General features: G+C 42.0%; 1 protein-coding gene across 2 annotated transcripts; it reads left to right on the forward strand.

Moving 5' to 3' along the window:
- Positions 1 to 19,455: 19,455 nt before the first annotated feature.
- taf7 (TAF7 RNA polymerase II, TATA box binding protein (TBP)-associated factor) lies at positions 19,456 to 106,765 on the forward strand. Of its 2 annotated transcripts, XM_060927634.1 has the most exons (13): positions 20,935 to 21,334; positions 21,494 to 21,552; positions 24,503 to 24,579; positions 53,014 to 53,092; positions 53,311 to 53,444; positions 67,740 to 67,863; positions 68,010 to 68,068; positions 68,210 to 68,282; positions 73,725 to 73,835; positions 74,083 to 74,277; positions 84,891 to 85,003; positions 104,837 to 104,896; positions 105,139 to 106,765. In XM_060927634.1, the coding sequence occupies exons 2-13, from the start codon at positions 21,534 to 21,536 to the stop codon at positions 105,181 to 105,183; spliced, it is 1,089 nt and encodes a 362-aa protein (XP_060783617.1). In that variant the 5' UTR covers positions 20,935 to 21,334; positions 21,494 to 21,533; the 3' UTR covers positions 105,184 to 106,765. The 2 variants fall into 2 exon arrangements, with proteins under 2 accessions (XP_060783616.1, XP_060783617.1); XM_060927633.1 differs by lacking the exons at positions 20,935 to 21,334; positions 21,494 to 21,552 and adding an exon at positions 19,456 to 19,596.
- The last annotated feature ends 37,414 nt before the right edge of the window (positions 106,766 to 144,179 follow it).

Genomic DNA, 144,179 nt, shown 5'->3' on the forward strand with positions numbered 1-144,179 from the left:
GGCTATACAGCAGCAAGGAGCTCTCCTCAGGACCCACCAACAGGAGCTCCAACAGATTACCCAGAACCTCTCCATCCTGTCCAATTCACTCAACCTTCTAGCCACGCAACTCCAGCACTCCCAAGCCGTGCCTACCCCTGCCCAGCTGCCTCCTTCTTCACCTCCTGCCACCACCGCTCTCCACAAACTGAGACTCCCTTTGCCTCAGCCCTACAGTGGAGAGCCAGATACCTGCAGATCTTTTCTGTCTCAATGTTCACTGATCTTGGAGCTACAACCTCTAGCCTTCCCCACAGAACGCTCCGACATAGCCTATACCATCATGCTCCTCACCGGCAAGGCCAGGGAATGGGGAACAGCGGTCTTGGACACCAATGTATCCTTTTGTTCCAGCTTCAAATAATTCTCCGAGGAAATGAGGTGAACATTTGACTGCTTTCTGTCCGGCTGGGAGGTGGCTAGGGAGCTCATGGAGCTGCAGCAAGGGTCCCGATCTACCTCGGATTATGCCATCGAGTTCCAGACATTGGAGGTGTCATGCAGTTGGAACAAGAGTGCCCAGGTCAATGCATTCCTACATGGCCTTTCTGATGCCATTAAGGATGAACTAATCTCTCGGGAACTGCCGTCAGACCTCTCCAGCCTCATGGACCTTGCCAATTGCATCGACGCTCAGATTCAACAATGGAGGAGAGAGAAGAACCATCCCAGCTTCACCTCCTCTCCACCTTCTGCCTCGTCCGTCAAACCCATACAGGAAGATCAGGTACAGGTGTCAGTGGAGGAATGACTGCACCGGCAGAGCACGGGGGCCTGCTTCTACTGCAGTCAGCAAGGACACATCTGCCGAGCCTGCCCGCTAAAAGGACAAGCCCACCAGTGAATTGAGGGGCCCTGGTGAGCAATGCTTGGAACTAGTCCCCTGTTGACCGACCATTGCTCCCTGTTATCATCACCCACAACAACTGGCATCACCATCTTCAGGCACTCATCGACTCTGGGGAGGACAGGAACCTGATCTGCTCCACCACCGCCAAGGATCTCGGAATCCCGTTACTCGCCCTTGAGGTCCCTCTCCCTGTCCTGACACTCAATGGCACTGGCTTGGCCACCATCACTCACCTTACCACCCCACTCACCTTAAGGATTTCAGGCAATCACTCTGAAACTATTCAATTTCATGTCATGAACGACCCTTATGTTCCTGTCATTCTAGGACTACCTTGGCTGACGCTGCACAACCCTAATTTAAATTGGACTAATAACACCATTCTAGGCTGGAGCCCTTCCTGCCTGGCCTCCTGCCTGAACTCCACTCTGTCTCCCACCAAACCGCCACAGCCCTCAGCCAGCGAGTTTCCCGACCTCTCTCATGTGCCTCCGGAATATCTGGACCTTAAGCTAGTTTTCAGTAAGACCCGAGCAGTGTCTCTCCCTCCTCACAGACCCTACGACTGTGGTATCAACCTCCTGCCTGGGACAGCGCCACCCAAGGGACGCCTCTACCCTCTTTCTCCTGCTGAAAGACAAGCCATGGAAAAATACATCACTGAGTTGCTGGCAGCTGGGATCATTCACCCTTCCTCCTCCCCAGCAAGGGCGGAGTTCTTCTTCATCGAAAAGGAGGACAAGTCACTCCGACCCTGCATTGACTATCAGGGTCTCAATGCTATCACAATCAAGAATTGTTATCTACTACCGCTCATGACCACGGCCTTCGAACTACTCCAGGGAGCCAAAGTGTTTACTAAACTGGACTTACGTAATGCCTACCATCTCATTAGGATCAGGGAAGGGGACGAGTGGAAGACGGCCTTTAACACCACTACAGGCCACTACGAGTACTTTTTGGTCCCTTTCGGCCTGACCAATGCACCCGCGGTCTTCCAGGCACTAGTTGACGACGTCTTGAGGGACTTCCTTAACACCTTTGTCTTCATGTACCTGGATGACATCCTGATTTTCTCTCGCTCCCTGGAGGAACATTGGGGTCACATCCGGTAGGTCCTCCAATGCCTCCTTGAAAACAAGCTGTTCGTCAAGGCAGAGAAAAGCGAGTTCCACCAAAGCTCTGTCTCATTCCTGGGGTTCATCATCTCTCCAGCGAAGATTTAGATGGACCCCCTCAAGCTGGAGGCAGTTGCTGACTGGCCCACCCCATCTTCGAGACGAGAGCTCCAGCGCTTCCTGGGGTTTGCCAACTTCTACAGGTGCCTAACCCTAACCGATGGTCTCTCTTCTTCTCTCGGTTCAAATTCACACTCTCCTCCCACCCAGGCTCCAAGAACAGCAAACCCAATGCCCTGTCCAGGATGTTCTCTTCCCACCAGGAGGAGTCCAAAACGCCCATAACCATCCTCTCTCCATGCTGCCTGGTGGGGGCTGCCATACTTGAGATTGAGACACTAGTGCAGAAGGCCCTGGAGCAGGACCCCGGAGAAGGTAACTCCAATGACATTCAACATAATCATCTGTTTATTCCCTGTCCTGTGCGAACCCAGGTGCTGCAGTGGGGTCATGGCTCCAAGCTGGCCTGTCATCCGGGAGCTGTCCAAACCCTGGCACTCATCCAGCAGTGCTTCTGGTGGCCATCCATCAAGGAAGACATTCAGGAGTTCGTGGCAGCCTGTGACACATGCTCCCAGAACAAGACAGCCTGCAACCTTACTAAGATCCCTCCCAACTCTGCATCGACCTTGGTCTCACATCACCCTGGACTTCATCACAGAACTCCCCAACTCCGGTGGCAACACATGCATCCTCACTGTTATTGACTGTTTCTCTAAGACTGTTCATTTCATCTCTCTGCCCAAGCTCCCCTTAGCCAGAGAAACCACTGAACTACTCATCCAGCACATTTTCTGTCTACATGGATTGCCCACTGACATCGTTTCTGACCAGGGTCCTCAGTTCACTGCGCAATTCTGGAGGGCCTTCTGCAAACTCATTGGGGCCACCTGTAGTCTCTCCTCAGGCTTCCACCCACAAACCAATGGCCAGGCATAATGTGCAAACCAAGTTTTGGAGGTAGCATTCAGGTGCATGGCATCCAGGGATGACAGTTCTTGGAGTAAGTACCTACCTTGGATCGAATATGCTCATAACACTCTCCCTTCCTCTGTCACAGGTCTCTCTCCATTCCAGTGCTCCCTAGGTTACCAACCACCACTGTTCCCCAGCCAAGAGGAGGAGGTCACCGTACCCTCAGCCCAGCTCTTTATATGTCGCTGCAGGAAGACGTGGGCATTGGCCCAGAGAAGACTCATTCGCTCTGCCCTCGTATCCAAGAGGCAGGCCGACAAATGCCGCTCCAAGGTACCCACCTACCGGGTAGGATAACAAGTCATGCTCTCCATGCGCCACCTGCCACTTAGAACCATCTCCCGCAAGCTAGCACCCAGGTTCCTTGGACCCTTTCCCATCAAGAAGGTAATCAACCCATGTTCCATTAGACTGGCATTACCACTCACCATGTGACGTGTTCACCCCACCTTTCACATATCACAGTTCAAACCTCTGGTCTCCACTCCTTTCCCTCAATTCGGAGCAAAAATGACTGATATCTGTCATCTATAACAAGATTGCACTTCTGAATCCAGTCCCCACTGTATGATCTAAAAACGCTTGGGAACAGGATTTGGGGTTGACATATCTGACAGCCAGTGGAGGAACATTTTAAAACTGGTCCATTTTTCATCTATATGTGCCAGGCACAATCTACTGCAGTGGAAGGTGCTTCAATGAGCCCATTTCACCAATGTTATACTTGCTAAAATATATCCTAATCACAGAGATGCTTGTAACCACTGTAAGCAGTCTCCAGCTGACCATTCACATATGTTCTGGACGTGCCTGAGGCTGATTAACTTTTAGTCCGATATATTCCTATGGCAGCGGGGCAATGGTCAACCTTTGGCTGTGAATGGCGAGGAGGCAGGTTGAACCAGCAGGTAAAGTGATGAGGTGCACCTGTGTCAAATTACTGACTGTCTATTAACCTGTGTCTCTGTCTGTCTCTCAGGCAGTCAGGAAAGAAAGAGAGAGAGTTGTGACACCCCATCATGCATGTGTGTGTTTGGGCACTGAAAAGTGGATTAAAATAAAAGAACTCACCTGTTCTGAAGCCTGCTTCCTGTTCCTCTGTTTCCCAAATTTCAAAAGTCGTTACACTGGTGCCAAAACCTGGGACTGAGGAATGTACGTCACCATGCAATCTGAACCAATCAAAGAGCTCCTCCAAATGCTTGTCAATGACCTCCAGTGCCAGCAGCACACCCTCATCATGCTGACAGTAGATCAGGGCCGGTACGTCAAAACTCTGCTCGAAGCCCAGGCAGAGGACCAGCAGGTGATATGGAGCTGGATCCAGTCTGCAGGTGCTCCAGCGGTCGTCCCTGCGGCTAATGTGCCCCTCCAGCTGGTGAAGATGGGCCCGCAGAATGACCCCAACGGCTTCCTCAAGCTGTTTGAGCGTGTCGCGGAGGCGAGCTCATGGCCAACCTCTCAGTGGGTGGCTTGTCTTCTGTCGCTCCTGTTGGGGGAAGCCCAGCTCACAGCTCGACAGCTCCCGGCCACCAACAGGCTAGACTACCCCCACCTGAAGCAAGCCATCATACAGTGGGTTGGATGCAGCCCAGAACAGCAGTGCCAGCGCTTCTGCTTGCTGGCTTATGGCAAAGTGGGCTGGCCATTCATGTTCGCCCAATAGCTCCGAGATGCCTGCTGGCAGTGGCTGTTGGCCTGGGAGGGCAACGTCGATTCCATTATCGAGCGAATGACACTGGAGCAGTTCGCTGCATGACTGCCAAGCAGGACGTCAGTGTGAATCCAGTGTCACTGACTGATGTCGGTGGAGGAGGCGGTCCGACTGGCCAAAGATCATCTGACAGTGTATCCGGAAGCAGGCTGTGCTACCACTTCTTCTCTCTCACATTTGCCTTCTCCTTCCCCTCCCTCTCCTTGCCCCCCCCAGCCCCACAGAAACAGGGGCTAACTGCCCTGAAACCCACTCCCTGCACCCATGTTTATCCTTGTGTTTCTACTCTCCTGTCTCCTCCTGTGTCTGTGCCGCCATTAACCCCCTCTCTCTCTCCACAGTTAAACTCATCCATGCCCACCAGAACCTCCTCTATCTCTGGGGAATCCCTCAGGGGACTTCCCATTGGAGCAGGCACGTGATGAGTCTCTGAGACATGCCTTTGACCAAGTGAAAGTACTTGATGGCCAAGTCCTCCAGCCTAACATTGTGCTTTCCTTCCTGTATTTTTCTGTTATTAAGGATAGGCTGTATTGAGTGATGCAGGACACTTAAACTAAAGAAAAAATGACACAGTTGTTGGTCCCAAAGAGCCGCAGGGAACTTTTATTCCATGCGGCTCATCATAATCCTATGCCTGGACATTTGGGGCAGGATAAAACACTGAATCATCTCATGGCCCATTTCTATTGGCCAGAGATTCGCGCCGATGTCCGTAAGTGGTGTGCAGCTTGTCACGAATTCCAGTTGGTAAATCCTGTGGCCACGCCAAAAGCACCATTGCGCCAATTGCCATTAATTGAGATCTCCTTCAAAAGAATTGGCATGGATCTCATCTGGCCATTAGATTGATCTGCATGTGGGTATCGCTTTGTGTTAGTCATTGTGGATTATGCAACACGATACCCAGAAGCAGTGTCTCTCCGCAATCTCAGCATGCAGTGTTGCGGAGGCGCTCTTCTGTGTTATCTCCCAAGTTAGGATTCCAAAAGAAATCCTGACTGATCAAGGCACTACTTTCATGTCATGCATACTGCGTGAATTATACAAATTTAAATCGATTCGTACGAGTGTTTATCATCTGCAAACAGACGGGCTGGTCGAACGATTTAACCAAACACTTAAGAACATGATTTGTAAGTTCATTCACAGGGATGCTAAAAATTGGGACCGGTAGTTTGACCCTCTGTTGTTTGCAATGCGTGAGGTCCCACAACCCTCCACCGGGTTTTCCCTGTTTGAATTGCTGTATGGGCGCAAGTCTTGTGGTGTCTTAGACATCATTAGAGAAAATTGGAAGGGGGGGGCCTATTCAAAGTAAGAATGAAATTCAGTACATTCTTGAACTGAGAGCAAAACTCCATGCACTGAGTCACATAACCCAGGAGAATTTGCTACAGGCCCAAGAACGTCAAGCTCACCTGAACAACAGAGGGGCACGGCTAAGGGAATTGCCACCAGGAGATAAAGTCCTCATTTTATTGCCCACCTCAAGTTCAGTATTGCTTGCCAAGTGGCAAGGGCCCTTTGAGGTCACACGACGAATTGAGGAGGTCGACTATGAGGTCAAATGTCCAGATATGGGCGACACATGCCAAATTTACCATCTCAATCTCCTGAAACCATGGAGAGAGGAGGTTCCTGTGGCTCTGGCGATGGTAGTTCTGGAGACGGTGGAGCTGGGACTAGAGGTAAGTCCAAAAGGCACAGCCCAATTCACCCCGGTCCCCTGTGAAGACTACCTCTCACTATCCCAGAGAGCACAGGTAATTAGGTTGCAGGAGGAATTCTCCGATGTGTTCTCGCCACTCCCTGGTGGCACTAATCTCACAGAACACCACATTGAGACTCCCCCAGGGATGGTGATGTGCAGTCGTCCGTATCGGCCCCCCCAACACAAGAAAAATGTGGTTCGGGAGGAACTTCAGGCTATGCTTAACATGGGACTAATTGAGGAGTCACACAGTGACTGGAGCAGCCCGGTAGGCTTGGTTCCCAAGACCGACGGGTCGGTCCGGTTCTGTGTGGACTATAGAAAGGTCAATGTGGTGTCTACATTTGATGCATATCTGATGCCCCGCATTGATGAACTGCTTGAATGGTTAGGTGCAGGTTGCTTTGACTCAACACTGGATTTGACAAAGGGATATTGACAGATCCCCTTAACTTCATTATCCCACAAGAAAATGGCCTTTTCCACTCCATTTGGCTTAAACCAGTTTGTCACCCTTCCTTTCAGGTTGTTTGAGGCTCCAGCGACATTTCAGCATCTTGTGGACTGAATTCTCCATCCCCACATTGCGTATGCAGTGGCCTACTTGGATGATATAATCATTTATAGTAATGATTGGGATCGGCATCTATAACATCTGAGGGCGGTTCTGAGGTCACTGAGGCGCTCACAGCAAACCCAAAGAAGTGTGCAATTAGGTGGGTGGAAGTATGGTATCTGGGTTTCCACTTGGGTCATGGGCAGGTGCATCCCAAAATTGATAAGACTACAGCGATTGTAGCCTGCCCATGACCCAAGACCAAAAAAGGGGTGAGGCGGTTCCTGGGGCTGGCTGGCTATTATAAGCAGTTCTTGCCTAACTTTTTGGATGTCACCAGCCTGCTGACTGACCTCACTAAAAAGGGGGAGCCAGATCTAGTCCAGTGGACGGAGCCATGCGAATGGGCTTTTGCTCAGGTAAAGGCACTTTTGTGTGGGGGCCCACTGTTGCATTCTCCTGACTTTTCTCTCCCTTTTGTTTTACAGACCAATGTGTCAGACAGAGGGATGGGGCTGTTTTTTCCCCAGGTGGTGGAGGGGGAGGAACGTCCAGTGCTGTACATCAGCTGCAAACTCTCCATGCAAGAGTTGAAGTACAGCACAATAGAGAAGGAGTGTCTGGCCATCAAGTGAGCAGTCCTCACTCTCCACTACTACCTGCTAGGACACCCATTCACCTTCTGTTCCAACCATGTCCTGCTCCAGTGGCTCCACCGCATGAAGGATGCCAATGTGTGGATCATTCATTCATATCTGGCCCTTCAGCCCTTTAAATTCAAGGTGGCCCACAGGCCAGGGGTGCAGATGGTGGTGGCAGATTACCTCTCCCGCCAAGGGGGAGTTAGCTGCAGGCTGGATGGCTCCCTGGCCTGAGTCGGACAGTGGGGGTATGTGGCAGAGGGGGCATGGTCAAGCATCAGCTGTGAACAGCAACGAGGCAGGTTGAACCAGTGGGTAACATGTGATGAGGTGCACCTGTGTCAAATTACTGGCTGTCTATTAACCTGTGTCTCTGTGTGTCTTTCAGGCAGTCAGGAATGAGAGAGTTGTGACACCCCGTCGTGCATGTGTGTATTTGGGCATGGAAAAATAGATTAAAATAAAAGAACTCACCTGTTCTGAAGCCTGCTTCCTGTTCCTCTGTTTCCCAAAGTTCAAAAGTTGTTACAATTCCAAATTCTGTCATGCTCCGCCCTGGACATCCACTCCGGAGATTATGGATCTCCCACTCCAGTGCTGATCCGGATCCAGGATGGGAATTCCATCCCACCTGAACTCACTTCCTGGTTTTCACCTCTGCTTATTTAAAGGCCATTCTCAGACTCTGACTTTGCTAGAATGTCTCATTGTTTTCTCTAGCCGTTTCTGTGCCATTCATGCTTTTCATGTTTTTTCCCTCTAGCTATTTTTCTAGTTCATGTTTTTTTGCACCAAGAGTTTTTTCTTGTTCATGGTTTTTTGCTTTAGTGTTTTTGTCCATACCTGTCTCTTGTTTTTGTCAGGTTTTTGTCTCTTGTTACCCAGATTATTTTTGCCATTTGTGTTTTTGTCCTGTTTTGCTACCTTTTTGCCACACCCTTTTTTCGCCTGGATTAAATCACCTTATTTATTGGATTACTGTCTGTTGTGCATTTTTCTGCTTCTGGATCCAAACTTCACCTCCATCACCCATAACAGTATGTTCTGGCCAACATGGATCCAGCGGAACTCGCCCACCTGAGAACAGCCATCCAGCAACAAGGGATTCTCTTCGGGACTCACCAACAAGACCTACAGCAAATTACCCAAAACCTCACTACCCTGTCCGACTCACTCAACCTCCTCACCATGCAGATTCAGCACTTTCAAGCCGTGCCTACCCCTGCTTCCTACTTCAGCTCCTGCCACCGCCTTTCTCAGAGAACCGAGACTTCCAGTGCCTCAGCCCTACGATGGAGAACCAGGTACTGGCAGATTGTTTCTGTCTCAATGCCCTTTGATCTTAGAGCTGCAACCTCTGGCCTTCCCCACAGAACACTCCCGAGTAACATATGCCATCACGCTCCTCACCGGCAAGGCCAGAGAGTGGGGAACAGCAGTCTGGGACACCGATGCACCCTTTTGTTCCAGTCTCAAGGATTTCTTCGAGGAGATGAGGCAAACTTTCGACTGCTCTCTGTCCGGCTGGGAGGCGGCTAGAGGGCTCATGGAGCTGCGCCTGGGGTCCAGGTCTACCTCAGACTATGCCATTGACTTCCGGATGTTGGCAACACCGTGCGGTTGGAACAAGAGTGTCCAGATCGACGCGTTTCTGCACAGCCTGTCCAACGCCATTAAGGACAAATTGGTGTTGCGGGAACTGCCATTGAACCTCTCCAGCCTCATGGACCTCACCAACCGCATCAATGCCCAGGTCCAGCAACAGAGGAGAGAGAAGAACCATTCCAGCCTCACCTCCTCTCCACCTCCTGCCGCGTCCATCGAACCCATGCAGGCAGACCGTGTTCGGGTGTCAGTGGAGGAACAACATCACCGGCGAAGCACGGGGGCCTGCTTCTACTGTGGTCAGCTGGGACACATCTGCCAAGCCTGCCCACTAAAAGGACAAGCCCACCAGTTGAATCAAGGGGCCCAGGTGGGCAATGCTCAGAACCAGTTCCCCACTAATCGTCCGTTACTCCCTCTCATCATTATCCATGACAACCAGCATCACCACCTCCAGGCCCTCATCGACTCGGGCAGACAGGAACCTGATCTGCTCCACCACCGCCAAGTGTCTGGGAATCCCGCTACTCGCTCTCGATGTCCCTCTCACTGTCCTGACACTCAATGGCACCAGCTTGACCACCATCACCCACCTTACCGCCCCGCTCACCCTAAGGATTTCTGGTAACCACTCAGAAACCATCCGGCTTCACGTCATGAATGACCCCCACGTGCCCATTGTCTAAGGATTACCATGGTTAACGCAGCACAAACCCCACCTAAACTGGGCTGACAACACCATCTGAGGCTGGAGCCAGTCCTGCCTAGCTTCCTGTCTGAATTCCACTCTGCCTCCCACCAAACCACCGCAGCCTTCAGCCAGCGAGTTCCCTGACCTCTCTCACATGTCTCCAGAATATCTGGACCTTAAACTCATCTTCAGTAAGACCCAAGCAGTGTCCCTCCCTCCTCACAGACCCTATGACTGTGGAATCAACCTCCTACCCAGGACAGCACCACCCAAGGGAAGACTCTACTCTCTCTCTCCTATCAAAAGGCAAGCCATGGAGAAATACATCTCCGAATCTTTGGCAGCTGGGATCATCCGCCCTTCCTCCTCCCCAGCAGGGGTGGGATTCTTCTTTGTGGAAAAGAAGGACCAGTCGCTCCGCCCCTGCATTGACTACTGGGGTCTCAATGCCATCATGGTCAAGAACCGCTACCCACTACCGCTCATGACCATGGCCTTCGAACTATTCCAGGGAGCCAAGATATTTAGCAAGTTAGATCTACGCAATGCATATCATCTCGTCAGGATCAGGGAGGGGGATGATTAGAAGACAGCCTTTAACACCACCACTGGTCACTACGAGTACCTCGTGGTCCCTTTCAGCCTGACCAACATGCCCGGGTCGCTGACTGGCCCACCCCATCTTCAAGACGAGAGCTCCAGCGCTTCCTGGGGTTCGCCAACTTCTACAGGCGCTTCATCCGCGACTTCAGCACGCTGGCCGGACATCTCACGGCATTGACCTCAATCAGGAGCCCATTCAAGTGGGGTGAGGAAGCAGAGAAAGCCTTCTCCATGCTCAAGCGCAAGTTCACCACAGCACCCATTCTCACCATACCCGATCCGGCCAAATAGTTCATTGTGGAGGTCGACACTTCCGAGTCAGGGGTCGGAGCCATCCTCTCCCAGAGGGCCAGTGATGACAAGGTCCACCCCTCTCCTTCTTCTCTCACCGGCTGTCCCCTGCTGAACAAAACTACGACATCAGCGACAGAGAGCTGTTGGCTGTCAAGCTCGCCTTGGAGGAGTGGAGGCACTGGCTTGAGGGGTCGGATCTCCCCTTCCTTGTCTGGACTGACCACAAGAATTTAGAATACCTCAAGTCTGCCAAATGTCTCAATTCATGGCAAGCCCGATGGTCTGTCTTCTTCTCCTGTTTCCGTTTCACGCTTTCCTACTGCCCAGGCTCCAAGAACAGCAAACCCGATGCCCTGTCCAGGATATTCTCTTCTCACCAGGAGGAGTCTAAACCCCCCAAAACTATCCTCCCTCCACGTTGTCTGGTGGTAGCCGCCCTACTTGAGGTAGAGACGTTAGTGCAGAAGGCCCTGGAGCAGGACCCCGGAGAAGGTAACTCAAGCAACACACCACTTAACCATCTGTTTGTTCCCTGTTCTGTGTGAACCCAAGTGCTGCAGTGGGGTCATGGCTCCAAGTTGGCCTGTCACCTGGGAGCTGCTCGAACCCTGGCACTTATCCAACAATGCTTCTGGTGGCCATCCATCAAGGAAAATGTCCAGGAGTTTGTGGCAGCCTGCGACACATGTGCCCAGAACAAGACAGCCAATCAACCCCCTGCCAGCTTGCTAAGACCCCTCCCGACTCCTCATCGACCCTGGTCTCACATCGCCCTGGACTTCATCACAGGGCTCCCCAACTCAGGTGACAACACATGCATCCTCACAGTTATCAACCGGTTCTCCAAGTCAGTCCATTTCATCCCTCTGCCCAAGCTTCCCACAGCTAAAGAAACTGCTGAATTACTCATCCTCCATATTTTCCACATACACAGACTCCCCACTGACATCGTCTCTGACCAGGGTCCTCAGTTCACTACGCAGTTCTGGAGGGCCTTCTGCAAACTCATTGGGGCCTCCTGTAGTCTCTCCTCAGGTTTCCATCCCCAAACCAATGGTCAGGTGGAACAGGCGAATCAAGATTTGGAGGTGGCATTCAAGTGTATGGCGTCCAGGGATGCCGGTTCTTGGAGTAAGTACTTACCTGGGGTTGAATACGCTCATAATACTCTTCCTTCATCTGCCACAGGTCTCTCATGCTTTCAGTGCTCCCTAGGTTACCAACCACCACTCTTCCCCAACCAAGAGGAGGAGGTCGCCGTACTCTCAGCCCAGATCTTCATATGCCGCTGCAGGAGGACGTGGGCATTGGCCTGGAGAAGACTCATTCGCTCCGCCCTTGCATCCAAGAGGCAGGCCGACAAACACCGCTCTAAGGCGCCCACCTACTAGGTGGGACAATGAGTCATGCTCTCCACACACCACCTGCCACTCAGAACCGTCTCCCACAAGCTGGCTACCAGGTACCTATGACCCTTACTCATCAGTAAGGTAATCAATCCATGTTCTGTCAGACTGGCACTACCACTCACCATGCGACGCATCCACCCCACGTTCCATGTGTCACAGCTTAAACCTCTGGTCTCTAGCTCTGGTCTCCCTCCAAACAAAAATTTGCCCATTACTGCACAGCATGTCATTACCTTCACTACCCTGCTGGCCAGGTGTACCATTCTTCTCAAATGGAAACATGTTTCTCCCCGGACTCACAACAGCTGGATACATGAAATCTTACGATGTCTGCAATTAGAGAAGTTAAGGTTCTCACAGAAGGGATCTCTGACATTGTTTCATAAAACCTGGGGCCCCCTGCTAGCCTCTATGAGCAATAATCTTACTATTATTCCTGATGATGCTCAGGACACTTCTTAAAAGAATTAGCTGCTGGAGAGAGAGAACCCCCCCCCCTTTTTTTCTTTGTTGTTCATTTACTTTACTCTATTTTATTTATTTATTTTTAATGTTGTTATATAACTAATTAGTTGCTTACTGTGGCCACAACCGACATGGGATGTGGGGTGGGATAGTGGGATTTATGCTGGGGTTTTCTTTCCCTCTCATGCAGATGCTCTGATGTAATGTAAAGTTGATATACTATTCTGTACTGTCTGCAAAAAGTGAATAAAAAAATTTGGACAAAACTTTGACTGAGGAATTGAACAGTATACATGGTAATGTCTCTATGTCCCTCTACCAATTTTTTCCAGGTGATCAAGTATTAGTGCACAGCATGAATGAGAACAGCGAATGAAAACGGCTGTCCTCACTGAATCCCAGCCACAGTGGATATATGCAAGTCGTTTGAAAAAGTGTCCTTAATCATCCCTCCCTGTTGACCTCTCACCCTTTGACAGCCTCTTCTCGTCTCACCTTTTCACATACACATAATAATTTTTGTATTAGCTTTCTCGTGGGTGGTATGGTGGTGTAAGTGGTGAGCACGGTTGCCTCACAGCAAGAAGGTTCTGGGTTTGAGCCCAGCTGTTGACGGAGGCCTTTCTGTGTGAAGTTTGCATGTTGTGTGGGGGTGCTCTGGTTTCTCCTACAGTCCAAAGACATGCAGGTTTGGCTAATTGGTGGCTCTAAATTGTCCATAGGTGTGAATGGTTGAGAGGAGAAAACCTCTATAATAATCTGGTAGAAGGCAATGGGAAACCACTTTTGACCCGTACGCTGGCATGCCATGTGAATGCCACTTATACAGCTGTACCATTGTAAGATCTCGAACTTAAAGATGAGGAAAATAAAGTGTGAGTAGGCATGTATCAAATCCTTTCAGCATCTAAGAGGGCATTGACAGAGATATCTGTTTGGCATACTTGCAAGTGGTTTTGGCCAGTTTGCTTGCTAATTGTTTTGGCTAGTTCCAGTTAAATCCTTGAAACGTATTAAGTTGCATTACAATACATTACATTACAGGCAATTAGCAGATGCTCTTATCCAGTGCGATGTACAATGAGTAGACACACATACCCAGTGCATGGGGAGCAGTTGGAGGTTCGTTGTCTTGCTCAAGGGCACTTCAGCCATGGATTTTCCTGCCAGTCCAGGGAATCAAACCAATGACCCTTTGGGCCCAAGGCTGTTTTTCTAACATTTCGGCCATGGCTACCTCTGCCTCTTATCTTTGCTTGAACATCTGCTCTGCTTTCATAAGGCTATCCTCATCAGTGATGTAATGCTTCATGACCCATTGGCACACCCTATCACACACAGACAATTCTTTTTCTTAACTACATGGGATCAAGAGATTCACTGGCCAAGCTCGGCAGGTTTAGAACAAGTAGGTCATGTATTTAGATTAATATCTTTGCATGTTTTTATCATACAAGCATGATAAACTTATTGACAGAAACTTTATACTTTCCTGTGTGTGCACTGCCAAATAATATTATATGTTTTAAATTACCTAAATTAGATGAAACATAAAACTTATCACCTTACTCGATCACTCAGTCAAATCAGAGTTAGAGCGCTGAGTGCCCACTTATGCATTCATAAAAGACGATTCACATGGTAACGGAATGATAATCACTTTCACTCTTTTGTTTTTAATTGGTTTCTCTTTCATGGTGGGAACACCCACTATAAACAGGATAAAATCTGTCAGCCATAGTTTAGGCTACCTGTCTGGAGGTAAAACTTGTTGCGAGATGGCATGCGGATTTTATGCTGAGGAGGTGCTTCAGATGATTCAGGACAGCAATTCAATTTCAGGACAGTGATTCAATTTGATTCAATTCATGATTCAGGAGAGCGATTCAATTCAGTCTTGAGAACTGCGACACTGATGATGAGTAGTGCCTTTTTGAACTTTGACTCGATCCAGCTGACGATCAACTCGAGTAAGTATAAATATTTCTTCTACTTCTTATGAGCATATTAGCTGATATGTGTGCACTGTAGTGCATACACAGGAAAATGACTGAGCAATTTTTCCAAAGTTAAAAGTATTTTCCTCAAAAATGTGTTGGAATGTGTGAAAAAAAGTTACCTTGCCCATTGTGACAAACCATTTTGATCACTTGAGGTTATTCTATTCAGTCTTAGGAATGTATCAAGCACAAAAACTTAAATCTGCTCTATTGATTTGGGATAAAGGGTTGGCAGTGGGAGGAGTATTCAATGAGAAGAGTAAAAAATTCTATTCAATGAGAAGAGTGAATACCCCTCCCACTGCCAACTCTTAATCCCATCAGGTCAATTGATCAAAACGGTTCATTACAATGAGTAAGGTAATGTTTTTTCACACATTCCAAAACTGCTTTTTACAACATTTTCATTTATCTGTTTTTTTAAGTACAATCATGACATACATACTTCATTGATATTATTATAGCTGAACTTGTGCTGAATACAAAAAAGTCATATCACTAAAAAGACTGCTTAGATTTGTTGAAATTGACAACAAAATCAGAGCATGCCAAGACAAAAAAGAAAAGAGAGCAAACAAGCACCAGTGCACATTTTATTTACTGAAGAAGCACACAAAGATTACACAGGAAATTTTCCTGAGTAAAATTTACTCAAATTGACAAAAATTTTACTCTACGTGAGATAACATGTATCTCGTGTAGAGTCAAATTTAGTCCCTCTTTAAAAAGAGTAAAAGTTACTCTTTTGATAGAGCTGTTTTTCCAGTCAATTCTCCTCAATTCAGTTAATATTTTATTCTTTGCGGTGGTATTTGACTCTATTCAATGTGTCTTGAAATTAACTCTTGTACTATTTTACTCAGTTCAGAGCCACAACCAACTCTGTTACTCTATTACACAATTACTATGTAATTTTGCTCCCAGTCTACCTCCAGATTTTCCTGAATGTGATCCCGCAGTTCTCCAATCAATGCATCTTGGAAGAGGGATTTCCTTACAGTTGGTTTGTTTCCTTGTCCCGCATTTTTTGCCTTTATTGCTGGAGACCCTGACCTCAACAGCACCTGCTGGAACCATTTTATACACACACACATGCACACATATATCTTTTTTTCAGCTGATAAAGCCTCTTCTAGCTCTTTCACTTTGGCCAGAAGCTTTTTCCTCTCTTTCTTGGAATGCTTTCACCCCTGTCTTTTGCCTGCAACATACATCACACATTCATTAACTGTCACACAAGGGTCAAAAAGTTACACTAGGTTACTCTATTCAATAATGATGTAGTTCAATAGAAATATGACATCATGATGTATAAAGAACATTTTATTATGTAACTGCAAATTTAATCAGTGGACACAGTAGAAGTGAATAGCAAAATGATGCCACATCATATTACAGATCTGAAACACCAGGGTAATACCATGGTAATGTCTACATTATTACTTACGAAATTTCATGGTAATAAGTAATTGCATGTAATTTACTAGGTAACAATGCAGATGCTACTGTGGTATGACCCTATTACCAAGCTGTAATATGAAGTGATACTGAGATTATAGTTCTTTCTAACCTTGAAGGCCCTGGCTGTGGTCCTGGCCCTGGATGTGGCCCTGGCCGTGGCTGTAGCTGTAAACCTGTGGCCTTTCTCTTAAGCCTAGATCTTTGTTGTAACTCTCTCCATAATCTGCACCTGTCTTTGATCTCACTCATTCAGTTCATGAATACTTTTCCTCCTTGTCTTGTTCTGCTTCCATCTCTCCCTTTCTCTCTGAAGATGTTTCTTCCTTCTCTCAGGGTCTGCATTTTGTCATACCCGATATTGTCTTTGTCTCTCAGCTGCACTAACTGGAGCCATCTAAATGCAATTTGTATGAACTGAAATAATTACAGTCATTATAACTCAACTAAGTAAATGAGGACCCACATTCAAAACCATTGTCTATTATCATTAAAAACCTCAAATTTACAGTGTAACGTCTATTTATTCAAACAATATTCACACTAGGCTGTGACAGGGTCTGATGTGACAGGGCCTGACGGTTAGCCATTTTAACTGCCATTGTTCAGCCTGTTAGCATGCTAGCATCAAAATTGTTAACATGCAAGAAAATAATTTCAATAACCTTTTGAGAGATGTTTTGGATTTCAAACAATTTCAGTCTTTACTGGGAAATTTTAGTGTGACAGGATCTGACCCTTTTGGTCAACCTCCAAAAAAAAGTAAAAAGAAGTGTAAAATCATAAAAGTCAATGAGAAAATTCACCCTTGACCAATGTCAGCATCACCTTGGTCAAATTATGTCACTTCTTCTAAGTCATAACCTTAAAGGTGTATTCCACACTTCTTATGTGATATTTTATGTAAATGTGACAGGACATGATGAAAATATGGGGACAGTTGAAAATACAATTCATTCATTCATTCATTCATTCATTCATTCCAAAACAAAGGCTGTACAATATAACAAAACAAAGACAATAGACAAAGACAATAGTGCACAGACAGTGAATGTCCTTCATATTACCAAGCTGTAATATAAAGCACATTCACTCTCTTTTTTTCAGTGTAATGAACAAAGGGAAGAAGTAGATTTTTAAAGTGCAAATTAAATCCTTAAGTGATTTATACAGTATCAGTGATTTGTAGTACTGTATACACCCCTACTCTTTCATAGGTTTTTTCTGTATTACCATTTTCTACACTGCAGAATATTACAAAAGACACCAAAACTCTGAAACCACATATGAAACACACAGAACTATGTGACATACAAAAAGTGTTAAAAAAAAAAAGAAAGAGATGATCAGAGACTGGACTGGAAAAGGAAGAAAACAATAACTGTGTTTATTTATAACGGAGCGCTATAAAGATATGTAAGGAACGTGGGTAAAGTTGAGAAAATAAGAGGAGGTAATGAAGGGGGAAAAAAGTCAGGAGATACTTCTCTTGGGGCAACTTTGATTGGATACAACGGTTTAACACATAAGCCAAGTAGGGGATATTTTATTTTGAGATCCAAATTTTCACATATACAAAGGGATACAAAAGCATGTTGTATAGTTCCTTACTGAGGAAGCATTTCCAAAGAAATTCATCACCCAAACACATCAATGACACTCTCATGATCAGCACGGGATGCTACTGATGATCAAGGGGGTCGTGCCACAAATTTGCATGACTCTGAATTGGAAGGTTAGAGCCACTCCAAAGGAAGATTTTGAAGAGAAAGTTATTAATTAAACAGAGACCATGCGCCATCTAACACAGGATGAGAGGTTACGTGCCCTTGGCATGCTACAGGTTGGCACAAGACAGGTCGTTGTGGCAAGAGCATTGAATGTTTCCCAGTCTGTCATCAGCAGATTATGGTCCAGACATCGTGCTACAGGGTCTGTTCAGGATAGACCATGATCCGGTCGACCAAGGGCAACAACTCAGGCTCAGGACAGATTCATCCGCACTATTGCCTTGAGAAATCGTATGGTAACAGCAAATCAGATAAGGTCTCAACTTTGAAGGGATACTGGCTTGGTAGTGAGTGGCCAGACCATCAGGAATCAACTGCACAGATTTCACTTACACGCCCGATGTCCTCGTGTCATTCCCTGTTTGAGGGATCGTCACATTAGGGCCAGACTCCAATGGTGTCGTCATCATCAACGCTGGGATGATCGCCGATGGAACCACGTAATGTTCTCAGATGAGTCGAGGTTCACTGTGGACTTCCTGGACAGACGCAGGAGGGTTTGGCGCCGACGTAACGAACGTTTCCATGACGTTAACGTCATTAGACATGATCCGTATGGGGGTGGCTCTGTAATGGTGTGGGGAAGCATCACTGCTGCCGGCAGAACAGACTTGTATGTTGTTGCTGGACGTGTCACAGGGCAGTATTACCGGGACAACATCTTGGCACCCTATGTTGTGCCGTTTGCACATCGTTATGGCTGCCGTTTCATTTTCCAAGATGACAATGCCAGATGTCATAGGGCCAGGATCGTTACAGATTACCTCCAGCAGCAGAATATCACCAGATTACCATGGCCAGCACTCAGTCCAGACCTTTCCCCCATCGAGCATGTCTGGGACATGCTTGGACAGCGGCTACGCCAACGTCAACAACCTCCTGCCAATGTCCAAGAACTTGCTGCAGCATTGCAACAGGAATGGAATAACATTCCCCAAAATGACCTGGGACGTCTCGTTAGGAGTATGCCACGCCGAGGGGGTTTTACCCGCTACTGACTCGGTTTCAAAATGGTGGTAAATTTGCTGTGTGACCCTGTGTTTGTGTTGACCCTTATTCTGGAGAATCTGTCCTTTACTGACTGTACACAGGGTTTCGAATAAATTGACAAATGTTTCCTTAATGTTTTTCTGTCATTTGTTTCCTTCCTGACCTCATGATCTGCATTTCATTCTACTTGTAAATCCAATATCCCCTACTTTTTTTGAATAGTATACATGCGATGTGAGTGGTAACATGGTAGCCAGATGGCTTCACTCGTCTGTACAGCCGGGAAGAGGCTATGAGCTCTCCAGATTTGATATAGAGCCCAATGGTATAACCCTGCTCATTGGTTATTGTTCTGCATATGGTATGTGCCTAGCCTCGTTCTCCGGGCTGTAGCACTGAGCCCTACGTAAAAATCTGGAGAGCTCATAGGCTCGTCAGAGTGAGGCCAGCTGGCCGCCATCTTACCACTCACATAGCCGAGCAGAACGGCTATTTAGGCTACTGGAAACTACAGAAAACTGGATAAGTTATTTATGTAATTGGTGAGAAAACTTACAAGAAAAATGGCTGCATGCGCAGCTGTAGAAACCATCAAGTCAAAGGTTGTGGACAAACATTTCACCTGTGAGTATTGATAGTGTGTGATCATTTTTACACGTGTGCACAGTGCCATTTGTGAGAGCGAAAGAAAAAAACCCAGAAAATCTGTCTCATCGTCTTGCCTGTTTTGTTGAAAATTTGACATTGATATCTGGGATGAACACTGTGACTTTGTCAGTTTTTTTATGGAAATGTCACGGGCTAGATCAAAGCCAAAGTCTCGGCATGTTTGATATTGAATGTGAGAGCTCGAGCTTCACGGCTCAAATTCAAAAAGAAAAATGAACTGAGTAAATTAACCGTAGTAGCCTAAATGAAAGAAGGACCATAGTCTTGGGCAGAAATGGCAGTGAGAGATGCAAATAAGAAGAGATGGTACTGTTCTAGCTTGGTCAATGGTTATTTTAATTTACTTAAGGCTAAGCACAGTTGACAATGTAGATCATCCAAATGTCACACACTTGCACAAATTTACATAAAAGGCATAATTGTCTGTTTTAACGACATGATTTTAGTTTAAATTGAGTGCAAGTATATTGATAAGAACTTTTAAATCAGGGTTGGTCATATTTCTCGGTCATCGGCTTATTTCCTGGATGGCGTCTGACATACGATTTCCTGTACAAAAACAAACAAACAAAAAAACCTGGAATAATTCCGTACAAATAATTATAGTAGAAAAAGAGTCATTAAAAAATTATCAGAGACTGAACCGGAAAAGGAAAAAAACAATGAAAATGAAGGGGAGCGCTGTGAAGTTGAGAAAATAAGAGGAGGTAATGAGGAGGGAGTCAGGAGATGCTTTTCTTGGGGCAATTTTGATCAAATGCAACAGTTTAACACATAAGCCAAATACACGCGAAGTGAGTGGCAATATGGCGACCAGATAGCTTCACTCGTACAGCGGGGGAATAGGCCAGCTCTGTGTCCGAAATCGCTCCCTACTCACTATATAGGGCACTGTATAGTGGGGACGCCATTTTGTAGTGCTGTCCGAAACCTTAGTAAGGATTATTTACACTCTATATAGTGCACTCAAAGTATCCCACAATGCATCACAAAAAATAGTGTACAACCGATGGTCACTAACCAAAGAAATATATCCCATCATGCATTGCGGTCGCGCTGAAAGAAATCAAATTAAAAGTCTCAAATTTGATTTATCAAAGGCAGCGGCAAAGACGAAAGTATTCATCCTTGATTTAAAAAAACCTGAAAGTTGCAGGTACTTTGTATTGATTAATGTGGGAAATATTCTTAGTATAGTATGTATTTATCACAAAAATACATGCATTTATTTATTATTTTGAAAACCCACCAGCCGACTGATCTGGCACGTTTTAATTGTGCGACAGTAATGACGTAAATACCAGCGCGACGGACTAGTGTCCGAAAGTGTTTGGTTTTTTTTTGTTTGTTTGTTTGTTTTACCAATGAGCTCACGATATAGTCCTCTATATAGTAATTCCCTATATAGGGAGTAGTGAACGAGTGAGCGATTTCGGACACAGATACGAGTTCTCCAGATTTGTAGAGTTCAGTGGGCTATAGCTACGTAAGATATTTTACGTAGAGAGCAGTCGCTGTAGCTGGGACTTTCTTGCTCTAGTATAGATCGTGTGTTTCCTGTCTAGAGTGAAGAGCCAATTTTGCAGCTGTTTGTGGCCAGATTCTCGCAAGAAACCGAGTTTATTTTAGTAATTTAGTCTCGCTAGGTAACTGGCCAGGATTGACGAATAAATTCCTGCTATTTACCATACAGGTGATAAACGCGCGCGGAGCTAGCTATGGAGTTAATTGTTGTGTTATCCTAGTCTTTGTAATGGACTTTAGTGTTCTGCATGAATTTGTTTGCCAGTTTGCTAACATTGGATCTAAAGTTATTGCAAATCACCATATAATCAGCTACATCCGTTTTCAGGAGGAAGATTATCAACTTAAGTTTCGTACAGGATAAGATTATGGCATCTAAAACCAAAGGTATGCACTGGTCTACTAGTCTTTGGAAGGACGTTTACACTGTAACCTGTCTGGTAGGAAATGCTTATGTATATGCAGCATTTAGCAGACGCCCATATCCCGTGCTTGGTGTAAGAACACATTGAGCTAAAACCCTCTTCGAAGGAAATTGAAAATTTTACAGAATGAAAAGGAAATACACAATTCAAGCTATTTTTGTAAATAAATTAAATAACCGTTACTTCAAGTGACTAGTTGATGCAAGTCTTTCTTGTACCTTGAGTGATGTTCGTCCAATTAAGCCGTTAGTGTGCTCAGTGCTTAAACTTGGAAGATTTTGAGTAGCAGACAAATGCTGTCTAACACTACGTTCAGACTGCAACCTGAAACGACCCATATCCGATTTGTTGTGAAATCCGATTTTTTTGTTAGGCCGTTCACATTACCAATTATATGAGACTTGTATGCGATCTCCAATATGAACGGAAAACGACCCAAAAGTGTCCCGCATGCGCAAATTGACACGTAATAAGCACATCTACCTAATACGTAAACAAAAAAAAAAGCGCACTCTTCAAGTTTGATTTTCTTTTTTTGTTTGTTTGTTTGTTTGTTTGTTTAATTATCTGGTTAGTGTTAAAGTGTGAGGTCTCGCGTGTGTTTTTGTTTCTGAACTGAAATGAAAACGTGTAGCCTGGTAACGAGGGTTGACTCCTAAATGTCTCTCTAATTTCTATATAAGTGCACTACATGTTACTAGGAAGTAATGGATTTTTAAACTCTATATAGTGCACTCGAGCTTCAGTAGGCAGTCATTTGGGATACGGCCGCTGTATTACCAAACTCTTAATTCAGGCTTAATAATTTGCACATATTTATTTCGTCATATTAATAAACTTTTTCTACATTTTTATAAATATTTATTTAGATTGTTTGTTTATAGCCAGCTGAATTCTGCAACTTCTCTCAGCGCTGGCTCAAGGTGCATAAACACCAGTGCAGTTTGCTATGGAGATGAGGCGAGACCTGGCGATGTGGTACAGGATGGTTTAAGTTATAAATCAGTTATAGAAACTGTTTTATTTAATCAGGCTAACAGATAAACATCCAGGTCCCTACCAAATCCACCATTAGCTTGATAAATTCTATAAAAGTCTATTTAAATTCTGAAAACTGTACAAATGTTGTTTTCCACCAAAGAGGCGGGATTAGCCAACGCAGAATAGTGACGTTTGTCTCTTGTTGATGACGTGTAGGTTGCATGAATGCGACCTGTCCGGTCAGACTGCAGTCGCATGTGAAAATATCGGATATGCATCGGATTTAGGACCACATATCCAAGCGGCCTGGGTCGCATGTGAAAAAATCGGATCTGTGTCATTCAGATTGTCAATAACAAATCGGATACAGGTCGCATATGGGCAAAAAAATCGGATATGGGTCGTTTCAGGGTGCAGTCTGAATGTAGTCTAACACTACGTTCACACTGCAAGGCTTAATGCTCAATTCTGATTTTTTTGTGAAATCCGATTTTTTTGTGAGGTCGTTCACATTAACAAATATATGCGACTTGTATGTGATCCTCAGTATGAACGAAAAGCGACCTAAAAGTGTTCCGCATGCGCATTGCAGGATACGACGACGTCACACGCAGTGAGCATGGCCAGTGTTTACGGAAGTAAAACCGCCCGGTCGCGGTATGACCCATCCAATCTAGCTTGAATAGCTGTATCCCCCCAAATGGAAATCAGCTCCCTAACCTCTGCGTCCTTCCATTGAGAAGATTCAGAACCTTCACAGCCCGAAGCGTCCCTCGCATTGATGTCATGCGCAGGGGCGCAGATACGTTTTTTGAACTGGGGGGGACAAAGCTGCCAGCAAACCAACCCCAACCCCGATATGCCTGTCAAACTTCTTGTGGGTTACCATAGCAACCAAGCTCGAGCTCGCAACCTGTGCAGTCTGCGCAGCTCAACCAACCGAATATCAGTCTTTTTGTTTTATGTGAGTTGTTGCAACTATGTATACACTGCCGTGCACCTCAATAAACCGAATGGTAATTAGTCTTTTGATTTTTTCTGTGAGGTTTGCCTTATGCAAAGAAAGACAGCACAGACGTTTTTTCCTCCCTATAAGTGGGGGGGACCGAACGAAGTGAATTGAAATCTGGGTGGGACGAATCCCACCCTCTATCTGCGCCCGTGATTATGCGCCATGTTGTTGTAACTTTTTTTGAGAGACCCGCCGCCTACTTCAGCGCAGAATAGTGACGTTTGTGGCTTGTTGATGACGTGTAAGTCGGATGAATGCGACCTGGCGGTTCAGACTGAAGTCGCATATGAAAAGAGCGGATAGGAATCGGAATTAGGACCACATATCCAAACGGCCTGGGTCGGATTTGAAAAAATCGGATCTGTGTCGTTCATATTGTCAATAAAAGATCGGATACAGGTCACATATGGGCGAAAAGATCGGATTTGAGTCACTTCAGCCTGCAGTGTGAACGTAGCCTAAGATGTACCTGCTCTCTAATTGTGTGTCAATTTGTTTGTTTAGTTCTGTTTTTATTGACTGATTGCAAGAGATCTTATGTTTTAGGAGTAGGGAGATAATAAAACATCTTTGGCTGTATGTGATCTATGTGTTTTATTATTTGTGACCTTACATAAGTAGCACTGATCCCTGACCCACTTGAGTAATGGGGAATAAGTCACAGCTTCGTCCTGGTTTTTCCTATGTGAATTTTCTCCTGCTATAAATTGCCCTCAGGAGTGAAGAGTTGTCCTATAATGGGTTGTCATGCAATGGACTGGCATTGCATCTGGAATAAGATTCAGATTCACCTGAGCTGAATAAAGCACTTACTGAAGACATACAGCTAAATTTTATATATAATTAATATCAATATTACACACACACACACACACACACACACACTGTGCATGTTGTTCAGAAAGTTTCTCTTTTGCAGCTGGAAAAGTTAATTCCAAAAGCAAGGAAGATGCTCCTCATGAGCTGGAAAGCCAGTTTGTTCTGCGGCTACCTCAGGTAAGCATTTCTTAAACAAATAAATATAGCAGAATTGTTTTAAATTAGAATTCACATGTACAGTTGCATATTAAATGTTATCGATAATAATGTACAACTCCCACTTTATATTCACTGTAATTTAAATGCCTTTTTGGTGCTTTAAAATGTACCAAAATCTGCTATACCTTTTGTCTCCTGATATTAAGCATGGATTTATTATTATTATTATTATTATTATTGAGTCATTAGCTGGTATAATTAGTCTAGTGTGGCTTTAATGTTTAAAGAAATGTTCCAGATTTATTTTCTAATCTCTGTCCGTGGGTACAGTTTTGGACAGAAGTTTACATACAGAGACATGAATTGACATTCAATTGGCAATAATGAGCTTTATTTCTATGAACTGTTATTTTTCTGTTGCAGAATGATTGTAAAATTTATATCTTTAATAGAAAAATAATTTCGTGCACAAGTTTTAATTAATATATTTTTTTTAAATCGACACGGGGTGAAAATTTAGATGGCGCATTTGGTTAAATGTCCTTGAGCAAGTTTCACTTTGACCAGATGCTTTTGGCTGTCGTCATCAAGTCAAGTCAACTTTATTGTCAAATATGCTATACATGCCCGACATACAGCACAGATGAAATTTCAGTCCTCTCTGACCCACGGTGCAAGCTTCTGGCAGAATTCTGGTTGGATATTTGACCACTCTTCTTGTCAGAATTGGTAGCGTTGAATTAAATTTGTGTGTTTCCTGGCACAGGCCCAACTTTAACAGACAGTCCAGCTTAGCGTTAGCCTGCTTTATCAGAATCAAGTTTATTGCCAAGTACGTTCTCACATGCAAGGAATTTGCTTTGGTGATTGGTGCTTGAACAGTTGAGAGAGAAGAATTTAGCAAAGACAAAAGTAGCTATATACATAGAACAAAAAATATAAGAATCTGAAATGTACAAATTTAAGGGGTATGTGAATGAGTTCTTGAAGTCCAAGCTATACGGTACGTCCCAGAATGTGCAAAAATAGGTCACATGATGAAGATGGAGGAGTCATGATATGACTGTGTGAGAGGAAGAGATGTGCAGTTGGTTGAATAAATAGTCAAACTGTACAGTGTGTGCTGGAATGTGCGGTAAAGGTTCACAGAATGAAGATGCATTCTGAGCTTGGAATGTGCAAAATCGCAGTTCAGAGACAAAGTGCATTAATGTTACAGATTGAAGTGTGAGGTTAGAATCAGTGGGTGTCTCTGACCTTATTGATGAGGCCAGTTCCAGTGTGGGGGGGGGGGGGGGGAAGCTGGCCTATTACATGAATGCGTTCCTGGTAAGTTATCTCCCGCTGGCCGAAAGGCCCGAAGGGGGATCATGTCATTGTGATGTCCGTCTGTCCCGGGAATGGTGCTCATCTTCTGAAATCAACTCCTCTCACAATTTTTGGAGTAATTTCACGAAACTTGACAGGATTCTTTATTATATGTCGGTAATACACATATATTGTAATTTCGTTAAATTTGGTCACATTTTACCAGTGTTATGGAATAGTTGCCAGTGGGGGATATTGTGCTCTCGGAGCCCTCTTGTTGTTAATTCAAAGGAAGTGATGTCATGCACGCAACGCATGAAATTTTGCTGCGTTTCTGAATTCGTATGCTTTGCAAAGTGTAGCATGTTTGTTTTTTTTGTTTTTTTTAAATTCCAAAACAAAATTAAAACCAAAGCATGCTTCCTAAGAGGTTGTCATTCAAGACTGTTCAAGTGTAGCCATTTAAAAAAAAAAAAACCTGGAATTTCGATCCATTAAAGCCCAAAGTAGGCAGGACACTTACAGAATGAATGGGTTCGATTTGTATGGACAAAGACAGGTAACTTCAAGCTGACAGGACGATTTGGTGTCTGCTCCATACATTTTGAAAAAGATAAATTTGTGAGGCAAATTCACATAGAAGGATTTCAGTGACGTCTGGTACGCGGAGCAGTTACTGTGATCTGAAAACAAAAGTCAGAAGTGACATCCCAAAGAGCTCACGACACAGTAAGTGTCAAGCTTGTGTTTAGCCTGTTGCTTGAATTTATCTTTTTAAACAATAAAAGTGTGATGCATTTAGTAGCTCGAGTAACTTTGAACGTCCAGTATCACCAACTGCTAGCAGTTTTGAAGTTTTTATACAAGGCTAATGTCACACCTGCACGCCTTGAGGTGTGCAACAGACAGACACTCGGGCACGCTCCAGACAGTGCACGTGCCAAGCGGACTCTCGCACGCCGTAAACGATTGACATCTGCACCGGATTAAGCCGCAATCAGTACGCCTATATAAAGACTGTGAACGCACACTTACTTTGCAAAGTATTGAGTTGTGTTGCTGACACATTACTGAGCCTTATTTCCTTGATGATTATTCTGCTTTCCTGATTTCCTGTTTCCTCGTTGTTGATTCTGCCTTTGCCTGTGATAATCTGTTTGTGCCTTTCTCCATCTACTGCCCGTTTTACCGTTTATGATTTTGCCTGCCGTTCTTGCTTGTTTTCACTTTTTTATTAATTAACAACACCAACACCTGCACATGCATCCGACTCCAACCTGTCTCTGACAGCTAAGTAATGGCAATAATCACAGAATTAGCATGAAGGAAAAGGCCACTGCAAGATTCATTTATAATCACTCTGTGATAAACTTCCCTGTGTATTTCTGAATCTTGTCGTTGCCTATTTGTCCATTGCTACGCGTACAATGTTAAACACGATTTAAATACCAAATGAACGGACACACCATCCTGTTATCTCTCTCAACTAACTTATCGTTTGTTTGTTTTTTCTGTATTTGTCAGCCCTGAAAGAGATTCTCACAATATGAGCAAAATGTATCCTGTTCAGTTGATCGTGTATCTTCAGGTACAAATACCACATCATATCTTCCGTCAAATACTGCCTGTAAACAAAATAAACTGTCTAAACAACCACTCTTCTCCTTTAGGTATTTCACCCGCATGTGCTATAGCCACTTCAGAGAATATTATAGTCAGTTTGGATACAAAAGAAAGCAGTTGCGCATATGACATCACACATTCAGCACTGCTGACGAAAAAATCGCTGCAATCTGACAATGGCAGACAAGGTTTGTGATTTTTGGAACCGAACTAAAGCGCAAAAAATTAATTTTTCGAACCAATTTTTTTTTATTTATCAGTGAACATTACAACCTATTTGAGCATATCACGCACAGAAAACTCAGGATTTTATGATGTCGTCTTTGTAAGACTAGCACTTTTAAGGTGGTAAAGCACAAGGCACTTAAGATTTCATAACCACAGTTGGTTATTAAATCCTATGACAGGGTGATGGGTCTGTAGTCATTTAATCCTGTGATCCTTGGCTTTTTTGGGACAGATAATGGCCTTGAAGCAGGCTGGCACATGACATATGTCCAGTGAGGTGTTGATGTCTGTGAACACCGGAGACAGCTGATCAGCACAGTGCTTCAGGGTAAATGGTGAGACCGAGTTGGGACCTGCTGCATTGCGGGTGTTCAACTTCTTAAAGAGCTTATTGACGTCTCTCTCCAGAATGGATGGAGTTGTGGCTGGCGGTGGTGGGTGGATGGGCTTCTGAGGTGTGAAGTTGTAGAGAGGCCCTGGCAGCAGTAGAGGTGGAGGAGGTGGGGAGTGTTGGGCTGGAGCTGGACTGTGGAGTCACAGGGGATGTTATTAGGACAGTCCCATTGTCTTCCAAAATGCCAATAGAACTCATTCATTTGGTTGGCCAGGTGCAAGTGGTTGGTGTGTGTGTGTATGTGTGAAAGGTTTGCAGTTAGTGACCTGTCTGAGCCCTTTCCAGACCGACATCGAGTTGGTGACTGAGAACTGGTGTCAGAGTTTCTCAAGAGTACAGTCATTTAGCTTCTCTCACTGCCTTGCTAAACCTGTTCCTCTCCCCACTTCTGAATGCTTATTCCCTTTGCCACCTTAGCTGTCTGAGCTTATCTGTGAACCAGGGTTTGTCGTTATTGTAACTCACCCTGGTTTGTGATGGAACGGAGCAGTTCTCACAGAAGCTGATGTAGGACGTCACAGCCTCTGTGTACTCATCTAGATTATTGGTATCAGTCCTGAACACCTCCCAGTTTGTACAATCTAAGCACTCCTGAAGGTTCTCACTATAGGTTTTCTCAGCTTTAATTTCTACCTGTATGCAGGAATCAGGTGGACCATGACGTGGTCAGAGTGGCCCAGTGCAGTGCAGGGGATGGCGTGATACCGTAGGCATTGTTGACTGTAGTGTAGCAGTGATCCAAAATATTCTCCTCTCTGGTTGTGCATTTTATAAACTGTTTTTGTATTTTGGCACTTCGTGGCTGAGGTTACCTTTGTTAAAGCCACCGAGGACGATAACTAGGGAGTCCAGGTTGGTCTGCTCCACATCCAGTATCGGGTCGGCCAGCATGCGTGGTGCATTCTGCACATTGGCCTGTGGTGGAATGTAAACACCAACCAGAATGAATGAAGCAAACTCACAGGGGGAGTAGAAGGGTTTACAATTAATGAAAAATGATTCCAGGTCGGGAGAACAGTGTTGCAGGATCACTGATGCATCATTGCACCAGCAGCTGTTTACATAAAAACAGATTCCACCGCCCTTTGTTTTACTGGAGAGATCCATGTTATGGTCTGCTCTGAAAAGTTGGAAGCTGGCCAGCTGCCGCGCAGAGTCCAGTATGAGTCCACATAGCCACGTATCCGTGAAGCATAAAACGGAAGATGAATGAAAGTCCATGTTTCTCCCCACCAGCAGCTGGAGTTCGTCCAGTTTGTTGCACAATAACTGTACAATGGAGAGAAATATCACAGGTAGTGGAGTGTGACGTTCACGCTGACGGAGGCGCATGAGTGCACCAATGGGTTTCCTTCTCCTCTGGCGTCTCATTGAATGAGCAAAGGTGAGAGCATCTTTGACCAGAATGTACAATATTTCCATGGATGACACCAGAAAAGTTGGTAATAAGTCCACTGGAGTTGTTCCCCTGATGTTCACGAGGTCTTCTCTGGTGAAAGAGATTTGAGTATTGCAGCAGTGACCTGAGTTCATCACAGCAGGTGACTTCAATCATGCAGATTTAAAGGTTTTACTGCCCAAATTACATCAGCATGTGGACTTCCCAACAAGAGGTGACAACTTACTGGACTTGGTGTACACAACTCACAAAGGAGCTTACAAGGCCTCCCCCCTCCTGGGTCTGTCTGATCACATTACCATCATGCTGAGACCTGCATATAGAGGATGTGCAGTCACGTGACCCGTCCGTGTTTACTCCGCCATATTGGACGGCTTCAGGATTGTTTACCTTGCGCGAGCGTAATGGATCTAGGGAGTAATCCCCAAGAAAATTCGGAAAATACCCCAGCTACATCGCGCGATAACTTGTCTAAGTTTGTTCAGCATCTTGAAGGTGACGTGAGGCAGCGTTACGTGGAAAAGTGTTCCAGGTTGGGGATTGCAGATCCGTACAACTTGCCGCAATCCTTGTTCAGGGAAATTCGGAGCTGCGGTGCCGGCGATTTGCCCGATCTGGCCTACCACAACATTTACAATTTTCTTGTTAATTGTGAATCGTGTTACACTGGCAAAGCCCTCAAAGCTTACAAGAGCCTGGAAGCTTATAAATATTTTGTTGCGGGATGGGTATCCCAACTATACCTCTGGAAGGTTCCGAAGAAGAATGTCTACTTGATAACCTCACGGGTAAGTGGCATTAAGACGTTTATCATAAAGAGACTATGCAGGATGTTTTATCGTAAGAATGTTCGAAATCTAAACTCAGTTCCAGATAATGACAGGGTTGTAAATATGTATGTTTTTGTCTGAAAAAAAAAAAAATCACAAATCACCACTATCTTTATCTGTGCAGAATTATTATTCAATATCCTACCCTAGGCCAGGGTAGTAGGGCTAGGCATAGCCATTTTAAATGTTAGAGATCAAGCGGACTAACGGCCACAAACACTGTACTGTCTAGTTTCTAAGTATGCAGTTATCATTCAATCCGAAAATCAACTTAACAGATGTACTAGGAGTATTGAATTAAAAGATTACACCTACCTGATATGAAGTGTTCACTACAAATTCGGCTGGTAGAACTGGGGTACCAGTTTTCTCTTCGCACAGCGGACACCTATTTTGCGCGTCTCTCCTCGTCTGCGGGGAATCTATAAAATGACAGGCCCTCCTTTTGGCCCTGTCTATTGGTACAACCAAATGCTGAACAAGATATAACCATTCTTGAAAGATCTACTCCCACACACTTGATAATTAGAATGGGTTCGTCTAAGTTCTATGCGCGGCCATGCCGTCCAAGATGGCAGATAAACAAATATTACGTGACCTCATGACGTCATGTGCATGCTCTCTATAGACCCAGAGTGAGAGCCATCAGACCAACACAAAAGGAGGTACATGTGTGGCCAGAGGGGGCCTCCTATGCTTTGAAAGACTGTTTTTTATAGCACTACACACTGGGACATTTTCAAAGAAGCAGCCACTTACAACAACCACAAAGACTTGGAGGAATACACTGAGGCCATCATGTCATACAACGCTAAATGCACTGATGATGTCACTCACTGCAAAACCATCACTGTTCGTGCTAACCAGAAGCCTTGGCTGACAGGAGAGGTTCACAGGCTCCAGCGGGCTCGGGACGCAGCCTTTAGGGCCAGTGCCATTGCAGGTCTAACAACAGCCAGAGCCAACCTGTCCCACGGCATCAGGGAGGCAAAACATCAGTACAGCAATAAAATATCTGGACACTTCAACACCAGAGATGCACAAAATCATACTTGTTAGCTGACTAAATCCAGGCTAACAAGTATGTTTACATCAGCTACACTTAACGTCCGAAAGAAAGAAAGCACAACTTTATTCATCACATACTTGTGAAATTTCCTCTCTGCATTTGACCCATCTGAAGCAGTGAACACACATGTGCACACACACTTGAGCAATGTGCACACACACATAGCCAGAACAGTGGGCAGCCATGCTTACAGTGCCCGGGGAGCAATCGGGAGTTAGGTGCCTTGCTCAAGGGCACCTCAGCCTGAGGCCGTCCCATATTAACCAATACTGGGCTATCAACGAATTGTGAAATCCTGGACGCCAGTATTTGTTGCCCATGTGCAATAAAGTGTGACACGCTTTAGAACTTTTAAGTTTATGATTACTAATTAAGTGGCCACACTTGTGTGCATTATTATAATTAGGGCTTGTACTATTGATGTGTTTAAATGCTGTACTGGAACCCTTTTAAGTAACCTCTGATCACGGTCAATGCCCCACACACACGTGCACACACAGGACCCTGTGCTGCCTGCAGGGCTCGAAATTAACTTTTTTTCTTTGTGTCCCCCAGTGGTCCCGAATTCTGTGTTGTATTGTCCCGAATGGAAGCAATAGTGTCCCCATTTTTTTCCTCTCTGAAATAACCAGTGGTTAATATTATCATATGAAGTTACTATTATATTTGTAACTATATGATTTTGAACCCTTTATATCATTTTTACAATAAGTCACAAAACACAAGTGACACATGTCCAATACATCATCTACTTCAAAATTACAGTTATTGCATTTTCAGTTTATTAAACTTTGGCGATCTCACTGTATGAATAGATACCCGTTTATTTAAAAGGGGCCAACTAGCTCATTCAGAAAATGTTTCAACTCACTACATCTGCAGTACACTTTAGCTGAAAATAAGACCCCTTTTATGTTTGTTTCATCTACTTATACCTTGAATATCTGTTGGCATATATAAGGCCAACTTATCATTTTCACCATTACCGTTATCCATTTTTATGTAATATACCTGTTGCCCCATTCAGAGATGTTTTGAAAGCCATCAGCCATACCATCAATGGATGAAATGCACACCCATGTTGCAAGCAGTACAATAGAAGGTTTGACCCAAAAAAGGAAATATTTTAATCCAGTCTACAGTGTAAAATAAAGGAAAAACGCCATCCAATCCTATCGAGGTACCACCTCAAAATGATTGGATACTGACACGTCAATCAGACTGCAGCCCGCGACTAGCCCGGCCCTTCTGTGTGTTTGTGTGTGTGAGAGCGAGCAGTGTGTCACACAGAGCGCAGGATTCTCTCAGTGCGCTCCTTCCAAACAACGGGGATTTACACGAAAACGGAAGGAGATATTCACAAAATTCTTTCACAGTGAGCGCCACAAGGCTCTCCTGAACACACGGATGTAATTTTTTTTGTCTGTAGTGTAAAAAATGAGGTCACTAGAGCGAGTTAAAAACGAGTGACTTTTCTGCCACGATTATAATGGGAGTCTATGAGGCTGCGCGGCTGTGCTCTCGTTACTTTCAGGCTTCTCATTCAAAAACAGTAAATCCTATCGCTCAGGTAGACACATTGTGTGAATCAGGACAAGTGTGGCTACTACTTTTGAGAAAATTGTGTGTGTGGAGTGAAAATTGGGGCTGAAAACACAGTTTAAATGAGAAAGTTTGAGCTATTTTTCCAAGCTCTCTACACTCTAACTTAACGAGCTGCACTGGTGTGTAACGCAATAGACGCCCATTATAAAGCCGGACTTTCTCAGGCTTTATAAGGGGGAGGAGGGGTGGAGACGCGGGGGGTGGGAGTGTTTCTTGTCAAAATATGGCTTGCGGGAACCGTTATTCCAAAATCTTGTACTGCACCTTTAATGTAGAACTTTTTTTCTAGATCTATTTTTTTCCATTGTCCCGGGATTGTCCCAGATATGATAATTTTGTGTCCCGATGACGTTTTTTATGGTCCCCGGGACATCGGGACACCGTTAGTTTCGAGCGCTGGCTGCCTGGAAAGTCCACACACGCATTTTAAGGTCCGGGGGGGCAGCAGGAGTGCAGGCGCTAGGTCCACGTGGAAAGAGCATCTACTCAAAAACAGGAGAGGGTGCAGGCACTAGGACTATGCAGAAACATCCATTGCTCAAACTGCTGTCCACTTTGCTCTCTTCTCATGCACTCAAAAACAATTCAGCCGATTCTAATATAACGGTAGGGGAAACACTGTGTTTTTTGGTATAATATGATGCACAGATGAGCGAATATCTTTACAAAGGTGGAATTTAAGCACTGGAGCTATACAGTAAAAAGTTACTTCTATTTCTTGTACTTTCTTGAAAATTTTGTTCTATCCATGTGTCATCAGGTTGGTAATGCAGAACCAAATATTTTCCCTCTTAAGAGTGGTCCCATCTCTAAAAGTATGAATTACATTCAGTAATTCATGAAAAGCTTCTAAAAATGGGCTTCACATATTGACTGCCAAAACAAACTGAACTGAGAAATGTGTATTTTTGTACATGGTCATGCCTGGAATAAAACAGACTAACATTTGCTGATGTACACTTGATATGCTAAACTTTGATTACTCGAAACGAGCAGACCATTGATGTTGAGTCACCTAGTACAGTACTCCAGAATAAGTTATATTGGAATATGTACAGTCAAGACACATAGTCGGGTCCATAAATATTTGTACATTGACTGTTATTTTAGCTATTATTGTTAGGGTTATTTTAGTCGATTGCAGTATATGTTATATGTGAGCTCAAAGTGCAGACTTTCAGCTTAAATTGATAGTCTTGAAATGATGGGCCTTCTTTGCATGAACAAAATGATGTATATTTCTACCTTTTTACAAGATAAACCATTATATGACCCAAACTATTGCCCAAAAACTGAGAACTGAACTGACCCATGAATGGGGCCAAACATTACACTTCCAGTTTTTACTTTTTGACTCCCCCTGGTTATTCCTGTTGATGGCCACAGTGTTTACCAGATTTAAGATGACTGTCTTAAGAATATTAGTTTTAGCAATCACAGGAAGTACACATGAGCTACTGACCTCCACTACCAGTCAAAAGTTTGGACACACCTCGTAGGTTTTTCTTCATTTTGACTATTTTCTGCATTGTAGAACAATACTGAAGGCATAAAATCTATGAAATAACACACAAATGGAATTATGTTCCATCCATTCCATTCCATTATCTGTAGCTGCCTGTCCTGTGCGGGGTCGTGGGCAAGCTGGAACCTATCCCAGCTGACTATGGGCGAGAGGCAGGGTACACCCTGGACAAGTCGCCAGATCGTCGCAGGGCTGACGCATCGAGACAACAACCATTTGTGCTCAAATTCACACCTACGGTCAATTTCGAGCCACCAATTAGCCTAACCTGCATGTCTTTGGACTGTGGGGGGAAACTAGAGCACCCGGAAGAAACCCATGTAGACACTGGGAGAACATGCAGACTAAATGGAATTATGTGATTAAACAAAAGTCTTTAAAAAAAAAACGTGTTTCATAATTTGGATTCTTCAAAGTAGCCACTGTTTACCTTGATGATGATAGCTTTGCACACTATTGGTATTATCTTGACTAGCTTCATGAGGAATCACCTGGAATGTGTTTCAATTCAGTCATCAATTTATTTATATGGTGGTTTTAACAATAGACTTGGTCACAAAATAACTTAACAGAAAATTAAGAATTTTAAACATATGAGCTAAAAAAAATTGATCCCTAAAGAACAAGCTTGAGATGACGTGAAGAAACCTTAAAAGCAACCAGACTCAAAATGGAACCCATCCTCATTTGGGTGGGAACAGATAGTGTGGTGATGGTAAATTTTATTTTAAACTGCCTTTCATGACATGTACAAATACCTTTCACAAATAGAAACGTACAAATGCAATTAATAAAATATTAAATGAACAGTAATCTCATATTTACAAGGTAGTAAAACCAAGTAACAGTGAATACTTAAAGAGATGAGTTTTCGGGTGGTGTTTAAAGTCCGCAATGGATTCACAGTGTCTGATGTAAAGGGGAAGTGAATTCCAGAGCTTAGGGGTAATGTGACTGACTGCTCTTTCTCCCATGGTGTTGAGGTTCATGTTTTGATATTCTCAGTAAACCTGCTGAGGAGGATCGCAGTGAACGGGCAGGGGTGTAGCTCTCAAGGAGGTCACTGAGAAGTGGGAGCATGGTTATGTAGGGCCTTATAAGCTCAGAGCAGGACTTTAAATTATAAATAAATTGCTTCTATAACTGTGTCCTGTATGGTCAAAAATGCAATTGTGTAACCAGGGAATTATTATAGTTAACAGGTGTGCCTTGTCAAAAATTAATTAGTGGAATTTCTTGTCTTCTTAATGCGTTTGAGACCATCAAAAGTAAATAGTTGTTTGTTTTATTATAAATCTTATTAGATTTTTCGTTCACGTCTAACAATATCTCACACATGCATTGTATGAAAATAGAGAGAATCTTATTAGAAAAGACAGTTGGTTGTCCTACACAAGGTATGATGAGAGCAACAACGAACTTAGCCTAAGCCAGAACGGCTTCTATGAACTATAGTTAACCCTTAACCCTTCCCACCCACCGTAAAAATACAAACCGTTATTACGTACATGTAAATTAAAAAAAGGGGGGGGAGTAAATAAATAAAAAAAGGACGGGGGGGTTAAGGGAGCCAATGGAATTGTCAATCACAGAGATGGAGCGCTTTTATGCAAGATCGAAGGTGAGCAAAGAATCGATCAGAGACCCGGACGGATGGTTGGGGAAGTGAGGATAGGAGGTTTGGACAAAGTGCCTGGCTTGGAGAAAACGAAAAAAGTGAGAGTAAGGTAATTCAAACCTGACTGTGAGCTCTGTAAAATCAGTAAATACATTTTCTTTGTACAGGTCTTTGACATGTAATAAACCTTTGTTTCGCCAGATAGTAAAAGTAGGGTCTGATAAGGAGGATGGGAATAGATGGTTTTTAACAACCGGGGCTAAAGTTGAAGGCTCGTTCAAGCCATAATGTTTACAAAATTGATTCCAAATTTTCAGCGAGTTGGTAACAGCAGGGTTCTGCGAGATGTTATAAATCTTGAGGGGGAGCCATGCGGTAAGGAGGGGACTGTAAAGAAAACTTTGAGGACCGTAATTCTATCAGCGCCCATAAGGGGCCTACATCAGCTCCTCTATCAAGCCAGTGACTAATTTTGTTAATGTTGCATGCCCAATAGTATTGAATAAGATTGGGTAGTGCAAGACTGCCCTGCTTTTTGGGAAGTTGTAAAACAGCTTTACTAATACGGGCTGGCTTATTCAACCATAGAAATGACGATATTGTCTGGTCTAGCTGTTGAAAGACAGACCATCTAATAAAAATCGGAATATGTTGGAACAAATAGAGAAATTTGGGGAGAATCACCATCTTAACCAGGTTAACTCTGCTGGTTAGGGAGAAAGGGAGGGAGGACCAACGAGTCAAATCTAGCTTACACTTATCATTGAGAGGGTGAAAATTTTTATTGAAAAGGTCTTCGAAAGAAGCAGTTACAAATATGCCAAGATATCGAAACCCCTCTGAAACAACTTTAAATGGGAAAGAGGATGGTGGCATCCTCCTAGACAGCTTGTTGATAGGAAGAAGTTCACTTTTATTAAAATTTAATTTATAACCAGAGTATCTGCCAAATTGGGTTAGAATGTCTAAGATAGCAGGGATGGACGAGGCCAGGTTTGACATATAACAGGTCATCGGCGTAAAGGGACAGCTTGTAGGTGACCTCATTCCTGGTGACTCTCCATTCCACTCAACTCTCCCCTCCCCCCGAAGCCAGATGGCCAGTGGCTCGATAGCTAGAGCAAATAGGAGGGGGGAGAGGGGGCATCCCTGTCTGGTACCCCGACAGAGGGCGAAAGGGGGCGACCTCAGTCCATTCGTAAGGATATGGGCAGTTGGAGAGTCATATAGCAGTCTAATCCATGCAATAAAATCAGAGTTGAAACCAAATTTAAACAGGACGTAGTACAGATACTCCCAGTCAGCCCTGTCGAACGCTTTCTTGGCATCTAAGGAAATTACCACCTCAGGTATAGCAGGATTGGGGGAGCCAATAATATTGAGAAGTCTCCTGGTATTGGATGATGAGTTCCTTCCGGACATGAACCCAGTCTGGTCCTTGGAAATCAGGGTAGGTAGGGCTTGTTGCAAACAAGTGGCTAGGACCTTGGCCAGAATCTTTTGGTCCACATTTAAAAGTGAGATGGGTCTGTAGTTGCTGCATTCAAGTGGGTCCTTATCTTTTTTTTAATAGAAGAGAGATGTTGGCTTCTGATAGAGTTGGAGGCAATCTGCCGCTATTAAAGGATTCGTTGTAGACATTAACCAAATGTGGGGCTATTAGGTTTGAATATGCTTTGTAAAATTCTACTACAAACCCGTCTGGGCCAGGGAATTTGCCATTCTGTAGCTGCCCGATCGCCTCCTGTACTCAGGGATGAGAGTTTTCCGCTTTTCGGCGGATTTCCGCTTTTTCTGAGTAAAAATCAACCTTTTTATATTATGCCAAATCCGTTTAGATTTTTTTTTTCATTTATTGAGGGGGGTTGGGGTATGTTCCTTCGTGATACTCAAGCATAATTCATTCCTACGATGATGTTACATGCTTACATTTTCGCCATCTTTAGTCTCGCTAAGTCTCGCGGTAGAATACGTGTTATCTACAGTGTAATTGGCCAAAACATCGCTGCCGAGAGCATGATAGCCAATCATAACCGTTCTTACAAGATTGTGGGAGAGAACAAAAGCCAATCATAACAGTTCTTACAAAAGTACCCGCATCTGTTCTATTTTATCGAAACTTGCACATGTTCATCGTCGCTGCTCTTCAAAAATACATTTCTCTTTCGTATCGGCTTTTTTTACTCAAAATGCCGAATACAATTGACAAGCGAGACGAAGCAAAGGTACGTGAAATCAATGCTGGTATAAAAAAACAGAGAGGACTGACAAGCTGTTGTCTTTGGCCAAAAAGCTGAAGAAGTCGTCGAAATGATCAAATGAAAATGAGAAGTGACTGTGAGCTATAAATAATTGTATAAAGTGTACATAGACATTATCCCATAAACTTAGCATTTGTTTGATTTAGTACATTGAACATGTATATGATAGATAGTCAGTAAATCTGAATTAATGCTGACAGTTTTGAAAACTTAAATATTTCAAAAGACTTTTTGAAGAAATCATATGCAACTAATGAGGACATAGGGAGAAAAGGTCAGTCACCCTAAAATTTTATTTAATATGAACATTTTGATAATTAATAAAACTTAAGTTTAATGTGAATTTAGTTTGTCGTTTTTGTTGATCATGAATTATAACCATACCCTTGAATGTAGAATGTGATTTTATCTTGAATTCAAACAAAACTCCTATTGATTTGAAACACATTTTCATGTAAATATATAAAAAAAGACAACAGATATATTTTTTTTATCTACTACAGCTCAGATTGCAGGACAAGTGGTTTGTAAGGCCTTATTTTTCAAAATTTTCCGGGGGGGAGCATCTTGAAGCCCCCCCCCCCCCCCCCCCAATTGGCTTCGGGCGCCATCTTGTTTTCTGCTTTTTTTGATGACCACCCACTCTCATCCCTGTGTACTTCCGCTACTGCGATTGGGGCGCCTAATTTATCAGCCAGATTGCAATCAGCTTTAGGATACAAAAGCATCTCCAGGGGATTGTGGTCCTTCCAGGTTTCAGGTAAATACTCTGAGGTGTACAAGTCAGAATAGAAATTCAGAAATGAATTATTTACCAATTTGGGGTCAGTGACCACTAATCCAGATGGCAATTTTATCCTAGCGATCAGTCTGGAGAGAACTGTGGTTCTAGCTTGATAGGCAAGGAGTTTGCCTGCCTTATCTCCCATTTCCAAATAACGTTGCTTTGTTTTTAACAATTTTGTTTCAACTTGGATGTTGACAAAAGGTCAAACTCAGCCTGAAATTTAAGATGTTGGTCATAAAGAGAGGGATTGGGGCAGCAGCATACTGTATGTCGATAATGGCTAGTTGGTCTGAGAGCCGTACTATCCTTTCTGTGTCCGCTTTTTTCCGCCGAGAGGCAAACGAGATTGCCTGTCCCCTCAAATATGCTTTACACGCTTCCCAAAGAGTGCTTCTTGTGATGTCAGGGATGTCATTCGCTTGAAAAAAAAAAAACTATTTCCTCCTGAAATAATTTCTTAAAATGTGGGTTGTTCAGTAAAAAGTGGGAAAGTTTCCACTGTGTGTGTGTGGAGGACTATGGTTTGGGAAGTTTGACAACAGATGTAGGAGCATGGTCTGAGATCACTATACTGTGATACTCGCTAGAGTTAACCCAGTGTAATAACCTATTATCAACCAAGAAAAAAAATTAATTCTTGAATATGTACGATGGACATGGGAGAAAAATGAAAAGGCTTTGGTGTATAGGTTAAAAGATCTCCAAGGATCACATAGGCCAAGCTGGCTTATAAAAGATTTCAATGTAGTAGCGGAACTGGACAGAGCAAGGGGACTAGCGGAGGACCTATCTAGAACCGGATCCTGAATAAGGTTGAAATCGCCACCTATAATCAGGTAATGGGTGTCCATGTCCGGGAGGGAGGAGAAAAGATGAGTAATAAATTTGTCATCATCCCACACGGGCATAGACACTCAGTAAAATAACTGGGATGTCAAACAGCTTACTTGAGACAGCCACAAAGCGGCCATTGGGATCTTCAAAAGATTTTGATGGCTCAAATGCTATGTTCTTACTTATAATAATGGCCACCCCTCTCGCCCTCGTAGAAAATTTGGAATGAAAAACGTGACTCATCCAAGATCTTTTAATACGTGAAATCTCAGAGGATTTAAGGTGAGTTTCTTGAAGGAAATAAATATCCCCCTTGAGCTGTCCCAAGTGTGAGATCACTTTGCCCCTCTTGATTATTCTATTAACTGGGGTGGGCAAAAATATCGATACGGCGATATATCGCGATGCTTTGTCTTCCGATTCAATATCGATACTCAAAATTTGAATATCGATATTTTTTCAAATAATAAATCATGTTTCAGACGGGTTGTAAATCCAGTACGACTTCCGCACCTCCGCTCCGCAAGGTGTCGCTATCTCACTGCAAGGCACTCTTCGTCTTCTCTTTTTTCCCGGTGGTTGCAGTGAGGAAAAAAAAACAAGCAAGCATGGCTGTTAACGTAAACCTAGAGACGCCGCCGAACTTTAAGGCAGATGTTTGGAGGCACTTTGGATTCCAAAGGAAAGGAGAAAAAAAAAAAAAGTGAGCTGGACAAAGAGTACGCACTTTGCAAAACCTGTTTCGCTCCAATTAGATATTCAGTTTCTACTGCAGGTGACATAATCAGCTCTCAGAGGAGCTGTCTCACCTCTGAGCATGCTGACCAGTTGCTCTTCCTGAAGAAGAACATGCAGTTTTGAAATGTGTGCTCACAGTACAGGTTTGGATTAAACTTTACACAAGTACTAGGCACAAGTTAAATGTTCTCAGGTATATGTTCTCAAGTTTACAAAGAACAAATTGATATTAGTGTTAGCACTGAAATGTATGTGCAGTCTGCAGTGCAAGTTTTAAGTTTTCATAAAACAATTTGTTTCTGCTTGTTAAGCAGCACTGATGTGTCCATGCTTACAGAAAAGTTGATAATACTAGCACAGAAATGGGAATTTTCTGTATGTTGTAATAAAGCAACTCTTGGTTTTGCCAGCAGTGGAATAGAGACAAATGTATGTCTGGCAAGAGTGTGTAGTTATGTATGTGAAATGTAATTTTACAGTGGTCAATAAATTCTGATTTTCTTCAGTGACACAGATATCGTGATGCGGTTGAAATTTCTTGCAATATATCGATTATCGCTGAATCGCTGTACCGTGATATTATCGTTATCGTGGGCAAAATATCGCCATAGTATCGTATCGTGAGGTATCTGGTGATACCCAGCCCTACTATTAACCCCCCTAATGTTCCATGACACGAACCTGCAGCCACGATTTTGAGGTGTATTTGTATTGTACATTACTCACCCTTTTATTAAATGACGATGTACGGTGTTGATGCCCTTGAAGGAGAGGGGTTGGGGGGAGAAAAAAAAGAGAAAAAAAACACAACCTCTATACACATATTCAAAACCCCAATATAGCTTCCAGTTTCTTTATACTCAGTAATCCCCATGACTTCACCACTCCCGCAGGATTAAATGTAGCCCATGTAGTACAGACAGTCAACATTAACAGAAAAAAAAGTTTCAGTGCCTCCCATATTATAAGACCAAAACCCAATTTACTCACACGTGGGCATAATCGTTGCAGAAAAGAAAAAAAACGATCATTATGAGAACAAAAAACAAAAACAACCCATGACTGTGTGAGTTTTCCTATTATTCCACCTCTTCAAAATAGTAGGGGACGATATGACCCAGGGTAAAAAGAAAAACAAGACTAGAGAGGTTACATCTTCATATAACAAAAGAGAAGGGGAAACCACATGCATTTATCCGGATTCACACTGTAATATACCGGACATTCAGATATTACCCCAATGGAAAATGAAAAGTATAATCAGTGATTAATAATTATGGCATGGCTAACCAAAACAAACAAAGGTAAACTCCATACTCGGAGTCAGTTTAGCAGGCCCAGGTGAAGATTTGCAAGTACTGAAAAAGTCCCAGTGTTCAAAAAAGCATCGTATGGCACTAGTAAGAGATCAGTCACTATGTGTTTAATATTATCGTATCAGGACACTCTTACCAGCTGGGCGAGTCATCCCGAAGCCCGTGCCAGTAGTGGTGTTAATGTTAGTCGTTAATAAATTAGTCCGTACATCGATTGCGGAGCCGGGCCACTGAAGTAACCTCAGCGGGCGGGCATGGACTCCGTGAAGGCAGCGGCTTCTTCAACTGAGGAGAAACGCTTCTTAGTGCCAGCTTTCTTGGTGATTTGGAGCTTTGCTGGGTAAAGCAGGGCCGGCCGGAGGCCCAGGTTGTACAGCTTTGCCATGACATTGCGGTAAACCGCACGTTGCTCTAGGACGTCGGGGCAGTAATCCTCGTAGATGCGGACCGGCGAGTCGCAGTATTTCAGGTTGTTCCTCCGTTTGCGAGCCTCCCGGACTATTAGCTCCTTGGTCTGGTGCTGGTGAAGGCACACAATCATGGGTCTGGGCCTGTCTCCCTGTTGCGGCTTTGCAGCTAAGGAGCGGTGGGCCCGGTCTAGTTCCGGTGGGGTTTGCAGCACCTGATCCCTGAATATCTCCATCAGGACATCCGAGAAGAAGGTCGTGGGCCGTGGACCTTCTATGGACTCAGGTAGGCCGACAATCCTGATGTTACGTCGGCTTCGCCCCTCCAAATCGATGTTTTTGTTTTTAAGCTTAGCGCAGGCCTCTGATAAGGTAGAGCATGATGCTTCAAGGGCTAGGATGCGTTCATCAATTAAATTGGCATTGGACTCCAGACTCGCAATTCTTTCACCAAAGTCAGTCACTGTGGCCTGCACCATATCAAGTTTAGCCTCGAGAGAGGTAAACGCCGACCTGAGCTCAGCAGACAGTGCCGCCGATATAGACTGGCGGTGCTTCTCCAGCAAGCTAGTCAGAGCAGACATGCTAATCTGATTAGCCATGGCGAGCGAGTCGTTACTCGCGGTTTCTCTTTCTTTAGCCAGCCTGGTTCCGGAGGCCATGGAGCGTAGAGAATATTACTCACTCTTACAAGGAATTCGGGTCGGGTTTGGGATATGAAAAGTTATGTTTTTTCAGGTCAGTGTGGGAGAGCGTGATGCGTGCGTCTGCTCCATTCCCCTCTCCACCGGAAGTCCTAGTTGTTTTATTATTATTATTATTATTATTATCTCATCTCATTATCTCTAGCCGCTTTATCCTGTTCTACAGGGTCGCAGGCAAGCTGGAGCCTATCCCAGCTGACTACGGGCGAAAGGCGGGGTACACCCTGGACAAGTCGCCAGGTCATCACAGGGCTGACACATAGACACAGACAACCATTCACACCTACGGTCAATTTAGAGTCACCAGTTAACCTAACCTGCATGTCTTTGGACTGTGGGGGAAACCGGAGCACCCGGAGGAAACCCACACGGACACGGGGAGAACATGCAAACTCCGCACAGAAAGGCCCTCGCCAGCCACGGGGCTTGAACCCGGACCTTCTTGCTGTGAGGCTACAGCGCTGACCACTACACCACTGTGCTGCCCCCTATTATTATTATTATTATTATTAATACAGTAAATAGGTCTATTCGACAACTGTAGTAATCCATATTATGTCAAGAACCACTCAGCTAAGTAAAGATAAATGACTTTAAGAAATGGTCTGTCCAACCAGATAATTGCAAGAACTTTGAATATATCTTGAGGTGGAATTGCAAAAACCATTAAATGCTCTGATGAAACTGGCTCTCATGGGGACAGTCCAAAGAAAGGATGACGAAGACTTATCTTTGCTGCAGAGGACAAGTGTATTAGAGTTGCCAGCCTCAGAAATGGCCAGTTAACAGCTATTTAACACCTCACATTAGAGCCTACATGAATGCTTCATGAGATCAAGTAGCACAGGGGTTCCTCAACCTTTTCTACTTTAAGGCCCACCTATTCATACTTGTAACGAGTTGGGGCCCATTAAAAAAGATCCCCAGTTATTTTGACTCTTCTGTTCTATTTGAATCTAATCTAATCTTTCCAAGTGAATCTAATCTATTATAAAGTGTATTAATGGAATGAACCATCACTCCCTGTTACAGATGGGACCCCAGGAATTAAATACAATTTAAAAAAAAGGTTTTTTAATTGTAGGTATTGTATTTAAAACTGTATGCATGTGCCAGAAGACATTTTCCCCTCCCCCCAATGTATTGTATAGTGTTTCTATATTTTATATTTTTATTAGTGTTTTATTTTCTAATCTGTTGACTGAGAGAGCCTTGCACAAAAATTCCAATGTGTCTGAACTGTTGGTTTATGCACAAATGGCAAATAAAAAACCTTGACCTAAAACCATGCATGCAGGGCATTCTCAGTCAAAAGGGATTAATGATCCAAAAGTGGAGTCTGTTTGATTAACACAAGAACTTATTGCCATGTTTTTAGTACAGCGAGCAAGTTATTAAAACCAAGAAGTACATTCAAAAGAAGTGAATATAGAAACCACTCAATGGGATCAATCCTTATACGTTAACAAAGGATTTTTCCTACGAGTTGGAAAATTATCCATCAATTGAGTTCCCCAACATCTCATTCTGGTGCTGCAGGCATTGTTTCACACGGACAAACAGATGAAAACCTGGAAGAGCATGGAGGTGTACAGCTTTTTATATGTTGCTGGGTTAAAGATCTGGGGATCAAGACACAAGATAAATCCTGTATCGTTTTTGCCTAGTAAGTAGCATTTCTGAACGTTTTGTACATGTCTTTGTGGTGATTGCTAGGACGCTACAAATTTTAGTATTGGGTGTAAACAAACCACAGCCACTTGATTCTCAATCCTCCCTGCTCTTCTCTTCCAGGTAAATTATTCAAAGATCCACAGAAACTCCTTTAAAGACCTAAGTATTATGCATATTATATGCAGGGATGAGAATTTTCCGCCGATTGGCGGATTTCCAACTTTTTCAGGCCAAAATGATCGTTTTTGAGATCGATGTAAATCCGTTGAGATTTTTTTTTTTTGGGGGGGGGGGGGGGGATGATTAATGATCTGTGGTCACCTTATAACGCAGACATCCCAAGTCTCCCGGAAGTTCCGGGAGTCTCCCGCATATTGATAGAAGTGAGCAAGAGCGTGCGCGCGCAACATTAAGGTCTGCATCATGCATCTTAGAATGTGCGCACGCGAGGGAGACTGTGTGCAGTGTTGCCAGATACTGCTGACGTTTTCCAGCCCAAAATATGTTCAAAACCCGCCAAAATGCACTTAAAAGCACCCAATCTGGCAACACTGCCTGTGTGCCTGTTCATGTAGCGCATGCCAGACAAAGAGCATCTTGATTGGGTTACTCAGCAAAATAAGCCAATCAGCGTTCAGTGTGGGCGGGCTTTTATCTCTTTTCTCGAGGACCGGAGTTTTCAGTTGTATTGAGTAAGTGCAGCCTACAGGATTGGCATGGCAGAGAGAGTGCGCACCCCAAAAAATATATATCAATTACATGTCATATAGAAGTGTGTATCTTTTATAAATGGGGTTAGCTTATCTAATGTAGCATGTTGGGGAGAATCATAGTATCATATCTATATTTCTGATGAAATTTTAAGTATGATAGCATGTATAACTCTCCTACTTATTGCTCATTTCATGGGGGGGGGGGGATTGCTGGCATGTGCCGCGCGGGAGCGTCTGCCCAAATTTTTTAGGTCGAGATGAACTTTATAGTTTTTGATTTAAAAAAAAAAATTCCAATATGTAATGCCCATTGTACATGCCTGTTCTTTAATTCAAAATCACCATCTCGATCTTCAGATTGACCATATGGTATCTGTATTACATTACACAGCATCCTGTCCAGATAAAACCGAGTTAGTACACACAACAGTTGAAAGGGAAGTGATAAGTGATGTTGAATGTTGCCTGCTTAATATGCAAGACCTCCTGCTACCATGATAACATCAGAAGAAAGCTTAAGAGAATTATATGATAGAACTTTTTTCTGGTTTGCACTTCATTTTAAAGGATTAGAGTATTCAAAGACATGAATAGCAAAAATGCAGAAATATAATACTGTAGAGCTCGTTTATATTAAAAGGTGCATTGATTTTTTTTGAAATCATCAAATGTGAATTGATTAAAAACAAGTCTCTTGTACCATATTAATCATTTTCACCTGGTAGTCCACCAAGAAGGGGAATTTATTTCCAAATAAATTGCAACTTTTTGCTGATAAAATTAATGGTTTTGGGGTAAAAAAAAAAATAGCCAAAAATCATTAGCCCCATGCCCCCACCCCGTTTTTTTCAGACTTTTAAAGTATTTTTCATTCTCATCCCTGTATACGTGTGTGTTAGTTGACACTATGGCACAGAGTCTTTGTGAGGTATTCTGTCAGGTATGCAGCAGCAGACAGATCTAAGTTTGGGAAGAGTGTTTATTAACAGGTGTGATATTTACAAAAACAAAATGCACACTAAAGCAGAGTATTTAAACAGTTATAAACATGGCTAGAAACAAATGTGACCGTGTTGATGATGATGATACTTTGCAAAGCCTCTGTGAAAACAGCATCTGTATCTGTGCATGCTGGTTCCCACTGTGAAGCATGAAGGAGTAGGTATGATGGTGTGGGGGTGCTTTGCTAGTGACGCTGTTGGCAATTTATTAAAGATTGAAACCACATTTAACCAGCATCACTACCACAGCATTCTGCAGCAATGTGCCAACCCATTTGTGTTGCACTTAGTGGGACCATTTGTTTTTCAGCAGGATGGTGACCCAAAATACATCTCCCGGCTGGGCTGTTTAACCAAGGGGAGTGAAGTAGCGCTGTATCAGATCAGTGCTCGAAAAACCATGTGTCCAATCGTCCAAGACGACTAAAGTATGTGCAAGGACAAGTAAAACTTTAATAGTGACTGGACGACAAAAGTTAGTGCTGGCAACCTAGCAACACAGACAATCACTCCGTGATGCAGGCCTGAACTGTCAGTCCGGCACTACCATATTTAAATTATTATTCTGTAAAGTGAATCACACACCGTGACATCTGACTCCTCATTAAAACAAAGTTCACCTGTGTCTATCGAAAATCTTGTTTTCCTGGACTGGTTCCCATATAAAATTAATCCTACCAAGCGTCAGAGACATTGACTGTATGCTCATTCTGCGCTAAGAGAGCAGGGAACCAGTCTAAAGTAGCTCATCTCATTTCACAGGAAACGTGTTAAGTTTTATTCATCATCACACTATATAAAAGTACAAAAAATATTTTAAGGAAGTTTGAATAATTTTCTGTTTTGAGTTATAATTTGTCGACGTATGCGTGTATTTGAGTGTACTGGAAAAGCTCGGCTCAGGGGTCCACGTAATGACGTAATTATACCAATTGGTTAAGGGTGACGAGGGTCGAGGGCATTGTGTGCCAGCAGCACAGTTGAAGCAGGCAGGTCTCAAACTTGGAACTTTTATATCATGATTGGAGTTAATAATAAACAATATCACTGAATACTATTCCTTACCTCTAACCTGTGTGTGTGTGTGTGTGAGTGAAATTACGATTAAAAAAAAATTGCTTTTGATGGTTTCACATATTTTGTAATATTTTTATTTTCTAAATATCAACATACAGCCATTGTCAAGTCAAGTTTATTTGTATAGCGCTTTTAACAATAAAAATTATCGCAAAGCAGCTTTACAGAATTTGAATGACTTTAAACATGAGCTAATTTTATCCCTAATCTATCCCCAATGAGCAAGCCTGTGGCAACGGTGACAAGGAAAAACTCCCTCAGACGACATGAAGAAACCTCGAGAGGAACCAGACTCAAAAGGGAACCCATCCTCATTTGGGCAACAACAGACATGACTATAACATTAACAGTTTTAACATGAAGTCAGTTTCGTTGATGTTATATCTCTTCATTGATGGAAACTTGAGTGCAAAACTGTTCATGACAACTGCAGTCCTCAGCCATAAAAGCATTACTGTAAGTGTCCCGAGCATCTTACAAATGTGACTTTGGGGCTGTCCTCCACAGGAGCGATGTGATGAAACTCCAACCAGGCATAGGGCATCAGGATGAATCAGGCAGGTCCGAGGAGCAGAAGAGGTCAGCATCTCGATCTCAGGATTGACATGTAACTCAGAGGGACAGGTTTTTTTTTGGGGGGGAGAGGAAAAAAAAACAGGTTGTTAGGTATGCCTGATGTCACCTGAATAAGTAGGAACAGTATACATTTTGTGCCGAGTGCAAGCACGGACTCTGGCAAAACTAACTATGACAGCATAACTAAAAGGGGGAGAGCTAGAAAGTAACACAGGCATGAGGGAGCCCCTGGACATAAACCAGCCAGCCACTACACCGTCAACAAACTCAAGTGAGCAAGCGAATGGGGGACTGACAGCATCCATACATCCCAGTTTACCAAAACACTCTGTCTGAGGACCCTCCAGATCTACTCCTTTACCTCATAAACACCATGAAGAAAAGGCTTGACTAAACAGATGTTTTCAGCCTAGACTTAAATGCTGAGACTGTCTGATTCCCGAACACTACTTGGAAGGCTGTTCCATAACTGTAGGTCTTTGTAAGAAAAGGCTCTGCCCCCTGATGTAGCCTTCACTATACGAGATACCAGCAGATAGCCTGCACCTTTTGATCTAAGTAGGCATGGTGGGTCATAGAGGACCAGAAGTTCGCTCAGGTACTGTGGTGCAAGACCATTCAGTGCTTTAAAGGTCAATAGTAGTATTTTATAATCAATACGAAATTTGATTGGGAGCCAGTGCAGTGTGGATAAGACAGGGGTGATGTGGTCATATTTTCGAGTTCTAGTAAGGACTCTTGCTGCTGCATTTTGAACTAATTGGAGCTTGTTTATGCACTTATTGGAACATCCAGACAGTAAGGCATTACACTAATCCAACCTGGAGGTAACGAAAGCATGAACTAGTTTTCCCGTGTCATGTAGTGACATTAAATTTCTTATCTGAGCAATATTTCTGAGATGAAAGAATCCGGGTGATGTTATCAATGTGAGTTTTGAATGAAAGACTGGAGTCAGTGGTCACACAGAGGTCTTTTACTGCTACACATGAAGAAACAAAGGCCACCCAGAGTTACTGTGTAATCAGAAAACTTACTTCTAGCTGCATGTGGTCCTAGTACAAGTACTTCAGTCTTGTCAGAGTTAAGCAGAAGGAAGTTAATAAGCATCCAGTGTCTAATGTCCTTTACACATTCCTCAATCCTATTAAGCTGGTGTCTCTCATCAGGTTTTGCAGAAACATACAACTGTGTCATCAGCATAGCATAGCAGTGGAAACTAATACAATGTTTATGAATAATATCACCCAGAGGTAACATGTATAAAGAAAAAAAGCAGGGGACCCAAGACAGAACCTTGTGGAACACCAAACTTGACCTCAGTATGTCTAGAAAAATCACCATTTACATCAACATACTGATAGCGATCAGTTAAATAAGACCTGAGCCAGGAGAGGGCTGTTCCCTTAACTCCCACAACATTTTCTAGTCTATTCAGAAGAATGGAATGATCAGTGGTATCAAATGCTGCACTAAGGTCAGGCAACACAAGCAGCGAAACACAGCCCTGATCAGACGACAACAGTAGGTCGTTTACTACTTTAACCAGAGCTGTCTCTGTGCTATGATTAGGTCTAAATCCTGACTGATACAGTTCATGGATGTTATTCCTATGTAAATATGAGCATATCTGCTGTGCCACAGCTTTTTCAAAGATCTTGGAGATAAAGGGGAGGTTTGATATTGGCCAATAATTGGACAGCTGACAGGGATCAAGGTCAGGTTTTTTAATCAGGGGTTTGATAACTGCTAGTTTAAAGGATTTGGGTACATAGCCAATCCTAAGAGAAGGATTTATTATTTTTAGAAGCGGTTCAATTACTTCAGGTATTATGTTTGAATAGATGTGTAGGTAAGGGATCTAATACACAAGTTGAGGCTTTTGATGCCGAGATTAATGAAAGTAATTCAGTTTCTCTAAGGGGAGTAAAATATTCTAATTGTTGATCTGATGGTTATATTGTTAACTACAGGGTCACTTACATTGTCTGACCTTAAATTAGTAGTTTGGATTTTTTGTCGGATATTCTCAATTTCGTCGTTTAAAAAAAATTCATGAAGTCGTTGCTACTACATACTGTCGGTGTGCATGTGTCTATAGTGGACTTATTCCTGGTTAATTTTGCTACAGTATTAAATAGGAATCTAGGATTATTTTTGATATTTTCTTTTAGGGAGGAGAGATATGTTGATCTAGCAGCACTAAGAGCTTTTCTGTACATCAGGAAGCTCTCCTTCCATGCTAATTTGAATGCTACCAATTTTGTTTGACGCCATTTACGTTCCAATTTTCGAGTGGTCTGTTTTAAAGTGCGAGTGCCATCATTATACCAGGGTGCAATTTTTTTGTCTCTGATCATTTTCCTTTTAAGAGGAGCTACATTATCTAAAGTATAGCAGAACGTTGACTCTAAGCATTCAGTTGCCTGATCAAGTTCTTCAGGGGCTGACAGTGACCCAATCAAAGTTGATAACTCTGGGAGATCATTTATAAAGCCCTGTGCAGTAGTTGACGTGAATGTACGTTTAATATAGTAGCATGGTGAGGTGCATATATTATTATTCAGACATATTTTAAATGAGAAGAGATAATGATCTGAGAACTTCAGACTGTGGAAGTGTGACTATATTTTCTATGTTTAACCCGAATGTTAGTATTAGATCGAGGGTGTGACCACCATTATGGGTCGGTCCTATGACATTCTGATTAACCCCTACTGAATCTAAAATGGACACACATGCTGTTTTCAAAGGGTCTTCTGTGTTATCGAAGTGAATATTAAAATCTCTGACAACTAAAGCTTTGTTGAAGGAAATAACCAGGTCCAAGATAAAATCTGCAAATTCAGAAAGAAACTCAGAATATGGCCCCGGGGGCCTGTAAACAACAAGCAATGGAATTAACTGGGTAGACTTATTTTTCGAGGCTGCATACATTTATACGAGTTTGAAGAATTAAAATGTATTAAATTTATAACCAGGTTTGTGTGTTACACCTAGATAATCATTATAAATAACTGCGACGCCTCCTCCTCTGCCAGTTAGACGAGGCTGGTGTATGTAACTGTATCCAGGAGGACTAGCTTCATTTAATGCTATATATTCATTTGGCTTAATCCATGTTTTTGTTAAGCACATGACATTAAACTCCTGATCAGTAATAAGTTCATTAACCATTAGCGCTTTAGATGTAAGAGATCGAATATTTAATAGCCCCACCTTTAGATCAAAGGTGCTGGCAGTGGCTGTACAGTCAGTATGATCTAATTTTATATTGATTAGGTTACTGGAACAAACTCTGAGTATTTCTACTTTTTTGTTGAGCTCAGGGAGCAGACACAGTCTCAATGTAGTGGATCCTGAGTGACTACTCTGTGCAGCTAGCAGACAGTCGGTTTAGCCTGTTCGTCTGCTCCCTGGCCTTGGCTCTGGATTGTCAGAAATTAACTAGGCCTGTTCTGAGACTATGACCTATGCTGCAAGAAATGAGAGCAGCACCTTCCTGAGTGGGATGGATACCGTCCCGCCCTAACAGGCCAGCAGTGCCCTCAAAATTAGCCCAATTATCTATGAAGCCCACACTGTTTTCAGAGCACCATCTGGCATTGGGATGGGGCCAGAGCATACTACAGCATCGGACATCGCCTTCGCTAATTTAAACACCTCTACAAAGTTACTCTTAGTAACTTCAGACTGATGGTGTATATCATTAGCTCATACATGGATAACTATCTTTGAGAACCTATGCTTGTCTAGTATCCTAAGATTACCTGCTATGTCCGGCACCCTGGCTCCTGGTATACACCTGACTAAAGCTGCCGGTGCCCCTAAAGGCCTAGCTAATTTCACGTGCTGTATGATAGTCCCCTATAACCAGAGCTCTTTCAGGTTTCTCAGTGAGTGCATCACTAAGGAGAGCAAACCTGTTCGACACGTGACGCGGAGAGGAGTGGTGCTCCCGTGGGCGAGCCTCAGTGGTAGCTTTGGCTCTATGCTTATGCTGCCGAGTCGTCACCCATTCGCCCTGCTGTAAGGGATCTAATGCCGGAGTTGGGGTATTACTAACTCCATTTTGGGCATCCAGACTTTCCCCTACAGAAACTACACTGTTCTCATTCTCACTGGCCTTCTCTAAAGCCTGGATACACACTTCTAAAACTATAATCTTCTCTGTCAGAGCTAACTAATCTGCACTTATCACAAATAAAGCTATCACTCGCGACAGAGGAAGAATGACTAAACATCCTGCACTCAGCACACTGAACAGGCTGAAGGTGTGTCATGATGAAAGGATTCAACATTGCAGTTCCTTAACCAGGCAGTGATGGCACGGCAGCGAACACTCCCTTGGTAGAAGGATGGGAAGAGGGAGGCTGGCCACCTTCAGCTTTCACAGAAAGTGCAGATGCTGTTGGGCTTTCGTGGTGATGGCACTGGTGTTCAGACTCCAGGATAGAGCCTGTGGAATGATGCTGAGATGCCTTTAGCATCATTCTACAACGTTGATGATGATGATAAAAGTAATAATAAGAAGAAGAAGAATGGAAAAGAAAAACCAGTGAGGTTAGATGGTGTGTCCAAACTTTTGACTGGTACTGTGTATTCGATGATGATGCTTGCTTTAATCCCTGCCAGGACTTCAGTGGCTGACTGAAATATTTTTCATGACTTCATAAAACGTGCACCTTACCTTAGGATCAAGAACATTTCTACCCATCTGTTTATCGCTGTCTGTCTAATGCTGACTCAATATTTTTGCTTTTAGGAGTATGCCTCCACAGTGAGACGAATTGCCCAGTCTGGCAGCATGAATCTTAAGGACAGACTCACCATAGAGTTGCATGGTATGCTCACTAAAATGGCTTTGAGAAAGACTGTTAAGATGTATAGTAATGCGTACAATTCAGATCTGATGTGGGTGAACTGTAAATTTTCATTGCTTTTCATTAATCTTTTGAAAGTTTCATTCAAAAATATAGTAGTAGTTGAAGCATTTTGGACAAATCAATGAACAAAATGTTACTTTGTAACAGTAGCACTAACTTTGTGTTCTTCTTCCTAGCTGATGGTCGTCACGGAATTGTTAGAGTGGACCGTGTTCCTTTAGCTTGTAAATTGGTAGATTTGCCATGCATTCTGGAGTCCTTAAAAACAGTTGACAAGAAGACCTTTTATAAGACTGCTGATGTCTGTCAGGTAACACCAGCTCTCTCTCTCTCTCTCTCTCTCTCGTGTGTACAAACCCCATTTACAGAAAAGCTGAAGTATTTATCAAAATGCAATAAAAAGAAAAACCTATGATTTGTTAATTCACGTGAACCTTTATTTAACTGACAAAAGTACAACAAAAAGATTTTGGATAGTTTTACTAAACAACTTTAATTGTATTTTTTTTAAAGATATGAACAAGGTTAGAATTTGATGCCTGTAACATACTCAAAAAAAAAGGTTGTGACAGGCATTATTACTATTGTTACATCACCTTTTCTCTTAACACTTTTTAATCATATGGGTATATGATTTAATCATATGGGTCGTATGAAATACATCATGGATCTGAGTGACGTGTTTTCCCACTGAATAGTCGCGCGTTGTCAAAATGGCGAGCCAGTTCAAAATTAAAATTCTTTTGATTAACTTGCATATTTAAATTAATTAATTAATTTAGTTAGTTATTGTGGATGTGTCTATATAATAAAAGGAATATTACACATTGGCTTGAAGACATGAATTTATCTTGTGTTGAAAAATTTCACTAGTTTACTGCACTCACTCGTATAATATGTTCACTACTTGAAGATAAACTTCACATCTTTTGTGCCACCATGTAATATTATTTATATTTACAAGACATGAAGGTATGAAAAAATGTAGCCTGGCAAGCCAGACTAAATGTGAATATTTAGTCTGGCCTCGATCCGTAGACATTTCCGAAGGGGGTGGGAGGAACAAACCACTGTCTTTCAAACTGTCTCTGTGCGTATAGGCCAACGCTCTGACCAGTCAGCGCAACAGTGACTGTGACGTAGTCAGAGCAACAGAAAGCAGTGGGGGAGACCTTGAAATAAATAATTTTTCAAAATGCGTATTAATTAATAAACAGGTTCTAGATATTAAGAAGTTTGGAGATAATGACCACAAGTTTGGAGTCTGTACCACATACACTCATTTTTTTTTTCCAAGTGTTTTTCAAGGGTTTGCTTAAACTGTTTTTGAGAGTTTTTATTTAGTGGTGTTTGGTGAAATAATTTCCCTTAAATTTAAAATAACGGGAAAATAAGAAACAATCAAAAAGTAATGTTTCAAAGCTGTTTATTAATTCTTCGTACTGCACAAACTAGCCCCATCCTTTTGGCTACGAGCGGAGCTAGCTGGTAGATCAGACTTTTGCCATAGCCGGTCAGCAAAACAGCGAAAACGTCCTTCTTGAAAAGGAATGAGCGGAGAGCCTCTTCCTGCTCATGTTTCAATGAAAACTCCAAGTCTAATTCTTCTAAAACTGATTCCAAAGCGGAGTCAAACAAGCGCTGTTCACTAGCCGTAGCCATCTTTCCTGCTGTGCTTTCTCCAGCATCGCGCAGCCTTGTCGTCACTCCCGCAAAAGCCCACCCAAAGAATCCAAACAAAAACCTTGCGTTGTGATTGACGGGCACGATTTGATGCCCGGGGTGTTTTTGTTTATATGGTGCGAGGCTAGACCCACTCGCTAGGCAAAAATATTTTTGGCCGCTAGGCGGGTGGGTCTAGTTTACTAGGCTAGAAAAAATGGGTACCATCCGCAGAACTGTCGTTCCCCCCCCCAAACACACACACACACACACACACACACACACACACACACACACACAGTGTTCTGTGTAAACTGTAGAGATTGTCTGTGTGAAAATCTCAGGAATTTAGCAGTTTCTGTTGTTGACCAGTCTTGTGGTAGGACTGAGAGACATGTATATACAGATGACAAATGAAAGGGAAAAACAAGTGTGTTAGTAAGGTCTTGGGCCACCATGAGGTAGTAGATCAGCTTCAGAGGGCCTTCAAGTCTCTGGAACTGTATTGGAGGGATGTGCATTCTGCCACAAAAGATATTCCATCAGTTGGTGCTTTGATATGTTAGTGATCACCACTGGTTAACTATATTAGGGGTACCACCAAAAAAGGTTAAGCTGAAAAAGTGATGTTTTTGAACATTTTCTGTTAAGGTTTCAGTTAAATGGTCAAAAATGGCACTTCTTCGATGAAAGTAGGCACTGTCAGGGCTCTTCATTAATTTTTTTTAATCTACATGCCCAGTCAGACAAGCGGCAAGATTTTTCACTTGTCCTGACCATAACCTTTTTATTACTACCATCAAGTCCAGTGGAATGATGCAGCGTGAAGTTTTAATGGTGTATGTTTTTTTGTTTTGTTTTTAATATTTTATTAATTTTTATATTAACAAACTGACCATGCAGCATAGGTCTTGCCAAATCAAAAGAAAAAAAAATAATGTACATGGGTTACATCAGCACATATTGGGATCATATTTTATATACATCATTGTTTGCATTAGGGTCATGTTAAAGGAAGGGATTCAAAAGCCTATGACTTTTATATGTGAAGACGTGGTATGGACATCCTTTCTGCAATAGATGAACAAGATCACTGGGAAAATGATCAAGAAGGCACTGCCATATATTATAAGACATTGTTACCTTTTAAAGTAACACGGAGATGTTCCATAGGAAAAACCTTAAATGTTTCTCTGTACTATTGTGTAACTGAGGGAGGCTTCTCCTGAATCCGCTGGAACAGAATACATTGCCTTGCTAAAAACAGAAGTTTACGCATTAAAGTCAGCTGTGCAGTGGATAAAGAGGGCTGTCCTGAAGGTATACTCAGAAGAAACAATACTGGGTCTAAAGCAACTGTTGTGGAAAATTGAGCTAAGCTCCTTAGCAATATTTTCCCAGTGTCTGGATGTTAATGGACATTGCCAGATACAGTGATGATAGGTTCCCACTTTTTTTTTTACACTTCACACAAAGGGGAGAAATCTGGGGATTAATTTTGTGTAGAAATTGAGGAGTGTGCTGTACCCGTTGTAAAATTTTATATTGACTCTCCCAGAGTCTATTGCACATGAATATTTTCTTAGTGCAAACAAACGCATTTGACCACACTTTTGTGTTAAGCTTAATCCCCCAGGTACTTTTCCCATAGCTCCCTGGTTCTAATAGCATTGGCAGACTTGAAGGACTTAATTTCCCATTTAAAAAAAAAAATTCTTGTCATTAGAGGCAGTTAGATTACAATTAATAAGAGCTCTTTTAGTATGGCTTAAAATAGTTTGATCATTTGGGAATGTAAGATATGATTTAACAAAATGCCTCACTTGGAGAAAACCAAAAAAGTGGTTATTTGGTATTTTGTACTTGTTCTGAATTTATTTGAATGATATGAAATTACCATTTTCAAATAAATCAGAAACAAATCTTAGTTGCTTGGAATACCAGTCACCTGAAAATATTCATTCCTGTGTCTGGAGGGAAAGCTTTATTTTTAATTAGAGGTTGTAATGTTGATAAAATCTCTCCGGCCAGTGTGTTTAGTGATATCATGCCAGATTCTAAGTGTGCTAACCGTAATAGTTGTTTTTAACCTCTGCTGGGGGTTCACCAATGTTGGACGAAGTGAGGCTGAAAAGGGAAAAAATAGTGCAACACTGTGCATCCACAGGGGGCTCTCCTTGATGTAGAAAGTATTTAAGCCAACTTGATGATATTTGGGCATTATAAGCCCAGTTGTAGTAAAGGAAATTGGGAAGTGCCTGACCCCCACTGTCTATTGGCAACTGTAAAGTCTCATCTCATCTCATTATCTCTAGCCGCTTTATCCTTCTACAGGGTCGCAGGCAAGCTGGAGCCTATCCCAGCTAACTACGGGCGAAAGGCGGGGTACACCCTGGACAAGTCGCCAGGTCATCACAGGGCTGACACATAGACACAGACAACCATTCACACTCACATTCACACCTACGGTCAATTTAGAGTCACCAGTTAACCTAACCTGCATGTCTTTGGACTGTGGGGGAAACCGGAGCACCCGGAGGAAACCCACGCGGACACGGGGAGAACATGCAAACTCCAACTGTAAAGTCTTCATCTTTATCCTAGGTTTCTTTCCGCACCTTATGAATTTTGGCAGAGATCCTTCAACATCTAAAATGACTCTCCTATTGATCTTAAGTGGCAGCATTTGCATAGGGTAGAATATCCTGGGAAGTATATTCATCTTAATCAAGCTTATTCTACCCATCCAAGATAGATCAAACCACCTGTTAAGGTTATTTTTAACAGATGTCACAATTGCTTTAAAATTTAGTTTATACAGCTTTTAATGTCTGCTGAAACATTTAATACCCAGATATGACAGGAGTTACCCAGTACCCCCCCCAAATCACCCAATGGTAAGGCCTCTGACTTGTTATAGTTAATTTTATACCCTGAAATTAGGCCAAATTGATTTATGATCGATATTAAAGTAGGGATGGAATTCTCAGGGTTGGTAATGAATATGTCGTCAGCATAGAGCGAGAGTCTGTATTCAACTTTTCCTAACTTGACACCAGAAAGCCTAGTAGCCTAATAATTGGGTTCTAATAGCTTCTGCAAGTGGATCAAGCACAAGTGCAAATAAAAAAGGTGAGAGAGAACAGCCCTGACGAGTATAACATTTCGAAGCCGTCGGACATTGGAGTGTGAATTCAGACGCCTGATGAGTCCTATCTGGTCCAGTCTCACTAAAATGGGCAACACCTCTTCCAACCTTCTGACCAGAAGCTTGGACAAAATTTTACAATCAAACCCAAGCAAACTTATTGGTCTGTAGGATGTGCAAAGATCAGGAGGTTTATCTTTCTTTAAGATCAGAGAGATATGGGCGAGATTTAAAGTTGGTGGAAGTGTGCCCCTCTTAAATGATTCCATAAACATGTTAGTTAAGGGCCCCACTACAAACTTTGCCATCTTTTTATAAAACTCAGGCCCGAACCTGTCAGGGCTTGGTGCTTTCCCACTCTGTAGGGATTTAAAGGCCTCCAAGACTTCCTGGGCTGTGATCAGCCTCATCTCATCTCATCTCATTATCTCTAGCCGCTTTATCCTGTTCTACAGGGTCGCAGGCAAGCCTGGAGCCTGTCCCAGCTGACTACGGGTGAAAGGCGGGGTACACCCTGGACAAGTCGCCAGGTCATCACAGGGCTGACACATAGACACAGACAACCATTCACACTCACATTCACACCTACGGTCAATTTAGAGTCACCAGTTAACCTAACCTACATGTCTTTGGACTGTGGGGGAAACCGGAGCACCCGGAGGAAACCCACGCGGACACGAGGAGAACATGCAAACTCCGCACGGAAAGGCCCTCGTCAGCCACGGGGCTCGAACCCAGACCTTCTTGCTGTGAGGCGACAGCGCTAACCACTACACCACCGTGCCGCCTATGATCAGCCTATGCAGATCTTTTCTGCTTTCTGCTTTTTTTCTGTCAAAAAAACTTTTCCTTAAAAACGATGCACTTTGACACTCAGATGAGTATAATTCTTGGTAGAACGCTTTCATTATTTTATTGATAATTCTGGTCTTAAAATCTTGTTCACCCTTCTTATCTCTGAGCGAGGGTATTGCATGGAATGCTGCCTTACCCTGAACTAGATGGGCAAGTAGCCAGCCAGGTTTATTCCCAGATTCAAATAGTCTGTGCCTGGCATGAAATATTGCTGTCTCTGCTTTTCAAGTTAGCAAATGATCTAAAGCAGATCTGGCTGCTTCTAATTTCTTCAACACCGAAATGGAGGAAGACATTTTAAAGTCTCTTTCCAAGATAACAATGCCTCGTTCAAGCTCCAGCTATTTTGCTAATATATTCTTCTTCTTTGCAGTTGTGCAAGAAATTATGGACCCTCTGAGAAAGGCCTTGCCTGTTTCCCATAAGGTGGAGGCTGAAACCTTAGGGTGAATCATTTGTAGAAATAAAAAGTTCCCATTGATTTCCTAAATATGTCAAAAATGAAGGGTTGCTAAGAAGAGATGGATTTAAACACCAATGTCTAGATAAAGGGTCATAGTAAGGAAGCAGGAGTTCTGTAGAGCCTGATGAGTGGTCTGAAAGAACACATGGAACAGGCTTCAGTTCTGTCAAAGGCTGATCTAGAGACAAAAATATAATCAATTCTAGAAAAAGAAATTTCTCTTGTGCATTAGTGATTCTCCATGTGTCAAATAGGCCAAGGTCCAAGCAAAGTTCTCTTTCTCGTTTTTGAGAAATGTTGGGTTTTAGGAGGACTATAGTCCATCTCGGAAGCCAGACTGCAGTTAAAATCCTCTCCAAGGATTACATAAGGTGGGCATATTGAGGAAGTATCAGCCAGTAACTTGGAGTAAAATGAGCTGTCAAATGTGTTGGGTGTATAAACACTTCCTAGAAAAATTTGTTCGCCATATAGAAACCCAGTAATTAAAATAAACCTTTCTTGTGTATCTCACATTACTTTATTGAGCATAAAAGCAAGATGTTTGCAAATAAGTATTGCTACCCTTCTACTTTTTGAATTGAAAGGGGAGTAATAAATTTGGCCTACCCAGCTTTAATTTGAAATGTTCAGGGTCTGTAAGGTGGGTCTCTTTTAACAGTGCCACTTGCACTAGGGGTGGGTATTGCCAAGGACCTCACGATACGATACGCATCACGATACTTGAGTCACGATACAATATTGCGATATTCTACATAGTTCACTGAAAAATGTAAAATGCATTATGCATCTTAAAATCTGAATTGTATGTACATCAGATGATAGTGATAATTCATGGGACAAACTGAGTTAAAACAATGTAATTCAAATTATCCATGCCATTTTATTGTAACTATACGAGCCCAAGTTACAACATATTTGCAGGAACGACACACTGTCTGAAACACATTGAAAAGTGCAGTGTGCATCTTAGTCTCCCTGAGCACAATTATGAAACAAAGTGCAGTGTGGGTCAGTGTCCACACACTGAAACTGAATTGAAACCTCAGTGAATCATGTTTCTTCTGAACTTAGAGTAAATACTCAAAATAAAATGCAGTGTCTCACACACACTAAAATTGAAAATGCAAAATAAAAGTGCAGCTTCTTGCCTTCGGCCTTAAATGACAAAATTAAGTTCACAGTTACAGTAAGTCACACATCACTGAAGTAGATGGGAGGACTTTGGCGCTGTCCAGTGTAGTTTGCTTCGGGTCGGGTTTCGGTGGCTCCGGCTGAGCTAATATGTCGGGGTGGTGTCGTGCTAAGTAAGTTTGCAAGTTTGTTGTGTTACCTGAATATCTAATTGGAGTGAAACAGGTTTTGCAAAGTGCGTACTCTTTGTCCAGCTCACTGTTTTGTTTTGTTTTTTCTCCTTTCCTTTGGAATCCAAAGTACCTCCAAACATCTGCCTTAAAGTTCGGCGGCGTCTCTAGGTTTACGTTAACAGCCATGCTTGCTTGTTTTTGTTTTTTCCTCACTGCAACCGCCGGGGGAAAAAAGAGAAGACGAAGAGCGCCTTGCAGTGAGGTAGCGGCACAGCGACACCTCGCGGAGCGGAGGTGCGGAAGTCGTACTGGATTTACAACCCGTCTGAAACATGATTTTATTATTTGAAAAATATCGATATTCAAATTTTGAGTATCGATATTGAATCGGAAGACAAAGTATCGCGATATATTGCCGTATCGATATTTTTGCCCACCCCTAACTTGCACCTTATCTTTTTTTAAGCATGGGAAGTGTTTTGCGTCTCTTAACAACGTGGTTAATTCCCTTGACATTTAGTGTTATGGTTTTTGTGTTACTTGTTGAATTGCTAATTGATCAAAAAAAAAAAAAGAAAGTGATCCAGATTAAATGGCTAGATGACCCATGATGGTGAATATAGTGCAGTACAATATTATTTGGCCCATGAACTAGGTGAACTTTGCTAGTATGAATATTTCCATCTTCTAATGATGCGAAAACAACTCCATACCCCAATAACAATGTAAGCATGAAGAAAACATCCAGATGTTTTGAACTTTCATAATTCTTACAAAAAGTTACCTACTGGGTATTCCAATAGGAGCATGTGCTGCCAAAAGGAGTTTCCACTTCTGGGGGGGGACAACCCCTCCATATCCCACCCCCGCCCCCACAACATAACATTATTGCCTGTTATTATTCTGGCCATCTATCACCATAAAGCTTCCAGCTGATATCATCAACCACACAAGATGCCCTTCATTAACTGTAGACATGTCAGAGTGAGCATTATGAGAAGGTGACTATATCACACTACAAATAAGAAAAAAAAAACAAAGTAGAGTCAGGTTACCATTTATGCTTTAACAGTTCTTATGTTGAGATGCTCTCTCAAGATACAGCGCCCTCCACAATTATTGGCCCCCCTGGTTAAGATGTGTTAAAAGCATTAAAATAATTTTTTATTGCAGAAGCATAATCTCACACTGAAAATTGTAGAAAAATGTAACCCTTAACGCAAGTGAATTTAAAAAAAAAAAATCCCTGACTAAGAAATAATTATTTTTCATAAAATCACCTGTTCCACAATTATTGCCACCCATAACAATTCCTCGAAAATAAATGTAATTGAAGCATTTCTGTCATTTCTACTGTAGTTTATAAAGTTGATCAGAGTATCTAGGAACCTTTAATTAGTAATTCATCACATCCTGTTTCCCTGGGGTATAAATATGTGACACAGAGGCCTATTTCTCTTATCCACTCTTCAACATGGGAAAGACGAGAACACACCATTCAAGTAAGGCAGATGTGTGTCGACCTTCATAAGTCAGGCAATGGCTACAAGAAAATAGCCACTCGCCTACACCTGCCCATATCTACAGTCAGAGGAATCAAGAAGTTTAAAACAACTGGAACAGTGGCAAACAAGCCTGGATGAGGATGCAAGTTTATCTTGCCACCACACACAGTGACGAGGATGGCAAGAGAAGTAAAAAGTTCTCCAAAGCTCACTGTTGGAGAATTGCATCAAAGAGTAGCATCTTGGGGTCACAAAGTCTCCATAACAACCATCAGGCGCTATCTACATGCCAACAAGCTGTTTGGGAAGCATGCACGGAAAAAGCCTTTTCTCACTTAGAAGCATAAACGTAAATGTCTGGAGTTGACTAAGTGGTACTGGGACTTCAACTGGGACTGTGTGCTTTGGTCAGATGAGACCAAGATAGAGCTTTTTGGCAACAAACACTCTAATACATCACAAAAGATGAGTATGCGGAAAAGCACCCCATGCCCACTGTGAAGTATGGGGGAGGATTGGTGATGCTGTGGGCCTGTTTCTCTTCCAAAGGGTGCATGGCATCATGAACTCTTTGAAATATCAGGACATTTTAAATCAAAATCTGGTGGCCTCTCCCCGAAAGCTGAAGATGGGTCGTCACTGGGTCTTTCAGCAAGATCATGACCCTAAACATGTGGCCAAATCTACACAAAAATGGTTCACCAGACACAAAATCAAGCTCCTCCCATGGCCATCTCAGTCCCCAGACCTCAACCCAATTGAAAACCTGTGGGGTGAGCTGAAGAGAGTGCATAGGAGAGGACCCAGGACTCTGGATGATTTAGAGAGATTGTGCAAAGAGGAATGGTCGATTGTCCCTCTCTCTGTATTCTCCCATCTTGTGAAATGTTATAGGAGAATATTAAGTGCTGTTTTGTTGGCAAAAGGAGGTTGTACAAAGTATTAATATCAGGGGTGCCAATAATTGTGGCACACATGATTTCATGTAAAATAATTATTTCTTAATGTGGGATTTTTTTTTTTCCCACTGAATAAATGCACTTGAATTAAAGGTTGGATTTTTCTCTTTTTTTTTGCATTGTTGTCCTATATTAGTTTTAAAAAATGAATTTATTAGAAGCCTAAGAACATATCTTAACGAGGGGTGCCAATAATTGTGGAGGGCGCTGTATGAAGGCTGTTATAACAACAAAAACAAGCTTGTGCAGTCCTTAATGAGCTGAGGGAGTGCAGTCCCCCGATCAGACAAGATGAAAATCGTTGTTTGAAAGTGTCTCCTGTCTGACTTTATTCCAGTGTGTTGGGTTTTTTCTGCATCTCTTTGTGTTTCGAACTTGTGCTCAGTGCCATTGTGGTTCACAGTCAGTGTAGCCAGGAAGCACATGTTAAAGCGGATGCCCTTTTTTATCAGAGCCTAACACACACCGTTAAAGGCCTGCTGTCTCTCTTGAACCGAAGCAGAGAAGTCCTGATGTATGAAGATCCGCTGTCCTTCATATTCCAGGTTAGGCATTGCCCTCATTGCTGCCATTATCCTCAGTTTATCCTTGGAGTTATGAAGTCTGATAATCACTGGACGGGGACATCCGCGCCGCAGCCTCAGGCTCCGATGAGCCCGGTCAATTTTAATACGTTTTTTAACACCAGGACTTGCTTCTAGGCCAAGCACAGTGGGCAGCCAAGTCTCGAAGAAATGGACAGGGCATTTTCCTTCCGTGCCTTCTTTCAGATTGACAGCACGTTATCCCGTCCACTCCAGTTCTCCAAATCTTCCAGTTAGCAGCTATTACCTTTTTATTTTCTTTGCTTCAGCAAGTCTCCCCTCTCGGCCGGTCACCATGTCCTCCACACCTGAGACTCTTTGTTCTGCCTCGCTAATGCATTTCGACTGGCTTTCCAGTGTCGTGGACATTTTTTCCAAAGTCTCCATGAATTTTGAGAGCTTCTCTTTCATTATGTCGCTCAAGTTTTGAGTCATCTCATGAATCAGAGCCACGGTGTTCCCCGCTGGTGAAGCTGCAGTTTGGCTAGCATTAGCAGTTGTCTTTCTTTGCGAGTTCATTTTTGTCTGTTTGGACATCACTTGTTGTCAGAAGGACACCTTTGCTTCTCGTTGCAGATTCTTACACCACTTAAGCCCAAATGAGGATAATAACTTGCATTAAATATGATTAAAGATGAGTGGGAGCTGGAGCTCTGTGCAAGCACGTCTTCTAGCCAGCCATTGTCATGTGGTTCTGCAAGTTTAAATATGCTTAAATGGGCATTCCTCTGCCCAGTTTGTTGTCATGAATTATGAAAGTTTCACCTGAAATGAGCATCTGTGGAAAACAGTTGTGTTGATTTTAATCTTTTTAATAGTTTATGCTGTTCGTTTTAAAGGCTTTCTCGTATTATTAAGCATCAACTGACCTATAAAAATATTCAAAGAACTATACGTCATTTTGGCATTTATTGACTACCACACCATACAGAACATGCCTCTTTCTATAGAGACTGGTGCATGTGTCATTCTACTGGACATTAACGTTGCTGTAGAAAACACCAGGTGAGTGAAAAATTCTGCTTTTCTTGGTCGTTTCTCAATCTTTTTTCTATTTTTCTTCATGAACAAATGTATAAATGGCCTAGCTACAAATAAGAACACAAGTTTGTTTGTTTGTTTGTTTGTTTGTTTGTTTGTTTGTTTGTTTGTTTGTTTGTTTGTTTTCATTACAACTGGGAATGGAAAGCTTTAGGTGGGTCAACCCACTGGACAGCATTGTATTTACTATTTGAAAGAAAGGAAAGTGGTTAAAGTTTATCAAACAGCAGGTGTAGTGGTGATGATCATTGTTTTATAATTTTTCAATAAAACTCAAACTTACCTGATATGCAATTTTAAGAGTTAGGCTCACTCAAATGCAAAGCTTCTGGAGGAACTAAAGTAAAATCTTGATTAATCCAGTAAAACTTGAAGTATTAATTAAATAAAATGAAACCAAAAGAAAACAAGTTGGACGTGATAAGGGTGATAATCACATTGTGAATGAAAACAAACTGAGTGAGTTTGGCACAGTCGTAAAATTCCGGCTAAGTATTTCACAACGTTCATGATTGTTAATGTGTACCATACAATAGAAAAATACAATGAATGTCCATTTGAAATGAAGATTCACCAAAGATATTTATTTTAAGGTATTTGATTACCATTTCTCTGATTTCGATGAATTCAAAGTCTAATAATCTATTGGATATTATGCCGTGGTTATTTTTACACATGCACCTGCTATGGTCGGCTTCCCTAGAATTTCATAAGCAATAACACGGCCGGATTGAGGTGATTGAACTAGTTTTGTTGGAACTTTATTGATGTCACTCTTGAATAATTGCTATAAAAATGGCAATTTTTCCACAAATATTCAACTTGTCCCATCAGACAGGCAGATGTGGATTTGACTTGCCCAGACTGAACATTTGGTTGTCCCGGACAGTCGGACTACGGTTAATGTCAAGCCCTGTCTGTTTCAGATGAAGGGGGGGGGATTTTTAATAGGTCTAAAATGAAGTGTGAAATATAAGCCTACAAATACTTTTAATGGTATTGATAATTAGAAAATGATAAAATCACTGTGTTGGAGAAAGAGTTTTTAATATCTGTACATAACATCTTTTTCCTGTACACTGTCATCCTTTCTTGCATGTAAACCTTTCTTGTGTCTGCATCTTAAGCTGGTGATTACTGTTTAACTCTGTATATACTACACTACAGATCTGCCCCCTTCTTCAGACACTTCAAGTTTCATACTTGCCTGTCTCTCGACAGACCGGAAGGTGCAGGGAAATTTGATGAACAATATTCTTACTTTAGCAAACAATGTTCGTCTACATCAGGTTAGACCAGATATGACTCCTAAAACAGTGCAGCCCATAAACAGTATTTTTACTAATTATTCGAGCAAATGCTTTTTACTCACCCCATTTTCAGAAAAGTGGGGATATTTTCTAAAATGCAGTAAAAAAAATCTGTGATTTGTTAATTCACGTGAATCTTTATTTAACTGATAAAAGTACAAAGAAAAGAGTTTCAATAGTTTTATTGACCAACTTGATTACATTTTGTAAATATAAGCAAAGTTAGAATTTCATGCTTTCAAAACACACCAAAAAAAAAAGTTGGGACAGAAGCAAAGTAAGACTGAAAAGTTTATAGGATATTCAAGTAACACCGTTTGGTTTTAATTGGTAACATGATTGATTAGGTATAAAAAGAGCAACAACAAAGGCTTAGTCTTTGCAAGTAAGGGTGGGTTATGGCTTACTCCTTTGTGCCAAAATTTGAGAGAATTGTTCAATTCAAAAAGAACATTTTTGAACACATATTTTAGGTCTTTCAAAATCTGTAGTACATAATATTGTGAAAAAAAATTAGTAGAAATTCAGAGACCTCTCAATATGTAAAGGGCAAGGTTGGAAACCACTGAATGTGTGTGACCTTCGAGTCCTCAGGCAGTGCTGCCTGAGAAACTGTCATGCTAATATGCCAAATATAGCCATGTGAGCTCGAGAGTACTTCGGAAAACCATTGCCGTTTTAACACAGTTCACTGCTGCATCCAGAAATGCAACCTGAAACTGTATTACCCAAGGAGGAAGCCATTCATCAATTCTATGCAGAAATTTCTCTGGGCCTGAACTTCCCTCAGATGGATCGAAAGACGGTGGGAATGTGTGCTGTGGTCAGAGGAGTCCGCATTTCGGCTTGTTTTTTGGGAAAATCGAGTGTCGAGTACTGTGTGCCAAAGGTGAACACAGCCATCCAGCTTATCGGAAGAAGGTGCGAAAACCAGCATCTGTGATGGTATGGGGGTGCATCAGTGCCCACGGCATGGGGGAGTTGAATGTGTATGAAGGTACCATTGATGGATTGGGATATATTGAGATTTTCAAGAGACATATTAATCAAGGCAGCATCTCTTCCCAGGAAGTTCATGCTTATTTTAGCAGGACAATACCAGGCCTAATTCTGCACGGGCTACAGCAGTGTGTGTGCGCTTGACTGGCCTGCTGCCAGTCCAGATCTGTCCCCTATTGAGAATGTATGGTGCACCATGAAGAGGAGAATCAAACAATGGCAACCACAGATTGTTGAGCAGCTGAAGTTTTGTATCAAACAAGAATGGACAAAAATTCCAATTGTAAAGCTGCAACAATTAGTATCCTCAGACCCCATATGATTTTAAAAAGTATGATTCAAAGGAGAGGGGATGTAGTACAATTGTAATAGTGGCCCTGTCCCAACTCCTTTTTTTTGGGGGGGGGGGGGGGGGGGAGTGTGTTGCAGGCATCAAATTCTCTAATATGGTTACAAAATACATTTAAGTTGGTCAATAAAACTATTGAAAAATTTTTTGTACTTTATTTAAAAGGTTAAATAAAAGTTTACTTGAATTAGCAAATTGCAGAACTGTTTTTATTGCATTTTGGAGAATATCCCAACTTTTCTGGAAATGGGGTTAGTACATAACACACACCCAGTAAGAACTAAGCCACAGAGAAACAGACAGCACTATGGTAGCCTGGGTCACAGCTGATCAGCATCACCAGAAAGATTTGGAAGTTGAATTCCAATAGTCCATCAGACATTAATAGTCTGAGCAGTTTTCTTTTATCTCTTGTATTTTGAGATGTTGGTGTGTACTTTGGATGGAGACCTTTACCCTCCTCTAGAGGAGCCCACTGGGACTGTAGACTCTAAAACCAAGAAAAAGGATAAGGACAAAGACAAGAAGTTCATCTGGAATCATGGCAGTAAGTTTCTGCTTCCTGTATTGAAATGTGCTGGTAAAGGTCATAATATAGATATCACAGATGGATCTGATGTGGCAAAAGCTTCACATATCGTGGATAGCTCAGACTTGTATTTAACATTTTTTATAATTTGTTTTTCTTTCCAGTTACCTGCCCTCTGAAGAACACACGAAAAAGGCGATTTAGGAAGACTGCGAAGAAGAAGGTAATGTTGTATTGTTTCTCTTGGGCTTTTTCTGGTCTTTATTTTTATATATAATGTATGTGTCTCTGTCTGTATGCATGTGTGCTGTGTTTAGAATTTTCACAGTTGAACTCTAACCCTCTAACGTGCAATGTTTTGCAGTACATTGAGTCCCCAGATGTAGAAAAAGAGGTGAAGAGGCTCCTAAGCACAGATGCTGAAGCTGTCAGTGTTCGTATCCCTTTCTGTTCCCCTTGCTCTCTTTTGTGATTTTTTTTTTTTTTTCAGGGCACTCATGACACCACCAAATGAGCTATATTTATTCAAACCTTACACTTCGCATTTAGGTTTATTACAGCTTTTGTATTCGTTTCAAATGAACAGAATGTAATGCACCGTTTTAACACCAGCTGTCAGAGTTGAGCTGTAGAGTAGAGCAGTGATAGAATAATGAAGTAATATATGCCAGCATAAGATCGATTTGTCATTATTTGTGAAGCCAGGTCAAATACTATTATGAACTCCTTTAAGTACTAGAAATACTGTAATTATGAGAAAGCACATGTTTATAGATATTAGATATGCATGATTATAAATGTGTAGTTGCGGTCAGAAGTTTACATACACACACGAATGTCATCAAGGACATGAACGTCATAGCAATATTAGGTTGTCAATGATTTCTTTGATCTGTTCTTTTTCTGGGGGAGAATGATTTGTGCAGCATCTTTAGGAAAAAAACAACAAGAATTAACTTCAAGTTTTTCTGAAGTTAGCACAGGGTCAGAAATGCACATACTCCCACTTAGATTATTAATTCAGTGGTGCTGAAAGTTCCAAATTGTCTTAATTTGAGGTATAACCACTTTAAATGTGACCTCAAAGTGCCAGGTCACTTTGCTGGAAGAAAACCCAAACTGTCACCCTCACTTGAGAATAAATTGGTTTGGATAGTCAGGAACAACCCAGGAATCACCAAGGCACAGACCTGCCATGAACTGGAAGCTGCTGAAGGAACATCAGTGTCACTGTCTAGTCAGTCAATTTAGTTTTGCATCGCCATTGACTGAGGCTACATCCACATTAATGCTTTATTTTTAAAACCTGCATTTTAAAGTGAAAACATTTTCCGTCCAGGTGAGTGTTTTTAGCTCTGTGTCAGAAATAAACTCTGTCCTTACCAAGATGCCTGAAAACGCGTATCACATGACCGTTCTCGTACATTGGCCATGCGTGTGCCAGCATAACGTGTGCCATTTTGCTTTCTTCCAGAAAAGGTTCACATGATAGGAGCGTGACGATCATAAGTTTTAATTTATCTTGCAGTTTCTGAACTCGATAAAGGGTCAAAATTATACACACTTGGGGCTAAAAATTAACTTTAGTGCTTGGTCGCCACTCGGGACAGTATCCCTAAATTCTTAGTGGCCCAGGCCAAAATGAAGTGGCCCTTAAATTTTCTCTGGTCAAACACAAAAATTCAAAACCATTTTTACCTGAACAACACCCCATGGTGTTTAACGTATGCCCCCAGAAATGGATTAATCAACAATATTAATTCTGTCTCATTGTTTAGATATTGTATATTATTCAAACATTACACTACATTGAATCATAGGTGCTAAAGAAGACAACTGGACTTGCTTGAAATTCTCATCCAAAAGGCTTCTTCTCCAAAAGGCTTCTTCAGTTCTGTCTGACTAGTGGGGATTTCCAGGTATTTATCCTTTAGTGGACCAAAAGCAACCCTAGAGAGTCATTGAAGTCGCATGTGGCATCGTTGACCCTGTGTCACCTCACTCAGAGGTGAAATGTCTTCAAGAATTTCAAGCAAGTCCAGTTGCCTTCTTTAGCACCTATGATTCACGATGACCTGGATGACTGAGAACCTTCACAGACATAATACACTACATGAGTCCTTTAGCTGACATTTTTGTTCAGAGTGACTAATAATAAGTGCATGTAGCCTAGGTAGCCAAGATAATCCAAGAGCAACCAGTGCTGAAGTACTGGTATAAACAAATAGCCTACAAATACCATCCAATATCTGGAATGATCAGGGTAGTTAAGAAGTTGAAGAAACTTGGACAAATACATAGACAAGGAATTATTCAAGTATGGTATGTTTGTTTCCCAAGTTTGACAGCATCTGCATTAAAATGGTTAGCCTATGCTTCTCTGACCTAGCTTTTGATTCTTGAGCCTATTGAGGTATTTCACCTGACGTCACAGGGTCACGTGACGCCCCGGTGTCCGCCATTTTGAACGTCAAGCTACATACTAACGCTGCAGACAGAGAGGGAGAACCAGCTTGAAAAAAAACGTGTTACAGACACCTAGAATAGATTAATTTGTCAGTAAGCACTCTATAAATAACCATGGTGTTTGCTTGTTGTGCTGTGGGCTGCCACAACAGACAGGGACAGCGTGCAGGACGCTCCTTTTACCGGTTTCTAGTGATGGGAATTTCGGCTCTTTTTCGGGAGCCGGCTCTTTTGGCTCTTCTTACTATAAGGAGCCGGCTCTTTCGGCTCCCAAACGGCTCCTGAGATTTTATTTGTGATTTAATTGCTGCAATTAACTAGTTAATTAATTACATTATTATTTATATTTTATCAATAGGATGTTTTCCATTTTATTTTTTAGTTTTTGTAGCCATTGTAAAGCTTTGTAAAGTATAGCAGTGTAACAATGTTCTAGCTATAGAAATAAAACTTACTTACCAATTAATAAATTATTTTCTCACAAACATAATGCAAAACTGTGTTATATTACCAATATAAAATACACAGCTGATTTTCCCCTCCTCAGGTGCCTCACAGACTCCTCTCCCCTGCGCTCCACAGCTTTAAGCATTACACCAATTTTCGTATTTTCGCAGCTGTGAATGACATCAACCCCCCCAACCAAAAAAAGTAGGCGTACACCATGCTACTTTTTTCCTTTGAATGGTAATAGACAACACAAAGACGCAATCGGACAGCAACTTTTTTTTGTGAAAGTCTCTCTCTCTCTGAGGCACCTAAGGACAAAAAACTAATTCGGCTCCCCAACTCGGCTCCCACCGAAGAGCCGGCTCCCGTCATTCACTTCAAAGAGCCGGCTCTTTGAACCGGATCGTTCGCGACCGACACATCACTACCGGTTTCCTACTGACCCAGACAAGAGGGCCAAATGGATTGCAGCTGTGAAGAGACAGGATTGGGAGCCAACAGAGTACTCCAGACTTTGCAGTGATCATTTTCATTTCAGGTTAGTTTATCAGTTAACGCAATTTTGATAAAATATATAGCAAAAAGTAAATGGGTCAGTGTTTGTTAACCCATCTGAGCAGTGAAACAAGGCAGTGTTAATTTGTCTAGGGTTGCATGTAGCAGACATCAGACATAAAACGCAATAACAGAGGCTAGAAAGAAACGGGACACAGAAATAAATAAACAGGGCTCCATACCAAGGCTGGGTACAGTGTTTGTGATAAAAGACAGATCCAATTTAACACGAATCACAGCTTACTTTCTTGTTAAAATGTGCAAAGGTCTCCACCGTCTCATACCGCCTTGCACTAAAGGACTTAAGCGTGCCGTCCAAAATGGCTGCGTCATGTGACTTGGTCACGTGGGTGAAATACCTCAATACAAGAGACATCATGGTACAGTAGGCTGGTAGAGTTCTATTAGACTAGATCTAGGTGTGTATGGTTAATATGGTTTGTTATGGTGTTTGGCAGATGCTTTTGTCCAAAGCAACTTACAATATATGAACATATTACATTATTAGCTTACTAATAAGCCAATACAATCGCTCTACTCTGACATGGCCTACCTTCCAGATGATAGTTGCTCCATGACTGCAAGATTTCCCTTTTTTGCTCTGGCTAGGTGCAACCTCCGCCTTTTAAGCAAATAAACTCACCCTCTCTTTTTACACACAATTTTGTCAATTTTATTACTGTGTAGATAATTGTACGCCTTCATGCTTTTCATGCTCCTCACCATCAAAGCCCTCACAAAGAATAAAATAATCAATACTGTCAACGTAGCTGACATCGGGCCACAACTTCATGTCATCTGTCTGTTTCGTGAGGTTAAACGGATGGGGCACTTTGATCATAGTAACGTCAGCACAGTGGATCTTTCTTCCGCTCTTGGCTTCCACTATGATGCAGCAATGAATCATGGGAAAGGTCAGAGTTTGGGAAAGTTGTGTGCTGTGTCCGAAATCACTCCCTCATTCACTACTCACTGTCTAAGGAATTCTATATAGAGGACTATATAGTGAGCTCATTGGTAAAATGGAAAAAAAAAAAGGGGGAAAAAAAACACTTTTGGACATTACTCCGCCACGCTGTTATTTACATCATTACTGTCACACAATTAAAACATGCCAGATCAGTCAGCTGGTGGGTTTTGAAAGTAATAAATACATGCATGTATTTTTGTGATAAATACATGTTATACGGCACATATTTCCCACCTTAATGAATACAAAGTGTCTGCTGCATCTTACAATTCTTTTAAATCAAGGCTGAATACTTTATTTTTTGCTGCTGACTTTTATTAAATCAAATTTGAGGCTCTTAATTAATTCCTTGCTTTGCATTGTAACTTTTATTCTTGTATTTTGTCTTTGTAGCTTGTTTTCTATTTTCTTACTATTTTTAATTGTATTTGAATGTCCATTTATAATGTGTTACTTCCTCTGTCCATTCACTCCAACACAGTACAATATTATTGCCATTTTCGTGCCAGAACTTGTAAATTTGTCTCATGCCCGTTGTCATAAAGAAAAACAAACTACTGCTATACTCAGTCTAAAGTCCTTAATGGTCATAATGAAACAGCTTTTCTTTCAGTACGACTGCAATGCATGATGGTATATATTGCTTGATTAGGGACCATCGGTTGTACACTACTTTTCGTAATGCGTTGTGGGATACTGTAAGTCCACCATATAGGGTGTAATAATTCTCACTATACATTCGGACAGCACTACAAAATGGCGAACTCGCTATATAATCCAATATATGTGATTTCGGGGACAGCAGTGGATATCGTAGAGCGATCTGAAAACTCATGAACGGCTTTGAATTTTACACTTTAGAACTAAACTTTTACTAGAATTCACAGACTTAGAGTTGAGGAAAATAAAGAAAAGAGAGGTACTCCAATGAAGGAACATTTTATTTAATTTTTATTGTAACTTTTTTTTTCATTTTTCTCAAAACGTACTCTCCCCTTGGGTGACCAAACCTCAACTTTTAGTGGCCCTGGGCAGCTTTTAGTAGCCACTGGCAACCGCCAAGTTTCAACCCTGCACACTGGGTTAAAAAAATTTGTATACACCCACTTATGTAACTTGTGCACTTTTTTTTAATTATTTTTTTTTAATTAATGATCATGTGCAAGCATTCTGCTATAGAAAAAGAACCGTTCAAAGAAATCACTGACAGCCCAGTACTGCCATGACATTCATCCTCATGATACAACAGAATATAATCGGACAACAATAGGATTGTCTGAGTGGGGAGTACATTTGGCAAATGTGCAACAGGAAATATGGCATCATTTACCTCATTGCCCATCTCTAATGCTGATGTCACATTTGGAGTGCATGGTAAGTGCATCATTAACAACAGTGGAAATAGAGTACTGGCATGTTCCCTTGACCTGGCTATTAGGATGGGAGGTGATTGCTGAGGATGAGACAAAAGAAGCCGATAATAATTTATCGCTGTCCAATTTGGACTCCTCACCTGGAACCTCTGGACACAAGGGGCATGATTCTTCAGGTAATTTCCACTTACAAAGCATAAATATATGCACATGCTTTTGCTATGAAATATGTTTTTAAATTTTAAAATGAACATGCTGGTTTACAGTTTAATTATAAATTTGTGTTAAAATTAATTTTATGAATATGAATTTGCTTGTATTCTTCACTCTCTCAGTCCTGGAATTCGGTGCATCCAAGGTTTAGTACTCCTGTTCTAACATTGTACTTATTGAAGAGGTTTCTTTGTGTACTGTTTTGTCCAGTGCCACGAGATGAGTTGCGGGAGATATTTAATGACATCAGCAGTAGCAGTGAAGATGACGACGATGATGGTGACAGACATGAAGACGAAGACCTCAACATCATTGACACGGAGGATGACCTGGTGGGTCATCTCAACGAGAAGCTTAACGAGTCTGATGGGGGAAGAGATGAAAACAATAGGAACAACCAAATAGGTATGATGGTTGTGCTTTCTCAGTAGTAGGGGCTAATTGATGACTTTCACATTACCCATAATGCTTTGTGCCTTGGGGGGTAACCAAAATATAAACAAACCAAAACATGGCATCGCACACTGACTGTAATCTTTCAAATTTAAATCTCCCTAAAACCTTTAAAGAAGTGTCAAAACTAACTAAACCAAAGCTTAAAGAAATCTGCAAAGCCGAGGATCACGTGGACCTGCAGACGCAATGGTCGGAGGGTGCTAGAGCTCCAACTAACTATCCCTCAATTTTGATATTTAGTTAGGTTACACACTTGATAACTGTATTTACGGAATCGGTAAAGTTGTAGGAGATGTCGGGGGACAAGAAGCTGGGCGGTTCGCCAGCCAAAACCCCTTCAGCGAAACGCAAACCGCCGGAAGGTGGCAGCGTGGATGCTAACATTGCTAGTTGTGTTAGCGTGGCTATTGAACTAGCGTTAGCCAGACAACAAGATAGCCTGGAAGCAGCGGTGACACGGGCTGTTCAGGGAGCTCTCGACGGAATGAGAAACTCCGTAGATAGCTTGGAGAGGAAAGTAGAAGCCCACATGGAAACAGTCAAGGGACTGGTCGCGAAAGTAGACCGTGTACAAGCTGAGACGAGAGCCATGAAAAGGGAAGTGAGTAACAACACCTCCGATCTGGAAAAGATGCGGCTGAAAGTTGCTTCGCTGGAGGACCAAGACCGGCAGAACAACGTGAGAATTATGGGGATCGCGTCCGGCAGAGAGGGAGGGGATGCAGTCGCTTTCCTACAAGACATGTTGCCGAAATGGATCCCCTCGCTCGGCAACGTCAAGATTCAAATAGAGCGTGCCCATAGGATCTGGAATAACAAGAACAATGGCCAGGCTACCATGATATTTAAAGTGCTCAGGTACCAGGACCACAACGCCATCCTGCAAGGGACTCGCGAGGCGAGGAAAAAGGCTCCCATACAGGACGCCGGGAGAACAATATGGTTCTATGCGGATTACAGCGTATTCACGAGCGAGAGGAGGAAGGCATATGGAGAGGTGATGAAGGAGCTGTACGAGAGAGGCATCCCGGCTTTTCTAATCTACCCGGCCACCCTGAGGATGACGATCAACGGTGAACAACGCACCTTCACCTCAGCGCGTGAGGCTGCACAGTTCCTGAGGAAGGAGGCTGGTGAGAGACCGCCATTGCGCTGTCAGCTGTTCAGCATCAGCTCGGGGGATGCGTCACGACCGGAGGAGGATGACATGGAGCAGTCGGACATTTCGGATCGACACGGATGAGATCGGGGCCGGTGAGGATCACACAGAGAGCACTTGTTTGGGACTGGTGATAGTCAGAGGACCTCACAGCCACAGTAAGAGGCGGCTGCATAAGGTGTGATATGTTTGCAACAATCCCGGACTCTGTTACAAAGTTAAGGTGGGAGAACTATATTTGCCAGAATGCTTGTAATATTACTTTTGATTACTTATAAGCTGCCCCCATCTGACCGTACTGTTTTGTTATTCTAGGATGCCCCAGCTATGAAAATGTCTAATTATGGTTGTTAGATAAATGATCTTAAAGGGGATATTTATGTTTACTAAATATTATTTTAATTTTATGACCGGAATTGATGACGGAGGTCACGTACATTTGTGTGCCTAATTTTGTTTCCACCTGCACTTTACTTTGAGTATCTCATGATTTTGGATGAATAACGGATTTCCTGCAGTTGTACTTACTGTATGTTCTACTGCGGGGAGTTAACCTGACGGGAGGGAGTTAAGTGTTACAAGGGAGGGATAAACAGGAGTTTAGAAGTCTTGCCGAGCTGCATTATGCAGAAGTCACACGGGTCAGAACCACTGTTCAGGGGGGTCTGGAGGGGCGGTGGTGGGAGGGTGGGTATCTCAGTTATGACTCTTACATCAGGGTTAGACCTTTTATTGTAACACCTGGAGCAATAGGTACCAATTTCGATAATGGTTAAGCTATCTATATTGAGCTATAATGTCCGGGGTCTGAATACAAAAGTTAAGAGTAAAATGTTTAGACTTACTCCATCTTGACTAAAAGGAACTTGGCTCTAGAAGTGGAAAAGATTAATGAAGGGACAACAGGTCGCATAGCTTATTTATGTACATCCATATATGGAAAGAAAGTAGCCTTTGTATCTGTATACGCACCAGCAGTTTTTGACCCTCTCTTTTTTCCTGAACTTACCAAGGTGCTGCTGTCCTTATTAGATTATGAGCTGATTGTGGGAGGGGATATGAATGCAGTGTGCGACCTCAATTTAGATAGATTCACCTTGTCTGTTTCCCACACCCAGTGGGCAGCATCAGCTGCTCTTAACGCCATGATAGAGAATATTAACCTAGTTGATATGTGGCGCATTCAGAACCAGGGCATTAGAGACTATACATGCTTTTCCACGTATCATAAATCACATTCCAGAATCGACTACTTTTTGCTCGCTTTGAGTCTAAAAACGGGCGTAGATTTGATACAGGTGCTGCCGGTGACACTGTCTGACCACAACCCGCTGTTGATGATGATAGATCTTAGTCACAGATTCAATAGAACACCTAGATGGCGCTTTAATACGATGCTTCTACAGGATGAGGTATTTGTAGCACAATTTAGGAAAAGGATTACGGAATTCATAGCCATTAATATAGGCACAGTAGATGATGCCTTGTATATATGGATGGCCACCAAGGGTTGTATTAGGGACTTTACATCCTCTTATGCATCTCACCTCAAAAAAGAGAGGAGCTGCAGGGTCTGCGAGTTAGAAAGGAAGTGTCACATACTTGAGGGTAAATATGCTGAATCAGTGGAAAAAGAACTGAGGGGAGTCAGGGTGGAGCTCAATGATCTGTTGAGGAGGCGAGCGGAATTCATCATGCACAGAGTCAGGCAGAGTTATTATTTTAATGGAAGCAAACAAAGCAGGTTATTGGCGCTGAAGCTTAAGCAAAGTGAATCAATACCATAAAAACGGTTTATAATAGATTTACATCTGACCCAAAAGAGATAAATATCACATTCCACTCTTTTTACAAGGAGTTGTACAAATCAACGCTTAATTTTGACTCTGAGAAATGTAAGCAATTTCTGAGCAATCTGGATTTGCCCACGTTAGGGGAGCAGGAAGCAACAGATCTGGGTCGTCCCATATCCTTAAAGGAGCTGGAGACTGCACTTAGGATGACAAAGGGAAATCGCCGGGCCCAGACGGCATACCGCCAGAGCTCTTGCTACACTTCTGGGATATTCTGGGGCTAGTTTTGTTGGGGTCGATCAGATCAGCGGTTGAAAAAGGCTCTTTCCCTGCTTACACTAACGCCACCTTGATTTCGCTAATCCCTAAAAAGGGGAAAGACAAAACTGATTGCTCCAATTACAGACCGATTTCGTTAATTGACTCAGACAAGAAGCTGTACTCTAAGGTGCTAGCGTTACGTTTGGAGAGATACATGGACAAACTAATCCATAAGGATCAGACTGGCTTCATGAAAGGGCGTCTAGCAGCGGACAATATTCGACGTCTAATACACGTAATTCATGAAACTCAACAGTTAAAGACTCCATGCACAATATTGTCAGTTGACGCTGAAAAGGCCTTTGACAGGCTCGAGTGGCAGTATCTGTGGGCGGTTTTGGAGAGATTTGGCCTAGGGAGAGGGTTTGTCGACATGATTCGTGTTTTATATGCTAACCCCACCGCCATGGTGTCCACGAACGGTTTACACTTGTGAGCCCCTTTTCCATCTTTCGTGGGACTCGACAGGGATGCGGCCTCTTGCCAAGTTTATTTATTCTCTTGTTAGACCCACTAGCCCAACATTTGAGGGAGAACCAGGTTATTGCCCCCATTCGGATTAAAACCTCGTTGCATGCCATATCAGCCTTTGCTGATGACGTACTTATCTACTTATCGGATATCGAAAAGTCAATGCCTTCGCTGCTAGCCGCTTTTGAAGAGTTTAGGATGTTGTCCGGCTATAAGATCAACTGGACGAAGTCAACTCTGATGCCCCTGAATGAACCCGCAAAAGCGGTAGTTTTGCCTTATGATATTCCCATTAATACAAGAATCACGTACTTGGGCATCCAGATTCAGCCTTCACTGCATAATATAGTAAAAACAAATCATGAGAACATCTTTAAGGAGGTGGAATGTGACATAGCTATATGGACTAAATTACCAGCTTCACTGCAAACAAGGATTGCCTCCATCAAAATGAACGTGCTGCCTCGCCTCAACTTTGTTAGCATGATGATTCCTCTCCCTTCTCCGGCGGGATATTGGAAGAGTGTTGACTCACTGCTACGAAAATATATTTGGTATAATGGACATCCCAAAATTAAATTCTCCACCTTACAGCGAGCAAAGCAAGAAGGTGGGCTGGCCTTAAGATATGGCTTGACCACTCCTCTCAGGTAGCCTGGAGAGATATAGAAGATGCACTAGTGCTTCCATACAAACTCGAAGGGGTCTTATTTTCTGGACTAACTATCAACCAATGCATGTTACACTTTGGGCCTTTTATTACAAACTCGATAAGAAATTTTAAGGTGGTTGAGAAGAGTTTGGGGGGGAATTGGAAATGGCATCTGAATACTCCACTGTGGGGGAACAAGAATATTATCTCGGGGAATAAGCTGTTTAAATCAGCATCATGGTACTCAAAGGGAGTGTACAATCTCAGAGATGTATTTGACCGAGGGGGTATGCTTAGCTTTCAGACATTGTGTTCTCTTTTTAATCTACCAACGACTTCTCACTTTCTGTACCTCCGACTATGGTCGGCTCTTCGCGCCTATGGTGTGCAGATTAAATCTAAGCTGCAGACACATCCTTTCGTAGCCTGGCTATCCACAACGAACACTAGAGGACTCGTATCAGTTGTGTATTCACGACTTCAAAAAAACACACAGAAAGAGCTACCCCTGGCCAAGGCATGGTTGAGACTTTGCTGTTGCGGAGGAGGATATAAACTGGAAAAATGTCTGGGAGAACACATTGCATGCGTCCAAGAACCCCAATCACCAGTTGATTCACTATAAGTTGTGTCAGAAGGCCTATCTGACACTACTTTTGAGATTTCATATGAAGCTGTCGACCAGCCCAAAGTGTGACTTGTGCTCCCTAAACACACCGGGAACATTTTAAAGGTGTCCTTCCACCAAAAACGTTTAATACTGGCTCTTTTTGAAATACCATAGTTCACTCCGAGTTGCATATGCATGCTGCATGTGAAAATGTAATTCTACCCCCATTCCCTGTATTAGCTTATGAAAGAAAATAGTCAGAAAAACGAGCGGATCTGAAAAAGCCATACAATCTTACATCACTTCGTAAATTAGTATTCATGGCCTCGCCCACCTTGGCTTGCGACTGCCCATGGGAAGGAAGTTCGGATTTAAGCGCGAGGAGAGATAGCCGAGCCAGTGTTGCCAGATTGGGCGGTTTTAAGTACATTTTGGCGGATTTGAACATATTTTGGGCTGGAAAACGTCAGCAGTATCTGGCAACACTGACCAGAGCCCATCTCGTCAGTAGCTAACTTCGGTGCCTTCAGTAGTGGTTTTGCTTCGAGGTTGCATTTAATCCTTGGATCGGTACCATCAAGACGATCAACCACCAGCTCACAAGCTGTAAGTAAAACATGAACTTTTTGTTCGAAGGTTTTTGTTACAAAATAGCATGGTCATATTCTCCACGTTAGCATGCATGACATGGTCACAAGCTAGGCAGGGATGAGAGTTTTCCGCTTTTTCTGAGTAAAAAAACGACCTTTTTATATTATGCCAAATCCGTTGAGAATTTTTTTTTAATTAATTTCGAGAGGTTGGGGTATGTTCCTTCATGCTGTTCAAACTTTATTAACTCCAACAATGTTTACACATTATTTGTAAGTCGCCATCTTTAGTCTCGTTTAAATCTCGTTGAATGTGATGTAAAATTCGTGTTATCTACATTGTTATTGGTCAAAACATCGACGTCGAGACCATAATAGCCAATCAAAACAGTTTTTACAAAGACACCCACATTTTTTTTAAGTCACTCGTTCATTTTATTCATTTGTTTGTTCAGTAAAAACCCAAACATTTGTTGAATTTTTCTTATTTCCTCGCGTCGCACCTCAATGACGTCAGCGCGCGGTATTTTTCCCTTCACGGTTTGTTCCTTCTCTCTCGCCATAGTAAGACACCCACATCCGCTTGTTCTGACCTCACTGGAGGTAGCGTCACAGTGCTCTTAGCCAATCAGAGGTAACACGTTTACGTCATGAATATTAATGAATAAGAGCTGAAATCCTGCCGTTCTCCCGTCACCCACTCCTCCACCAAACTAGAACAGCCTGAAACAGGAGAACCACAGCATTTTTTTCACCAAAACCGGCTCACAGGGCATTCATTCATACTAGAGACCACCGCACAATTAATGAAAAAACGATGCAAGGAGACCTTTAAGCATATGGTATGGGACTGCCCAGAGGTTTATGGCTTTTGGAGGAAAGTAACAGTGACTTTATCCAATATGATTGATAAACCTGTACCTCTGGAGCCGACTCTCCTTTTGCTCAATGACGATTCACATTTGGGGCTGACTGAGAAACAACGCAAGGTTTGGTTGGCTGGCTTGACAGCTGCAGAGATGCCTACTAGTACGGATTGGCCGTATTTTGTACGGAAAAGTTACGTAAATACGATGTTACAGCAAACAGTGTTATTCTGTACGGAATTATTATAAATTCCAGTGAGTTGTTTTTAAATGTCCAAGCGACTTTTTCAATCCATGCGCGATTCACGGCTAGGCTATTTATTTTTACGACAACCGCACATGCTGTGTGTGACATGCGCAGATACCACACATGCTGTGTGTGACATGCGCAGATACCGCACATGCTGTGTGTGACATGCGCAGATACCGCACATGCTGTGTGTGACATGCGCAGATACCGCACATGCTGTGTGTGACATGCGCAGATACCGCACATGCTGTGCGTGACATGCGCAGATACCGCACATGCTGTGCGTGACATGCGCAGATACCGCACATGTTGTGCGTGACATGCGCAGATACCGCACATGCTGTGCGTGACATGCGCAGATACCGCACATGCTGTGCGTGACATGCGCAGATACCGCACATGCTGTGCGTGACATGCGCAGATACCGCACATGCTGTGCGTGACATGCGCAGATACCGCACATGCTGTGCGTGACATGCGCAGATACCGCACATGCTGTGCGTGACATGCGCAGATACCGCACATGCTGTGCGTGACATGCGCAGATACCGCACATGCTGTGCGTGACATGCGCAGATACCGCACATGCTGTGCGTGACATGCGCAGATACCGCACATGCTGTGCGTGACATGCGCAGATACCGCACATGCTGTGCGTGACATGCGCAGATACCGCACATGCTGTGCGTGACATGCGCAGATACCGCACATGCTGTGCGTGACATGCGCAGATACCGCACATGCTGTGCGTGACATGCGCAGATACCGCACATGCTGTGCGTGACATGCGCAGATACCGCACATGCTGTGCGTGACATGCGCAGATACCGCACATGCTGTGCGTGACATGCGCAGATACCGCACATGCTGTGCGTGACATGCGCAGATACCGCACATGCTGTGCGTGACATGCGCAGATACCGCACATGCTGTGCGTGACATGCGCAGATACCGCACATGCTGTGCGTGACATGCGCAGATACCGCACATGCTGTGCGTGACATGCGCAGATTCCGCACATGCTGTGCGTGACATGCGCAGATTCCGCACATGCTGTGCGTGACATGCGCAGAATTCCGCACATTTGTTCGCGCTATTTTCGATACGGTAGAATGGCCGTGCATTACACCCAGTCAAAAGGGCAATGGATACTCGCACTGCAAACTGTGTAGAACTGACATTTACATCACTCATGGTGGTCGCGATGACTGCACGCGGTATGTCAACTACAAAAAAAACATATGGAGTATGCTGAAATGGCAAGTCAGGCGGAAAGTAAATCTGGGGGTATCCAGCAGTTTTTTACGAAATCTGTGGATGAAAAGACACGGAACGTGACACGTGCTGAAGCGGTGATGGTTGACCTATGCTTGGAGTTGAACTTGCCAATTAGTGCCATGAAATGTGAGTTCAACTTATTCAGTTTCTTTTTACATGTCTGATTTTTATTCACTGAAATATCAAACACTGGCTGTACTTCTTTAATTCAAAGTCTTTTCAGTGTTGCAAGTACAAATGTACATGTAGTATGATCAAAAACAGAATTTTATGATTAGTGCTGTTGGGATTGTGGCAAAAAATTGATCATTCCACTGTTTTAAATACAATTATAAATGTCATTTTATTCAATGTCTCTTCTGAAGCATTATGCTGAAGTATTTATATATTGGGACATTAAGATAACAATGTCGGACTCTCTTTGGCATGAAATAAGAATTTTTTTTTTTAATTTTATTAGAATCTGTTAACAGGTAGAACATTTTGCCAGGCAATATAATATAATACTTTTGAGGCGTTACATTCAATACCAATGATTGGTAGTCAACCGTAATGTCTGCAAACAGGGAACACTATTGTATTTATAAAAATGTGAGAAATTGTATGCTCTAGAAATTTGTTGAGTGGAAATTCAGTTGAGATGGCTGCTCGCGTTTTGTTTATTCAATTCACACAAAACAGTTCTTTTTAATAATTTAAATGTTAAACATATTGGTGTATATATACCTCTTTATAATAGAAATGCGCATAAATTAATGTTACTGAAAGTCATTCCAAAATACTGAAAAATGTTTTCAAGAATACTGAAATTCAAAATTTGGGGTAGGCATCTCTGCGGCTGCCTAAAAACTGGTAGTACAACGTTGGCTACCCCCTCACAAATTGTACGCTAGATAATGGCTGGAATACTTTCAGGATGTGGTTATGTTAGAAATGTCTACAGCACGGGTGAACAAAGCCAAAAGTTCTACACTGGACTCATGGAAGAGAGCCACTTCGGCTATAATGGACCTGCTCAGTTCAGGATAAAGGCAAATCGTAGGATTGTAAGATACTAGACTGAGAGGGGTGGGGGGAGGGAGGGAGGGGGGACGCTGCCAGGGGGAGGGAGGGAGGGGTATGTTAAAGATATTTGCACTGTTTGACTTTGTTAGGTGAAATTATAACTTCAGTAAAACAGTTGTTCACAAAAAAAGAAATCTGCAAAGCCTTTTCTGTGGACTTTGAGAAATCAGTCGGTTAAAACGCATTTGTAAAATCATATCATATATTTTGAACACTTTGAACATCTCTACTTTGGGTGACAGTCAGCAACCTTCTTTGTCTGTCAACACGGGTGTTCCAACAATTACTTACCTGTAGACATTAAAAGATTGGCAGAAGAGCTGAGAAAGATCGACACTGATCGTAGAAGAATCCACAGTGAAATTGATTTTTCTGGGCACTGGTGACACCGAGAAAGCCGTAAGACAATACAAAACGCTTCGTGTATGGGAACACAAGCATGGAATTCACTCAGTCAATAAATACTGAAAACACAGCAGAAGTGTCAAATTTCTTTTTTAAGTTTAAGTTGATTTTGATGTCCTTCACTCCGATTTTCCTTGAGCTCACATGCTACCAGATTACAACAATCTTTGGGCTGTTAGAGGAAGCTGTTAGGACTACAGAGTCAAATACTACATTTGATCTACCTACATAAACACTGAAAGGGGAAGTATATGTAAGCTTACTTACACTGCATCATTTGCACTTTGTTTTGGTTGTTTATCCTTTAATAAGGTTGTCCTTTTCAGTTCTTTGACTTGTCCTTGTTTTTCGGTTTTTGTACTTTTTATGACTAAACACAAAGACAGAGGGGTTGTAGGCTTCGTGACTTGGATCATCAGACTTTACTCCACCACTGAAGTGTGCAGAGCACAGTCACGTGTTATCTGTCAGTGTAAATTCTTGACGGTGAATTCTAACCATGCTTTTTGATGCTTAGCTTCTTTAAGTATTCTATAAAACTTTTAAATTGGGAAAAGTTGTTTTTCCCCATGTGAATTCGAAGAAATGACTGAGGTTGTCTGACTTGGTAAACAAATATAGCACCTGGTTCACCCCACCCCCACCCCAAAAAAAAGCTACAAAGCATTATGGGTATGTGAAAGTAGTCAGTTAAGATCAGAGTTCCAGTGAAGGCAAACAGAACCCAGCTGACTAGGATCAGCAATTTGGGTAATGAGCAGCTTCATATGTATGATGTGTCTGTAGCTCACATCTGGTAAGGTGCACTGCCCAGCAGTGATTGACAGGCCTGATCTGTTCAGCTGGGCACCTGACAGCACTCTAAAATGTGTGACTGCTTGCTGTTCTACTAATGGCTCACATTAAACACCATCACAAATACACTGAGGCAGAGTTACTCTGGTTACTGATCTGAAGCGTTTTCTTTTTGCACCTGCAATATGGTAGATATGTAATATGACATGAAAATTGATGGCCAAATAAAATGAGATGAATCCAATTACCATAAATTAATGACTTGACATCTTTGGAGAGAAGGCTCAACTCTGTCATTAATCTGCAGTGATGGATTATCAGATGCAAATCAACAATCTCAAGGCCAAACTGCAGGAGACACGAGCACGCAAAAAGCAACAGGAGGATCTGATCATGAAAGTGGAAAACCAGGCGCTAAAGGTGAGGCTACCAAATCAACTATGCACAGTATTTTCTTCCTCTCTTTCTCTCTCTAAATTGAGCTGCCAAAAAACAAAGTTCTAGCTGCCAAAATGTTTTCATGCAAATTGTATCTGGTTTCATTATAAAAGACATTTGCCATTCTTTGAGGAAGATTTCACATAATTGGTAATCATGGTGAAGGGGTTTCCTAAAGTTCTTGGGGAAAACATTAAAGAACACACCAAAAAAAAAAAAAGCTCCAGAGCAAAGACCTTAAACATGCTTGTTGGTACAATTGGTTTGATAATATGCAAGTGGAAAATTCATGGAACCACAACTGGTTATCCTTGCACAGATGCACACTCTAACAAAATAAGGAAGGTAAGAGAAAAGTCAGCAGTCACCTGAAGAGTTGCAGGATGATCTGATAGGAGCAATAGTTACATAGAGAATAATAAGCAATGAACTTCACCACAATCTCTGTTCCTACTTCCTACACCCCATGCAAATCTGTTCTGCAGGAAATAAGTACACAGATGCCAGTCTAAACACAGGCAGTTAAGTACTTTTAGCATTTCTAAAATTGAATTACTTGTTACTGTAGACATCCCTAAGCTGTTAAGCGGTAACAGCTTTGCAACAAAGTACTAATGTAATTTGTTGTGTACAAATACTACCCCCCCAGTCAGTTTTTGTATTAATATAGCTTTGTTTATGCTTTTTGAATACATACATATTTGTTCACATCAATACTTCAAAAGGCATGGCACCTTTTATAAATCTTTTAGTCAAGTTGTGTGTAAATGTTTGCATAAATCAGATTTACAGTAGTTTTGGAAATTCTAGTGTGTGCATGGTTTGTTTGTTTGTTTGTTTGTTTGTTTGTTTGTTTTACATTGGTTATCACAGGTACAGTATATTAATCACCAGTACAGTGCAAGCATACAGAAGGCTAGAAACATGAACGGTGCAAGAAAAGGCAGAAGTGGAAGTTATTTTGACTCACTTCAATGCAAATAAAAAGTCATTTAAGAGTTTGAGAAGGACAGTCTTGAAATTGCAGAAAAGGTGAATTAGGTGTGATGCAAACAGAGGGGACAAAAAGATCTACACTGTACCCAAGCGATGATGCACACTAAACACGCCACACAGAGATACTACTATTTTAAAATAGTTTTAAGTGTCTCCGCAAATATGCCAGACCTATTGCACAGCATTAAAAGATGCTGTGGCACATGGAACAGATTTAAAAAATGGCTTTCAACCTGACATGCACTAAATCTTCCATCATGAATTGCTTGGTTACAGCTTACAGCTACATGCAGATAGACTAGCCCATCCTGTTTATACAGTTGTATTTCTTTTGTCAATATTGAATGATTGATTACTTTCAGTCTGTCTTGATTTAATGGTTTTGTTTGCTCCCTTTCTTTTTTTTCATATTCTTTAATTAATGGTAATATAAAAATTTCTTAATTTTCTTACTCGTATTCTTAGTTCCTGACCTTAGTAAGGAACTTGGTCTTGATGGTGACCTCAGTGATTTAACTTGAGGATATGTTTGATAAAGAAATGCTTTGGAGTCTTTAAGTTGTTCTGGATAGGGGTGTGTGCTAAATATTGTAAATGTTATACAAATAAGTCATTTTAAACTTGACAGTGATGTACAGAATACAGTGAGGTGGTCTTCACTGCCAGTAGTTCCATCATCAGGTGGGTGTCTGTCATTGGATGTTTCAGCCCTACCCACAACATCCTCAAGAGGAGGGCTGACCGAGGGGATCAGTCTCAGCCTGGAACTAGTTACTTGCCTATCGCTGCTCTCTCTTCAGCCAAAGCCACAAAGAGACTGATTCTGCCTGTTGATATTGCTTTTTGTCTTTTCCCTGACCTGACCAGTTATCTCAAGGATGCTCAATGCTGTCCAGAGAGACTGACCAGCAAAGCCTCTGCAACCAACTTCTACAGGCAGGTTCCATGTCCTCCATCTGTGCTGCTGAGACTCTTCTACCAATGGCTGATACTTGGTCAGTTTCCTCTCATGGGCTTCCTCCATCCACTCCTCCCAAGGCACCGTCAGCTCAGTCAGCACCAGTTGCTTGGTCTTCCTGGAGTATAGAACCACATCTATTCTTAACCTTCTGACTGCTATTTCAATGGGAAACTCCATCTGTTTCTTGAGATCAACCTGGATTTGCCAATCTGCTATAGGAAGGACTCCCAGGGATCTGTCTTGCTTTGCTGATGTCTCTTCCACCTGGACAAAAGGAATAAATGTTGGTCCACTTGTCATATGATGCTTCTTCCTTCGGGCAATGTCAACTGCTTCTGTGATCTTTTCCAAAGATCTTGTCATGCCGCCAACGGTACCTTCCTTCTGAGAGGGCAACACTATAGGATGATAGAATGTGTTCTAGGTTAGCTGGTCTACCACGTTATATTGTATATTCCATATATAAAAGTGCAGTCATTCAGTGAATGATTGTAAATCATATCAAATGATATGATTTGAAGTTGATCAAGTTGAGGTTTACATTAGTCTTCTTATGCATAAATGTTCACACACCCTCAGGAGCACAAGTAGAAAATTAATAATTCAGTTTTTCTGAATTAAGAGGATTTTAATGAACATCAAATATCTTGTTGCACCGTGGAACCTATCCTACAGTATATACAGTTGCATTCAGCATTTTACATACCTGCACAAAAATATTGACAATATTGGGCTTTCACTGATTTCTTTGAACTGTTCTTTTTCTGGGGCAGAATGATTTGTACAACATCTTGAAGAAAAAAAATCCAAGAATTTAGTTCACAAGTTTTAATTTATTTTTGGTTTTCTGAAGTTAGCACAGGGCCAAAACTATACATACAGGGTCAAAAATGTACATACTCCCACTTAAAGTATTGATTCAGTTGTGCTGAAAGTTCCAAATTGCCTTAATTTGAGGTATAACCATTTTGCCAAGCTGCTTTGCTGGAAGAAAACCCAAACTGTCACCTTCAACTATGAAGAAATTGGTTCGGATGATCAGGAACAACCCAGAAAACCACCAAGGTACAGGTCTGCCATGAAATGGAAGCTGCTGGAACATTAGTGTCACTGTCTAGTCAGTCAAGTTAGTTTTGCATTATTACATTACATTATAAGCATTTAGCAGATGCTCTTATCTAGAGCAACGTAAGTGCAAAAGTTAGGTAAAAGAAGTGCTGAACTTCTGGATAAGAAAGTTCTACTGGCAAATGTACAAGTGACAGAATAACACCTAGTGTAATATTCTGTTGAAATAATCAACCAAGGAAAACAAACCAACCATACAAATGAGCTGGCAAAGCACAACTGAAGAGAGAAAAATAAAAACCCTAATGACTAACACCAAGTCATCATGACTGTGCTAGACAGCACACAGCCTGGGTTGGTCATGACAGCTAAGGCAGTGATATAATTACACAGTGGGTAGGGAAGCAGGGAGGAGGTGCAGCCTGAAGAGGTGGGTCTTCAGTCTGCTCTTAGATGTGGTCAGGGAGTTGGCAGTTCTGACTTCGATGGGAAGGTCATTACACCAGTAGGGAACAACCTATAGTTGTAGTAGTCCAGGACAGACAACAGTCTTGAGTGGGCAGGAGCGGAGAGGAGGGGGGGCCAGGTGACCAATAGCAGCAGAGTGTAGGGATCTGACTGGCATGTAGGGTTGGATCAGTCTTTGGAGGTATCCTGGATCTGACCCCTTGACTGTCTGGTAAGCTAGCACCAATGTGTTAAATTTGATGTGAGCTGTGATGGGCAGCAAGTAGAGGGGTAGCGTGGGAGGAACAAAGGAGGTTGTAGACCAGGCAGGCTGAAGCATTCTGGATGAGCTACAGGGGTCTGGTGTCAGATGCTGGGAGGCTGGCGAGGAGAGAGTTGTAGTAGTCCAAGTGGGAGAGGATCAACGCTTGGACCAGGAGCTGAGTAGAGTAAGTGGTGAGGAAGGGGCAGATCCTTCGGATGTTGTAAAGGAGTTATCTACATGTCTGGGTTATTCCAGCGATGTTCACCAAAGAGGAGAGTCTGTCAAACACCACCCCGAGGTTCCTCGCGCTGGGTGAAGGTGACTTGATGTCCCCCAGGAAGATGACAAAGTCCAGGGGTGTAGAGGATGGAGTGGGAATGTAGATCACCTCCATCTTGCCTGGATTGAGCTTCAGGTGATTGTTGTCCATCCAACTCTAGATGTCACGCAGGCAAGCAGAGATATGAGCAGAGACCTGTGTGTTAGAAGAAGGAAAAGAGAGAAACAATTGAGTGTCATCAGCATAGCAGTGGTACGATAGACCGTGAGCAGAGATAATTAGGCTGAGAGACTGGGTGTAGAGGGAGAAGAGAAGCAGACCAAGGACTGAACCTTGGGGGACATCAGTGGTAAGTGGGTGTGGTGCCGATACTGTACCTGGAAGGAGCGATCAGAGAGGTAGGACTTGAACCAATCCAGGGCTGTCCTGCAGATCCTCAGCAGTGATAGGGATGACAGGAGGATGGGGTGATCAATGGTGTCAAATGCAGTAGAAAGGTCTAGGAGAATCAGGACAGAGGAGAGGGAGGTGGCACATGCTGCATGACGTGCCTCACTGATGGAGAAAAGTGCAGTCTTGGTTGAGTGTCCAGTTTGGAAGCCAGACTGGTGAGGATCCAGGAGGTTATTCTGAGAGAGAAAAGAGGGGAGTTGGTTAGCAACAGCATGTTCAAGTAATTCTGTAGTTCTCTAGACCCCTCTGTCAACCAGTAGGTTTTTTTCACCAACAGGATGATGTGGGCCCATTTAAAGCTGGAGGGAAAGTAGCTGGAGGACAAGAAGTTGACAAGGGAGTTGATAAATGGGAGGATGTCAGGAGTGATAGTCTGGAGGAGAGATGAGGGGATAGGGTCAAGAGTGCAGGTGGTAGGATCGTGAGAGAGCAGGAACTAGGAGATATCAGATGTGGAAAAAGCAGAGAGCAGGAAGGGAGAGGCAGGGGTGGTGAAGGAGTTGCGGCTGGCCATGATGTTTTCCTCAAAGGAGACCGCAAAGTCCTCTGCAGTGATTGGAGGACTGAGGTGCAGCAGGTGGAGAGCTGAGGAGAGAAGAGAAAATGGAGAACAGTAGACGACGGTGAGAGATGACGTTATAAATTTTGGAATGATTATTTTTAGCCGATGTGAGTGAAGTTGTGAATTCTGCCGGGAGGGACTGGTAGTGAGACAGCTCGACTGGGGCCCTAGATTTTCTCCACTTCCTCTCCTCTGGTCATAAGCTGCTTCTGCTGGACTAAAGGGTTTTGGACATCCAGGAACTAGATGATTTTGCTAGCCTGAAAACATTGGCTCACCACTGACTGAGGCTACATCTGCATAAATGCCTTTTATATCTTTAACACTACGTTTTACAATGAAAATTGTCTTAATCCAGGTGAATGTTTTAGCTGTGTATCAGAAATAAACTCTGTTCTTACTAAGACACCTGAAAATGCATATCACATGACTTCACACTGGGCATACAGCTGCTAGCATAGTGCATGCTGTTTTTGTTTTCTTTTGGAAAAAGGTCATGTGATAGTAGCATGACTAATCGGGGAAGGATACGTCGTGACCCAATCAGGAAGCAAATGTGGGTGTCTGCATAATTTCCAAAAGTCTCTGTTTCTGCCTGTCTAGACTAAAATGCAACCTTGGAGTTTTCAAACTAAAACATGGCCAGCAGTGTTTCCCAAAATTGCCATTTTAGGGACTCAGAAACTTAGGAGTAGTATGGATGCCAGGTGTAAACAAAGCAAAAGTGATGCCTTTTAAAACCAAAATGTATTAGTATGGATGTAGCATGAGAGGCAGTCATCCATGAAAGGAGCCCCTGCTCCAAAATCGATATCTTCATGCTCGACTAAAGTTTACAGCTGACCACATGGACAAAGAAAAAGATTTCTGGAGGAAAGTTTTATGGTCGGATGAGACAAAGATCGAGTTGCTTGGCCACAATAACCAGAGGAAGAGATCTTTAGAAAAGAAGTCACATAGAATTTGTCAAGTCTCTTGCCATAGTACTGTGCAAATATTTAGCGGGTTACAACAAGATGAATGAGTATTTGACAACCTGGAAAGGACCCCTTTTGTGAACATCAGAAAACAGCCCTGTGTAACAATTGACTGACTGCACTGAATAGGGTACTCTGTCAGACCGGAAGAAGAGAAAGGTAAAACAATGTCTGTAGAAACAGTCATTTTCTACATTTTCTTTAGTTGTTGAGGTAAGGAGACACCAGTGTATCTTTGTAGGGATCCTTTCCATGTTGTTAGACACTTGTATGGTAATAACACTATGAGCCTGTCAGTGATGATAAACAAGTGGCTTACTTTGACACGAATGATTTACCCTGTAGAATTACATTGTATAGCTGTTTTGCAGTTGCTGGTTATAGAGTTCTAACTCAATACTGGACCAATTTCAATAATTTTGGACTCCAGAGAGGTGGAAAAATGGGGCCCAGGTTAAAAAAAAAAATCCCAGCATTTTCCTTGAATTGAACTCTACCAAATCTGGCAAGAGGAGTGGTTAAATATTCTTCCCGGCACTTGTTAACAACTGCCAAAATTGTCTGGTTAAGGTGAAACTTCAGACAAGACATTTAACCAAATATTAGGTGTGCTATATGTAAATGTTTGACCCTATACACACAAAATAAAGATAAATTTCACATTGCTATTTGTTACTAGGATGTTTCCACATTGTTGTGGATTGTTTTTCAAACAGCGAAATATCCATGGATGTGAAAATGACTATTTGCTATTTGGCACACAGGCTTCTGGGAAGGGTGAAATGGCCCCTTTAAATAACAAAAAAAAAAAAAAAAATTGTCCAAATGCTTACCTCTTTCCCCTCACTGTACACTGTGTGGCCACAATTGTACAGAATGTCTTTGTATGCTGTAGCATTACAATTTACCTTCACTGGAACAAAGAGGCTCAAACCAGCATGACAGTGCTCCTGCGTACAAAACAAGCCCTATAAAGGCGTGGTTTGCCAAGGTTAGAGTGGAAGAACTTGCATGGCCTACAAAGACCCTGGACCTCAACCCCACTGAACACTTTTGGGATGAATTGGTACGCAATTCAGACCCCCAGGCCTCTTTGCCTTATGTCAGTTCCTGACCTCACTAATGCTCTTGTGGCTAAATGAGTAAATTCACACGGCTACATTCCAAAAGCAGAGAGCCTTCCCAGAACAGTGAAGGTTTTTCAAACAGTGTAATATGTTAAAGTGCTAGTTTTATGAAATTACATCACCCCTGGAAATTATATCTTCTAAAACTAGACATGTTAAATAGTTTACTGTCTCAATTGAATTTTAATATGAGACCAGGAACATGTTCTGTTTAGCTGGTAAACTTTGGCTCTTTGAGTCCGCCATGACACGAATGTGTTCCTGGGAAGTTATTGTTAATTCAAAGGAAGTGATGTCATATGCACAATGCTTGAAAGTTTGTGGCATTACTGGCTTTGTATGCTTTGCAAAGTGTAGCACATTTTTAATGATTTTTTTTATCCAAAGCAAAATTAAAACCAAAGCATGCCTCCTAAGAAGTGTGTAGTTCAAGGCTGTTCAAGTGTAGCAGATTTAAAATAAATAAATAAAAAATAAAAATAAATAAGGTGGAATTTTGATCCGTTATAGCCCCACAGTCAGCAGGACACTTACGGAATGAATGGGTACGATTTGTATGGACAGGACAGTTTGGTGTCTGCGCCATACATTTTGGAAAAGATAAATTTATGAGGCAAATTCACATAGAAGGATTTGAGCGATGTCTGTCTGATACATGGAACAGTTCCTACGATCTGGAAACAAAAGTCAGAAACATCATCCCAGAGTACTCACTGTACAGTAAGTGTCAAGCTTGTGTTAGGCACTTTCACTTTCAGCGGTGGAGCCAGCAGAAGCAGGTGATGCGTTGTGCCATATGCACGGTGAACGTGCAGCAGCCAGGAATTTGTTAGGGTTAACCTCCAAAACTAAGTTGCTCATAAAAACTTCAACCTTTTCTGGTTCTAACAGTACCAGTTAGGACCATGTATACCCCTTCTATTTTGTGCTTCAGCGTTAGGTAGTGTGTGGGGGGAGGGGGGTCAGTGCACAGTTACCATTATTGAGTTTTAAGCCTCGGTCACAACCAGACGTACGATTTTTTGGCCATGCAATTTTTGGCGTTTCCCAAATCGCTGTGTTTTTGTTGTTGTTGTTGTTCGTGGAGAACGTAGTTGTGGTGACCATGAAGGAGTAAGATCACCGCGCACCCAACGTACAACCCGGAAGTCGAACGTGCATACCACGCACGAAATCTGAGGCTGCTCGGACGTACGGCTGTCGCTTCATTCGTACAGCCAACGCACCTTCAAACTTGCACTAATCGTACTGACCGTGCGTTCCATGCAGGCTTCGTATGAAGGTTGCAAGAACTGCGCACGATCTGTACGTTGTGCGTACCAACGGCGTTCGTTTGTCGCACTGCGGCGATTGGAGAGGGGTATATATATTTAGGCATACTTTGGTTTCTCACTGTGAAAATGGCAATCCCTCTGCAAAGACTTTGTCTCAAACTCCTGGCCTGCTGGCCACTGTCGTGGTCTTCATCCTCCTCCTCACTGCTCCTTGTCCTCTCTCTCTCTCTCCTCCCTCTCTGCCGCCGTGTCTCTCTCCTCCGTCTCAGACACCTTTTCTATCCTCCTCTTCCCTTTTGCCTTCGGCATATTGAATTGAAGCGATGCAATGAAATTAAATGAAATTGGGTTTTCTCTCAAAGCCTACATGTACAAATGGCCGTAGGCACCCCTGCAGCTTTATATACCCGAGTTTTCGTGCAATTGACGCCCTCTCGCCGTACGGCCAATGCACGGCCGACTTACTCGACACGCATGGATAACGTACGAAATATCTGAACGTGCGTTGGCCGCACTAATTACGTATGTGGGGCGCACGACACACAGAGTCCGCAAGTGCAACGTATGAAAAAAATTGACATTTTGCCCAAACCTGACACCAGCAAATCGTACAAAAGATGCACGTCGGCCGTACGGAAGACACACGGGGCCGTAAGTTTGTCTTGCCACCTGAAAAAAACGTAAGCGCCCGTAGAGTTTGTTTGACATGACGAAGAACCTCTGCGGCCAGTCTACAGCTCGAAAATCAGCACGTCACACGCGCGCCCTCCGTGCGTTTCTTTGCGTTTTTTGCACGTAGACCGGCCGTAGGAGCACGTACAGCCGGTTGTGACCGAGGCATTACGAAAATCACCATATCTCTCAACCATAAAAGATTTTTACAACTCCACTCTCTCATTCAAGTACTTTTGCAACTCTCACTCCACACTTTACAAAACAGCCATTGTCAAGTACACCTCTTTCCTCTCATTTACAGTGTGATATCTGCCTAACTGAAATTAGATAAGAGAGCTCTGCAGTCCAAAATTAAAAGGCTGGAACGTAAAGTAAAAGAAAAGGAAACCATAAATACAAGTCAATCAAAGCAACTAGGTGAATACATTTAAAACTATGGTTGAGTTTCAGCAGGTACATATACTGGTTTTATTTCTTAATTTGTGCTATTTTTAATTTAATCTGATTTCAAATCCATTGCATTCCTAAGAATGTAATGGATCTGGTGTGCCTAAAGGCCCGGTCCCACAATATCGATAACTATAATGATAACTATAAATAAATCAGTCCCCTGCAGTTTGTGGTTGGTGGTCACACCAGACCAATAACGATACTTGTAGCCCAGGCCTGGGTTTATCGGCATCGGTGAGACTTTTTTTCTAGAGCGTCCCCCACCCCAAACCTGATCCGATAAAACATCTGACCAATCAGGTAAATTGTTTTACATGTGACGACATCTGAGCACGTGCTATTATTCCTGAATATCTTTGTACATCCTTGTTGCATCAGTGAAGGAGAAGCTAATTATAAAAGTGTCAAAGAATCCCATGTTTTATGACAAAAAGCACAAGCTGTACAAAGATAGTCAAAAAGGAAGATGTATGGAAGATCTCTGGCACGTGTGTGTGTGTGTGTGTGTGGCTGCATGAGATTAAATATGCAGCCATACACACTACACACACACACTTTGCCACAAATACTATCTGTAGATCATGTAAAAAAGATATTCCAGCACGAGGTCTCATATCTGATACAATTTACTATGTGCCCACTGCCAAATAATAATATATATATTTTTTTTTAATTACCTAAATTAGATGAAACGTAAAACTTGTCACCTTACACCTGAGTTGGAGTGCTGAGCACCCACTTACCCATTCACAAAAGAATATTCACATAGTAATGGTGTGATGATTACTTTCACTCTTTCGGTTTCGATTGGTTTCTCTTTCATGGTGGGAACGCCCACCATAAACAGGATAAAATGTCTGTCATAGTTGATGCTACCTGTTTGTGTTAAAGGTTGATTTATTAGCACTCTCAAAGTAAAAAACACAGGCATGTGTCTTATGTATGTACAGTGTCTAGCTGTGTCTGTCATGTCACTGACTGTCTGAGGGGGTCTGTTACATGCGGGAGTGCCAAGAATCTGAGATTAGCGGTCATTTATGTGCTGCAGGATCTCATGCACCCAGATTCTCCTTTTCTTCTTTCGGCTTTGTCTTCTGTGCAAAACGAGCATCAAAAGCAGCTCTTCCTCACTGTTGCTGTCTGCCATTGTGTGCTGCTGAGTACACTGGGTGTGCACACAAACAGCATATAACTGCTACAGTTTCCTGCAAAAACCAACAACTGATGTTTGGGATTATAGTTGTGATGTGATTTGCTCCAGACTGGAACTAAATTAGGTATAAATACAGTGGTGCTTGAAAGTTTGTGAACCCTTTAGAATTTTCTACAACCCCGATTCCAAAAAAGTTGGGACAAAGTACAAATTGTAAATAAAAACAGAATGCAATGATGTGAAAGTTTCAAAATTCCATATTTTATTCAGAATAGAGCATAGATGACATATCAAATGTTTAAACTGAGAAAATCTATCATTTAAAGAGAAAAATTAGGTGATTTTTAATTTCATGACAACAACACATCTCAAAAAAGTTGGGACAAGGCCATGTTTACCACTGTGAGACATCCCCTTTTCTCTTTACAACAGTCTGTAAACGTCTGGGGACCGAGGAGACAAGTTGCTCAAGTTTAGGGATAGGAATGTTAACCCATTCTTGTCTAATGTAGGATTCTAGTTGCTCAACTGTCTTAGGTCTTTATTGTCGTATCTTCCGTTTTATGATGCGCCAAATGTTTTCTATGGGTGAAAGATCTGGACTGCAGGCTGGCCAGTTCAGTACCCGGACCCTTCTTCTACGCAGCCATGATGCTGTAATTGATGCAGTATGTGGTTTGTCATTGTCATGTTGGAAAATGCAAGGTCTTCCCTGAAAGAGATGCCGTTTGGATGGGAGCATATGTTGCTCTAGAACCTGGATATACCTTTCAGCATTGATGGTGTCTTTCCAGATGTGTAAGCTGCCCATGCCACACGCTCTAATGCAACCCCATACCATCAGAGATGCAGGCTTCTAAACTGAGCGCTGATAACTTGGGTCGTCCTTCTCCTCTTTAGTCCAAATGACACGGCATCCCTGATTTCCATAAAGAACTTCAAATTTTGATTTGTCTGACCACAGAACAGTTTTCCACTTTGCCACAGTCCATTTTAAATGAGCCTTGGCCCAGAGAAGACGTCTGCGCTTCTGGATCATGTTTAGATACGGCTTCTTCTTTGAACTATAGAGTTTTAGCTGGCAACGGCGGATGACACGGTGAATTGTGTTCACAGATAATGTTCTCTGGAAATATTCCTGAGCCCATTTTGTGATTTCCAATACAAAAGCATGCCTGTATGTGATGCAGTGCCGTCTAAGGGCCCGAAGATCATGGGCACCCAGTATGGTTTTCCGGCCTTGACCCTTACGCACAGAGATTCTTCCAGATTCTCTGAATCTTTTGATATTATGCACTGTAGATGATGATATGTTCAAACTCTTTGCAATTTTACACTGTCAAACTCTGTTCTGATATTGCTCCACTATTTGTCGGCACAGAATTAGGGGGATTGGTGATCCTCTTCCCATCTTTATTTCTGAGAGCCCCTGCCACTCCAAGATGCTCTTTTTATACCCAGTCATGTTAATGACCTATTACCAGTTGACCTAATGAGTTGCAATTTGGTCCCCCAGCTGTTCCTTTTTTGTACCTTTTAACTTTTCCAGCCTCTTATTGCCCCTGTCCCAACTTTTTTGAGATGTGTTGCTGTCATGAAATTTCAAAATGTCTCACTTTCAACATTTGATATGTTGTCTGTTGTGAATACAATATCAGTTTTTGAGATTTGTAAATTATTGCATTCCATTTTTATTTACAATTTGTACTTTGTCCCAACTTTTTTGGAATTGGGGTTGTATGTGAACCTCTAGGATTAGCAGTTAATTTGAAGGTGAAATTAGAGTCAGGTGTTTTCAAATCCGTGGGATGACAATCAGGTGTGAGTGGGCACCCTGTTTTATTGAAAGAACAGGGATCGATCAAAGTCTGATCTTCACAACCCATGTTTGTGGAAGTGTATCATGGCACGAACAAAGGAGATTTCTGAGGACCTCAGAAAAAGCATTGTTGATGCTCATTAGGCTGGAAAAGGTTACAAAACCATCTCTAAAGAGTTTGGACTCCACCAATCCACAGTCAGATTGTGTACAAATGGAGGAAATTCAAGACCATTGTTACCCTCCCCAAGAGTGGTCGACCTACAAAGATCACTCCAAGAGCAAAGCGTTTAATGGTTGGCGAGGTCACAAAGGACCCCAGGGTAACTTCTAAGCAACTGAAGGCCTCTCTCACATTAGCCAATGTTCATGAGTCCACCATCAGGAGAACACTGAACAACAATGGTGTGCATGGCAGGGTTGCAAGGAGAAAGCCACTGCTTTCCAAAAAGAGCATTGCTGCTCGTCTGCAGTTTTCTGAAGATCACATGGACGAGCCAGAAGGCTACTGGAAAAAAATTTTGTGGACGGATGAGACCAAAATAGAACTTTTTTGGTTTAAATGAGAAGTGTTATGTTTGGACAAAGGAAAACACTGCATTCCAGCATAAGAACCTTATTCCATCTTTGAAACATGGTGGTGGTAGTATCATGGTTTGGGCCTGTTTTGCTGCATCTCGGCCAGGACGGCTTGCCATCATTGATGGAATAATGAATTCTGAATTATACCAGCGAATTCTAAAGGAAAATGTAATGTAGGGTGCTATTGGTCTTAAGTGATCAATCTCATTAAATCATTAAATCAGTCTCATTAAATCAGTCTCATAAATAATACCATTAATTTTGGTGCTTAATAATAAATTACCAAACAGCTAAATTATGAAATATTCCAAATGATTATGATCACTTCCAATGCAGCAATAATGTATCACTTACCGTATTACATAGAACTACAGCCAATGGCACACTGAAGGCAATTTGGAACTCTTTGAGATTGGGTGACTTCGAAAATATATAGAAGCAACACAGACACAGTTTAACAATTAATTGAATTTATTATAAAAATGATTTAAAAAAATGAGTAATAGTGGTTTAGAATTCATTTAATAAGTCAGCAGCAAACAGTGAGTTGTGTGTGTATATGGGAGAGCGCGCGTGTGTGTGTGTGTGTGTGTGTGTGTGTGTGTGTGTGTGTGTGTGTGTGTGTGTGTGGCCTCGTGGCCCGAACAAAGGACTAGCCTTGGTTGCTAGCTAAGACAAAGGAATGTTATCTAAGGTGTTTGTGTTGGGGGAGGTGACCACGTGGTGGAGACAAAAGGATTAGCTCTGTTGCTAATGAGACAAAAGAATTAGCCGTGGTAGCTAACTCCACTAGCTTATAACATTGCTAAATCCACTGAAATCTTGATGAGATCAAAATATGTGTAATAATGAAATTAAAGTGTTAGAAAGGAATAGGGATAGAGCATGCAACAACCTATCTATTTAAAAATTGAGAGATAAAAACAAAATAGAACAATGATCCATTCAACACGCCGAGTGTCTACAGTGTAAACAATTAAACAGTTCCTGAGTTTAAATTCACACTACTTCATAAAGCTAATTCCTAAGACTAGTTTGCCCAAAATGCCAGTCTTACTTTCCAGTATTTTGCTCCTATGTAGGAATGCAGAAATGTTCCAAAACTTTCGGAGTTCACAGGAGCACGTGAGTCGCTTCTGTAGAAAGCAGAGAATTCTTGGTCCGACGCTTGTCGTTCGTGAAGAAAAGTCTCTGATCAAACAATTTGCACAGCGATTAAGTCAGAAGGAATTCGGTGGATTCTAAATTTTAATTAACCGCTTTGGGCGGCAGTCATAACGTTACTTATAATGAACACACAAAAACCAGTTGTAACTCAGTCTGGGTGAAATAACGCACTTGGGTAGTAACTTTACCATGGCCAGTGGAAAACACGAAAGTGCGCTAAATCTTTTTTTTTTTTACTTGCAAGAAAGAAGTCGTGGTTTCGGACGGTCCAGTGAGGGGGCGCCTCTTTATGTCTGTAGTGACACAAGGTCCAACAGCGCCAAAAGAGGAAGACGGAAGTGTGGCTGAGTCCCTTATGGGCTCATGGAGGAAGTGACGTAGGTGATCCCGCCCAGGCATGACGTAGGTCATTGCGGAAGTTGGTTGATGGGATCTGTAGTTCTTAGGCGGGACTGTGGCACTGTACCTACATTCCCCCTTTTGGTCTCAGGGGTATGACAGGGTCGTAGCACTGAGAGCACAGTACCGTACAGTCCACATATCCATAGTCCTTGAGGCAGCATCCTCTGTACAGTTCATGGTGTACTGTGAAAACTGTGTAAACTCATGAGTCCCAGTAAGACAGTTGGAGGCATTTGGGCATATAGTCAGGCTATAGGCATTTGGGCATATAATCACTCTATCTAACTAGGTCAAAGTCACATCTATAAAGAAATATTAAACATGAAACCTGAAGTAACTATGTAGTGTTTAATTTCCTATGCATAAAAACAAGAAAAGAGAAGAAATGAAGGAAGAAAAGAAGTATTAGTGCTTGGGTTAGTAAGCCTAATCTTCTGGAAAGGTATTGGGTTGGTGAATGTGACTGGGAATGTCAGTGTACACTTATGGGTGAGTGAGGCATACAAGCTAGGTGGACAGGATGGGCCTAACTATCGTCCCCCCTTTTTGGAGTGAGGACTGTTCAAAAGGCTTGATTTGATTGTTATGAACCCATCGATATGAGGGCGTTTGATTAGGCCTGGATGTCCTAATGCGATACGCGATGGGGGACAGTTTTCCTACGATCGAAAGGTCCCGACCAGTGTGGTAGGAACTTTTTTTTTTTTTAAACTCCTACCGGCTTGGTAAAGTTAAAATATAGGATTTTGTCGCCTATTTGATATTCATGATGGGAGGCTTTTCGGTCGTAGTAGGCCTTTTGTCCTTTTACGCTCGCTTCGATTTATCTGTCGAGGGGTCTGACCTCTCCTGTAACAGTTCTTTAATCTCAGCCAACTGGGCTTTTAAAGAATCCAGCTCTGAGCGGAACTCACCAGGTTGGTCTGAGACACTGTGTCGGTCACCTCTACCCCTATGTTTAGAACTACGGTTGGAACACTCCTGCCGTCTCTGGCCAGAGCGGGGATGACGGTCTTGCTGCCAACCGCCTTGTTCCTTGTGACCCTTTTCATATGATGGGTGGTTGCCATGGTCACTATGGCCTTGCCCTCAGTCCCTCCTGGCCTTACCTTGCCGATTCTTCCACTCACCCTGGTGATGGCTCGGCAAGGGGCGGTTCGGACCGGGATTTCTCCAGGGGGGTCCCCCTTTTGGAGCTTTGCCTCCTAAGGCTAGCGGGGGCCCATCTGTATCCTGGAGACTAAGGACTCTGGGTTCATCATCGTTTCCGTTTGTGATTTTGACAGTGGTCTCCCAGGTCATTTGGGCTAGTTGGCTAATTTCCCTCATCGAGTAGAAACCTTGTCGACACGTCAGTGTGACTTGAGTCCGCACGCTTGGGTGGAGGTTATGTAAGAAGAGGGATTTAAAACCTCTATCTTCTTCCAAGCCTGGTGCGTTACTACCATGGAAATAGGCAGTACGTAGCCGTCTATAATATTCACGAGGCGCCTCAGACCGTTTGTTTAATCTGTATAGCACACAATGTCGCGGAGGTTTCATCCCTGTACGGCGCATATTCTTCCCTCATGTAATTGCGAAGTTTCGAATAACTATCGCGAACGTTTGGGGGTAGCGTCTCTAAAAAGGCACGAACGCTGCTACTGGAGGTCTTCCAAATCAGTTTAAGTTTCTCTCGCATTGTGGCTTTCGGCAGGTCCATCAGGCATCGGTCAATTTCTCGCAAATAATCATTTACATTTGTTCTTTTATTTTCAGGATCGAATCGCTCGACATCTTTGGCAAGTAGGTCAATTTGCCGTAAGCGGAGGGCTTGGTACACGTCCTTGTGCGGCCTCCTTGGCTCTCCTGAGTACTCACTATTTAAGCTACTCTGGTATTGCTCCCGTTTCGCACTAGATTCGTAGCCTGATTCATCCGACGATGGATCAGGGATACTGTAGCACACTGACCTGGGTGTGCTACGGTTCTGGGCTTTGGATGAGCACAGTACGGCTCCACCCTGGCTAAACGACGGAGTCGTGTAGCGAGTTGATGGAGTTTGGCGGGGTGTCTGGTCCTCGACCAGGTAATCCACGGTGTCCGGTTCGGATGCCTCTTCCCACTCTGAGCTTCAGCGCATTCCGGGGGGTCTTTCACGCCCCTCGCGCCCTTCTTGGGGGGTCTGCTCCTTGGCAGCCCTCTTGGCAGCCTTTTCGGCTTTCTCTAGCCTTTCGGCGCAATCATCAAGGGAGTTCTTCAAGAGCTCACGCTCCCTATATAAATCATTGTTATCAGCTGCCAGCTCGGCGTTGCTGGTGGTCAGCCTGTCAACCTCTCTGCGGAAGTATCTGATTTCTGAATCAGTATGTTGGAAGTATGACAGGAACAACTTACCGAGTGCCTCTTGGACACTAATAGTTGTTCCTTTTGGATCTCTCATATGTTTATTCGAGTTATCTATGTTGTTTTGACATTCACCCTTACTCATGCTCCTAATGTTTGCTTTTTCGGAGGCAGAGCGGTGAATGAGGTCTGCGATGGCATCAAAGAGAGACACGTTTGAGCGTTGTCTTCAATTTCTGAGACACAAGGGGATGCCATTTCGCTTAGGTTGGATATTGTATAATTAATCAATCAATGAGTTAATTTATTAATTATTATTAATTAATATTAACTATGTAATCAATCAATAAAGTTTGTTTTTGTTTGGAAATGCTATCTCTTATCCTAAGTTAAGAATAGGTTATTAGTATTTTGTGATATGTTATCACGCTACTGTTAACTGTTTAACACACCTGGGGATATACCTTGGCAGTTGCTTAATCAAGCTGATAATTTATCTGTTGTTGCAACAATATTCAAGAAGTCAACAAACCAATCGCCTCACACGGGGCACCAATTAAATATGTAGGGTGCTATTGGTCTTAAGTGATCAATCTCATTAAATCATTAAATCAGTCACATTAAATCAGACTCATTAAATCAGTCTCATTAATAATACCATTAATTTTGGTGCTTAATAATACATTACCAAACAGCTAAATTATGGGATATTCCAAATTATTATGATCACTTCCAATGCAGCAATAATGTATCACTTACCGTATTACATAAAACTACAGCCAATGGCACACTGAAGGCAATTTGGAACTCTTTGAGATTGGGTGACTTCGAAAATATATAGAAGCAACACAGACACAGTTTAACAATTAATTGAATATATTATAAAAATGATAAAAAATGAGTAATAGTGGTTTAGAATGCATTTAATAAGTCAGCAGCAAACAGTGAGTTTTGTGTGTGTGTGTGTGTGTGTGTGTGGCCCGAACAAAGGACTAGCCTTGGTTGCTAGCTAAGACAAAGGAATGTTATCTAAGGTGTTTGTGTTGGGGGAGGTGACCACATGGTGGAGACAAAAGGATTAGCCCTGTTGCTAATGAGACAAAAGAATTAGCCGTGGTAGCTAACTCCACTAGCTTATAACATTACTAAATCCACTGAAATCTTGATGAGATCAAAATATGTGTAATAATGAAATTAAAGTGTTAGAAAGGAATAGGGATGGAGCATGCAACAACCTATCTATTAAAAATTGAGAGATCAAAACAAAATAGAACAATGATCAATTCAACACGCCGAGTGTCTACAGTGTAAACAATTAAACAGTTCCTGAGTTTAATTCACACTACTTCATAAAGCTAATTCCTAAGACTAGTTTGCCCAAAATGCCAGTCTTACTTTCCAGTATTTTGCTCCTATGTAGGAATGCAGAAATGTTCCGAAACTTTCGGAGTTCACAGGAGCACGTGAATTGCTTCTGTAGAAAGCAGAGAATTCTTGGTCCGACGCTTGTTGTTCGTGAAGAAAAGTCTCTGATCAAACAATGTGCACAACGATCAAGTCAGAAGGAATCCGGTCGCTTCTAACTTTTAATTAACTGCTTTGGGCGGCAGTCGTAACGTTACTTATAATGAACACATAAAAACCGGTTGTAACTCAATCTGGGTGAAATAACGCACTTGGGTAGTAACTTTACCGTGGCCAGTGGAAAACATGAAAGCGCGCTAAATCTTTTTTTTTTTTAGGCAGCTGGGCCATAGAAGGTTCACGCTGCATGCTGCACGCTACACGTTCACGTGAAGAACCGGACCCTGGGCCATTAAACTTCATGCTTGGATGTTCACGTGTTGCGTCTGTTTTACTTTGACCGAGTAACCAACAATATGGACTCTTCGGATGACGACGATTGCCTCATTCTGCTTTTACTGAGACAGAGGAAGAGAAAAAGGAACAGAATTTGGAGCCGAGAACACTTCCTTCTGAGAGAAACCCGTGGTGAATTTCACCGAACATTCTATAATCTGCTTGACAATCCCGATGAAGAACTATTTTTCAATTATACCATTCAATTATATTTTTTCTGAAGTTTTCCCCTGAAAGCATAGAGTTATCTCCCTAGACCCGTTCTGATTGGCTGGCGCGGCGGTGACCGCATGCATTGACTGGAATTTCCATCTTCACGCCTAGAAAAAAGTGTGCATGTTCATTTCACGCTTCACGCGTGAAGTGTGCAGCGTGCAACGTGAACGCCGTTCTATGGCCCAGAGCAAGTCATGCTACGTTTGTCCACTTTTCTTTACACGCATGTAGCGTGTAGTGTGCAGCATGCAGCGTGCAGCGTGAACCTTCTATGGCCCAGCTGCCTTACTTGCAAGAAAGAAGTCGTGGTTTCGGATGGTCCGATGAGGGGGCGCCTCTTTGTCTGTAGTGAATTCAGATGCAAAAAAAAAAAAAATTTCGAGCCCATTTTTTATTTATCAGTGAACTTTATTTGAGCATATCACACAGAAAACCTGGGATTTTAATAACAGCGGGGGGAGGGCTAAATATGGAATGAGATCTTCAGCAAGCACATACGAGTGTGATGGTCAAGCATCTGCAAACATTTGGCCATATAATGTATCTGCCATTCAGTTACACGGAGTTCTAATTAGTCCCCCACATTCAATTTAACCTCCATTATCTGTAAAGCATTGGTCCCTTCCTTCCCTTTTCAACTTCATCCTTCCTGCTCTCAAAGGTTACTCAGCCACACACACACTACTTTTCATTCCTTTTCACTCTTCATTTGTCAAATGTTTTGTTTTACCCTCCCCCCCCCCTTCTCTCTTGCAGACCCGCTTTCAGGCTCTGCTGAATGACTTTATCCATCAAGAAGAGCGTGAAATGGAAAAGGTACATGTATACATATCATAGATGCACTTAATCTCCTTGATAGACAGTCAGTGAGATGAACAAATGTATTACACATTTAAACCCTCACTGCCTTAACACTGATCACTGGGGCTGGGTTATGCTTGAAAGGATATGTTGACAATTAAATCTAATAATTCTACAAGTCTCAATGTTTATCTACTTAGCCCACAATTACAGCAGCACAGCTTGCCATCAATCATCTCTTGTTTCCACCCCAACAGCTGGCTTCCCTGCAGGAGCAGCTGGATTCACTGATGGAGAAATGACCAACAGGGGGCATCACAATCCGAACTCACCGCTGAATGAACAGTGCTAGAAACAAGAGTGCTATTGCTAAATTAAGTTAGTTTAGTGGCGTTATTAAATATCAATCTAGACTTAACTCTGCCTGTGGTGGTTTTATCTTGATGGACTGTTTTTGGTTGCACATGAAAGGTGGGGTGTAGTATGTGTTTTTAATGAATTTTGTGATTTAATGAATTATTTGTTGATTTAAATAAATGTTTTGAAAGTGTTGTAAAAATTTTAACTACAAAAGTCTTAGAGCAGAGGTGTAGCCAGTGCCATCACAGATAAAAGAATATATATCCAGTAATAACTTGTCAATTTTTTCAACCTGGTATTCTGGCCTCCCGTGTGTTGAAACCACCCAGTTTTGCTCTTGTAGTCTTTGAGATGTCCTGCTCCTTGTCAAGCTCACAACTGCTTAGGATTGTGTCAGTCATAATTTATAAGGAGGCACATGTCGCACACTATGACTGTTTATAAAGGGGACCCACAGCATTCCATCCTAAATCCTCTTCTGTCATTTACATTTTAATTTTTGCTTCCATGGACAATCATTTAATTTATATGCCAATGGCATCTACCTCACTACTCAGCCTACATCTTTTCACACTTCGTAAAAATGTTTGCAAAGCATTTTTTTGAAGTTAAAACTACACATGCTGTGTAAGAAAGGTTGGTGATCTTCAATGAAATTTATCATTCCATTATAGTTTTATCAAATACAGCCAGTAACCTTGGTATGACTGATTTCATACTTTTATTAAAATAAATATAAAATTTGTCATTGCCCACTTACATTCCTGCCTCACGTGCAATGATATCATCTCCAGAAAGAAAGAATGAACTAACTAAACATCAATATGAATTAATTTCCTAAGATTTGTACAACCTGTTTCAGCAGCGGAGATGCACAAGCCAGAGTTGCCAGACTTGAACTGATTTATCAATCCAATCATGGTTTAAATTAAACCTATCAACTGAAAAATCTAAAAATAATCTCAAATGGCCACTAAATCTAAAAGTGTTATATCAGCACAAAGTTATGTTTCCAAATCGATTTGATCCATCCTCTGTGTTCATGATCTGGCAAACTTGATTGAGACGTGCAATTTTCACTGGTAATGCGGTGTTTAACAGTGCAGCACTGCAACATCAAACCTTCAGAAAAGATCAAGCAAAGATGTGTGGCTACAATATCTTATGCTAAATAAGTAAATACAAGCTTAACAAACAGAGCTTTGCAGTAAAATATTTTCATGCAGGCGGCAGTCTAAGGCCCTGTCCACACGGCAACGGATTCAGGTGAATCTGATAAAATTGTTTATCGTTTCGGCCTGGTGTCCACACGGCACCGGGATATTTTTTGAGAACGGGTTCCAGAGTGGAAAAATCTGGCAACAGTGCCGTTGCGAAGTCGTCTGGATGAGTAGAACGGATTTGTTTACGATGATGTCACAACCACATGACTAGAATAAGCAGCACTCTCGCTGTTTTGTATGAACCACTGCATTGCATTCACTTTTGTATACAGCTTTTCTTTTAAATAAACAAGTAACTGAACCATTTCTTGAATTTCTTTTTTTTATTGGATAAGACTGCTTTTCAAAATGTTCACACACAATATAAAAAGTTATATAAATTATATAAAAATGCTTTTCAAAATGTTCACACAATAAGAAAATTAAGTTATATAGAACTATGCACACTAATAAAACTAATTTGTACACACAGAAGGCACGATTTCCTTGCGTAGTCGCAGCCATCTTGTTGTTGTGTGTTTGTTCCTGTGAGTACTTCATGCCGGGTAGAAGAAGGGGTTTATGCGCATGTGTCCTACTTCTTCCATTGTTCTGGTGTCTCCGATGGGACCGTCTTACAGCGCACGTAGAGGTGTGGCATGTGTATTGCATCGTTTTCAGCAAGCATTGTGTTGCCATATGTACCTGATATTTTACTGATCTGTTGCCCATGTGGATGCGATATTTTTTTTAATAAAATCTTGTTGCCGTTGTCGTGTGGATGTAGCCTAAACGAAAGTATGCTACCCATGCAGGTCCTCTCAACTTAGGAAGCTTAAAAAACGGAGGGGGGGCAGCACCAAAATGCAACTTTAATTTGGCACATGGTAAGTTTGTTTACTGCAGTTGCTTCCTGTTAGCTCACGTGTCCATTCACTACTTCTCAACCACAGAGATTACACTGCATAAAATGGCACCTGAGCAAGTGGAAATACCTTGAATATAGTCAAATTTATCAAATTATTTCCTATTATAGGATGACATGAAACCAAATATAAGATTACAAAACCTGTTTCTAGCCATTTTTATTAATTTTGAAGTTGGAATTTATTTATTTTTTCAATTGTTGGTTAATGTTTAAACCTATGGCCTTTTGAGTATTTCACAAAGGATATCCTTGAACTTTAGTAAACCTTAATTGCAAATAAGTCAGTTTATTCATGAGTCATTGTAATAACTATACATTGAAAATACTAATGCAAACAAGTCATAGGAATTAATAGACAAGTAATATACTTAGATGATTTTAAATACTACACACCTGAGAGTTAAATTTTATCATCCATAGTAGGCATATCAGGTGAAAATTCAATCCAAATTGCTTAAAACTGTTGAATTTGGAATTGAATGCAGAACGTACTTTTTTAGAGAATTAAAATATTTATCCATTCTTGAGATATTATTACAAATCAAAGCTTGAAAAAATGGCTTAATTTTTAGAAAACAGCTGTAATATGTATTAGGATTATGGTCCAAAAGCAATCAAATGTTTTTTCTTAACTCCCCCCCAGATATTTACATGGAATTTGCCAGGCACAAAGATGGTTGTATTGAGGTATTTCACTCACGTGACCAAGTCATGTGATGCTGCCATTTTGGACGGCACGGCTCGAATCAGTTTGAATGCGAGGAAGGCGACAAACGAAAAACATAAAAGAAAAAGGAGCGAGATGCAGAAAACACCTTCACTATCCAGTGATGTAGGGCATTTACAGGGCGAGCAGAGGGAGAGGTATTTGCAAAAATTGAGGTTAGCAGGCTTAGAGAACGATGTTTACCTGCTTCCACCAGGATTGTTCACTGACGTACGGAAGTACACGAAGCCCTCGTCTTTACCTGACTTCGGCCCACAGGATCTGTATACCTATGTCGTTAAAAACCCATCGCCATACACAGGTATTGATCTGAAAGCGTATAAGAGTTTGGATGCCTACAAATATTTTGTCAGGCTGGGTAACATGCCTACATCAGCGGGTCGTCCCTGGAGCCGGTGGTCGCCATCTGATTACAGCTAAGGTTTGTTCACATTTTCATTTACTTTCGGTCCTCAGGATAAACAAAATGTTATTAAATGTCATTGAAATAACTTCTTAGTCTGTTGAGACATGGCCCGTTATAAATTTGCTGTTACCAGGCAATGACCAAGAACTGTATTATTAGGGTCGGTGTCTGTGTTGTAGCAGTGTACTAGCAGCTAGCTGTTAGCACTAGCTAATGTCAACAACATCGTAGCTAGTATGTTACTGTAGCAATATTTACGTTCAGTCATTTGGATGACTGTTAAAACCTTTCAGTCTCAAGTTTTTCCTTTACTGGATTTACTAGTTTACTGAGCTAGCGCGCTCGGCCAAACCGGGAGCCATCGCGCGCTCTCCGGCCAGGCCGGGAGCCATCGCGCGCTCTCCGGCCGAGCCGGGAGCCATCGCGCGCTCTCCGGCCAGGCCGGGAGCCATCGCGCGCTCTCCGGCCGAGCCGGGAGCCATCGCGCGCTCTCCGGCCAGGCCGGGAGCCATCGCGCGCTCTCCGGCCGAGCCGGGAGCCATCGCGCGCTCTCCGGCCAGGCCGGGAGCCATCGCGCGCTCTCCGGCCGAGCCGGGAGCCATCGCGCGCTAGCTCAGTAAACTAGTAAATTCAGTAAAGGAAAAACTTGAGACTGAAAGGTTTTAACAGTCATCCAAATGACTGAACGTAAATATTGCTACAGTAACATACTAGCTACTGTTGTTGACATTAGCTAGCTTGCCGTCCAAAATGGTGGACACCGGGGCGTCACGTGACCCTGTGACGTCAGGTGAAATACCTCAATACTGAATACAAAGTTTAAAAATTTAGTAAAAACAAATTATGCTAATCAGTGGCGCCGCCAGGCGTACGGCCGTACGCACTAGGCGTACCTTGGGGAGAGAGAGATTTTTTTTTTTTTAATTATAATTGTTACCTGAATGCTTTGGCAATGCAACATAATTTGAGAGAGAGAGAGAGAGACGTGTGTGTGCCGGCGCATTTGTGTGCTTCAGGAGTGGGCGGGGTGTGCGTGACCAAGAAAGCTCATTGGTCAATGCAGATATACTTTTCTTGCACCACTGAGATTCTCTCCAGTTTTGAGAAACAGAGACAGACAGCGAAGAGATTATGAGGCAGTTCGACGCTACAGGTAGAAGACGAATTAACTTTAAATAGGCACAATTTTGCTCGGTGATTGGGTGCGCCTTTACCTAGCGCTTGCTGGCCTGGGGACAGGACTGCGCTTGCGGTGTAGGTCTGTGTGTACTCGTGCGTGCGGTAGTGCTGAGCAAGTTCATTAGATTCTAATCGAGGCTATAAAGAGTTTATTGTTGTGTGTAGTTCACATATGTTGTTCAAATATCAGCCTGTGTTCATGGAAGGCTATTGTTCAATTTCAAGTTAAAGTTCTATCGTTGTTTTGTGTATAAGCCTATAGATCGACTCTTCATAGAAACTGCAGCACGCAAGCGTTTTTTTGGGGGGGGATTACACCGCTAGTGCGTACCTTACAGTTCAACCCTGCAGGCGCCCCTGATGCTAATTAGGTGAAACAGAGATCGGCGCCACATCCATACACCTCAAAGAGCTGGTTAGTACTGAGACAGGAGACTGCCTGGGAAGACCAGATCCTGGACTTTGATGCTAATTAGGTAAAAACGTTAAATGGGTAAAATGGGTTAAATGGGTCTCTTCTTCAAAGTTTCACCAAACGGCTTTATTTGTGCAATATAAAGCTGATCTCACCTCTCGTTTATACATCACAAAGAAGGAGAAATCAATGTTAATTACAAAGACAGTTATAAAATATGCTTACATAAGCACTGAATGTCATTCATATCCACCATTCTCTATCAAAATAAAGTAATTAAAGGTTATTTCTAATACCCTCTTTATGCTCTGTAGGGCTCTGTATTTCTCAAAAGTAGGGCCTACTAGTGTTTATATGAAAGAAAAAAAATGATTATTTCGATTAATATTCACAGCTTTCAAGGCTATAACCTCAAAAAAACTGAGCCACATCTAATAAACAATTCCATTTAATTGAACTGAAATTGACACTCGCATTTCTGATTCCGTTTTTTTAATATCATTCCGACCACTAAGATCTCAATATTTTTCATCAAAACAACTACAATTATATTCTCATCTCATTATCTCTAGCCGCTTTATCCTTCTACAGGGTCGCAGGCAAGCTGGAGCCTATCCCAGCTGACTACGGGCGAAAGGCGGGGTACACCCTGGACAAGTCGCCAGGTCATCACAGGGCTGACACATAGACACAGACAACCATTCACACCTACAGTCAATTTAGAGTCACCAGTCAACCTAACCTGCATGACACGGGGAGAACATGCAAACTCCACACAGAAAGGCCCTTGCCGGCCCCGGGGCTCGAACCCAGGACCTTCTTGCTGTGAGGCGACAGCGCTAACCACTACACCACTGTGCCGCCCACAATTATATTCTAAAATACTTAATTTACATGAATCAATTTGCTTTAAAAAAAACATTGGTAAAGCTATGAAAACTCACTTCAAAGTCTTCCGTGAATCATAACATCGAAACTGAACTGACAGAAATTTTTCCTGAATACTTCATCAGAAACAGTGAGAGCTAGAGAACATCCCAAAGTTATCGGATTGATATTCATGAGTAACTCAGTCAGAAACCAACCAGAAGAGAGAGAGAGAGCTTGACCACTTTCCCGTGACTCAAAAAGCACCAGCAGTTTCTTGACGTCACTCAAGCAGAGTTTTTACTCTGTTCTGTTGTACAAACTTCAACCTGCCATTACTCCCAAAATACTGAACACAACGAGATAAGTTTCTTTGGAAAGCAGAGATTATAAGCTTTTTATTGATAATATTCACGATAGAACATATTTAAGAGTTAAGCAATGACAGATTTGGAAACTTAAATGAGCACCTGCATACACAAGTTTCACAGCATGGCCAGTGAGCGTTTGATATGTCTGTCCATAGTAAAATGGTTGAATTGAACATATTCTGAAATGTGTGTGTGTCTAACTATAGCATTTGCACATTCAGACAATCTGGTACCCCACCCTGACCACCTCACTTAAAATTACACTGGATCTACCCCTGTGGGCTTTTCAAATAATGGACTGCAGAACATAGCATAAATATTGTACAGTATGTTATTGCTAGTTAGAGCTCACACCTGTACTGTATACAGCAAGAACCATGAAAAAAAAGATTAGTGAGCGTATGAGGCTTTATATTTCTGCAACTTCACATCTATAAGCACATAGGTGTTTGTCTTCTTAAAGGAATGGGAAGCAAAAAATAAAAAAATAAGGAGAGTACTGTGTTTCACTGTAGGAATACTAGTCAGCTAAACTATCTAAAACTCACACAATACAGTATCTTGCATAAGTATTCATGCTCCCTGTACTTTTATACATTTTGTGGTGCTACAAACTGAAACTGAAATGTTATAACTGTACAAAATAGCCTATAATATTGAAGTAGAGGAAAATCAATATAGTTTGCAAAATTATTTTCAAATTGTATATGAATTGATGTGAAACCCTGAAGTTAATTCTGGAGCAACCAGTTCCCATCAGAAGTCACATAATTTATCCGAATGGAATCCACCCATGTTAGTAGGTTATGTGACACTATTATGTGACACTATGATATTAGTGTCACATAATATCAGTATAAAGATACCTCTTCCAAAGTTCTGGAAAAGCATACAGTGGTGCTTGAAAGTTTGTGAACCCTTTAGAATTTTCTATATTTCTGCATAAATATGACCTAAAACAACATCAGATTTTCACACAAGTACTAAAAGTAAATAAAGAGAGCCCAGTTAAACAAATGAGACAAAAATATTATACTTGGTCATTTATTTATTGAGGAAAATGATCCAATATTACATATCTATGAGTGAACCTCTAGGATTCAGTTAATTTGAAGGTGAAATTAGAGTCAGGTGTTTTCAATCAATGGGATGACAATCAGGTGTGAGTGGGCACCCTGTTTTATTTAAAGAACATGGATCGATCAAAGTCTGATCTTCACAACACGTTTGTGGAAGTGTATCATGACATGAACAAAGGAGATTTTTGAGGACCTCAGAAAAAGCGTTGTTAATGCTCATCAAGCTGGAAAAGGTTACAAAACCATCTCTAAAGAGTTTGGACTCCACCAATCCACTGTCAGACAGATTGTGTACAAATGGAGGAAATTCAAGACCATTGTTACCCTCCTCAGGAGTGGTCGATCAACAAATATCACTCCAATAGCAAGGCGTGTAATAGTCGTCGAGGTCACAAAGGACCCCAGGGTAACTTCTAAGCAACCGAAGGCCTCTCTCACATTGGCCAATGTTCATGAGTCCACCATCAGGAGAGCACTGAACAACAATGGTGTGCATGACAGGGTTGCAAGGAGAAAGCCACTGCTCTCCAAAAAAGAGCATTGCTGCTTGTCTGCAGTTTTCTAAAGATCATGTGGACAAGCCAGAAGGCTACTGGAAAATTTTTTTGTGGACAGATGAGACCAAAATAGAACTTTTTGGTTTAAATGAGAAGTGTTATGCTTGGAGAAAGGAAAACACTGCATTCCAGCATAAGAACCTTATCCCATCTGTGAAACATGGTGGTGGTAGTATCATGGTTTGGGCCTGTTTTACTGCATCTGGGCCAGGACGGCTTGCCATCATTGATGGAACAATGAATTCTGAATTATACCAGCGAATTCTAAAGGACAATGTCAGGACATCTGTCCATGAACTCAATCTCAAGAGAAGGTGGGTCATGCAGCAAGACAACGACCCTAAGCACACAAGTCGTTCTATCAAAGAATAGTTAAAGAAGAATAAAGTTAATGTTTTGGAATGGCCAAGTCAAAGTCCTGACCTTAGTCCAATTGAAATGTTGTGGAAGGACCTGAAGCAAGCAGTTCATGTGAGGAAACCCACCAACATCCCAGAGTTGAAGCTGTTCTGTACAGAGGAATGGGCTAAAATTCCTCCAAGCCAGTGTGCAGGACTGATCACCAGTTACCAGAAACGTTTAGTTGCAGTTATTGCTGCACAAGGGGGTCACACCAGATACTGAAAGCAAAGGTTCACATACTTTTGCCACTCACAGATATGTAATATTGGATCATTTTCCTCAATAAATAAATGACCAAGTATAATATTTTTGTCTCATTTGTTTAACTGGGTTCTCTTTATCTACTTTTAGGACTTGTGTGAAAATCTGATGATGTTTTAGGTCATATTTATGCAGAAATATAGAAAATTCTAAAGGGTTCACAAACTTTTAAGTATCACTGTAGACTTGTGCTTAGTCTCTACCAGGGCTTTGAACCGGTTCAAGGAACGAAAACGAAAACCGGGAACTTTTTCTATTTCACATGGAACAGAAACGAAACCAGAAACTTTATTATTTTTTATGTTCCGGAACAGAAACGCTTATTAAAAATAATGGTAACCGGTTAATACCAGTTTTTATTTCGTTCCTCAAAGTTTCTGTAGCCTACAAATAGTCATTCTTCTCCTGCGCAAGTTTCTATGACCCGCTGGGGTTCACTTCCTGTGTGACGTTCGCTGACTGAATGGAGAGAGTGGGAAGGTGGACTGCTAGTGAGTAATTGCATTACTGAGTGTCTGAGCAAAGAAGAGCCTGAACGATGCAACCTCCCTATTGGCTGTTTGTAAAAATGTATCAATTGTTGCCCTTCCCACGGGAATCATCGCGGGCTCGAGAGACGAGACCTGACGAGTTAGTTCGTTGGTAGCAGAACAAAATGTCTGGACACAAATCGGGTTTTCAGAAAAGGAAAGAAAATAAACGGAGGGTCGAAAATACAAAAAAGGAGGCAGAAAATGCAAAACGAGTTTTAAAGTAGGACAAATGGTTACTTTTTAAGGCAGCCCGCCGTGGCTGCAGGCTTTCAGTTGTGTCATTGAATGGTTACTTTTCTGAGGCAGCCCGCCGTGGCTGCCTGCAGGCTTATTTATTATAGCCCATTTAGTTAAAATAGTTGATATAAAATGTTTATAGTTATAGTTATGTGATGGTTGTCCTGATTTAGACTGGTGTATTTTTTTTTTTTGGGGGGGGGGGTTGCGCGATGTTGCACCCGGGTCCAGATTAGGGCAGAACCGGCCCTGGCTACATTTCAGGTGTAGTTTGTTTTATGTATGTATGTACTTGCATAGATGTGTACTTGGTCTTCCAATATGGCGCCTAACAAAATCTCGCGGCGCAGTGACGTCATGCGGTAGCCCTCTATAGGGCCTGACTAGCCTTTGGTAACACACTAAACGAATTCTCTTTCATTTTTGGCACTTTTTCTGTTTGTGTAGATGGGAAGACATACTGAGAATCCAAATCGCCAACATTTGAAATAATAATTGTTTTGAATTATTTCTTGTCTTATTTAATGAAGGTTGTAATACAATTAGCCTACATTTGGCTTAAGCTGGATGAGACAGAGACATAATTTTATAGCCATTTGTTAAACAGCTGACAGGGAACGTAATTAACCGTTCCGGGAACGAAATTTTTTTGTTCTAACCGGTTCGGGAACATCTATTTAATGGTGGAACCCAAAACCGGAAACGTTAAAATTCCGTTTCTGTTCGGAACGATCCGATAGGAAAAAAATTCCGGTTCAAAGCCCTGGTCTCTACATAATATTAGAATATAAAGTATATTTATTTTCTCCACTGACACCATAATTGTATTGTTAGGTTTATATAAGTATTATTCTTGACCAAGAAGGCAGTAATATATTTGTGACAAAATTAAGGATTAATTTCTGTCAGTTAAAATGACCTTATGTCTCGGCTGGACATTGTTTGGGAACATTTTGTTTATTTTGATATGAAATGTGTATTTTTGATATGAGATGTGTCTGAATGGCGACAGGGTCTGCGATATCACACACACTCACTGGCCTTTGATATCACACACAACCATAGCCAACAGGTATTGGGAATTAAAAGTTAGATCTAAGATGCATTCAATGATTTAAGTTAGTTTTATAGTTTTAAGTTAGTTTTATAATTACAGAATATAATTTAGGGTTGTTAAGACCTTATGATTCTAATGTTAAGACTTCATGAGTTTAATCCTGAATCCTGTTTGACCTTTCTCTGGTGAAGTAGCATTTCTTTGTTTTGCCAGACATATTCTTTATGTTTCGTATGACTGTCTTTGTTTAGGTTTGTTCTTATTTTCTTATAACATATCTTTGTTGAAAGATTCCGTATGTGCGTAAGTAATGTTTGTACCTTGCTATCATGTCATATGATCAGAAATATGTTATGTTATGATTATTTGACTTGCCCCAAGATCAAGCTGCTCACTTCCTCGCAAGTCAACCACACACACATACATCTGAACATTCCATCAGAACAGTGATGTAATTAAGATGTGACACACACACACACAGATATCAAAATGATGTCACTCACTCACACCCTCCCATAGACACACACACACACATTCGACAGACACAATAGCCGTTTAGAGAGATTATAATTTATTATAAAAGGTGTTTGTAATCTTTCATCTTTGGCGAGAATACTGTGATTAAACAGCAGTGAAACCGATCTCTGGTTCTCTGTTTTTTTGCGGTGTTCCGTCCCAGAATTCTGCAGGTGGTACGAGGGCGGGGGTCCCGAGAAGTAAGTTGACCGTTTCCGACTGGGTGAACCCTAACAATTTGGTGGCTCGTACGGGGATTACGCCCAATCAGGTGAGTAAATTATTTTAATTGATTAATTTGATTGGTTAGACTTCCACCTGGTTGGTAGTAATAGAAAAAGAAAAACCCAGTTGTTTATTATTTTGGTTATGTTATTGGTGACCCTCGTGGAAGAGCCACGGGAAGATTGGTTAAACCTCGTGTAAAAACACGGGAAGGCTATCCTCGTAATTTGTTTACGGGAAGGTGACCCTCGTGAAGTGAAGGAGCTGTCACGGGAAGAGCGCGCTTTTTATGTTAAACCCAAAATAATTACCCTAATTAATCTTGGGACTGATTCCTTCGTGCCACCATGGGGGGAAAAATTGTATTGTATTAAAAATTGTATTGCATTAAGGTACCCGGACCCCGAGAAAAAACCCACGGGATTGTATGACTTGCTGTGGTTTAGCATTCTACACAAATTCTAGACAATTTGGCCGGCTCAGTTTTGATTTATCCTCATTCAGGTATTTGCAATCTCTAGGAGCTGTGTAATGTATCTTTAATTGTTTTAGCATTTATATAAGGCATTACTGGATATGCACAAAATAATGAAACAACAAATCAGTACTCTGGAGTTGAACAGTCAGAACTGTGTTCCTGATGTGCATAAATGTCAAACCTTTGGTCAATCAAACCTGTATAACCAACTTCCAAAATCCTTATTTCCCTTATAAAATCCTTATAAGATGCAAATTAAAATGATTTACCTAAAATTTGAATGATAATTAACAATGATATATCCCAGGTACTTTTTATTCAATATTAATAACAATAAACTTTAAGAATGAATACAAAGCTTCAATGTTTGACAAAAAACAAAGTGTAAATGTTATGTGCTCTTTTATCATCGTGGGAATTGATTATAGCTCTAAATAAATATTGAAGGGTTTTTTTGTTAAAAAGAATCCGTATAACTTTATTTGTACGCCCGTATACTATGTTTATTGAATCAAATCCGTATAAAATACGGACATTCTGTATATTGTGCATTTTAATCTCAACGAAAGCTTCACTGAATTGATTCTTTAGAACAAACTCGCATGCGTGTGAATCAATTTACTTGATTCTTGACTCAGAAACTACGGAAACCTTATTTGTATTCCTGCTTTCAAATTGTAAACAATAATCACACTTTCATGCTGCATGAAATTAAAGTATGAACTTTCCTCAAACCATTACGTGTGCATGAACTCAACAAATGCAGTCCATGCGTCTGTATCGATTCGCTCGATCGAGTCATTTTTATGTTTCGTCCCGAAAAAGATCCGAATCGTTTGCGAATCTCAACACTGTTAGAAATCCAAGAGAAGAGATCCTCTTCCCTTAACACAGAATGGAATCATCAGAGAAAAAATCTGCTTCTTAATCAGTTAGTTTCCGCGTTTGGTGAGTAGATCATCTGTATTTTATTTTATATTCATTGTGTGTTGATAGTCCGAAACTTGTAAATGGAAAGTCACGAGTGGTCCGCGAGGTGATCTCTGAACAGTCTACAAGACTATTAATGTGTTTTAATAATTAATAGTGCAGCTATTAATGCAGTTTCATGTCTAGATCTTATAAATGATGAATACGAAGTTTTCAAAATTGTGATGAACTCCAGTTCCCATGATGCTTGTGAACTGGGCATGCGCACTGGATAAAAGAAAAAGCAGCTCTTTAGAGATCTTGCAGTCACGTGACCGGAAAGTACACAACCACCATCTTGTCGGTCAAAAACACCGCTGAATACTGCTGCACTCGTGTACAAAATGGATCAATTTCAACCGACGGACTACACGGCTCATTTTTCTAATGAACAGATAACTAGATATATGTCTAAAATAAACGAGCTACAGATTTGTGACCCTTATGGCTTACCGGACGGAGTTTTCACGACCGGATTTTGAACTGTCAGCGGAATACCCAGACGTGTATAATTACCTCATTAACTTTCCCTCGCTGTTCAGTGGTGAAGCACTGCATGCTTATAAATCTCTGGACAGTTATCTCTACAGAAATTCAGGATTTGTCAGCGACTCAGATGTAGCATCTTGTAAACAAGAATCCTCATTGGATGGGTAAGTCACTTAAGTATTGAATATAGCACTGACCAGCCGATTATAGAATAGAATAAGGTAATTCCAAATCTCTGTCTTGTTTACATGGATCTGGCGTTGGAGAGGTAGAGGCTTGGCAGTGGAGATTTGAGTGGCTGTTTTCTGAGCTTAGTCAACATGCCGGCTCTGCAGCCTCGCTTTTGCTTCCGCTCCCGGCACCGCCTCCTTCGCTTTGCTTCCGATAACAATCCACGGAGACCCCGCTGGTCTCGCTATCTCGTCCGGAATGTTTTTTTTTTTCTCGTCCGGAATGTTGTGCATGCGATGGAAATCGCTACAAACCATCATTTTCTGCTGGAAACCAATGTCCAGTAAGTCCATACGGTTGTAGTGGATATTGAAGTCCAGTACAGACGAACAACACGCAAAAATACACACAAAAAACATAAAAAACGTGCACAGGTAAGGAGAGCTTGTAGCCGCAGCCGTTGTAGTAGAATTGTATATAGTAGGGTTTTCCAGAAGAAAAGGTAGAAGTAAAAGCAGAAGTAGACCCAGAAGTAGAAGTAGAAGGCGGAATATGGCGTTTGACCGACAAGATGGCGTCTGTCACAATCTGGATCGGCTGTGATGTCACATGCAAGTGCTCCTTAGGGCAAAAGTCTCGTCTCATCAGATTTGGGCAGTAATTCTATGCGTTCAGACCTTAAATAATGAAATAGCTGTACAAGCAAATACAACACGAAAACCATTTTTAAAACATTCACTTAAATTAAACAGACATGGTAAAAACAGAAGAAATATATTTAAGGCTTAGAGTTGGATTAATTCAGCCAAATTAAATATCACTTTCAGATTTGAAGATATTTATCAGGAATCATTTTTAAAATATTGAGTATTATACCACTTCCTGTTTAAAGGCATAATAAAAGGCATCAAATATATTTACCCTACGTGTGAATGGAAATGCCGAAAAGTTTAATGTTTAACCTAATGTTTAATGTTGATCTAAAACATTTTAAAACTGACCGTCTAGTGGTATTTTTATTAATCATATGTAATTCTAACCTTTAAATATTCTATATACTCCTGTTTCTAACGCGTTTTAGCGAAATATGGACTTGTCTTGTCTGGGAAGCATGAAATTAGTTCAACAGCGAGCTAACCCGCTTTTTACTTCATTTTTGACATTTTTTGAATAATTGTCGTCATAATATTTAATATAAATATAATATTTTGAATAATTGTTCCGTCTCTATAGTCTCTCTGTCTCTTTCTCAGTCAACAGTCACTACGTTTACATGCACATAGAGAGAATCGAATTTCTGCCGTTGCTCGACTGAAATCGAAGTTCAAAATGCCATGTATACACCTTAATTCGGCTGAAATTGAACCGAACTTGATTTCTCGGAATCGAGCTACACGACCTAGTTTATGCGATTTCTGCCGAGCTACTTTGTGCATGTATACCCTATCGAGCTACTTGTTGAGCTACTTCCGGAAGTGACGAGTGACGAGACCACAAGCGGGAAACACAACAGCCTCGGTTGGCATGACAACGAATCATGACAACGGCATGAATCTTTTCTTTTTGTGGCATTGTTTGCACTGTTAAAATTTAGCTCACTTACTGTATCACCAAATACATCTGTACAGCTGTTGCATAGCTGTGAATTGTGTACATAAACAAGTCATTGTATTTGTGTGTGTGTGTGTGTGTATATATATATATATATATATATATATATATATATATATATATATAAAATGTCCAACATCTGAAGAATGTCAATAAAAACAAAACAATTGAACTTTTTGTTTGTTTATTAAGACATAAGTTAAATTGTAAGCAAAAAATGGACTTTAGAAAAATATTATTGTGCAAAATAAGTTGTCTTACAAAACAGTGGTCTGCGCTGGACAGTTTGTAGCCATAGTCTGTTAGAGCAAGCCTAACAGCTTGAACACGGAACTGCTAGTGTTGCCAGATTGGGGGTTTTAAGTGAGTTTTAGCGGATTTGAACATGTTTTGGGCTGGAAAACGTCAGCAGTATCTGGCAACACTATAGCTCTTCTTCATGACGACAACCGGAAGTGTACCAACACGATGGGGCGTGTAGCGCCACGTGTGGCTCGGGTGCACAATGCACCTTGCACAATAGCCCGATTTCACTTGTGCATGTAGGATTGGATTTCTCTGGCACCCCTGCTGGGACCCTTTGCTCGATTACCAACAGCAGCTCGATTTGGACGTGCATGTAAACGTAGTGATTGAGATAAGACTCCCAGACTGTTACAGATAGCTATAATATAAACAAATAACTCATGCAAGCATGGCAGGCAAGGACAGCCACAGAAATCTGCAATGAGCAGAGAAAATCATTATTTTTGGCACTTTCTCACACAATAATAAATTTAATAAGTAATCTCTTTATATTACTAGGTAAATTCCATATACATAAAGTGAAAATGTCCAAGGTAACCAATTCTCATTCTCATTAATACTGTTAATTGAATTAAACATTTTATTTTGAGTCTCTGTCACATATCAAATCAAACAAAAAGTGCTTATCAGCTGTTCAATTTTATTCAAAATTACATTCAATGAAATTGTCATTTCAATTTGCCCTGTTTTTTATCTCCTTTTCTTTCTTTAAACTTATTGCTACTTATGAGGCTAAGCTTAACCATGTTCCTCCTAATTTCAAACTATTGATATGAAATGCTCTGATTAACCGTTTGCTGAGTTTTAAACCTCCATACTTTTGCCTTTAAAAACCACAGAGGATATGGAATGGATAGGCTTTTAATGTATTTAGTTAACCATAATTTTTTTCAGCAAGAAACAGTTAACAAACGTTTACTTGAATAACTTTTTGTTTATAAATCGGAGACTTGGGTTTATCTTTATTTAACCATTAAGGAAAAAAACGTCATAAATTATCATGATTATGATACATTGGCTTGTATAAGTATTCATTGTCCTTGAACCTTTCCGCATTTTGTTGCACTGCAACCTGGAACTTAAATTGACATGAAACTACACAAAATATGATTCAATATTCATGTGCATTCTGTTTATGTTAAGCAGTACCTCTCTCTCTGGATGTCATCCTATAGTGTCTTCTCGAGCAAGGCGTGGTGAGACCGTGCACCAGCTTGTACAATACACCTGTCAATCCAGTACCTGATGGTACCTGGCGTTTTACACAAGATTTACGTAAGATTAATGAATTGATTTTCTTCTGTAATGTCACAGGTTCCTGCTCATCTTTGCTGTTTTTCCATTAATGATCTCTGTTCTGCCTTTTTCCACGCACATGAGGAGATAGCGTTTGTACTCAAGGTTACATTAACTCTCCTGCTGTTTTTTTCAGCTGTAATTCATAACACGCTCTGTGACCTTCTCCCTCCCTCAGGACTCTGTGGTCTGTGTGTTCTGATATCTGCTGAGTCACCAGAAATCTGCCAAGGCACTGACACTTGCGCCTGCTCCAACATCTGGCGCATAAGGGCTTTAAGGTTTCCAGAACCAAGCTGCAATATTGCATGGACACTTAAGTATTTGAACTTTTGAAGTTTTGAACTTTCTCAAGGCTGTCATTCTAGACACAAAACGCCCTGCAACTAAACATGCATTGATGTCTTTTCTGGGTCAGAAAATGGATCCCTGACTGCTCTTTATATGACAAGCTTCTCCGTTCCGCAATCTCTCATCACGATCCACTGCAACATCCTTTGACCTGGACTGACGCTATGGTGGTCGCTTATCACTCCCTCAGAAGCACCCTTTGTTCCGCCCCTGGGTTACCTGCTCACTTCAAGCCCTTCCACCTCTATGCCTGTGAACATCAAGGCACAGCCTCTGGGGAGCATGAGGGGGGGGAAATGCATCATTGTGTGTTTTTATCCAAAACATTTGTCACGGCCCGGTAGGGTGGCCGTTAGGGCTGCATGATATCAGAAAAATATGCGATATTCGATAACATGACTGAATATCTCGATATCGATATGTATCACGATAATTAAATATATAATGTTTTTCTTACCTCTACTCGCCGTTCTGCCCTGTATCTAGCATTTAAAAAAAACACCCAATGCATCGCTTCCATTCCAACATTATTTTTTATTGGAAAAACATGGCTACACCTGCAATGGTGTCCATCAATCATCTTTAAATCTCTTAATTTTTGTGAGCGCAGCAGAAAATGTCTTAAGTTGAAGTAAACGAAAAACTGAAAACTACATTACATTAACATAAAGCATTCAAAATGGCAATTTCAGCGGCTCCCGGGAGATGAAGGTGAGCGACACAGATTCACCATAAACTCAAACACAATCTGTTAATAACACATGCAGGTGAGAGAGCAGTGGTGTGTGTGTGTGTGAGAGAGAGAGAGAGAGCGGTAGTGTGTGTGTGAGAGAGAGAGAGTGAGAGCGGTAGTGTGTGTGAGTGAGCGAGCGGTAGTGTGTGTGTGACAGAGAGCGCGGTTTTATGTTTTTATGCTTCTGTAGAGCAGTGTTTGTCCCAGTGAGCCGCCCCACCACTGTTTTCCAGGTACATGTCTTGCAAAGTACCTGAGTTTGCAGTACATCACCCCTCCTGAATCCAAAGTACTTCCAAATAGCAGACGTGCATTTTTTTTTTTTTTTTGGAAACCAGTTTGTCTCACACAAGTTTGTCTCACCACACTTGCTCCCGCCTTCCGCCATCACCACGAGGCTTTTACTTGTTTTGCAATAGGGGGCAGAGTTATCCCGCGGCGCTTGTTGACATTCAAATGTGATTGGACGGCACAGAAAAATGTGCCTTTTATCGAAATTTAAGTAATTTTTGCGGTATGTGTATCGCAAACTATGATATCGCGATATCGATACTTTTTCGATATATTGTGCAGCCCTAGTGGCCGTGGGACCTCTCCCATGTAGAGGTGCAGAGCTCCACCAGGGCACCAGGTGTTCCTCTGTAGTTTCGTCTAATAGGTGGAGTTGGACGAGGAAGCCAGGCTGGCTGCTGGTTGGTGGAGGCTGACTGTTTTAAAATGGATGGCTGCCAGTCTACCCTACCTCTCTCCCGACGCTGGCGTTTCGTTCGGTGCCTGCTGGATTGCAGGCCTAACACTGGCCAGGGCGTAGCTCTGCTTCTTTAGTTTGTTTGTGTTTTTGTTTGTAGATCTACAATTCTGTAAATATAGTATTTTTATAAATAAATTATATTTGTTATATCACAACTCCCGTGTATCTTCCAAAGTTTTGTCCAGTACAAAGTTAGACTGTGACAAATGGGGGCTCGATAGTTTAAGAATCCGGCCTAGACATTAGCGTCAGTCACTACATTTACATGCACATAGAGAGAATCGAATTTCTGCCATTGCTCGACTGAAATCGAAGTTCAAAATGCCATGTATACACCTTAATTCGGCTGAAATTGAACCGAACTTGATTTCTCGGAATCGAGCTACACGACCTAGTTTATGCGATTTCTGCCGAGCTACTTTGTGCATGTATACCCTATCGAGCTAGTTGTCGAGCTACTTCCGGAAGTGACGAGTGACGAGACCACAAGCGGGAAACACAACAGCCGCGGTCGGCATGACAACAGTAGTAGCGAGCAGCAGAAGAGGTCAGGAGGAATAAACGAAGAAGAGAAAATGGCGATGTAGAGCTCTCTGAAGTGTGGGTGGAGCACAGAGGATGGCAGGACAAAGCTTCTGGTACTAATAGGCTTTTTATTGTCAGACTTTTCAGTTTAACAGCCTACTTTTATTCTTGAGAGAAAAACACACACACACACGCGCGCGCGCTGTGTTCTAGTCCCGGGATGAGCTCTCCCCTCTGCTCTCCCTCTGCCTCCTTAAATAGGGCGCGGTTACTGGGAAGACACACAAACACAGGTTAATTACCGTCAGGTGTAGTTATTCTGCCACTCACCTTCCCTGGCTCCGCCCTCCTGTCACAGACCGGCGCTTGACCACGCCCCCACTGCCACAGGCAAGCAGAAACGTGCACTTCTGGAGCAATGAGGAGACAGAGTTCATGCTCATTCAGCTTAAAGAGTTGAATATATTAAAATTCATGGACGGGAGAAAAACGCGCAATGGAGAACACGGAACTGATAACTTTGTTTACACTCTTGAATAGCTCTTCTTCATGACGACAACCGGAAGTGTACCAACACGATGGGGCGTGTTGCGCCACCTGTGGCTCGGGTGCACAATGCACCTCACACAATAGCCCGATTTCATTGTGTGCATGTAGGATTGGATTTCTCTGGCACCCTGCTGGGACCTTCAGCTCGATTACTGACAGCAGCTCGAGTTGGATGTGCATGTAAACGTAGTCAGTGTTTGTTTCGGTAGCCTGGATTTATGAATGACTCTCTACGTGGCGTGACGTCAGCCGTAGTGCGTAGAGTCTGTTTAGTAGTAGAAGCATAGTTTGTTTGGGACATGCTGTTGGCTACGTTTGTTTGGAAGATGATAGCATGGGTAAGTGTTGCGCGTAGCTTGTTTATGTTGTGAATTGGTTAATGCTGCCGTTGTATGGATTTCTTTTGTCCCGGTAGCCTGTTTTGATATAATGAGCTTTGTTGCGAGATATATTTGAGTAATGCTGCTTGTCAGTACGATGTGTTTGTGTATGTCGGTAGCCTGTTTAAAGAGCTGTAGTAGTATGCAATGCTACCTGTTGCGGGATAGTTTATTCCGTAGTCTGTTAACAGTGAGAGTTGTGGTACAGGGGTATGATTCGATTGTTTGTAACCTGTGAATGTTTAATCTAGGTGAGCTTTCCCGTTATTTTAATGGTGCTAGCTTAGCCTGCTGCTTGCTGCATTGGGCCTATCTGTGTATTGCAGTGTTTTCTCCCTGTTAGGCTAGGGGCGGATTCCCTTTGGAGTTCGTCCTGGGGGGTTTGTAGTGCGGTGTTATCGGTGGTTGGAGCAGTTGTCTCGGGAGCACAGCCGATGCTGCGGGTGAGTCGCTAATTATTAGTTGCTTGCCGGGCATACGGTATTCAGTGTTAATATCCACCGCCGAGCACCTGAAGAGTTAGGAGGAAGTTTAATTAGTTTTTTTGGTTAGGCAGTTAGAGGGGGCAAACACAGCAACCTGTTGGCCTGTGTGGGGGTTTAGCAGCGTGTTGTAAGAGCATCATTCTGTAGCATAGTTTTAACGTTGCACAGCTTTAGTTAAATCATGGAACCAACTAAGAATGTTAATGATTTCTTGGCTGTGCCGTCTGTGGAATTATTAAATGTGTGTTCATGTGAAGAGGTTGTAGCACTCGCTGCACATTATAAAACTGATGTAGGTGATAAGCATATGACTGAGAACATGAAGTGCATTCTAAGGGAGGCGCTCAATTTGAAGCGAGAAGATCTCGAAGAGTCAACTTCACAGGCAGTTGCTAGAGATTTGGATAGTTCGGGGCGAGGAAATGCCGCAGAGTCCAGTTCACAGGCTGGAGCTTTGGATAGTTCGGGAGGGCTGTCTTATGAGGAGCGCAAAAACATTGTTGGAATTGGAGGTAGAAATCAGGCAGAATGAGGTAAAGAGACTGGAGATAGAGGAACGAATGCGCCGTCTAGCCATACAGGGTGGGGCTGGTCAAGGAGTTGTACGTTCCTTTGATGTTTCAGGTAATATGAAGTTAGTTCCTCAGTTTTCTGATCGAGATCCAGACACCTTTTTTTCACTGTTTGAGCGTGTGGCAGACAATAGGGGATGGTCTGATGCTGAACGCACATTGTTGTTGCAAAGTACCTTGACTGGAAAGCTCAAGAGGCTTATTGTGCGCTCTCAGTCGCTGAAAGCAGAGTTTATGCATCAGTTAAGGCAGCTGTTTTAAAGGCCTATGAATTGATTCCAGAAGCTTATCGATTAAAATTTAGGACTTGGAAGCGGTCTGAAAAGCAGACTCACATGGAGTTTGCTAGGGAATTAACAAAACACTTTAATAGGTGGCGCTAATCTCTTAAAGTTACTGATTATGGGGCGTTGTGTGATCTGGTTGTCTTGGAGCAATTTAAGAACACTCTATCTAGTCGTATAGCCACATATGTCAGTGAACATCAAGTGAAAACTGCCTCTGAAGCTGCCCAGTTGGCTGATGAATACACTTTGGTGCATCGTGAGCGTGAGTATAAAATCCAGGGTGCCTTTAAAGGAGATCCTACTAGATCTTTCTCTTTTAAAGAAGGTGAGTTTAAAAGATGTTCCAGTTCGTTTTCCCCTGTAAACAATCGTGTGGAGGAAGTAACATCATCTGGTAAGCATAATGACTATAAGCCTGTTCAGAGTTCTTATGACCGCAATAAAATATGCAATTATTGCAAAAATAGAGGACATTATAAGTCAGATTGTCTGAAGAAAGGTAAAGCAATGAATGCGTTAGCTGCCCAGGCAAAACCTGTTATGGCTGCTGCCCCTATGGAAGCCCCAGTAGCTCCAACTAATGTTGGAGTTATTAGTGTGAAGTCAGACTCTTCTCATTCATGTCCTTGTGCTTCTCTCTGTGCCTCTCCCTGTGTTTCTTCTCAGGAGCTGGTGAGTGTTGGCCCGGAAGGTCCAGATTTTTCCGCTTTTGTGTCTGAAGGCTTTGTATCATTGGTGGCGGGTGGTGCACGAGTCCCGGTAAAGATTCTTCGGGATACAGGTTCATTCGACTCTTTTGTGGTGGGTTCTGTCTTACCATTTGCTCAGTGTTCAGATACTGGGGATAGAATACTGATATGTGGTATGGGGTTGAATGTGTTACCTGTGCCTGTACACAGGCTGATGCTGGACTGTATTTATTAAAGGGGAAGTCACTATGGATGTTCGCCCTGTTTTGCCGGTTCAGGGTGTTCATGTTCTGTTGGGGAACCAGTTGGCTGGTAGCCAGGTGTTTGCCCATTTGCCATCTTTGGTGGTAGCTGCTACTCCTCTTTCCAATAGGCCTGATGAAGACGCTCAGTCTTTTTCGGAGGTTTTTTCAGCATGTGAGGTTACCCGTGCCATGGCTGGAGCTAAGTCTGAATTAGAGGCTGATGACCCTGTTGACGAATTGAATATGTCTCATGTGCCTGTTTCTAGCTCATTGTTTGGCTCCCGCAGTGAATTGGCATCTGAACAAAGAGCTGATCCAACAGTTAGTGAGCATTTTGATCGAGTTCTGTCTACGGGTGATGTGGATAGTGCTAGCAGGGGGTATTTATTGCAGGATGGGCTTTTGGTGAGAAAATGGGTGCCGCATGGACAAGATTTTCTTGGTGAGGCTGTGTTTCAGATTGTGGTCCCTCAGAAGTTTTGGGAGGAAGTTCTGCGTACATCTCACGATCAGTCTGGGCATATGGGTGTCCGGAAAACCTACGAGAATATGCTGAGGTATTTCTTTTGGCCCCGTCTGAAACGTGATGTGTCTGCCTATATTAAGACTTGCCATACCTGCCAGGTGACAGGGAAACCTAATCAGACTATTAGTCCAGCTCCCCTATCACCTATTCCAGCTATAGCTCAACCATTTGAACATCTGATCATTGATTGTGTCGGACAAATACCTACTTCTAAGTCAGGTTGTAAGTATTTGCTTACAGTAATGTGTCAGGCCACCAGATACCCTGCTGCATATCCTCTGCGGGTCATTAAGACCAAGTCGGTGGTTAAGGCCCTAACACAGTTCATATCTATCTTTGGTATTCCGAAGGTTATACAGAGCGACCGTGGGTCAAACTTCTCCTCGAAGATGTTCTCTCAGGTGCTGCAACAGCTTCGTGTTCAACAGAGTCAGTCTTCTGCATATCATGCGGAGAGTCAAGGCGCTTTAGAGCGTTTTCACCAGACGTTAAAGTCTCTGTTACGTAGCTATTGTGTTCAACTAGGGGAAGACTGGGAGGAGGGGTTACTCTGGCTCTTGTTAGCCGCGAGGGAGGTTGTGCAAGAGAGTACGGGTTTCAGTCCGAACGACTTGGTCTTTGGCCACACTGTACGTGGGCCATTGGCCTTACTTGCTGATTCTGTGGCACTCCCTGAGCCTCCTCAGAACATTATCGATTATGTGAATGGTTTCAGGCACCGTTTATTCTTGGCTGGGGAAAAAGCTCGGAAGCTGTTGACCTCCTCCCAGGTCAAGATGAAACGTCTATATGACAGGAAAGCGGAGGTACGTGAGTTTAGTCCTGGTGATCAGGTCCTTGCCCTGCTTCCTGTTGTGAATTCCCCGTTTCAGGCAAAGTTTTTTGGACCCTTGACTGTTCTTCGTAAGTTGTCTGATTTAAATTATTTGGTGGAGACTCCAAGTCGTAGGCGTAAAAATCAAGTGTGCCATGTGAATCTGCTAAAACCCTATTTCTCTTGGGAGGCACATTCTTCTGTGGCAGGGGAGGGTATGCAGCCTAGTGCTAGTCCTGCACTCACGGTGAATACGGTGAGAGAGTATTTGGTTGGTGAGGTGGTGGGATTAGATGATGATGGGGTGATGGCTCCGGATGAATGTAGATTACGGGGTCGATTTAAGAACTCCGAGACCCTGTCTTGTCTTGATTCTGCCTTCGGGTACTTGTCTCCTGAGCGTTCAGCTGAGCTGTGTGCTCTAATTAGGGAATATCCATGTTTGTTTAATGATGTCCCTTCTCGCACTACGCTTATAGAGCATGACATCGATGTTGGGGAGGCAAAGCCTATCCGGCAACGCTTCTACAGAGTGTCAGAGCAAAAGCATCAGGTAATGGAGTCTGAGGTGAAGTATATGCTTGATAATGGCATTGCTCAGCAGTCATCATCTGGTTGGGCTTCTCCTTGCTTAATTGTGGATAAAGCTGACAAAAGTCCGAGGTTCTGTACAGACTATCGGAAAGTTAACAGTGTGACGAAGCCAGATGCCTATCCGTTGCCGCGGATCGAAGACTGCGTAGACCGTGTTGGGTCCGCCGTCTTCGTCAGCAAGTTTGACTTGCTGAAAGGCTATTGGCAGGTCCCCTTGACTCCCCGTGCGAGAGAGATATCTTCATTTATAACTCCTTTTGGTTTATTCTCTTACTCAGTTATGAGTTTTGGACTTCGGAACGCTCCGGCAACGTTTCAACGTTTGATGAACGCTGTTGTCGGAGGCATAGAGGGCTGTTCAGTGTACCTGGACGATGTGGTGGTCCATAGTAACACCTGGGAAAACCATGTCGTCCAGATTTGTCAACTTTTTGACCGCTTGTGTGATGCCAATCTGACAGTCAACTTGGCAAAGTGTGAGTTTGCCAAGGCGACTGTCACATATCTGGGTAAGCAAGTTGGCCAAGGCCAGGTTCGACCGGTACAGGAGAAGGTTGTTGCGATAGGGCAATACCCTGTCCCGGCGACCAAGAAAGATCTGATGCGTTTTCTGGGTCTGGTAGGGTACTACCGCAGTTTTTGTAGGAATTTTTCTGCAGTGGTGGCACCCCTGACAGACCTGTTAAAGGCAAAAGCTAAATATATCTTGTCAACTTCTTGCCAACAGGCATTCGACAATGTTAAAAGTCTCCTCTGTGCTGCCCCTGTCCTTGCAGCTCCACGTGTGGATTGTCCCTTTGAACTGCAGGTGGACGCCAGTGACCGTGGAGCAGGTGTGGTGCTGGTTCAATCTGATGATAATGGGGTGCAGCGTCCTGTGAGTTACTTCTCAAGGAAATTTAACAGCTATCAGTTAAACTACTCTGTAATTGAGAAGGAGGCGCTGGCACTGGTGTGGTCACTGCAGCACTTTGAAGTGTACGTAGACTCTGCTGCTCCTTTGGTGGTCTATACAGACCATAATCCACTGGTTTTCCTTAATTCATTGTCCTGTCCAAATCGTAGACTGATGAGATGGTTTTTGTTCTTACAGTCATATTGTTTAGAAATTCGCCACATTAAGGGAAAGGATAACATTGTGGCTGACGCCTTATCACGGGCAGCTTGCCAGTGACTGCTGGTGTGTCTATGATAACTCTGTGGTGGTTCTCCCTTGTCTATTCTGCGCTCTGTCTTCCACTCTTAAACCGCTCCTCTAGGTACCAGGGGTTGCTGGGTTGATAGATGGAGGCGGTAGTTAGACATGGGTAAGTCTCCGAAATTGGGTGAGTCATAGCACGCGTCCATACATACAGTCATACAGATACATGCACCCTGTACCGTACATATTGTACATAAGTAGCATTGCACAATAATGATTGAATTATTGCGATGGTGGTTGGGTCTCACTGTGATTTGTTAGACTATATTATTGAGTATTGTATTGCTTGGTGGTTTTGTTTTGTTGTTTAACCTGAATTCTGCTGTTTTCGTGGTACCCCGTGTTGTGCTTCCTGGTGTGAGCTCTGCCCTTATGGAGGGGGGTGTCACGGCCCGGTAGGGTGGCCGTGGGATCTCTCCCATGTAGAGGTGCAGAGCTCCACCAGGGCACCAGGTGTCCCTCTGTAGTTTCGTCTAATAGGTGGAGTTGGACGAGGAAGCCAGGCTGGCTGCTGGTTGGTCGACACCAAGGGCCCGGTGGAGGCTGACTGTTTTAAAATGGATGGCTGCCAGTCTACCCTACCTCTCTCCCGACGCTGGCGTTTCGTTCGGTGCCTGCTGGATTGCAGGCCTAACACTGGCCAGGGCGTAGCTCTGCTTCTTTAGTTTGTTTGTGTTTTTGCTTGTAGATCTACAATTCTGTAAATATAGTATTTTTATAAATAAATTATATTTGTTATACCGCAACTCCCGTGTATCTTCCAAAGTTTTGTCCAGTACAAAGTTAGACTGTGACACATTAGACATTGTTGCTCAAGGCTTACCTGCGTGTCTGGGGGCTGTCTCCGCATGTGCTTTGATGGTTTTAGATGCGGAAAAATTGGTTTTGTCTCACCCACTGATCTTGCACTCGTCACATCAAGTTAAACAGGTGTTGCAAAATTTACAGACCCATTAAATTAATTTATCAGTAATTTAATAGATAATTAAATTAACATATGACTATTTATTCTCTGTTCTAATAACAATCTCGAAATTCGTGTCACATCCTCTTTTGATAATGTAGGTCACGCTCTCGCACGCCTCCTTAATTCTCGGGATGATACTTGGGATGACATTAATATTGTCTGTCTAAAAATTGTACATACTACTAGTATCAGGTCTGATCTCTCCTCCAGCCCTCTAGGGATGGGGGAAGTACTCTTTGTTGATGGTTCTTGTTCTAAACGGTTCTTGTTTTATAATTTATGATATTTATCATACCTCTGTGGTTATTCTGTGTGTTCAATCAATATCAGCCTGATATTCTGCATGAGACATACACTCTTCCTTTATCATTTGATTTTTGTCATCTTGATTGTGGACAAATTCTCTAAATGGATAGAAGTTTTTTTTTCCTGTTTTCGAGAGAACGCGAAGGTAGTTCACTCGTACTCTGGCAAAAGAAATAATACCTAGTTATAATAATGATACATTTTATTTATAAGTGCCTTTCAAGGTACCCAAGGACACTGGACAGTAAAAAAGAAAAACAAACAATAAAAGCACAACAATAAAATAACAATAAAATAATAAGAAATCAATAATAATTATTGTTATAGTTATGGGGTTTCAAATGCCATAGACTCAGACAAAGGTACCCGTTTTACCTCAAAAGTCACACAAAACCCTTTGTAAGTATCTCTAAACTAAACTGGTGTTTTCACATTCCTCAATCCTCTGGTATCGTAGAACATACTAATCGAACATTGAAAGACAAATTAATTAAGGTCATGCAGGACACAGGTTTGGCTCTGTAATCCATAAGTCATTCTGGCTGAAATTCGCATGACACCAAGAAATTATTTTTGGAAGACCTTTCCCTCTCCCCTGGAAGAAGGGAACTCCGGCTCCGGGTACCTCTGATTTGAAAATGCATATGGATGAGTATTCTGCAGCCCTTATAGATAAGTTGTATAAAATTTGTACCAAGGTCAATAGTACAATATTATCTCCACCACACACCCCTTTCACGTGGGAGACAAGTGCTGGTGTGACTTTTTAAAGTAATGATTTGGACAATTGGGAAAACCTAGATATAGTGGGCCTGCAGACATAGTCGCCATTACTTTTACTGCTGTTTTAACTGATCTTTTTCCACAGTGGATCCATGCCACGCGATTGAAGAAGGCTCTATAACAAAGTTGTGTTACAATGACAAGTTTGCTGCTATTAACGCTTTTTTGTGTCCCTATCTAGTCTCCCTCTGGCCAGTTTTCTCTCTCTCTGTCTCTCTATTTCTGAGCTCTACACAGATTCGACTGAGAATCCTCAAGATGTTGTGAACAAAGAGGGGAAGAGATCTTGCGCCCTGTTTGGAACCAATCATCCTCACTACAACCATGACAGTCCTCATCACGGGTTTTGTGGCTTCATCTTTGCTCGGGGCATGGCTACCTGCCCGAGCCTTCGTGACTGCTTCATCTTTGCTCGGGGCAGGGTTACCTGCCCGAGCCTTCTGGACCACTTCATTGCTCGGAGCAGGGTTACCCGCTCGAGCTGGACTTCGAGACAACATCTTCTGGACTAACTTCGCTAACTGGACTGCACAAGCGCACACCACACGAATGTGTTATGTCTGTCATCTGATGCCGTTTTCTACTATTATTACACATCTCTATGCTCTGAAACTCTGTATTCTTACAGGACTCTGTTTTCACTATAGGTTGATATGCCTTCTAATTTCATTTTCCCTCACTGTTTTAGAACAAATTACTCTGAAGGAAGTAGCGTGTATTTGGGACAAATTAAGAGGTTTTGAGTTTCTCTAAGCTCCGGTGAGGTGGGACGGGGGCTGATCGGACGTGCCCGCCCTCTGAGGACCAATATACGTCAAGAAGGGCAAAGATTAACTCAAGATTAATTCTTGATGTAATCACATATATGATCATGAGGTGATAATGATCAAATATGATCCTAGGATTTGATAATAGTGATACTATTATCAAAGGGGGGGGATTGTTAGGTTTATATAAGTATTATTCTTGACCAAGAAGGCAGTAATATATTTGTGACGAAATTAAGGATTAATTTCTGTCAGTTAAAATGACCTTATGTCTCGGCTGGACATCGTTTGGGAACATTTTGTTTATTTTGATATGAAATGTGTATTTTTGATATGAGATGTGTCTGAATGGCGACAGGGTCTGCGATGATATCACACACACAATGGCCTTTGATATCACACACAACCATAGCCAACGTGTATTGGGAATTAAAAGTTAGATCTAAGATGCATTCAATGATTTAAGTTAGTTTTATAGTTTTAAGTTAGTTTTATAATTACAGAATATAATTTAGGGTTGTTAAGACCTTATGATTCTAATGTTAAGACTTCATGAGTTTAATCCTGAATCCTGTTTGACCTTTCTCTGGTGAAGTAGCATTTCTTTGTTTTGCCAGACATATTCTTTGTTTCGTATGACTGTCTTTGTTTAGGTTTGTTCTTATTTTCTTATAACATATCTTTGTTGAAAGATTCCGTATGTGCGTAAGCAATGTTTGTACCTTGCTATCATGTCATATGATCAGAAATGTTATGTTATGATTATTTGACCTGCCCCAAGATCAAGCTGCTCACTTCCTCGCAAGTCGACCACACACACATACATCTGAACATTCCATCAGAACAGTGATGTAATTAAGATGACACAGACACAGATATCAAAATGATGTCACTCACTCACACCCTCCCATAGACACACACACACACATTCGACAGACACAATAGCCGTTTAGAGAGATTATAATTTATTATAAAAGGTGTTTGTAATCTTTCATCTTTGGCGAGAATACTGTGATTAAACAGCAGTGAAACCGATCTCTGGTTCTCTGTTTTTTTGCGGTGTTCTGTCCCAGAATTCAAGAAGTAAGTTGACTGTTTCCGACTGGGTGAACCCCAACACCCATATTTTAAAACAACAGACCTACACACCTCCACATTGTGTCTTTAAATATGCATTTTTCTGTTTATTTTAAACTTTCATATATTGCAATTTACCCCTGAGATTATGCCTGAGAAAATGTTAATGTAACTTTTATGATTATATCTAACTGAACAGTAACTCTGGCCACAACCATCAACTCTCCAGCTGACCTAAGATTTACCTATTTTTTCATAGCTCATTCTGTGCTAGTTTGAAGCCTCATGATAAGCATGCACATTCAGATTCTACAGTCTTTGTAGAACTGGTGACTTCTAGAAGGAAATTAATCCCCTGCATTCTGAGTTCCAACTTCACCCATGCCTCTACTTGTTCCTGGGGATTACAGTTGGGGGATTATCTGAGACAGATTAAAGTGGCCATCCTCAACCTGCTAATCCAGCCATCTGTCAGAAAGCAGTCTGCTGTTTCTAGTGTGTTCTTTTCTTCTGGATGTTAATTAACTGAGTGCAGAGGATTTACCATAGACACACACAGCACACTTATTTATTCAGACTTTCACATTGAGTGCTTTCCATGGTCTCTTGTGTTTAAAAACATCTTTAAAAATGGAGAAAACCTATCTGTTTAACCATCCTGGACTGAAAAAGACGATTCTGCATGGTGGCCGGGGTCCTCTACCTCACTTTCCAAATGGTACAAAGGTAGGACACATATCATCTTGATTAAAGAATAACTCTAACAGTATATGCTATTTTATGATAACTTTGTTCTGGATGGCTTTATGTTTTACAGCTAACATCACTTAGACTCTTGCAGATGCTTTTTATTACGTGATTAAAATGCTGCTTATGTTTTATTTAGTGGCACAAAACAGTTGGCTCATAAAATCCCAAAAAGAAGCACTTTAGCCACTGTTTCAGTTCTGGTCTTTATTTGCTATCTGTGACTTTTTGAAGGTTTTCTTCTTTTTTGCTTTGTCCAGGCATCTGGCCTTAGGCTTGGAGATGGTGCAAAGCATTTTTCATGACAATGCTACCATCAATCTCCTTCATTCAGCTGTAAGCTCTACTGTATGTGTGTGCTCTCATTCTGTCAAGGTGCCTCCATCTCTACAGAGTTTAAATGGGCAACACATAAAAATGAGTCATTTTAGAAGGGAGCTTTGCTGAAATAAAAATGTGCATTCAGTGTCATGATACACAGAGTATGAGGGGAATAGAAGGCTGGAAAACAACAGGCTTCCTCTTCTCTCATAATCAGCTGTTTTTCTTTTTCTGTCTTTCTCCCTTTTGACGTAGTTGGTTTTCCATTTCCAAACACTACTGGATAATTTTGAGAGGACAGTGATCGATGACAGTCGCAAAAACAAGCAGCCAGCAGAGATTTTTGTGGGGAAAATGTTCAAGATGGAGGTGTGGGAGGTGCTGTTAACATCCATGAGGGTTGGCGAGGTGGCAGAGTTCTGGTGTGATACTATTGTAAGTGCAGGAGCTCAGAGCAATCCAGCTGTACTGTATCTTTCTCTCCTTCCTACATGTCATGTTTGCCTAATTGCAAAGTTTAAGTCCACTTTAGTGGACTTATTAGATACAATCCTGAGGTCTCCTACACTTCCTAAAATATTTTCCAAAACTTTCCTAACTATTTCTGTGCATATATTGTTAAAAACAAGACAGAAATGAGACATAATTATGGATTTACAAAACACTGATTGTTCTCTTAAAATAGCAGAACAATATTCTTTTTCTTGCACAGCACACAGGTCTCTATCCCCTGGTTGCTAAAGGCATGCGCTTGGCTGCACAGGGCAAAGATCCACTGGAAGGCCAGAAGCACATGTGTGGTATGGGTAATGTGTTCACATACCATTCCATGGGCTTTCCTGAGCTTGATGAGCTGATGAGGGAGCCACAGCCTCTAATCTTCATCATGGAGCTAATCTCAGTAGGATTAAAAACAAACATACACGCATGCATGCACACCATATTTGCAAACCAGTCGTGCAATCCTGTGACCCCACCTACAACAGATTTCTTGTTGCTGTACAAACCATTCAAAGTCAAGCACAACAGAATGTTAGGCATTCATGCAAAAAAAAAAAACACTGGGGAGAAAATTTCCAATCTTCAGCCACGCACAAACACACTTGCTTTCTCTCTTGCTCTCTTTCTTTGTCCCCCCCGCCTGTTGCCTCTGCCCTGTTTGTTCTTGCTCAGGTAGGTGAGCCATCCTCATACCTTCGTGAGTCTTGGCTCATGGAGAAGAATGAGAAGATGCAGATAGTACCCACCCTTCACCACCAAGGCAACATACTTGTCCAGGAAAAATGTTACCGCGAAGCAGCCGAGAAATACAAGGAGGCCGTGCTACTGTTACGCACTGTACAGTCAAGGGTAATGTGTCCATGAGTTTTTTGACTGCATGTCATCGTCGGCTCACAGGGGGAATGCTTCTAATATGGGATCCCTGAAGAACCTGTATTGTAAAATTATTTTTTATATGCCTGCTGGAACAGTCAGACAGCAAGGCATTCTAATCATCCAATTTAGAGGTAACAACATTAGTTTTGTTATACACGGTGTTTCAAAAAAAATGATACCATTCTAGGATATTTACATCCCAAATAATATCAATTTTTTTTTAAAACACCTTGTATTTATTTTAGAAATGTTTGAGATGGTTGTCCTAGTATAAATACACAAGCTTTAAATGAGTGATAGTCAATAATCACAGCAAGGTCTTTCATTGCTGGAGTACAGTTAAATTTCATCAATTTACATCAGTTTTCAATAAAGCCAGATATAATAGCCAGAATGATTGTATGCTTAATAGAGTAGTAAATAAGAAAAGTAATAGCCTATAATATGACTAAGACATATTTCAAATTAAATTAGGCAGTTATCCGAGATCATTTCAGTCTGGGGCTGATTTAACCATTTTTTAAATGTTTTATGAAAATGCAGTGTAATGTTATTTTGGTAATTAGATGATTGATTAAAATTCATGAAACAGTTTTAGCCATAGTTCAAGCAAAGAACAATCACTAGTCAAACTTTGCCTGGTTTAGAAAAACAATGAGCCAGTTGTGAGTTGAGTCAGTTCTTATCACCAAGCCATCTGACTCACTGAAAAGAGCTGGAATTCCCATCATTAACACAGACTATACTGAGGCTACATCCACACGACAACGGCAACAAGATGTTATTTAAAAAAATATCGCGTCCACATGGGCAACGATCAGTAAGATATCAGGTCCATATGGCAACGCAACGCTTGCTGAAAACGATGCAATACACATGCCACACCTCTAGGGGCGCTGTAAGACGGTCCCTTCGGACACACCAGAACAATAGAAGAAGTAAGGACGCATGCGCATAAACTATTATGCACGAGACTTCATATTAGCCACAAAGTCAGGAAAATCTGTTCGTAAAATTACGTTATAATGACCAAATACAATGAAAAGTATTTTTCCAGTCTCACCTGTGAAAGGTAATCCCATGTGATCTCGTTTGGACGGTAAACCTGTTGGTACAGTTAAATGCAGCACATGAATGAGGCATCTTTATTCTCCGCTTTGACCCATCCAATATGGCGGCGAGGATGACGTATGATTCTACGCGGAAGGCGGCGTCTTTAATGGTCCGGAATAAATTGAATGCTACACGTTGATGGATTAATTTGTTCTTCTACGCCCTTTTTGAGGAATGTATTGTAGGACTTAAACCAACATCTGAAGAGGTGAGATCGCTCCTTTTTTTCCCTATTTTTGCTGGCGGGATTGACTCTGCCCTAAGGGCTATTTTCTCTCTCTCTCTCTCTCTCTCACTCACTTTGCACCATTACACAATAAATATTCACAGTGAAAATATTTTGTAAGCGCATTTCATGAACCAAGTTATAGGATTTGTTGACAACTCGCATCGAGTTTGTTACACTTCTACCCGGCGTGAAGCACTGACAGTCATGTGGTTGTGACGTCATCGTAAACAAATCCGTTCTACTCATCCAGACGATTTCGCAATGGCAACATTGCCAGATCTTTCCACTCTGGGACCCGTTCTCAAAAGAAATCCGTTTTGGGGCACCCAAAACGCCGGTGCCGTGTGGATGCCAGGCCTAAACGATAAACAATTGTATCGGATTCACCTGAATCCGTTGCCGTGTGGACAGGGCCTGAGTGGATCCTGTTAGTTTTTAGTGATTCCCACACAGAGTTTCTGTAGGGTCCTATAGACTGACACAATGAACATTAAAGTCTCTGCCAATTACTTCTTCTAATGAAACAACTAGATCAAACAGAAAGCCTGCAAATTCCTGTTCAAATTCAGAAAAGGCCCTGGTGGCTTGTAAATTGTAATGAGTAAGACTGACTGGGTAGACTTCTTTTTATAGCTACATCATTTATGTTAAAAATAAATAAAAATAAAAAACTTTTATAAATAGTTCTGATGCCTACCCCTTTGCCCAATTAGACATGGGCAACGTAAAGCTATCCTGTAGATGTATCTCGGAAAGCTAGCCTTTAAGTCTAAGCACCTCACATAATCACAACACAATAAATCCTGTTCAGTGATGGTTTAATTTACAGTTACCACATTAGATATATTTAGCATCATACCTTCAGATAAAAAGTGCTGGGAATATAAATTGTGATCTAATTTAAATTAATTAAATTGTAACCTATCTGAGGATTTCTGTATTTTTGTTTAGATATGAGAAGACTCACAAAAGTCTAGTGACTGGCCCCAGGTCTGGATTATCACTAATTAACCTTTCCAAATATTACTTTTAAGTACTTACTTCATTGTTGAATAATTTTAATTGAATTACCTCTGAGTGACAATGACGTAAATCATTAATATCTCTATTAGAAAAAGTGTGCTTGTCTAATCCACAAAGACTACCTGAAATGTCTAGCTAACAGCCTACAACCCCGATTCCAAAAAAGTTGGGACAAAGTACAAATTGTAAATAAAAATGAAATGCAATGATGTGGAAGTTTCAAAATTCCATATTTTATTCAGAATAGAAGATAGATGACATATCAAATGTTTAAACTGAGAAAATGTATAATTTAAAGAGAAAAATTAGGTGATTTTAAATTTCATGACAACAACACATCTCAAAAAAGTTGGGACAAGGCCATGTTTCCCACTGTGAGACATCCCCTTTTCTCTTTACAACAGTCTGTAAACGTCTGGGGACTGAGGAGACAAGTTGCTCAAGTTTAGGGATAGGAATGTTAACCCATTCTTGTCTAATGTAGGATTCTAGTTGCTCAACTGTCTTAGGTCTTTTTTGTCATATCTTCCGTTTTATGATGCGCCAAATGTTTTCTATGGGTGAAAGATCTGGACTGCAGGCTGGCCAGTTCAGTACCCGGACCCTTCTTCTACGCAGCCATGATGCTGTAATTGATGCAGTATGTGGTTTGGCATTGTCATGATGGAAAATGCAAGGTCTTCCCTGAAAGAGACGTCATCTGGATGGGAGCATATGTTGCTCTAGAACCTGGATATACCTTTCAGCATTGATGGTGTCTTTCCAGATGTGTAAGCTGCCCATGCCACACGCACTAATGCAACCCCATACCATCAGAGATGCAGGCTTCTGAACTGAGCGCTGAGAACAACTTGGGTCGTCCTTCTCCTCTTTAGTCCGAATGACACGGCGTCCCTGATTTCCATAAAGAACTTCAAATTTTGATTCGTCTGACAACAGAACAGTTTTCCACTTCGCCACAGTCCATTTTAAATGAGCCTTGGCCCAGAGAAGATGTCTGCGCTTCTGGATCGTGTTTAGATACGGCTTCTCATCTCATCTCATTATCTCTAGCCGCTTTATCCTTCTACAGGGTCGCAGGCAAGCTGGAGCCTATCTCAACTGACTACGGGCGAAAGGCGGGGTACACCCTGGACAAGTCGCCAGGTCATCACAGGGCTGACACATAGACACAGACAACCATTCACACTCACATTCACACCTACGGTCAATTTAGAGTCACCAGTTAACCTAACCTGCATGTCTTTGGACTGTGGGGGAAACCGGAGCACCCGGAGGAAACCCACGCGGACACGGGGAGAACATGCAAACTCCACACAGAAAGGCCCTTGCCGGCCCCGGGGCTCGAACCCAGGACCTTCTTGCTGTGAGGCGACAGCGCTAACCACTACACCACCGTGCCGCCACAGATACGGCTTCTTCTTTGAACTATAGAGTTTTAGCTGGCAACGGTGGATGGCACGGTGAATTGTGTTCACAGATAATGTTCTCTGGAAATATTCCTGAGCCCATTTTGTGATTTTCAATACAGAAGCATGCCTGTATGTGATGCAGTGCCGTCTAAGGGCCCGAAGATCACGGGCACCCAGTATGGTTTTCCAGCCTTGACCCTTACGCACAGAGATTCTTCCAGATTCTCTGAATCTTTTGATGATATTATGCACTGTAGATGATGATGTGTTCAAACTCTTTGCAATTTTACACTGTCGAACTCCTTTCTGATATTGCTCCACTATTTGTCGGCGCAGAATTAGGGGGATTGGTGATCCTCTTCCCATCTTTACTTCTGAGAGCCACTGCCACTCCAAGATGCTCTTTTTATACCCAGTCATGTTAATGACCTATTGCCAATTGACCTAATGAGTTGCAATTTGGTCCTCCAGCTGTTCCTTTTTTGTACCTTTAACTTTTCCAGCCTCTTATTGCCCCTGTCCCAACTTTTTTGAGATGTGTTGCTGTCATGAAATTTCAAATGAGCCAATATTTGGCATGAAATTTCAAAATGTCTCACTTTCGACATTTGATATGTTGTCTATGTTCTATTGTGAATACAGTATCAGTTTTTGAGATTTGTAAATTATTGCATTCCGTTTTTATTTACAATTTGTACTTTGTCCCAACTTTTTTGGAATCGGGGTTGTATTTAATGTAAAGACCAATGTAATTCTATATTTGTATTTAGCATTCAAATATGTGTGTGTGTGTGTGTGTGTGTGTGTGTGTGTGTGTGTGTGTAATATTGCATATGGGCTGGCATCAATGTATATGGGAAAATATGGAACTTGTGACCGTTACTGAGGTCATGACAGTTAATGAGGTAATGTGGGCCACCACAACTGGCTAGCATAAGATTTGAGAGAAATGTGAAGGTCATTTAAATTCAGATAACTCTCCTCTAACATATAACGCATCCCAAAGTCTGCTGATTAAGTGCTTTGATGCTCTTTGCAGGAGATGCCAAGAGATGAGGATTATATTAAACTAAGCAATCTTATTATCCCTCTGGTCCTCAACTACTGCCAGTGCATGCTAGAGCTAGGAGAATACTATGAAGTAATAGAGCACACCACAGAACTGATTGAGAAGCATAAAGGTAAGAATTCAAATTGAAGGACACATAAAAGTTTTGGTGACTTTCAAAAACACTGTTCTTCTTCTTCTTCTTCGTCTTTAACTCCTGTCGGCAGTTGCTGACGTAGAGCGGTTAGAACCATGAACGTAGTCAACCATATCTTTGTTGATCTCTCTCTTCAATGCACTTCGGTAAAATTGATCAGCTGTCAACCCAGAATGATGCAGAACTTGTTGCTGCATCGTGACAGCTGGTCTACCTTTCTTTACATTCTTGTTATCATTGAACAGAAGCTTTTTGGCGACACTAGACGTTTCTTGTCGAGCTAGGTGTACCAGGTATTTGGTCTGCTGTTTTGCAACGTAGCTCATGACATTCTCTGTACGACAAATATTCAAAACATCTTCAGAAGACAATACAAATGCAAAGTTGGGCACTGCATCATCACCACGAGGTTCTTTACGTTCAAATCCTTTACGAATCATTTTTCGTAACATGGTCACATATGCTGATTCCAATCTTTGTTGCTGTGCTTGAGTGATGTTCCATGTCTGGCAGGAATAGGTGAGTCTACTACGTACCATTGCGTTCAGAACAAATACGCGTGTCTTTAGCAGAATGTTTCTGTTGGTGAGCTTCTTGAATAGCTGATAAAACTTCGACTCTGCAACGCTGATACGTAGGTCAATTTCAGCATCGCCGGTAGAGGGCTGATCAAATTGGATGTCATCTCCAAGATAGCGAAATTTCTTTACGTTCTCAATTGCAGTGCCATTCAACGAGACAATGCTTACAGGGTAGTCACTGTCTTGTCCATATGTGCTTTCTCCCATCTGCAGGTGGTTGTAGTTCACAATCATTGTCTTGGTCTTTTTGGCATTTATTTCCAGATGGAAGTTTTTAAACGTTTCGTCAAGTATAATCAGCGCCTTCGAGAGTTCTGCTTCGTCCTCAAACATGAGTTCCAAATCGTCCGCATATCCCGACCAGTCTACAGTGTGGTCACCATGGTAGCTTTGCTGACGTTGTTCTCTTGTCAGTGCTGTAGATCGGATACGATACTTCAGATTTAGAAACTTTACTTCCTGCTGGTCACATGCTCTCATGAACACACGCATAACAAAGTCAATGTACAAGTTGAACAGTGGAGGAGACTCAGGTCCACCTTGTCGGACACCTGTGAACAGTTGAAATACGTTGTCAGGATTACCAGAAAGTGCAGTTGTAGTATGGTCGTATATGCATTCAAGAAGTCGAAGAAGAATTGGATTAGAGTTAGGAGGAAGGCGAAGGTAGATGGATTTGAACAGCCATTTTCGTATAACGTGATCAAATGCTGCAGTTAGATCTATGAATAGCAGAAACACAGCTTTTTTCATCCTGTCCGTTATTTGCTGTACTCATTTTGTAATGAAAATTCCATCCACAGTGCCTTGACCTCTTCTAAAGCCTTGTTGTTGTTCAAGGAGTTGGTTATCATACCAGTCTTTTATGTGATTTAGAATTATAACTACAAGAATCTTGCACAATGTTGTTCCAACTTGCAGACCTCTGTAAGCAGCTGGGTCTTTCACACTTCCTTTTGAAGCACCTTTCCATATCGCATTAAGTCTAGTACGTCCCCAAGATTTAGGTATAGTCTGGGTTGTCCAGATGGCATCTAGAAGTATTTCTAACTCTTTTACAAGTTCAGTTGATGAGGCAGCATATTTCAAAAACTCTGGTGGAAGATCCGTAGCAGCTTTGCCATTTTTGAGAGAAGTCAAAGTTTTTATGATTTCATCAGATTTAGGTGGTTCGGTGTTGATTGACTGGAACTCGATTTTTTGAAGTTCTTCAACAAAATCTGGTGGGACTTTAAGCTCTGGAGGTCCTGACTTATCCACGTCAATGGGGGTGGAGAAGTGATTCTCGAAATATTGTTGTAACTTTTCACGGTCACAACCAGCGCTCCGCTTAGTTGGCTTGAATGTCGATGCATCATGTTTGAAGCTTTTAAATAGATTATCAACTTCGCGTTTTGTTGCACACTCGTTAATTTCGTTAGCTTCTTGTTTCATTTTGATGTTACGTAGTTTTCTCACTCGTTTCTTGATCTCCTTTGTGAGCACTTTGTAATCCGGGGAGTTGAGTTCCTTTGTAGATCTTTCATTCAATAACTCGTTAAGAGGCTCATCTTGTTTCCGGATTTCACTTTCCTTTTCGATCTTAGTTTTGATCAGTAGACATTCCTCTGCAACTAAGTTGATCGAATCTACAAGATTTTTCGAGAATGTAGAAAGATTGACATCATCCGGTGGATTTAGTTGCAGCTTCTGGTTGATTGCTTCAGCAAACTTTTTCCTGGTTGGTGGGTATAAGAGAGCCTTGATGTCTCTTTTCGGCTGCAGTAGATGTTTGTTGAACTTAAAACGAGCTTTCCGCGTAGCTGGCGTACATAACATCGATTTAAGAAGGCGGTGATCAGAGTCAATTATAACGCCTCGACATACCCTGCAGTCAGTCATATACTGTTGTACATAATTTTCTGCAAGGATATAGTCAGTTACTTTTCGAGTTTTGCCGTCATTGCTGTACCAGGTGTAGCGGTGGATCTTTCGGTGTTTGAAGTAAGTAGAGGAAATGCACAGCTGCTGGGATCGACAGAAGGATTTCAATCTGTGTCCGTTGTC

Source organism: Neoarius graeffei, chromosome 8 (assembly GCF_027579695.1).
Source record: "Neoarius graeffei isolate fNeoGra1 chromosome 8, fNeoGra1.pri, whole genome shotgun sequence".
Classification (NCBI taxonomy): domain Eukaryota; kingdom Metazoa; phylum Chordata; class Actinopteri; order Siluriformes; family Ariidae; genus Neoarius; species Neoarius graeffei.

Coding starts and splice junctions, on each gene's coding strand:
- taf7 (XM_060927633.1), top strand. CDS start 19,536: ATGGCTGCATGCGCAGCTGTAGAAACCATCAAGTCAAAGGTTGTGGAC. Junction 67,864..68,009: donor GTTCATCTGGAATCATGGCA/GTAAGTTTCTGC, acceptor TTTTCTTTCCAG/TTACCTGCCCTCTGAAGAAC. Junction 68,069..68,209: donor GGAAGACTGCGAAGAAGAAG/GTAATGTTGTAT, acceptor AATGTTTTGCAG/TACATTGAGTCCCCAGATGT.